At 40.5% G+C, this 124,792-nt stretch overlaps 1 protein-coding gene across 2 annotated transcripts; it reads left to right on the top strand.

Annotated features, from left to right (window-relative positions):
* The first annotated feature begins 39,521 nt into the window (after positions 1-39,521).
* Positions 39,522-119,131, top strand: KBTBD12 (kelch repeat and BTB domain containing 12). Of its 2 annotated transcripts, none has more exons than XM_036737560.1 (6): positions 39,522-39,622; positions 55,954-57,133; positions 60,753-61,023; positions 67,835-67,985; positions 102,498-102,695; positions 113,264-119,131. In XM_036737560.1, exons 2-6 carry the CDS (start codon positions 56,052-56,054, stop codon positions 113,437-113,439), a joined length of 1,878 nt encoding a protein of 625 aa, XP_036593455.1. In that variant the 5' UTR covers positions 39,522-39,622; positions 55,954-56,051; the 3' UTR covers positions 113,440-119,131. The 2 variants fall into 2 exon arrangements, with proteins under 2 accessions (XP_036593455.1, XP_036593454.1); XM_036737559.1 differs by lacking the exon at positions 39,522-39,622 and adding an exon at positions 41,306-41,366.
* Positions 119,132-124,792: the final 5,661 nt, after the last annotated feature.

The raw sequence follows: 124,792 nt of genomic DNA, 5'->3' as shown, positions 1-124,792 counted from the left end.
CACGTAGTTACACAGCAAACGTAGTCCAAAGTTAGCACCAGCACACTGATTGAGCACTGAGTGAGTTGAGGGAGTCAGGTGCATAGAGATGATAACAGCAATGGGTAGATTCTAAGTGTTGGTTTATCTATCAGCCATCAAGCGGATGAATGGATAGCTGCCATTTTGTTAGGTTCCATGGGTCATCTGACCCACCCTGCTCCATAGCACTTGGTGCCAAGCAAGGTGATGAATCACTCTCTCAGCTGCCAGGGTGGTCAAGGGCACAAGGAAAACAAGTATGCCAAGCCATAGTACATACCTGACAATCGTAGCCTAGAGGTACTGACAGTGAGCACAAGAAACAGAGTTGCATCAGGAGAATTAGAACCGATATAATGTCGTAGAAGCCAAGAGAGAAGAAAATTTCAACAAGGTGGTGGATGTCCCACAGTGTTAAGGGCTTACAAAGGTCATTTGCAGATCTTAGGAGAAACATAAGAGGAAGGCTACCTGAAGATCATCTTACCTAATTAGAGTTTTCAACTAATTCAGGGAGCCCCCATCCTCTCAACATGCTGGCTAACAAAGCTTTTGCTATGCCACAAAATGACAAGCACTGGGGAAAACAGAAATCAATTATTTACTAATTTAAATAATTAAAAGTGTCTGAGATACAGCTTAATATCCTGTCTACTTTAAGAAGATATCCTGCTTACACAGATAGTTTCTTAAGTTTCCTCAGTAGGAAAGTTGGCCAACCACTTAGGCTTTAAAATGAAGGGTCTGTGTTGGCAATTTAGTTTTCAAATGATCATTGGAACAAGTTAAAGTAAGATTGGTTTTTTTTTCCTCCAAGAAGTTAAAAAAAGACTTCCTGTTAATTAAGTTGGGCAATTCCATTGCCTTTCTGATCCCCCAACTTTCTAATGTCAGCAGACCTGTACTTGGAAATTTCTGCTTTGATGCTTTCCTTCCCCAGAGTCCTCCTCTCATATTTCTAATGGCCTTGTCTTCTCTGAAACAGTGGTTTCCCTTCCCCATTTGTGTCTTGCTGTGACAATTTGTAAAAAACAGATCATCCCAAAACAACTTCACCTTATGCCTCCATAGTACCTGCCACTGGACACTGCCCTAACACTACTGATAAGCTCATCCTCCAGGTCCCCACCATTCCTACTTCCTTCTCAAGATTACTGCCTAATTATATATGTATACACACACATGTATATATACATTAAATCTTGTATACACATAGTTTTTCCCCAACTAGAAGGAGAGTTCTTTGAAGGTAAAAAACTTGTTTTGGGGTTTTTTCTGACCCTTAGCACTTGGCAAAGTGCTTGACACATAGTAAGGATCCATTGACCTATCTCTGTAGCACTTAGCGAGAGCAGCAGTGACCAAGTTTTGTTTTTGATATCAGAGATGGGAAGTCAATCAGATATACCTACTAAAAACCCAACCTCCTAGAAAACCCATAGACTTTCATTGCCCTGGTGGGGAAGACGGAACCCAAGTATCCCCACCTTGAAACAGGAAGAGTGACAAAAATTTCAGAATCCCTGAGTGTTGGAGCTGTAAGGGATTGTAGAGATTACTTAGTCATCACTCCTCATTTTACTAAATAATCTTTTGCCCCCTTTTATAGGGACAGCTAGGTGGCTTAGTGGACAGAGTGCCAGGCCTGAAGTCATCTTCCTGATTTCAGATCTGGCCTCAGACACTTACTAGCTGTGTGACCCTGGGTAAGTCACGTCACCTTGTCTGCCTCAGTTTTCCCATCTGTAAAATGAGATAGAGAAGAAAATGGTGAACCGCTCCAGTATCTTTGCCAAGAAAACCCCAAATGGGGTCACAAAGGGTCAGACACAACTAAAAAGACTAAACAACAGGCTCATTTTACAGATGAGAAAAATGAAGCCCAGAAAGCAAAGGTTACAAAGCCATACCTCTCACAAGACTATCACTGGTCCCCCTTGTTCTGCTATGGCCTGAAGAATCCTTGGCAACTAAGACCCAACATAAGTATTTAGTAGCTGGGAGTTCTTCTCCTATAGGAAGGCCTGCATAATTCTCCAAGCTTTGACTAGGATGGTTGTTTCCTCTGCATGTGGACATTTCGGTTGCTGAAAGGAGTAGAAAAAAGAACATTTATATAAAGAAAACTGATTTTTAGAAACACAACCTCTAAGATAAAACATTAAGGAGAGACACAGGCTATTCTGAGGACCTAACAGAGAATCACCTCTCAGATAAATGTACTGAGAGGACCTGTTTATAGGCAGGGCAATGACAGGTGACAGTGTCTGAAGGATGTTGTGTTTGGCCCATCCCCTCATTTGCATGTGACTGTTGCCAGAGTTTTAAAGATTAAAACTGAGAAATTCTAGATCAAAGAACCATTTGGAGACTAGACTGAGTGGCTTCCCTTGTTTGAGCTAAAATGCACCAACAACAAAATCCTCCTGCTTTTAGCATGACTGGCTGATCTGCCTCTTTTGTGCAGTCCTCTAAGCCCCAAGGCAGCTGTAAGAGACTGGAGCATGCTGTCACGGGGAAGAGGGATTGCTCTTGCTTTGCTGAGCCCCAGAGAACTATGAGCAATGGGTGGAAGTCGGAGAAGCAAATTTAGACTTGATGTCAGGAAAAACTTCCTAGCAATTAGAGCTCTCCAAAAGTGCCTTGAGAAGAAGTGGGTTAGCAGGGCTTCCAAAGGAAGCTGTCTGTCCACTCATTAAGAATGTTGCAGAAGGGCTTCTTGGATGATACATTCTGGACTAAGTGATCCTGAAGTCTTTTCCAACCCTGGAATTCTATTAAAAAGTCTGTATGTATAAAAGCAGAGATGAGTGATCAGAGTAGGGGAGGGTTAATCAGAAAAGGCTCTGTTTTGAGGCAAAATTTCAAGCAGAGGAAATAGCTGGCTTGCCAGACTGGAAGAGTAGATTTTCACACTATTTTTAGGTTTAGATTAAATGGAATTTCACAGGCTCTCAGAGTTGGCACCCTGTGTTGGTGTAGGGAGAAGGCATTGCCCAATGGAGGAGGTAACCTGGGGGCTTAAGTATAGGCAATCACACACCCTTAATATCTCAGGAAAGTATCATTGACAAGACAAGTAAGCAGTGTTCATCCTTGCTGATTTGAAGCAAAGACCTAGACTAAGCATGAGAAGACCTGGGTGTTAGTCCTGGTGGCCCTGCTACTTACTGACTACATAACCTTAGGCAAATCATGAAACTTGTCTGGTCCTCGGTTTTCTCATCGGTAAAATGAGAGGCTATGCCTGAGCAATCTGTACTGTCCCTTGCAGCCCCAACACTGTGAATCTGAAGTATTCCTTCAAGGAAACAAAGGCCTCTTAATAGCATTTGCTGGAATTCCCAGGGAGGCTAGGTGGCATAGTGGATTGAATGCTAAGCCTGGAGTCAGAAAGACATGAATTCAAATCCAGACTCAGGCATTCATTAGCTGGGTAAGTACATTAATCTCTGATGGCTTCTGTTTCCTTGTCTGCTAAATGGAGATAATATAATAACTCCTACCTCCAGGATTGTTATGAGAATGAGTTATTATTCGCAAAGTACTTTGCAAACCACAGAGCATTATGTAAATATTACCTATTCTTCATTACTCTCTTCACCGGTCATAGCCCTTCATCTCATGAGCAGAGAAGGGACTAACCATGTTCTCAGCTGCTATGAGAATGTCAACTAGTACATTTTCTGATTTAAACTATTTCTCTAGGAAATATCCCTTAATAGATATCACAGAAGCAACCTTGTAAAGTTATACACTGCTGCAAGCTGTCTAGACTAGGCTCTTGCTCAGAGGAAGTGAGATAATGAAGACAGTGACCGATGAATATCCATGAACACAACCCTGTCTCCGTAGGAATTCTGTCTGCTTAGCCTAAGACTGGTGCTTTTGTAAAAGGCTCCAGCCTTTAAGAACCAGTCAACTCCCTGGACCAAGCTGGTTTCCTGGGATTCTGCTGCATAGATACATTTGTAACTTTACTTACCTCACTAGGCCAAAGCCTTTTTAATGAGTGTTACCAGGGGTTACATGCCACAATCCAATCCAAGCCTCATCATAGCTGATGGTGGCTCTACCCCTCTGTTGCTTGAATTCTCAGAACCTGTCTAGGTTAGATGTAAAGCAAGTTTCCAGCATGGAATGCTATTTTTCCCCAAATCGCATTGCAAAAGCAATGAGTTTTATAGGAACAACCCCTTTAATGTGACATCTCTCAAACTAATTTGCCCATGGCATTTGAAGGTTTGAAATATAGTGACAGGATCTGAATGTTCTGGCCCAAGGCAGTTCCAGGGATATGGATTCACCAAGAACTTAAGGGGTGAGGGATTTGAGGAAACTGAAGCAAAATAAGGAAACTGAGCCCTTTCTTAAGTAAATTTAAATGTACATAATTTCCTATTTTATATTTTAGAAGGGAAAATATCACTTAGAACAACATTTTCTCATAGAAGATTTTCTCATGAAGACATTACTGTTGCATGCGACACAAAAGTTCTGCCAAACACGATTCAGTTCGATTTAACAGATATTATATTCAAGACACTGGGGAGGTGCTCGGCAGAAAGTGATAAAAATGACCAAATCCTTGACCTCAAAGAGCTTAGAATAAAGATCCAAAGAGAGGACCGCAGGATGGATGCAGGAAAGTATTGCACAAGGCAAGGAGAAAGAGAAGTCAGGCAAAAGACTGGAAATATTTGAGGAGCTCAGGGACTCAAATTGAGCTAGGTAAAGCAGGAGAAAGAGTTCTGGACTTGGAGTCAGCAAGACCTGAGTTCAAATCCTGCCTTAGACACTCTTCTTATTAACTGCTTGGTCCTGGAAAAGCCATTTAACCCTTGTAAAATGGGAATGATAATTGCCTCTGCCTCCTAGGGTTGTCTTGAGGCTCAAATGAGATAATATATGTAAAAAGTACTGTACAAGTAGAAGCTGTTGTTATTGTTGGATGGAGGAAGTGAAAGTCCACTTGATTTCTGAAGAATAAGGGAGGAAAAAAAAGTAAGTTAGAAAAGAAGGAATGCATTCCAGGCATGGGGAAGGGGGCGTGAGCAAATTCATAGAGGTCATGCTTATGGAATTGTCAAGTTTGACTGCGTACTCTAGGACAGGAGCAGCATAGAAAAGAGTTAGAAAGTTAGGTTGGAATGATAATGGAGAGCTTTAAACGTCAGGAAAATTGAGTTTTTATTTCATCTTATGGGCAATTGGGAATCCCTGAAGAGGAGGATAAAACAATGTCAGAACTTTGAATTAGCAAAATTATTTTGTCATCAGTATGAAGAAAAGGAAGAGTGGACAGTCGGGGAAGCCAGTGAAGAGCTGAAGAGTAGCATGAAAATGCCTTTGAGGACAGTGACGACTGATTCATTTTTTTCTTTGTATACTTAATACCTAGCCCCATCCATCCCTGGCATATCATAGGGGCTTAATAAATGTTTATTGAATTGAATCAAAAGTTATTAGCAGTAATCTAAGCAAGAGGTAATGAGGGCCAGAACCAGAGTGGCAGCTGAGTGAGTGGAGATGCAGGAAGGGAGGCAAGAGATGCTTTGGAAATAAGATTTCTAGGACTTGGCAACTGATTCGATGTGGTGCCACTGAGGGAGAGGGAAAATCAAAGATGGCGCAACATTTTCTAATCAGAGTGACTGAGAGGGTGATGGAGCCATCAACATGAATGGAGAAGGCAGGAGGCAGGGGGACAGGTTTGGTAAGAGGGGTGGAGGGAGATGAGGAGCTTAGCTCCTTTTGACACAGGAGTTAATATGGAGTCCAGGGCTGGGAATTGCGAAACATCACTTTAACGGTTCACTTTGGGTAAGCTCCATCAAACTGTAGTTTTGTTGTTATTTTTTAAGCCTCTGAGGTATCATGTGGGAGCTTCAGTTGCTGCTTGAGCTGCTATTTTTAGTCAGCCCTGCATGGGACTGAGCTAGCCACCAGGTGCTGAAGCTAGCAGACCGGCTGCTGCTTCAGGGGACATTTTTAGCAAGGCCAGCCATGAAACACACACACACACACACACACACACACACACACACACATATGCTGGTGCAGTGAGAGTTTATGCAACATGTAATAAATTCTTTTCCTAACATTATACATTTTGTAGAAGAAAATTTCTCTACATGGGCAGTCCCCAGCTTATAGACAGGGTCACATTCCAAGCATTCATTTCTATGTCACTTGTTAGGAGCTCAGAATTTATTTTCTCATAGAAAACAATGCCAAATTATCGCAAAGTAGGCACATGCCTAGGGGCCTCCAGCACCTAGGGGGCCTCAAGGTTAGCGAAAGCATTTAACCTGTGTCCCTGCCCATCCTGGTGAAGAGCTTTGCCAAGATGAGAGTATGGGAACCACAGATTTATAGGCTGGGTTTTTTGTTTGTTTGTTTTTAGTAACTGGAAAGAACCATAGAGATCATCTAGGGATCATGTTCTCATTTTACAGAGAGGGAAACTGAAGCCCAAACAGCTTAAATGACTGATACAGTGTCATCTCCTTCTCTGGCAGCTTGTGCCCCACAGTGGCTAGAGTACTGGCCTTGGAACAGGAAGACTTGAGGTCAAATCCGACCTCAGACTCTAGCTGTGCAACATGTGGCAGGTTACTTAACCATTGTTTGCCTCAGTTTTCTCATCTGTAAAATGTGGTTAATAATAGAACCTACCTCCCACAGTTGTGGTAAGGATGGGTTGAGATACTATTTGTAAAAAGCATTTAATGAAGTACCTGCAAACAGTATGCACTATATAAATGCATATTCTTCTTGTTCACTCTTCCCCCCCACCAGCCAGGAACCCAGATGCACCTGTTTTGAGTACTAGGGAAAAGATTACTAACCAATGAGGAACCTGTGAAGCAGGGTTAGGTAGGAGATATGAACCTTTCCTAACATTCAAAAGGACCAGGTCTAGAAAGAAAAAAAAATGGCAGTGAAATGTCCCATTTTCTTGTTTCTGGTGAGACAGTTTGGGTAACTTTATGTGAACCAGAGAGGACTGGTCATCTCTAAGATCTTGGCAACTAGTTCAATCAAGGTAAAAGGGCTTTGGTTGATAGGGGCCCAAAGAGAGGTTAATCCTTCCTTGATGGACCTTCCTTGATGGACTCTTTAAATATAGTCCTGGGGTTTGGGGTTTGGGAGGCAAGGGGGGAGGGAAGCCCAGATTCACTGTCCACATAGACCCAAACTTCTGACCTCAAGAACTTCCCAGCAACCCCTTCACTCCCTCCAGAGCAGAGGAGCAGGTGATCAAGGCCTAGCACCCCACCAGACCCAGAGTTCTACTTCTTGCCTCTGTTCTCCAACATTGCCTGCCAAGTCAGGAGGAACAAAAGACCTCCCCACTCCAATTCATCCTCTACTCAGCTGCCAAAGTGATTTTCCTCCAGTCAAAGTCTGACCTCATCACTCCACAGCTCAATAAACTCCAGTGGCTCCCTATTCCCTCCAGGATCAAATATAAAATACATTTTGGCATCTAAAACTCTTCATAGTCTGGCCACTTTCTGCCATTCCATACTTCCTTACACGCACTCTACAATCCAGTTATGCTGGTTTACCTGCTCCTCCCCACACGGGACACTCTATCTGCCTTTGTACCAGCTGTCCCTCATGCCTGGAATTCTCTCCCTCCTCACCTCTGCACTTTCCCAATCCCCAGCTGCCAGTGCCTTTCCTGAGTTTATTTACCATGTACTTTGTACTTACCAATTATTTTCATACTTTCTCCCTCATTAGAATGTAAGCTCCTTGAGGGCCCAAGTACTTAGCATAGTATTTGGCCCACAGTGGGTGTGCTTAAGAAATACTTTCTGATTGATTGACTGAATGATTTAATAAGGTCTACTGCCTTTCAAAACTACCCACTAGAGACTGAGTAGATTCCAATTCATCCCTGGTTAGCAAACACCCACCCTCTGTTTATGAATAAAGCAAGAGGTTATGTCCTTAGCTGAGAAGGAGGGATTGGGGGGAGATGTAAAGTATTATTTAATCCCTGGCTACCTGGGAATAAACTACACCTAGACTCCCATTGCCTGTTCTCTTATCCCTATTCTCTTCGATTCTACCCTATCTATACCCCACTCACTGTGCCCTCTGGAATTCCTATTCCATCATGAACAAATCTTACTCGATTACTTACCAGGACCTGTGTCTCATAGTCCTTCCATTTACTTGTGCTCACTGAGATCTGGATTCACACAGATTATACCATATCTCAGGCAATCTTTTCTAGCACTGCCTGTCTCTTCTCACACTCCCCCAGACACACTGGTCCTGGACTGAGAGTTAGAATACTCCTGACTCCCTGCTGTCTCTTCTAAGCTCTCTTTTTGCCAGTATCATTCAGAAACCTCTTTTGAAGTTCATCCAAATGATATTTTTCAGATCATACTATCTGTTGTCTATCAGCATCCAGGTCATTCTTCCTCCTTTCTCAAGTAGTTAAGTGCTTGATCGACCATCTTCCTCAACTCTTATCCTTATACTAGTGGAATTTAACTAGTGGAGTTTAGTGGAATTCTCTCTCTCTCTCTCTCTCTCTCTCTCTCTCTCTCTCTCTCTCCCTCCCCCTCTATCTCTCTCCCTCTCTCTCTCTCTCCCAATAACCACTCATCCATTACTAAACCCCAAGCCTAGATCTGCTCCCACTATCTGCCTCTTCCACTGCCATTCAATTATTCAATGTTCAGTGGAGCAAGAAGAAGTTACACAACCATGCTGGCTGGGCGCGCTACAAATCTGGGTATCTAATCTCATGGGATGCAGCAGGATAATACTTTTATTCCTCCCTAATTGATTCCGTATCTCGCTATTCTGAACCTTTTCTTTTTCCTTTGTACTTCCCATGCCTCCCCACTTCCCCACCCTCTCAGCCAAGGACCCGACCTCTTATTTCACTCAAAAAAATAAAATCATTCTGTATAAGTGCTTCTTTCTCCCTCGATCGTCCCTCAATCATCCACCTTTCTACATGATGGTTACTCTCCTTCTGCCTAAAAACCTGCTAAAGTCATACCTATTCTTTAAAAAATTTTCACAGGGCTCTAGCACCTCCTCAAGACATCATCCTGTAGCTCTCCTCCCTTTCTCAAACTCCCACCAAAAACTGTTTGTACTTGTTGCCTCCATTGACTTTCTCCTCACTCATTCCTCAGACCTTAGCCACCCGGCATCTGACCTTATCACCCAACTGAAACCTCTCTCTAAAGTTACCAGCGATCTCTTAATTACCAGAGCTGTTGGGATTTTCACAATCTTCATCTTTCTTGACCTCTCTACTAAATTTGACAGAGCTGACTACTTCCTCCTGGATACTGTATCTTACCAAGGTTTTCATGATGTTACTTCTCTTGTCTTTCTGACTGCCCCCTTCTCAGTCTCTTTTGATGGCTCATCATCCATATCCTATCCCCCTACTTCCCCAAAGTTCTGTCCTAGTCTTCTCTCCCTCCCCCCCACCTCTCTCTGTCTCTGTCTGTCTGTCTTCTCTGTCTCTTTCACCCTCTCTCTCTCTCTCTCTCTCTCTCTCTCTCTCTCTCTCTCTCTCTCTCCCCTGTCTCTTTCTCCTCTTTGTCTCTCTGTCTTTCAATTCTCCTCCTCCTCCTCCTCTTCCTCCTCCTCCTCCTCCTCCTTCTCCTTCTCCTTCTCCTTCTTCTTCTTCTTCTCCTCCTCCTCCTTCTTCTCTCTCTCTCTCTCTCTCTCTCTCTCTCTCTCTCTCTCTCTCTCTCTCCCTCTGTGTCTGTCCATCTGTCTGTCTATCTATCTATCTTTCTTTCTATCTCTTCAATTTCTTGGTAACCATCAACTCCCATGAATTTAATTAGATGACTCCTAGATCAAGCCCCAGACCCTCTCCTTAGCTTCCACCCCACATCACCAACTGCTTGTTTGGACATTTCAAACTAGATACTGTGGAGACATCTTGAATTCCACTTGTCCAGAACAAAATTCATTAGCTTACATCACCCTACAAAGCTACCTCTCTTCCAGAGTTTCTTCTTTCTGTTGAAGACACACCTTTCTTCCAGTCTCCTAGGTTCATAATCTTTATTCTCCACTTCTCAGTCTCCCTTTCCCCATATATCTAATTATGTGCCAGATCTCACCACTTTCTGCCTTCACAACAGTTCTGATATCAACTCCATCTGACCTTTTCTGTCTCCTAACCTGGTCACAACCTTACTTCAGGCCTTCACCCAGATTAACGTAATGCCTGCCTAATTTGATCTTCCTGCCTCCAGCCTCTTCCCACTCCACTCTGTTCTCCACATAGCTGTCAAAGTGATTTTCCTTCAGTGAAGGTCTCACCACATCACTGTCCTACTCAATAAACTCTAACAGGCTCTCTGTCATCTCTAAGATGAAATAGAAAGTCTTTTTTTGACTGTTGAAACCTTTCACCCGACTACTTTTCCAGCCTCCTTCTATACTATTCTCTTCCTATCCTCTGCAGTCCAGCTAAACTGTCCTTCTCTCTGTTCCTCCCACACTATATCTCTGTTTTTACACTGGTTGACCCCAAATGCCTACAATGCCCTCTATCCTTACGTCCATCTCATAGAACTCCTCACTTTCTTCAAGAAGAACCTCAATCCCTACTTTCAGTACAAAGACTTTCCTGATCTCTCCAAACGCCAGTGCCCCTTTCCCCAATTACTCTCTATTTGGCCTATTATTTCATACTTCTATGGTCCCTGTTGTCTTGGCCAATAGGATCTAAGTTCCCTGAGACAGGTTTTTTCATTTTTATATTCAGAGCATAGTAGGTACCTAAAAAATACTTGTTAGTAGAGCACAGAAAACATCTCCTACCAATTCAGATCAAGAATTTGCAGTCTTAGAGAGTTATCTGGGGCACTAAGACTGACCCCAGAGTCACACAGCCTGTCTATGTCAGAATCAGGGCTCATGAGCCCAAGCCTTCCTGACCCTTGACTCTCAGACCAGCTCTCTACCCACCAAGCCACACCACCTCTCAGTCTTAATGGTACTATTGCAAAAATAGCACTGGATAATGGTGGGATTCTTAACATTATGGGTTCAATGGCCATTTGTGGACAAGCCTAAGTACCAGCCAAGTCTTGCTTCTATGGAAAAGTGTGACCTGAGGCACACTGCAAGAAGAGATCGAGAGAGCTCTCTGAACATCTCCCCTATTCTGTAAAAAGGGTACTTGACTTTAGATTAGGGGATTTGGGTTCAAATCCTGACTTTGATGCTACCCATGTGACCCTTTCACCTTCCTGGGCCTCATTTCCTCCTCTATAACATTAGGTCTAAATGGTCTCTAAGATCCTTTATAGCAGTCTATGAATGCATGAAACCAAGATACAGGCTAAGAAAAGAACATTATATGCATGTTGTCTCCCCCAGTAAATTGTGGGCTCCCTAAGAGCAGGGACCATTTTTTGCCTTTCTTTGCATCCTCAGCTCTTAGGACAGAGCCTGGCATCCAGTGAGTGCTTATTAAGTACTTGTTAACTTCTCATTAAGGATATACTTCTTCCTCTCTGCGCCTTCAGAAGGAGCTGACTCAGGCCAGACATTCATACAACCATAGATGTATCTTTGCCACTCAGAGAGTACTTATAAGAAATGGGTAACTGTACTGTAAGAAGGACATATTTGATATGCAAAAGTCAGTGAAAACGACCAAAACATTTTTCTGTAATCTAATCACTCAGACAGTGCCTCCCATATTTATTTTTCTTTCTTCCTTTTGTTTAATTAGCCTCTTCCTCTTGTCTAATTTCTTCACTGATATAATTCCTCGCTTCCTGTGTTCGCTATTTTAAATGTAACAATGAGGAATAGACTCCAAACCATAGAATCCACTTAAGTAAATAAGGCAGCAGTCTGAAAAAAGATTGGCTTGCAGATATCCTGATAATGAAAGCAATTGAGGAAATAATCCAGAACTCATTGGATTGTGAATTTAGAGCTGGATGGAATGTTAGAGGTCACTGAGTCTAACCCTTTCATTTTATAGATGAGGACAATGAGTCACAGAGAGATTAAGTGGTTTTTCTAGGATCACACAACTAGTAAATGTCTGAGGTAGGACTTGAATCCAGGTCTTCCCAACTCCATATGCAGTATCCTGCTGCATCTCATTACTAGGTATACTTTTGTTAAAAAACTGAAATTAATTACCTGGGCTATGCCCTATGGGCAATTCAAAGCACAGTAAGATATAGCCCTTTTCCTCAAGGAATTTACAGCCCAGGTGGAGAAATGAGATCATAGGATCATAGATGAAAGCTGAAAGGTAGCTTAGCACCATCTTATTTTTACAGATGAGGAAACTGAGACCCAAAGAGGTTAAGCTACTTGTCCAAGGTCACACAGATAGTAATTGGCAGAGTAAGGATTTGAACCCAGATCCTTTGACTTCAAATCCAGTACTCTTTCCACCTCAGCATACTGCCTCCAAAGGTATAAACATATTCAGAGTTAACCACAAAAAAATTTATTCATATCATAAGCAAGTGTGATAGTTTCTGAATTTTTAAATTCTGAGAGGAAGAAATCCAAAGCAAGTGAGAAGCTATTTTTGTGCTATCTTTTTAGTCCCGACATAGCACCTGAGTGACAATTTACCCTGAAGGCCCAGTTAATTTAAAACCTAAAAAAGTATATAGCTGAGCTGTAGCTCTAGCTGCAAGACAACTTTTCAACTAGCAAAATGTCCTCTATAATCAAAAGACTTGAGGATTTTTTCCCTCTGGACTGAGTAAATAACCACAATTTCTGTAATGTACAGTTATAATGCTGAATTCCTGGAAAATCATTTTTTTACTTTCATGTAATCTTCACCTTATAGGTCAAGGAACTGAGGCTCATAGGCAGAGCCATTGCTAACAATTCTAGTACCTGGAGCAAATACCATGAGAAATACCCTCAAACTGAAGTTTCAACAGAAGTTCATTTGAGAATTAACAAATATATTGAACCTCAAAACATGAGATCTCAAAGGTGGAATTCTCCCCAGGACACTGCCCCATAGTGGGAAGACAGAGACCCCATGGGGAGGAGGAAAAGGCCCCATGGTGGGGAGACAAAGACCCCATGGTAGGGAGACAAAGACCCCATGGCATAGGTTTCCATGAGGCAACAGTGAGGGGTTGTGGAGAAAAAGCAGGACCAGGATGATACCCATCCATGTGATATAATTTCCTCTTTTAACAAAATTTTTTTTCTAAACTTAGTTGTTTATATCCACGGAAGCAGCACAAATACTATCAGCAAACTCTATACTTTGGCTCCCTGTGGTAAAACCCGGGTCACAGTTCCTTAGTTACAGCTCTGCCTAGAAACTTGCCCAATGTCACACATTTTATTAGGGCTCTGGCTCCCAAAATGATAATCTTTCCATTATACTACCTCTCTCTCTCTCTCTCTCTCTCTCTCTCTCTCTCTCTCTCTCTCTCTCTCTTTCTTTCTCTGTCTGTCTTTCTCACACACACACACACACACACACACACACACACCCAGTGCTGGAGGTGGTTTTTGAAAAGAACTCATGATCTCATTGGTGCAGTGGCCCACACTTGTAGTGTGGAATGGTGAAGAAAATCCCTCTACCAAATGCAGATCAACAGCTGCTCCACAACTCACAGTCTGGGACATTGAGAGATTAAGTGCCTTATTCAAGGATGCACAGCTGGCATTTGTCAGGCCTGGGCTTGAACCCAGGGCTTCCTGACTCCAATCTGAGATGCTGCCTCTCCTAAGCTTAGAAGCCAATGATGTTGCTGACCTGATTTTCAATGATTCTTTCATTCCTTCATGCCTTCCAGCTCTGGGTCAAGCCCTGTGCTGAGGTACTGAATGGTAAGAAAGATGATGGCTGTTGCCTATGAATGAACATGTGAATACATGGACAGATCAATGTGTGACCAATAGTTCTTTCTATAAAAACAGTCCATGAATTAATTGAACCGTGAATATTCTTTATTGTTAATTAAATTTTGTTTTCAATTAATGAGAATCCTCCTTCTCTTCTTCCTACCTTCTACCTTTCTGAGAAAAAGCCAGGAAGGAAGGAAGGAAGGAAGGAAGGAAGGAAGGAAGGAAGAAAGAGAGAAAGAAAGAAGATATTGTGGCCCTATTCAGTACTTGTTGTTTTGGGAGGACTCTACCTCATAGGCCTAAAATCTGCTTAAAGTCCCAGCTCCAGAAGACCACATGCCCTGTTCTTGGCACCTAACATTGGATACTCAGATTAGGTCACTGATGTCCTTTATCATACACAGACATGAGCTGACATGACACGCATGGAGTCCAAGTGTGTTTTAACTGTGCCTGACTTTGCCTTTAATCCTTCATTCATTATTTCAAAAGCAAGTATTTTGAAACCTAGCTGCTGTACATCCAGTACTGTTCTGTGTTACTAGGAATTCAACAGCCATAATGACAGGACACCAGATTCCAGCTTGATTTCAGCTCAATACAAAGAAAAGCTTCCTAACAAAGAGCTCGGGTGCTTAAAAATGCAATAAGCTGCCTGATGACAACATCCAGCATGTCACCAAAGGTATCCAGAAACAGCGGATGGAAGCCAGTGAGAGGAAGGCTGACCTGGATTCAATCTCAAGAGAAATTCACTAACAGTTTGAGTGACTGTCCTTGAGAGTAATGGGCCACCTCAGGAGTATAGGTGAGCCACAAAGTCTGCTGGGTTTGGAGGCAGTTCCTGTGGCCATTGCTTTCTTACCCAGACAAGAATGGGAAAGCAGACGGTAAAACTGGACCATAGGATGTGCTGGCATACTTCATGTACCATCCTAAGCACCCCTGGGCTCATAAGGTAAAGAGTTCATCTTCACTGGAACTATTCAAGTCAAGACAAGTCGATAAGCATTTATTGAGCCCCCACAATGTGCCAGGCACTGGAGATACAGAGAGAGGCCAAAAAAAAAACCCAAACAAAAAAAAAAATCACTGCTCTCAAGGAACTCACCGTCTAATGTAGGAGACAACATGCAAACAACTATGTACAAACAAGATACGTACAAGATAATTAGAAGATAATTACAAAAAGAAGACACTGGCATTAAGAGGATTATAAAGGGCTTTACACAGAAGGTGAAATTCTAAACTGGAATGTGAAGGAAACCAGGAAGTTAGGATGAGGAGGGTGAGCATTCCAGGTGTGGCAGATAGCCAGGGGAAATGGTGCCAGCTAAGAGATCGACTTTGGTGAACACCAAAGAGGCCAGCGCCACTGGATCACAGAGCATTATTTGTTGGAGATCAAAGATCTAGCGCTGGAAGGCAAGTAGAGTCCATCTGACCCTACTTCCTCTCATCTTACATGAGGAAACTGAAGCTGGGGAAAATTAAGTGACTTGGTCAAGGTCACATAGGTAGCAATCAGATGCTGGTGAAGGAATTCTTGGTCAGGTACAGGTCGGGCTAAGTGCGCTCCCTTCCCATTGAGGTTATGCAAGGTTGTAACCATATGGAGCAGGTCCGCAGCATAGTGGAAAGAACACTGGATTTGAAACCAGAGGACCTGAGTTTAAATCCCAGGTCTGCTACCTGTGTGCCCTTGACCAAGTCATTTGCCTCTTGATGGGCTTCAGTTTTCTTAGCTGTAAAATAAGAGGATTGGAGTAGATTTTCCCTAGGGTCACTTTCAGTTCTGGTCCTCCATAATCTTACTGCCCCTGATGAATCCTTGAGACCCCTATGGTTGGGACCTTTAACATATGGAACTCAGGGTCAAAAAGACCTCAAATCATCTACAGCCTCAGTTTTACAAATATCCCTCCCTCTCCAGCTTCTTTAGTCTCTATATCTAAGGAATTCCTTCTCTTCCATTTCCAAATATATTTAAAAGTCTTTTGAAAAATCCTCCACTTGACACTGTTCTCTCTCCATCTTTTCACTGGATCTTTTTTTCCCCATCTCTTCCTTTAACCTTTTTCTCATCCTTTCAATTCATCAAATCTGTGGTCTCTCCTGAATGAGTCCATTGCCTATCCATCCATTCCCTTCTACAGTGTCTTGCAAATAGATAGTTAGGTCAGTAAGGATTGCCCCCAGCCCCCACCCACTGAATTAACCTGATACAATCTAGCTTCTGATCCTACCATGCTATGAAAAAAGCTCTCTTGCTAAAATTATGAGCAGTCCCTCTCTCTTGCAATATCCAACCATGCTCCTCAAAAATTTTCTCTTCATCTCTGGAGCACTGTGTTCAGATCTGAGTTCCATATTTTCAGAGATGTTGAAAAACAAGGATATAGTCAGTGATTAGAATAGCGGAGGGACTAAAAAATAAGCTACAGAAAAATTGGTTGAAGTTATGGGTTACTGTGTAGCCAAGAAAAGAGCCTCAGAAGGATAACATATTCTGCTTGATGACAGGGGAATTAGGATCAAAAGATGGAGGTTATAAGGAAATAGGTTTTCCCTCCTTCTGAGGCACTCCAGCATAATAATTATCATTATCCCAGAATGCTCTGGTCTGCCTAATAAGGTGGTAGGGTCCATCATTGGATGGGTTTACATAAAGGCCGGATGGTCACTTTTCCAGGATATTATGGAAGGGCTTTATCCATCCAGCAGGGGTTGGCCTAGATAACTCTACTATAATTTGATTTTAGGATTCTGTGGCATCTCTTCCTCTGAGCCTGAAGCAAGGGTAGAGGACAAGTAACAAAGTTATGCTGATGTAGCAAAGGGAAGCACATGGGGAAAACTCTTCCTAGTCACTGGCCTCAATCAAACATGATACTGAATCCTTTGCTGTAAATTCAGGGTTGGGGGGATGGGAAGGGAAAATACCAGTACAGAGAATACAAGAAAAAGAATGTTTGGGGAATGAGCCAAAGAGTCCATAAGGGATTAAAGATGAGATTTTTCTGCAACTAAAAGGCCAAATCAACATGTGAAAGCATAAGTGTATATTTCTTCAATAAACAAACCATCAGTTTGCAGATACAAGGTCAATGTAGCCAAAAGTTATGAATGTGCTACTTTTTAGGGGGCTTTTAGCTGGCTGCCACATCTTAAACTTAACAATGCATCTCTACATGGTATATGCATATGTATGTAGTCTGTATGCGTACATTTATGAATTGCTATTGTATCTGATCACAAGAAGCAAAAAAAAAAACCTGTGCTGTTAACTGCACTTTCACTACTTTGAGAGCAGCACTGGGCACAGAGAGTAGAAAGAATGTTGTTTCTGCGGCTGTTTTTCTGAATGTTCTAGAGATAAAAGAAAAAGTCCTCCTCCAGAAATTGTCAAACCTATCATAAGCCCTCCCCTAGACTTAAGTCAGTGACTGTTGCGAAAGCTTTCTGCTGCTTTCTCTGCCTCAGGTCTCTCCCCACTTCAATCGATCCTCCTCCACTCAGCCAAAGTGGTTTTCTTAACTCACAGATCTAACCATATAACCTCCCTATTCAATATTCCACTGGCTCCCTATTATCTACAAGATCAAATAGGAAATCCTCTGTTTGGATTTCAAAACCCTCCACAAACTGGTTCTACTTTTCCAGTTCGATACTTTATTCTCCTTCGTGCATTCTGGACTTTGTGCTATCCCTCACACATGATACTCCCATTTCCCAATTCCATGTCTTTTCCTGTCACCCATGTCCTCACCTCTGACTCCCAGCTTCCTTCAGCCCAGATCCCATTTTTTGTAGGAAGCTTTTCCCAGACTCCACCTTCCCACCCCTATAGTGCTTTTCTTCTTCTTTCTGCTTTCTTTCTTCTCATGACCTCCCTTCTATTCTATAGTTCTTTCATGGACATAGTTATTTACATTTTGTCTCCCCAACTAGCATGGAGCTTCTTGAGGCCAGGGACCATGCTTTTGTCTTTCTTTGTATCCCTAGAACTTTAGCACAGAGCCTTGAACATAGTAAATACTTAATGAACCTTGGTGAGTGATTCAAGTCTATGTGATCTCTGGAATCATACATTTCATATAATATCATTCCATATAATTTCATGATATATTAACACGCCTTATCTTCACAAAAGTGAAAAAGTATGTGTGAATTGATGGATAGACAACTAAAATTTCTGAGACAGTGAGTTTGAATCCCAATTTCAAACCCACTACTATATTTTCCATCAAAGGATCAAAGTCTGGCCTGAACTTCCAAAAGATATCTAATTAATTCTCATGCCTCAACTAAGTCCAGAGCATCAACTGGCATTTAACAGATACCTTCCTATCCTATTACAGAATTTTTTAGGAATGTCTGTGTGGTTTAAGGGGTAGCAAAGTGGAGGGAGGTCCCTTTGCTAACAATAATAAATGCCTGACCCTATGTTAAATATAGTAGGGAGATTAACCTTACTCTCCTACTTGATATACCTCTTTTCATAAGTATAATAATGGAGAGACAGCATGGCAAATTAAACGGAGGGCCCAGCTTTGGAGTCTGAAAAACCTGGGTCCAAGTCCTGCCTTTGAAACATACAGGCTATGTGATCTTGCTCGAGCAACTGTCTAAGGCAGGGGATCTCAGCACCACTTTGAGGATGGGGGTGGGGGAGGGCGTTTGGGAATTGGAGTTCAGTAACTTGCTCAGGGTCACACAGCTAATATCTTACTAAAAACTTAGCTACCCCTCTCAGGAACACTCTTAAAAACTGGGGACCCTGAATAGCTTTTATGTAGGTTGTATTTATTTATTAATACAACTTAAATACTTACTGTAACAGAAATTGGGGCATCTAAGTGGCACAGCCTGGAGTCAGAAAGACCTGAGTTCAAATCCAGTTTCAGGGATTTATTAGATGTATGACCCTGGACAAGTCACTTGTTTGCCTCAGTTTCCTTATCTGTAAAATGAGGTGGAGAAGGAAATGGCAAACCACTCCAGTATCTTTTCCAAGAAAATGCCAAATAGGGTCATGAAGAGTCAGAAGTGACTGAAACAACTAAGCAACAACATCAAATTAAAACAGAAATATTTTATAACATTGATTCATTCATTTAAAATAACAATTTAAGCCTATTGTATGTTGACTTAAATAACATAATTTTATGAAAAAAAGCTACTTTTCAAAACAAAAAAATAGTGAGAAGAGTGGTGTTGTTCTACGTATTTCTGCAAATCTCTTTAATGTCTGGCTTGTCAACCAGTAAGTTGGATTCAGGAAAACAGGCTTAATAGAAGACTGCTGAATTTTCAAGTCTGCTCTGGCATTGCAGTCTGTCAAGATGCTGTTTGAGTTGAAGTATAAGAAAAAAAATCTAGTCTCACATAGACAAATAGCTAGAAAAGAGAAGCATATTTTAATAAGCAAGAAATACCTCAGTATTATTATGAAAATAGTTCTAATCTCAAGGATTTCACGAATGGGTCTTAGGGACCCAAGGGTTTCACATTTTGAGAACTGCTGCTCTCAGCCTAGAATTTGAAGAGCAGGGGCAGATCTGCAGTTTCCTCCCTGAGAGTTCCTAGGCCAATGAAATCCCAGGTATGGTCCCAAAATAATAATAATAATAATAATAACCCTTCTTTGTTATAGTGTTTTATAGTTTTAAAAGGACTTTCACATCAACTATCCCATGGAATCCTTAGCTTCCTCCAAAACCTTTCAAGCATTACAAATATAAATAGAATGAACAAAATGATTGTGAGGTCCCTGCTGAGCATTTACCACGTACAGGATACTGTGATTCTAGCTTCCCTGCTCCTAACCAGGGTCCCCCTTTCACTACTAAAATTACATAAACCTATGGGCTCTCTATTTCATCGCTTATCCACCCAATGCTTTCTTAACCTCCTGCAATCTGCCTTATCCTCACATCATACTAGCCCAAAGAGATCAAAGAAGGAGGAAAGGAGTCCACATGAATCAGAGTATTTATAGCTGCTTTTTTGTGATGGCAGAGAACTGGAAACAAAAGGGGTGTTCATCAGCTGGGGAATAGCTCAACAATTTATGGTATATGAATATAATGGAATACTAATATGATGTAAGAAATGACAAAATAGATGATTCCAGAAATACCTAAGAAGATTTGTATAAACCGGTAGAGTGAAGTAGCAGAATTAGGACAACAATTTATACAATAAAGCATTCTTTTATGCTTTATTTTTTCCAATAGTATTTTATTTTTTTCCAATTACATGTAAAGACAATTTTTAACATTCATTCTAAAAATTGAGTTCCAAATTTTTCTACCTCTCCTTCCCACTCCCTAAAAGAGTAAGCAATTTGATATAGGTTATATATGTGTAATCATGTAAAATATATTGCCATATTAATCATGTTGTGAAAGAAGAAACAGACCAAAATAAAAAAATTAAGAAAGTGAAAATAATATTCTTAGATCTGCATTCAGATTCCACCAGTTCTTTATCTGGATGCGGCAGCATTTTCCATCATGAGTCTTTTAGACTCGTCTTGGGTCATTGTATTGCTGAGAAGAGCAAAGTCATTCATAGTAGACTACCCCACAATGGTTTCTGTTTCTGTGTACAATGTTCTCTTGGTTCTGCTCATTTCACTTTGTATCAGTTCATATAAAGGACAAAAACTATAAAAGACTAATAAACACAGTGACCAACCCCATTTCCAGAGAACTACTAGTGAAGCATATTTCCTACCTTCTGAAAAAAAAATAGGTGACAGCCTCAAGATGCAAAATGAGACATACATTTTGGACATGGCCAATGCAGGGAATTTGTTTTGCTTGACTATACATACTTATCATAAAGGTTTTCTTTTTTTCAATGGAGGAGAAAAATAATTTTATTAATTAAAAATAAAATTTAATGTAAAAATATCCACATCATGCTACTGAAGCTACTGTCACTCCATATAGCTATCAGTAACCTCTTGGCCAAATCCAACAGTCTTTTCTAATAAAACTCACAACTTGGATCTATCACAAGCTTGCCTCACTACTCCTTCATAGCAAAGTCTCTCAGGTTTTCTGGATGTATTATAATTGTGAAACTTGCCCATGCGCCAGAGCCACAAGCAAACCCACAGGGCACCTTCTCCCCCTCCCCCTCCCCCAACCAGAAGCAGCCTGGCAGTGGATGTCATAAAATGCTTCTTTGTCTTTCTGGGGTGTTACTTGAAGAGTCTTGTTTCAGAATTAGATAACACAAGTGAAATTGTATCAGATGAATTCTACTGAACAATCCTAACACTTCAGCGATCAGGGATCAGTGCCATCATTTCACTCTGCTGTAAAAATTTGACTCCTGGGTGGGACAAGCACACCAATTTTGTCCTTTGTGTTCCTGGGAGAATGTGGATCCCTGATGGGAGTCAGCTAGTTGGTATGTGCCTATGCTGGGTAGGACTAAAAAGGATCTAGGAGTGAGTTCGGTGCTAGTCAATATAAAAGGAGCTTCGGCCACTTGCAAAAACTCACCTCAGACTAATTGGATAGACTTGGTGCCTGAGAATGGTGTTCTGAGACTACGTTAGTATCTTGTAGTAGAGAAACCTCCCAGAGAAGAGACAGTAACATCACAGTCCTTTGAAAATATGAGTCATAAAGAAAAGGAAAATTTAAGATGAGACCTAGGAGAGCATTAAGATTAAAAAGAACAATGCATGTTAGAAGGCAGAAGGGAAAGATTCAACAGAATGGGAAGAATTAAAGATATGAGGGAAGGAGAGAGAGAGAGAGAAACAGACAGACAGACAGACACAGAGACAAAGAGACAGACAGAAAGACAGAGACAGAAACAGAAAGACAGAGACAGAGAGACAGAGAAAAAGACAGAGGGACAGAGAGATAAATAGGAGAACACAATTCCTCAGATAATGTAATAGAATCCAAAGTATAGGTGAAAGAGTTAGATTTACGGAGGAATGGGATATCTCTCCTTCAGCTATGAGGGGGGACAAGTATAGACACAGAGAAAAGGTTATATTAAGGTAACAAGGGAGAAAACTGGGGAAACTCACAATGAATAGTCTCAGTGCAGACATGCTGAGTTGGAAGGGATCCCAGATGTCATGCAGTCCAAACAAATGCCTAAGCAAGAATTCCCTAAATGGTTACCTGGCCTCTTCTTAAATACCTCCAGTGACAGGAAACTCACTCCCTTATGATACATTTCATTTTTGGACAGCTCTAATTAGAAAGTTCTGTCAAACTTTCACTTCTTAGTCCTAAATCTCTCCTTTAGAGCCACGCAGAAGCCTAATTCTTCTTCCATACAAATACTTGAAGACTTAAATAACAATATACCTCTTGAATTTTTTTTCTTTTCCAGACTAAACATTCCTAGTTCCCTCTACTAATCCTCATTCGAAATGTCTTCAAATTCCCTCACTTTTTTGATGAAATGTAGTTAAAAAACAAAAAAGATCCGTGGTGTGATTGAAGGCTTTAGGGTGGAGACAGAGGTCCTAGGAGCTTAAGGAAAAAGACGAATATTGAGAGTGAGCCACAAAGTCCAAAAGAGATGAATAGTAAAGCTGATTTACAGTATACAAGGCCAAACCATAGTCAGAGAACACAAAATTATATGTGTTCAATAAACAAACCATTCATTTTCCAAAAGCAAGGTTAATAGCAGTACAAGCTATGAATGTGCTACTCTGAAACGGAACATGAGCCGGCCACAGAATTTTAGCCATAACACATTTCTGTGTGACGTGCGGATGGGCTATGTGCATTAATTACTTGTTATTGTTCTGTGGAGTCAAAAGAAGCAGGAGTAAACATTCCTAAAGCTCATGGTCTTATCTGCCCCTACTTCATCCAGATCAGCCTTGGTGCATGGGGCAAAAGTCTGGGTCTGAGACCTTGGACTATGAGCCTCAGCTCTCTTCCCCGAAGCCACATGGGAAAAGTCTAATTCCTCTTCCATACCATGGCTTTTTAAAGGCATTGGAAGACAGGCTGGCCCTTCCGAAGCCACTCTTCTAAAAGTTCTAGAGAACATTTAGAAATTTGTCCTTCAAAAACTGTCAAATTCAGGACTTTTCATGAATCAAAAACTCAGTAGTAGGGTGCATGTGGCCTCTGGCATGATGATGATAATTATATAACACTGTAAGGTTTACCAATGAATATATATACTATATATAATATACATGCATGTCTATATGTCATATGTAATATTATGTATATGTATTTCATATCATATATATAACTCTCATTTGCTCCTACAAGATAGATACTATACGTATTATTAACCCATTTTACAGATGAGGAAACTGAGGATCAGAGAGGCAAAATTACTCATCCGCATGGTCACTAGTGTCAGAGATGGAACTAGACACCAGGGCTTTTCTGTCTCTAACACTGGCATACTCTCCATTATACCACCCTACCTCTCAGTGATACAGTTACAATTTAGATGAAAAATGACTCATTTCAGAGACAGTGAACTTTGATCCTGATTCCATCACCTGATCCCATCACGACATTTAATGTGGAAGTAAACTCCAAAAGGGATATAATGTATTCCTCTGCCCCAAGAGAATACAGGACACTAGCAGATGGCTTTCCGACTTATCCCAGAGATCAATGAGGATGGGCGTGTCCCTTCCTGATCCATTCAGCTGCCTGATAAATGCCTTTCTGCAGGCTTTTATATATGGTAGGAAGAATAAGGTTTTCCATAGGATACACTCCTGTTCATTAGTGCAATAGCAACAACAATAAAACGACCCTTTATCAGAACCATAGCCCAGAAAATCCAGTACTTGGGACAAATTCAGCCAAGCAGGGGGCAGAGTGCTAAGATATGACCATTCCTGTCTGTGGCTGAGAAAATCTGGAAACTGAGATCATGAAAGTTGAAGGGGCTGAGACACTCGGAAGCCATTCATTGAAGGGGACAGGAGGTGAGGTGGAAAAAAGACCAAACCAGATAATAAGCTTAGTGGAGAGGAGGTCGAGCAACCCGGCCATCCACCCCGACAGCATGCAGGATCTAGACAGACAGAAGAAAACTCTAAAGAAAGGGAGATGGCAGAGGGAAGGGCTGAAAGTGTCTGCTGACTCCTGGCCCTATGTGTCATCACAAGTGAGAGAAGGAGTAAGGAGTCAGCTTTGGCATCTTCAGGAGAAAGCTACATTTCAGAGAGCACTGGAAGACAAAAGGAATGTGTGAGAGAAAGAAATGTTCCTGGGTCTCAGTGGAAAGGAGGGGACAATGGAAGCATGCATTTATTAATCACTTACTATGTACAAAACACTGTGCTAAACCCTGAGCATACATAGTCCCTGACTTCAAAGAACACATTCTAGATGGAGAGTCAACTTGCAAATAATTATGTATTTGCAACCCAAGTTTTAAGCTTGTAGCATCTCACTAAGATTCTCCTTGTTGCTTAAGTGATAACTCAACACATGTCTGTGTAAGAAGTAGCGGGCAGCTAGGTGGCACCATAGTGCACAGGGAGGAGGGCAGGGAGTCAGGAAGAATCATCCTGAGTTCAAATCTGCCCTCAGACACTTACTAGCGGGGTGACCCTGGGCAAGTCACTTAACCCTGTTCGTCTCTGTTTCCTCATCTGTAAAATGAGCTGGAGAAGGAAATGGCAAACCACTCCAGTATCTCTGCCAAGAAAGCCCCTAATGCAGTCACGAACAGTCGGACATGACTGAAAAATGACTGAACAACTGTAGGAAATAGCATTGGCCTGAGGAGTTGAGAGAGAGAAAAAAAATCTCTTCAGGGAGGTATTCATGAAGAGAGAGAACAGATTTTGGAAGGCAGACACATAGGGGAGAGTCAGCCCCTCAATATGTCCCTGATTTTCAGCCTGCCTCCCTAGAGACTTCGGGGGATTTCCCCTTGGATGAGATCAAAGCCTATTTCTCTGATTAAGCTATCTCACTCACAATGGAAGAAATTATTTATTCTGTACATTTTAATATATATTCTAATCTGTATCTCTTCTGATTTTTGTTTGTTATCTACTTGGATAAATGTGTTTGTTCACTATTCATTATTTTAACATATTTTTGTATAACTAGCATTTAGTGAGGAGTCAAGCTTGAGTGCATAAGCTTGAGGTTCACCTTCCCTTTTAGAGCATAGCAAGGAAAATAACTTGAATCTAAGAAAAAAAAGAAAACCATTTCCTTCAATGAGCAATAATTAGTGGGGGAGACAGCTATAATTCTAGACCAGCATCCTTTCTCTCTCAGAGGAGGCCAGATTGGCAGCCTCATGGCCTCTTCCTCTGCTCTTGTTCAGTCAGGAAACAAGTTCCCCTACGAGAGGAGTGGGCAAGATTCCAGGGATTCACGCCTCCCTGAGAGCTGCATTTTGACAACCTTTGGAGACATACAAGGGCAATGCATACACCCTATGTGCGTATAAAACAAATACAGTGTAAATGGAGGAGAATCTCAGAAGGAAGACCTCAGCAGTTGTGGGGTGGAGACTAAGAAAAACCTCCTACAGAAGACTGGATTTGAATTAACCCTTGAAGGAATCCAGGAAAGCCAGAAACAGAGCTGAGGAAAAAGGGCATTTCAGGCGTGGAGGCAACCAGTGAAAAGACAGAGGAAGAAGATGGAAGAACAGTGCAGGCCAGTGTAACTGAATTATAGAGTATATGAAGGAGATGACTAGGAAGGTAGGAAGGGGCCAGGTTGTGAAGACCTTTAAATGTCAAACAGAATTCTATATTTGACCCTGGAGATAAGTAGAAATCCACTGAAGTTTATACTGAGTCGGGGGTGACATGGTCAGAACTGTGGTTTTGGAATAATTTCATTTTGGCAACTGCTAGGTGGGTGGATTGGAATGGGGAGAAACTTGGGTTAGGGAGATTAATCAGAAGGTAGAAATATCCAGGCATAAGGTGATGAGTGCCTATTCAAGGGTGGTGGCTGTGTGAATGAAGAGAAGGGGGTCATATATTAGAGGCTGTGGAGGTAGAAAAAACAAAATTTGAAAACAGAATGCATGGTATGGTATGGTATGGTTGTTGTCCTTTGTTCTCAAAGAGCACCAAAATGACATCACTATGCTAGAGTCAAGTTTCAATGTGTCCAACTGTAGCTGATCAGACCAATATGAGCTTGAAATGCTCCACCACAAGTCAGGCACAAATAGTCCATGTGAACATTTGGGGTAGATTCTCCAAACTAGCACATCCTGAGTTTCCTTTGAGCTGTTTCAATTCTGCATTGTTCATAGAGCACAGCACCTTCTCTGGTGTGGGAACACCATGCTGATCAGTCCTGTGCCAATATCTCCCATGTAACACAATCAATTCCAAAGTTCTTGAGAGTGTCCCTGTGTCGCTTCTTCTGACCACCACGTGAACACTTGGCCTGTGTGAGTTCTCCATGAAAGAGTCTTTTTGGCAAGCATACATTTTGTATCTGAGCAGCACAGCCAGCCCATCAGAGTTGCACTCTCTGAAGCAGAGTTTGAATGCTTGGCAGTTTAGTTCAAGTAAGGACATCAGTGTCCAGTGCCTTATCCTGCCAGGTTATCTTCAGAATCTTCCTAAGACAATTCAAATGGAAGTGATTCCGCTTCCTGGCATGGTGCTGGTAGACTCTCCAAGTTTCACAGGCATACAATAATGAGGTCAGCACCACAGCTCCATAGACCTTCAGTTTTGTAGTCAGTCTAATACCTCTTCTCTCCCGTACTTTCCTTTGGAGCCTCCCAAACACTGAACTAGCTCTGGCAATGCCTGTGTCAACCTCATTATCAATGTGTGTGTGCCAGGTGAATGTAAATGAGGAATCAAGGTAAAAAACTCAGGTTGAGAGTCTGGGTTACTAGAAAGATGGTAGTACCTTTGTAAGTAATAAGCTGGAAACCAGGTTGATGAGGGAAGATAATGAGTTCTGTTTTGGACAGGCTCAGTTTTGAGATACTTTTGGGACAGTCAATTTGAGAGAGATAGCACCAAGATTTCTATGGAGTGGGGTGAAAAGGGGAGGTGGCCAACCTATGCTACCTTCAGTATTAGTCCAACTGTTGATCCCAGGTATCCCCCCATAAGGGTCCCCAAGCCAGGTGGATTATCAGGGGCAGTCAACCCTAGTGAAAGCTGGCTCTGGGAAAGAGAAAACCACAAGACCCTGGAGGTTTTCAGTTTCAGTGCTTTAACAGGGAGGGGAAACTTTACCCTCAGGGATTGCCACCTGGGACAAAGCTCCCGTCACCGCATGCTACTCTGGCCCTGCCTTCTGTTGTATTTTATAATTTACCAAATCCTCATACAACCATTACCTCATTTGATCTTAACACAATAACTGTGAGGACAAGTATCATTATCTCCATTTTATAGATGAGGAAACTGAGACCCAGAGCAGTAATGTGCCTTACCCAAAATAACACAGTTATTAATAGAGCTGGAACCTAGGTCCTCAGACTCTAAATACAATACTTTTCTTACCTACACCAGGGCTTCCATGGCCAAAAACACTCTGCAGCTAACATAGTGATGGTTATGTCTCTCAGCACTTCCCTGAGCTTGGACAGAAGACAAACAGTTCATCACCATGTGAGAACTCAAAGCCTTTGTAGCTTGGTAGAACAGGTCAGAGCTTGTGTCCCACTGGCACAGCTTTCAGGAGCCATGGCACCATGATGAAATATAAATGGAAGTTTTTAATGCAGTTATTTCATAGGTGTCTTCAAAAGATCAACTAAATTCAAGATATAGTTTTTTATTTTATATCCCTTGCCCCCAACAGGAAGTGAGACATAGTAGATAGATCACTGGACTTGTCAGGAAGATCTAGATTTAAACATTCTTGCTAAAGTTTATTATCTCTATGACCATGGGCAAATTACTTAACTTCTCTGAACCTTGATCTATCTACTAAGTTACAGATAGGTGTTAATGTGTATTGGTGAAAGGCATTCCTTCATTGGTGAAATCACAGGACCTTGATACCTCCAGCACCTTTCACACTTAAGAGGTACTTAATAGGCAAATAATGTCTCAGTGAACATACGTAGCAATTGTTTCTGTTTTGACCAAAAACCCTGAAGGTCTTCCCCTACCAGATTGATTCTTTTTTTTTTTTTTTGACTAGGCAAAAGAGGCCATTCCTTGCCTCGTTTCTTATCTAGCCTTAAACACTGAATGGGTGTTGCCTCAGTCAAACTGAGACCTGGGAAAGACTGTAGCTTAAAAAAGCCAGGGTATCCCTGGATCCTCAGTCATCTCCAGTTGTTCTGATCTATATCTTGCCACTGGACCCAGATGGCTCTGGAGGTGAAAGTGAGGCTGGTGACTTTGCACAGTCCTCCCCCACTTAAATCCAATTTACTTGTAAGTTGTGGCATTACCTCCCTGATGTCATGGTCTTCTTAAAGAAAGGACAAACAACTTCACAGGCAGCTAGGTAGCTCCATAGTGCACAGAACACTGGACCTGGCACCAGGAAGATCTGAGCTCAAATCCAGCCTCAAACGCTTACTAGCTGTGTGACCTTGGGCAAGACACTTAACCTCTATCTGTCTCAATTTCCTCATTTAAAAAATAATAGCACCTAAACCCAGGAGAGTGAGGATCACAATTTGTGTTTTGTAAACCTGAAATACTAGCTATTAATAATATTATTGTCCCCATTCTACAGATGAGGAAACTGAGGCTCACAGAAGCTAAGTGACTTGCCAGGAGTTACATAGCTAGGAAGCATCTGAGATAGGATTTGAACCCAGGTCTTCATGATGCCAAGTGTAGCACTCCATCCACTACACCACCTAGCTGCCCATGGAATACCATGCTTTCTGAAGGATCAAAATTACAGGTGACCCAAAGAGCAATAGAGAGATTTCTGTTGGGCAAATTAGGTTGTAACATATTTCCAAGGATAATTCACACATAAGAAGTGACAATATCATCCAAGAGATATAGAACCAGTAAAGGAGGCAGGCTGGTCATTGAGTAAGAGCAAAGGAAAGCACGTGGACAGCCAGAGTGCTTTATCGGTACTTCATCATGTAAAAGACCCAGAGCAGTACCTCATATAGTGAATGGAGAACTTACGGTCATGATTCAGGCCAAAAGAGAAGCTGTGGCTAGATTCTGCTCTGCAGTGGAAGGAGCACCTCCGGTTATGATATCATCATCAAAGTACACGATGCCATGTGAGTGATTTGGACAAAAAGTGCTATAAGAATTTACCACATCTGCTCAATGTCATAGAAATGAGAGACAGAAGGGATCTTAGAGCTCTTCTAATCTACTTTCTCTTGCACAGGTGGAAAAACTAATCCCAGTGGGATGAAGTGACTTACCCAGGGTTCCATAGGTGGAAGAACCAGGACTTTAGGAAGCCTATGTCTTATGACTCCAGAACTGCGTTGTTTTCACTAAGAATGCAATGAAGAGCCTGCTAATCCCAACCTTCCCTAGCTCCTAGTCTCCCATAATGGTCCCTATACCATTCCTTCCTCAATTCAGTGTGGCAAGACCACCATGGGAGTGGAAGGTAACGTTGGAGCCCAGAGTTGGACAGAGAACAAAACTCCCCCCAGGGATAATTAGCAATTAGAGATTGGACAACCACAGGGAATGAAATGGAACTCAGGAATGGGGTCAGGGTTAGATCAGCCATGAGGGTAGACAGAAGGGGACCTTGAAGTAGTAAAGGAGGGGCAAGATTCATTTTGACATGGGTTTTGAGCAGATTATTTTACTGAAGGTGGGAAAGTAGGAGTGGAGGTAGGAAGCCAAGAGGCTTCAGGTGAAAGGAAAAGCTAGAGAGAATGAGGACTGATTAAAGGAATACTTAAAATTTCTTTCTGCCATTTGAGGCAGACTGAGGGCAATGAAGGATAGGCAGGGAGATAACATCAAAAGGCATTGATTAGCCATTCAATTGCATACAACTCTGTACTATACTCTGTATAAACAGAATTATCCAGGCCTACTTTAAACTCCAAAGGACCTCATAATCTAAGATAACTTAAGTCAGGGATGCTTAACTTTTTTTGTAAGAAGAGCAAACTTTGCATTTCCCTGAAGCTTTGAGATCACAGGAAAAGAGACCAGAATTGGAAAAAAGATGAAACAGTGACAGCCAAATCCCTAAATGGAATATAGGAAAGGTTACATTTGGTGTCTGCCATTCTTTCCCTGATGTGTGTCCTGGAGCATCTACAAGAGCCCCATGAGATGGAAAGGGGTGATTGACAATAGTACCTGGCTGGTACTGCCCGGCAGAGGTCCTGACCTGCAGAGATCCTGATCTAAAGGTTGGGGAAGGTACTTTCCAAACTACCTTCACTAAAATTCAGAGTATGATGGAGGTACATTAGGAAGGTTTATATAGTGGGTGGGCCTCAGTATTATCCTGGGTCCTCACTGGCACTTCTTTGTTCTGGCATTAGTGATGTCTCCTTAGCAAGGTGTGAAACTCCCCTGACAATGCTGAGTCTTTAAATTCTTTTTCTTGGCCAGGATACTGGTTGCCCTATTGACAGTATATTAATGATGACTGGTGGATGATTCACAGCCAGTTTGCATTTTTGAGCTATGCCCTGAGTTTGAAAAGGGATAGAGAACTGCTAGACATATACAACAACGAGACAAGAACATAAAGAAGTGTCCAGGTATAAATCAAAATATTCATAATCATACTTTTGTGGTAGCAAAATAGTAGAAACAAAACGGATACCTATCAAATGGAAAATGGCTAAACAAATTGTGGTATTAGTGTAATGGAATATTATTGTGCCATAGGAAGTGGTGACTTTCAGGAATTCAGAGAAACATGGAAGAAACACATTTGATCAAATGCAGAGTGAAATACATAAAACCAGGAAAATATTTATTACAACTTAAACAAAAAAATATAATCAGCTGAATAGTTATACAATTAAAATGACCAGTCTTAGTCACAGAGAAGTTAAACAGGGATGTCTTTGGAGAGGTGAGGGTTTATAAGTGTCAAATGTTGTGTCAAATTAAAAAATAAGTGTCAAGTGTTGCTTATGCCAATGTGTTGACTGCTTTTGTTGTTATAAGGTTCACAGGGGTAAGGGTGGGAAGAAAGGAAGGAAGAAAAGGTTATATGCAGAAATTATTCATATAAAAAACCTAAATTTAAAAAAAAAGACCAATAAAAATAATATTACAAGTGAAAAAAGAAAAAGAAAAGATAATGAAGAGAATTACGCACATATTGATGAGCAACATATACAAAGCATAGATTCAGTCCCCTGGAAGGAGTCTTGTACATTGGTGTGGCTTCTCCAGGGGATTAGGAGGAATTTCTTTTTTGTTATTATTAATTTATTTATTTATTTTTAGTTTTTAACATTCACTTCAATAAGATTTTGAGTTCTAAATTTTCTCCCTCTCCCTTCCTTCCTCCCTCCCCAAGGCTGTACATATACATTCATATTAAACATATTTTCACATTAGTCATATTGTAAAGAAGATTTAGAACCAATGAGAAAAACCATAAAAAAGAAGAAACAAAAAGAAAGAGACAAAGCAAATAATATGCTTTGATCTGCATTCAGACTCCATAGTTCTTTCTCTGGATGTAGATAGCACTCTCTCTCATGAGCCTTTTGGAGTTGTATTAGATCCTTGCATTGCTGAGAAGAGCTAAGTTCATCAAAGTTAGTCACCACACAATGTTTCTGTTACTGTATACAGTGTTCTGAACCAAGAGGAATTTCAATAGATGGAGGCAATGTCAGAGCACTGAATAAGGTCCTGGACCAAACCCCCTGGGTTCGGAAGAGGAACCACTGGAGCAAGAAGAACAGTCTAAGTACATTGACTTCCTGGACAAAGTGGGAATGTTCTTATACCATATAGGAGTCAGAAGTGAGGACCAACAAGGGGTAAATCCCAAATGTGGTTGCTTTTTACTGGTATTGTGAATTATAAGGACTATGAAGGTCCTGGTTCTCTAGTGACTTCTAAGTTCTTCAGTCTTGTGGGAGGCCCAATCCACAGTATAATACTCTAAGTCTAGGGGAGAGTTTAGAGGCTCCTTGGGGGAGAAGGGGATTACTAGAGAGAGAAAGAGAATAATTCAGACTGTATGTAAGCTTGGGTACAAGTCTTTTATGTCTTCTTGTCAGGTTAGATAAAACCTGTCCTATATCTGATGATCTGTTAGCCCTAGTGCTCATGTGGGAACCGCAGACCCTTTTCCTCTTGTGGAATTCTAGAAAACAAGTCAAATTCTGATAAATCCCAGGGAAACACTGGGTAGGGTCATGAACCAAAGGGGGAAGTTTTCAAGACCACACCCAATCCACGTCAGCCCAAACCTTTAGTTCAGGATATAGGTTATATTTGTAAAAGTACTAGAAAAAATGAACTTTTGAAAACTTTTTCTCCATCTTTATACAAAAAGTGAAGCAACAGAAATAAAATGAAGAACAAAGAGGAGGAAAGTAGAGAACAGCTTAAAATGCTTTAGTTTCTTTTTCTGTTATTTTCAACAGGAAATTCCTTTGGTGTAGGAAATGAGATGTTTGGGTTTTCTTTATATGTGCAAAACAAAGCACTTTGCACATGAAGAAACCCGATAAATGGTTTTCATACTTCTGGTATAACTCCAGCAGTACTAGACTCTGGAGAAAAGGGCTTTACGACCTATGTTAAAGGAAAAAAAATTAATACTAATACTGTACTTTGCAATTTAGGCTCAAGTCTGCCAGAAACAATTTTATTAATTTAACATCAATTTATATCCAAGCACTTTCTAGCTTGGAGAGAGAGCTATCTAAAATGGTATAGTCTTCCAGTGCCCTTTGACATGGCTCAATTGCCCCAAGACAACATTTAGAAGAATCGTGAACAAAAAAAGATCATAAAATGTGAAAATACAGTAACATTCCTAAATAGTCACCACTTAGTTTCTTCCTGGACTGCCTCCCTTAAGGAGTTCCTTCCTGTAATCAAAATCTTAACTTTGAATACAAAAGAAATTCTTGGCACCCCTTACTTCAGAGAGTAAAGTGGCCATGACTCTATCAAGACAAGAGTTAAGTTTGGTTACCACCCTTACACCATTTCTAAGGAAGGCCTTAGATTTTGTTCTTCCCACTTTCTGAAAAGGAAAGTCTGGAAAGGAGTTTAGACTGGAGAAATATTATTTCTTAATATTTCTAGAGGAACTAAAATGCAGGTTTTTAGTATGCCTCCACATCTAATAGAAAGAGCACTTGGGATGAGAATCAGGAAATCTGGCTTCTGTTACCAGGTCTGCTAATTTCCTGTGTTACCATGAATTATTTTGCCTCTCTTTACCTCAGTTTTCTCTTCTGTAAAATAGGGGTAGATATTACCTTTACAACATGTTGCACAAGGTTGTTGTAAGGATCAAATAAGATAATGTGTATAAATTTTTGTATAAACCTTAAAGCATGTAAGCTATGAGCAAAAAGGAAAATTATTTAACCTCTATTTGCCTCAGTTTCCTCATGTGTAAAACCAGAAAATGTCTTACCTACTATACTGAGTTGTTTTGAGACTTAAACAAGTTTCACCTGTGCTAAAGAGTGATGTACGCTTGGAAGCAGAAAGAGGAGGAAGAAGAAATCAGAGGGTCCAAACCACACTAACTTCCATATTCCTGACAGCCTCTGGTTGACCACCAGTGATGGGAAACCCACTGCCTCCTCCCTCTCTTAGAGGAGGCTCATTCCTCTTTGGGATGACTCTAATTACTAGGATATTATGTCTGATGGTGTTGCTGAGCAGAAAGTTGTATCTGTATTTTCTCCTAGTTCTGTGTTCAGAGGCCAGGCAAAGTAAGTCTAATCCTTCCTAAACATTATAGTCCTTCCTGTCCTTGAAGACAGCTATCACGCCTCCCCAGGTCTCCACCACCCTCAGTGCTCTCCAGTTCCTTCAGCTGATCGACATCATCTCCTGTCCCCTCAGCATCCTCTTCACCATTCTGTATATACACTACATTGTCTTCTCTAAAAGAAAAGCTTCAATGACAACCACAGTGAGAGAGGCCTACTTGGCTAAGCAGAGCTCAGAACTCTCTATCTCCCCACCTCCCAACCCAACTTTAACCAGGGAGAGGGATGATTTCAGCTGTCAGCTGCAAATAGGAATTTTGTAGAAGAGGAGCAATTGAAACAACACCGAGGGCAGTATAGCAAAAAGGAGGGAGAGGGGAAGGAAGGAAGGAAAGAAGAGAGGGAGGGAGAGAGGGAGGGAGAAAAGAACTATTGGTATTTATTGCCAATTTATATTCTATGTAAATCAGTTTGGGTTTTTGAGAGGGGAATAAAAGTATAAAAGAGAACTGTAGCAACAAAAGGCTTTGACCACCTGCCAGGTGCTTTTCATCTAGGGATAGAGGAGGATTTTAAGCAATATAGGGGCCAGACACATCATACCATATGGCTCAAAAAAAAAACAACTGAATGTAATGTGAAGTCAGAAACATGGTTTTAGACTGAGAATATTGTTGCAGACTGACACCATAATAGAGCTTTTGGTAAAAGAATGATGGGAAGCTAGCTCAATGGCAAGAAAGGACTCATTTATGGCAACTAGTAAATATTGTTGCCACACAGGAGAGTCAGGTACAGATGGGCCAGGTTTGAGAAAACGAAAGGGAAAATTAAACAATTGAGCTGATGACCTTTACCCAAAAGATTACAGGGAACCTATTATGGGTGGTAACAGATGGGGACAGAAGTAAAGGGGATATTTGAAGAGAGAACCTAAAAAAGATGGATTACAAGAGGTGCTAAATAATATAGTGTCTATCTGAAACAGACTACAGATGAACAATGAGTTGAGCCCAGAATCGAATGTGAGGAGAGCAGGCTGGATTGCTTTCAGGAAATTTCACAGCTCTTTGACTGACCTCAAATTCCCCATGAAAATAAGGGCTCATCTTTTCAATATTAACATTTCACTGATGTTGCTGTATGACAGTGAGACATGAAATACCACTGCCTGAGAAAAATTCAGGTGTGTATCAGAGAAGACAATGGAGAGGCAGATGATGGGTGTGAGCAGGCATAAACATATATTATATATATGTATATAAGTGTGTGTGTATATATGTGTGCACATATATACATACACATACACATATATGTATGTGTTTATGTATATGTATGTATGTATATGTATCTGCATATATCCAATAAGGAGCTCTGAAGAACAGGAAGCTAGAACATCATTAAAGAATTTTATGATAGGAAGAAAAGATGAACCAGTAATGTGACAAGACCAAGGAATGACAGATGGACAGCCCCAAGGCTCCATTGGTAAGCTCACAATGTCAGGAGAAACCATGCATGTTGGGTGGACCCTCCACCTCCCGTGGAAAACTCTGGGGAGGGAATGGATGAGTGTCGCACAGGATAGATGAGCATGGATAGAGTTGGGATTTGCATTGTTGGAAGAAACTGCCAAATCAATGAGATCACACATCTATTTGAGATTGGTAAAATAGCAAAGGAAAATGGAAAATTAGCTAAAATAGCAAAAAGACAGAAAGAAGAATCAGAGAATGTTACATCTGGAAGAGATTTCAAAGATCATTTGTCCAGCCATTTCATTTTATAGATGAATACATAGAGGCCAGAAGAGGTTGACTTGTCCAAGTTCTGACAGAAAATGGAAGAATTGGGCTTAGCACCTATGTCTCTGTCTCTCATTTCAGGATTCTTTCTATCCCACGGTTCTTGCCAAGCATAATGGGAGACCAGCCAATGAGAGACCCATCTAGTCCTCCATCACAAATCTATGATCTTGCAGCAAGATCACACTGCTGAGGGCATCACTCTCAGTCACCCAGGCTCGCCCATCTACTAAAAAAATTATATGAATGCCAGTGAAGGATTCAGACTATCCATCTGTTATCCCTCACTCTATGAGACAGACACATCTTTTTAAATCATATACCCTGAAATAAGTTATGGTATAGGAATGAGATGGAATACCATTATGCTGTAAGAAATGAGGAAATAAATTATCTCAAAGACACAGACATGTGAACTGATTCAGAGTGAAATAAGCAGAATTAGGAGAACAATTTACACTATAATATTAGTATTATAAAAACGAACAATTTCAGAGACTTTTATAAACTGAAGAATGAAAAGAGCAGAACCCGGAGAACAATTTAGATAACACCAACACTTAAAAGGCAAATAACTTTGAAAGCTGTGAGAACTATGATCAAGACAATGACCATCCATGATTTCAGAGGATCAATGATGATCTACTAACCACCTCTTGATAGAGGTGCAGAACATACATACACACACACACACACACACACACACGCACACACAAAACCATCTCCTCAAAGAGAGGCTTATAGATGTTTTATTCTGCACCCTAAATCTATCATTATGTCTCTCTACATAATCTATAATTATATATCTATATGTTTCATTCTGTACTCTAATATATAATCTCATTCTATACTATCTATATATATTCTGTACCATATATATATACATATATGTATACATGTTTGTATATAGCCAAAGAAGGAATTTGTTTTTCTTGACTATGTATATTTGTAACAAGGAATTGGGTCTTTCTTTTCTCTTTTGTCCAATGGGTTGGTAGATGGTAGGGAGGAAAAATAGATATTTCTCAATTAAGAAAACAATTTAAAAAAATAAGAGGGGTGCTATAGGTATGGAACATTGCATGTGCTTTCAAATAAATTCACTATATTGTTAGTTTTTACTGAATTATTTTGCTTTGTTAGAAGAGGGGGTAATCTGTAAACATTTGTAACGTAAAAACAAAACATCAATAAAATGTTTTTAAAGAATACTGGCCGGATATCTTTTTTGCTACTTCTTGTATATATCATCGTTAGTAATATATTGTAGCTCACTTATGCCAACCATATATATCTCCATTGTCATTTGGGTTTCCCACAATCTTTATTCTTTGGAGATTGTGAAGTTCCATAATTCTCAACTCTATAACATCACAAGAAGAATACAGTTTTTTTTTAATTAAAAAAAGATTATCTTTTATTTCAGGAATAACCGAAACAGCTGAGCGATTTCCTAAACACAGTCCTGGCTAGAACAGAGTAGGAAGTGGAGAACTGAATGATGGGTATAAATAGGCAGTAGCATATTACCAGCAATGATGCACTCAGATCCCAACTCATTGTCTATGATGTGTGTCCATGGTAGTAATAACCTAACTCTGTAGGAACACCATAACAGTAATAGTACCAGATGTGCAGTTTATTGAATTCTGAGGAAAAGGGAGGTGATGAAAAAGAAGGGAAGAGAAAACAAGGGAATGAAGATCTGAGTGCTGGACTCAGAATCAGAATCAGAAGACATGCGATTGACTCCGACCCCTACTTTGGCTACTTATTAACTATGTAACCTTGGGAAAGTCACTTTACCTTTCTGGGACTCAGTTTCCTTTTCTCTGAAAGGGTTAAGCTAAATGATCTCTGGGATCTACTTCAGCCTGGACATTCCATGTTTATGGGGACTGGGTATATAACTGAATATGTAGGGAATGGGAGAAATTGTTAGAGTTGGAAAAAAGTTGTAAATAAAAAGGTAATATATATGTGTATACATATATATATATATATCATTGTAAAAAACGTTAAAAATGAATAGATGAAAGCTCATTTTTGAAGTTAAAAAAGCACTTTACCAATGTAAGATTTGCAGAGTTTTTTTGTTTTTGATAACACATAGGAGAATATTGTGCAAACAATTGGCATTTCATATGACTCAATGAGGACCTTTTATACAGAGACTCTCTATAAGCTGAAGGGAGGGTCTACAGTTGGCAAAAGAAACCCTTCTGTTCCCCATTCTCTAGCCATTCCAAAATTTGAGGTCATTCTAACCTGCCCTTCCTGTTCTCTCAGCTGTACAATGCAAGGTTCAGCATTTTTAATGAACACCAATTTAATCTAGCACTCAGCAATATTTTTTACACTTTTAAGAGAAGCATGGCGGCAGCTAGGTGGCACAGAGGTTATAGCAGGGGCCTTGGAGTCAAGAGGACCTGCTGTTCAAATCCAGCCTCAGACACCTACTAAATGTCTGACCCTGGGCAAGTCACTTAACCCCGATTTTCAGAGAGAGAGAGAGAGAGAGAGAGAGAGGAGGGGGTGAGGGGGTGGCATGGAGATTCCCTACTGGGGGCTGTCCCCATCCAGGACTCTCTACTTAAATGGATCCTGAAGAGAACCAAATACCAGAGCTCGGGGAAGCAAAACTAGAAGAGTCACCTTTGAGCAGTGAGGAGATCGGGCTGTTTGAATCAGTCCCTTAACAAGGAGAGGAAACATTTGTCATGGAATTCGAAGACAAAAAAGATCTGTGTCTCTGGGTTTGAATTTTTACATAGCAATGTAATTAAAATGTGAGAAACCTTTAAATATTGACAGCTTCTTCAAGAGAGATTAAATAAGGACATGATAACTAGATTTTCCCTCTCCGGTTTTTTCTTTTTATTCCTTCCTTTTTTTTTTCTTTTCGTTAGAGACTTAGAATTTCACACGTGCGCGGATAACTTTCCCTAGGGAAATTCCCTCCATCGATGCACACTGGCAGCTCTCCTATAACTTAGTCTTAGAGAGAAGACTCAAGAGGGAATCAGTTACAGTTGTAATATGGTTAGAGATAGGCAATCTAGTGTTAGGTAGAATGTTAATCAACCATTACATGGATGGATAAAATTGATGAAATAAAGGTAATCCCACTGTTAAAACAACTTATTTTTTCCTATGTCTGAAAAATAAAGAAAAATGCCTTCTATAGGATCTGTACCTCCGCACCTGTTGGCCCCACCCTCCGGGACTTTCTGGCCCTTTCAGGGCAGGGGCTATTTCATGAAGATGGGATAAATCTATGACACATGTTGCTTCTTCCTGGATGGAGCTCGAACTTTTTGAGGGCAAAGGCTATTTCGTGAATTTAACATGTAGGCTGTGTATGTTTGTACCTACTGTTTTCCCTCCAGGTCCCCCTCCCCAATATTTAGGGAAGGGTCTGTGTCCCCTCACCCCTAGGTACTTAAGTCCATGAATGAGGTGAAATTGTATCCTCAGTCCTACCCAGTGCTTAATAAATGGATGAAAGAGAAGAAACTGCATCTCTAGGCCTACTAGGTGCTTAAAAAAATACATGAATGAGGAGCGACTATTCCCAGTCCTACTAAGTGTTTAATAAATAGGTAAATAAAAAGAACCTGCACCCTCAGCCCTACCAAGTGCTTAACAGACGCGAGGGAGGCGCGGAAACATACTTGCCCTTGGTCACACACAACCAGGATGTAGCGGAGGGAGGATTTGAACCCGGGGCTTGACAGCTTTTGAGGCCGATGCCTTCCTCTCAAGCCAAGCAGCCTCTCCCGCAGTCTGTCACTCAGCACCCAACCCTTCCACGAGCCACAGCCCCGGGCGCCGCTGCTGCCACCACCTCCTCTTCCTCCGCTCCCCTCCCCCTCTGCGGCCTCCCCCTCCTCCTCACCAGCCCCCCACCCCCTCCACCAGCCAGCTCCTCATTCCCTCCCCGCCCACCTTTCTATTTATATTGCTGGCCGCCGCGGGGAGGCCCATATTGGGCAGTGTGACTGTCTGGGGATGAGTGTGTCAGGCGGGGCTCCTGCAGCTGCCCCTGAGCCCCCTGCCCGGCGAGCGCCCACCCCGGGCCGCGCCCTGCTCCCCGGAAGGTAGAGATCTGAGGGAAGGAGGGAGGGAGAAAGGAAGGGAGGGGGAGGAGCAAGGTCCTGGAGTGAGGGGGGAGGGGAGTGGGGTGCATCGGGGAAGGGTAGGGACTCGGGGCCTTACCCAACATCTGGTCCAACCTGCTCACTTTGCCCTGAAGCAGCTTGAGACCCAGAGAGGGGAAGGGGCTGGCCCAGTGTTATACAGCCAAGTCCATGGCTGATGGGGGACTCGAACCTACTTCTAGCTCCAGAGCCCTTTTCTTTTGCCTCACTAAGTTGCCAACAATTTGTTAGGCACCAGTGACTGAAATAAGTCAGTTCTTCGTTCAGGAAAGGTATTTAGTCATGTCTTGGCATTATATTAATAATAATAATAATAATGACAACTCACATTTATATGGGACCCTGGGTTTGCAAAGCCTTCCAGCGAATGAAAATGCATTTATTATCCACTTACAATGTGCTAAGGAGCTCGCACTCTAATTGGGAGAAGTGTCCCTAACGTTTTAGTGCCAGTGTAGTTTGAAGAGCTTAAAATTGCCTGATAAGATGCTTGGAAGACATTGGAATATTAAAGAAAACTTGGTGGTAAGCAAATGGAAGGCCCTGGAAATCCTGAGGGGGCAGGTAGGGGCTGGTAGATGACAATACTAGGATGTGCTTAAAATACAGGATGTGTGTGTGTGTGTGTGTGTGTGTGTGTGTGTGTGTGTGTGTGGTGTTTTCCCAGGGGTAACGGTGAGAAGGAAAAACACTTTAGGTATGATGGGTGGTGGTTCCTGTGCAAAGGCAGGAAATGGATGTCTGGCATTGGAAATAACCAGGCTAGTTTGTCTGGAGTACATAACCTATGAGTGAATAATATGTAATCACAATGAAAAGAGAAGCCAGACCAAGATTGGGAAGACTACAAACTGCCAAACCAAGGAATTTCATTTTATCCTAAAGGCATCAGAAAAAAATCCCTGAAGCTTCTTCAGCAGGGAGAGAACACAGTCAGACTTGTGCTTAAAGAACATCAGTTTGGCACTGTTGGGTCAATGTATTGAAGAGGAAATTAACTGGATTCAGGGAGGTCAGCTAAGAGGATATTGCAACAGCCCAAGGAAGAGGTGCTGAGGATGGAACTAGGCTGTTTATGTTGTGACTAGACACGGTGGGACAAAGGCAGGAAGGGGTAGAATCTACTAGAGTTGGTCATCAAAGTTGGAGAATGAGTGAGAGGGCAACTCCAGGGTCTTGAACATGAGAGACTGGAGATGAGTATTACCCTCAGCAGAATTAGGGAAGGAGGAGTTTGAGAGGAAAGATAATTAGCTGCTGAGTTTGAGATGCTTGTGGAACAGCTAGGTAGAGATGTCTAGCAGGCGGTCTGAGATTCTATGTTACCACTTAGGAGAAAGATGAGGATTGTATATGTAGATTTGTGTCATCTGCCCAGAGATGATCATTAAACCCACAGGAGCTGAGGACATCACCAAGAAAGAGGGTGCAGAGAGAGAAAAGAAGATGGCCCAGGACAGAACCTGGAGAGATACCCACACATAGGAGACTGGACATGTATAATAATCCTCCATAAGACACTAAGAAACATCAGTCCAAAAGGGAGGAAAAGAACCTTGACAGAAGAATGTCCTAAACACCTTAGGAGGAGAGATTATTTAGAAAGAAGACAGGATCAACAGTGTCACATCCTGTAGAGATGTCCTGAAAGATAAGGACTGAGAAAAAGTTACTGGACTTCCTGGTAAGTTGAACTTTGGTGACCTCAGAAAGCAGTTTCTGTGGCATGGTGGTGACAAACTGGATTGTAAGAGATGTCAGAGGTGGGAAAGTGAAGGCCAGGAATGTTGACAGCTTCTTCTAGGAGCCTGACTGAAAGAGAAGAACTACTGAGCTCTGGTCCCAAGTCCCTAGACACCTATTAGATATTTCAAACTGGATGTCCCATAGCCATTTCAAACCCAGCAAGTCCAAATCAAAGCTCACTATCTTTCCCCTCAAACTCACTCTTCTTCTGGACTACCCTTAAGTGGGAGGAGCACATGTTGCAGCCACCCAGGTTTGAAAACTTGGTGTCATTTCCAACTTCTCATTCCTACTCAACCTATCATGGTACCACTTCCCTGATGTCATGGTCCTCTTTGAGAACAAAGGACAAACAACAACAACTCAACCTGCATATTCAATCAGATGCCAATACTTGTCATTTCTATCTCCACAACATCTCTCAAATATATCACTTTCTGTTTATTCCTACAGATACCACCTAATTTCAGGACCTAATCACCCCTTGTTTGGACTCTTGCAATTGGCCCTAGTTCATCCCCTTGCACTCATCCCCATCCTTCACCTAGCCACTAAAATGACTTTTCTAAAGCATAGGATTTACTGTGTCTTCCTCTCTTCCAGTTAATAAACTCTTGTGGTTTCCCATCACCTCTGAGATCAAATCTAAACTCCCCCGGTTGGAAAAATAATATATAAATGAACTCCTCCGATTGGCATTTACAACATGACTCCATCCTCCCTTTGTAGCCTTCTCACATATTCCCATCTCCTCTGCCCACTGTACAGTCCAGCTGTACTGGACACTTGCTCACCCATAACACTCCACCTCTCACCTCCATGCCTTTTCTTAGTCCATCCCCAATGCCTGGAATTTTCTTCCTCATGAACTTCACCTAATGGGGCTAGGAATCCCTGGCCTTCATGCAAACCCTACTTTTCCAGACTTAGTACACATTACTCCTCTTCACAAAGTCTCTTATATGTGTTTCATAGGTGTTTGTATGTATAAACATCTCTGCCTTAGAATGTGAGTTCCTTGAGGACAGCAATTGGTTTACTGAAAGAGAGATGGGTTTGGGGGAAAAGATAAAGTATTCTGTTTTGGACAAGGTAACTTTGGGGGCAGTGGAGGTATTAGGAGCTAGGAGAACCAGGAAGGGCTTCATGCAGAAGGTAGCACTGGAGCAAAATTGTGAAGGAGACTAGGAAGGGACCCTGATGTTGGGCAAGATTGAAGGCTGGAGGAAAAGGGGACAGCAGAAGCTGAGATGGCTAGATAGTGTCGTGGAAACAGTGAACATGAGCCTGATTAGACTTTGGGAGATAGTGGGGGATAAAAAGGCCTGAAGTGCTATGGTCCGTGGAGTCATGAAGAGTCAAACATGAATGACTGAACAACAACAAGCACGAAGAAACCAAGAGGAAGAAATGAGGAGAAAATTAAAGAGATGAGATACATGTTAAATATAGAGACAGAAAATGAGTTATCCTGTGAGAGTTTCAAGTGAGTAGGCCAATTTGGTTGGATCATATAGAGTGTGAACAGGAGTAATATGTAACACATATGGAAAGGGAGGGATTACAAGGAGACTAAAGTTTGCAGGAGGTAGAGATGAAGAGGAAGAGCATTCTAGGAAGGATGGTCAATGAAAAGGCAGGGAGCCAGAAAATAGAGCACAATGTGTGAGGAATAACAGTTGACTGTTAGGGCTGGACCATAGAGTACATGAAGAGGACTAAGGCATAAGAAGACCAAAAGGATGAATAGACTCATGTTGTAAAGAACTTTAAATGCCCACTAGAAGGATGTGTGATCCTAGAGATAGTAGGGAGCCATTAGAGTTTGTTGAATAAGGGAGGGACACAGTCAGATTTGTCCTTAGGAAAATCACTTTGGCAGCTATAGGGAAGATAAATTGGAGTGGGGAAAGACTTGGGATGAGAAGATAAATAGGAGGTGATTGCAAAAGCCCAGGTGAGAGATGACGGAAAGCCTCAAGTAGGATGGTGGCTGTGTAACGTGAGAGAAGGAAATAAATGTGAGAAATGTTGTGTAGGTAGAGATGACAAGATCTGGCGACTGATTGGATACATGGGGTGAGGAAAAATAAGGAACTAGGGATGATGCTAAACCTGGGTGACTAGAAGGAGGGTAGTGTCCTTGTTGTTAATAGGACAGTGTGAGGGTGTAGATGATGGACTTGTTGCATTTGATGTGACTATGGGATATCTAACTGGAGGGGAATAGCAGAGAGTTGGAGACTCGGGGACTGGAGCTCAGAATTAAAATGCAGGCTGGGGTCATCTGGTAGAGATGTTAACAAAGCTATGGAAATTGAGGAAATTGCCAAGAGAATGGATATAAGGAGAGAAGAGAAGAAGGCCCAGTACAGAACTTTGGGTACATTCATGAGGGGTCTGAATTAGTGAATAGAAAATCTATATATGGAGTTTCCCACGCTGATGAAATCACAAAGTTGTTCCTCTCCCCCTCTAAAAACATGTACTAGGCATGGTGGTAGGTAGCAGGGGATACCAAAGGAAAACAGGTTCTACTTTCCAGGAGATTACAGTCTAAAGAGGGAAAAGACAAATAACTGAGATATAAAAGGGAGTGAGAGAAGTACAAGGCAGGAGTGGTCTGGGAGTCAGGTCCCCTGAGTTCTAGATTGGGCACTGCCACTGAGTAAGCATACTCTCCTTGTCTAGTTTCATCATGTATAAGGCAAGGATGATAATATCAATGCACAACAGGTTGCTGTAAGGATCAGATGAGATACGATACACCGGAAAGTACTTGGAAAAACACCATAAAATGCAAACCAATGTGGTGACAATATTATTTGTGTTAAGGTAGTTAATTGGGCTTGGGGTATGAAGGGTCATAAAGTCACTTAGGGCTAGGAGATTTTGTTATTTGCCACGATAAGAGAAGAGCAAGATGGCAGCTACAAGACAATGTTCAGCATATCGGTCCTCGATGGAGAACAAGGGCAAAATGTGTAGCTTTATAATTGACATTTATACGGCACTTTTCAAGTTTGCCAAGCACCTTATCTCATTTAAGCTTCACAACAGCCCTGAGAGATGGGTTAATAGAAGTGTCATCATCTCCATTTTGCCAATGAGGAAATAGACTCTGAGGAATTAAGTTAAGGGATGACCTACTGTTACCAAACTATAAGTATCAGGAAAAATTCAAACTCAGGCCTTCCTGACTCTGAGTCTAGCATTATGCCTGACAGATCAGAGACTTAGTTTATGGTGGAGGCAGAATCTGAAGGGGGATGAGAATGAATTTGGGGAGTCCATATGAACTCTAAGGTTAGGGTTCTGGTGAGCCTTTCTTTCTAGGTGTATTATATGGTATTCCCCTCACATACACCACAGTGCTGCTCACCTGCCCTTCCCATGTGATATTCTATCACCTGTTTCCATACATTTGGACATTCTGTACTGTGCTCTCCTTCCTTCTACAGCCGAACTCCTTGAGAAGGCCTTCTCACTTGGTACCTCCAATTCCTCTTCTAGCATAGTGGATAGAGCACCAGGGCTAGAGTCAAGAAGAGCCAAGTTCAAATCCAGCCTCCGACACTGACTAGCTATATGATCTTAACCTCTGCTTGCCTCAGTTTTCTTATCTGTAAAATCAGGGATAATAAGAGTGTCTACCTCCCAGGGTGTTGTGAGAATCATATGAGGTAAGCACTATATAAATATTAGCTTTTATTATTATTAAACCCTCTATAGTCTGGTTTCTAACCACACCTTTTAATTGTGAGGGTGTTGTTAGAATCATATGAGGTAAGTATAGTGCCTGGCACATAATAAGCACTGTATAAATATTAGCTTTTATTATTATTAAACCCTCTGTAGTCTGGTTTCTAACCACACCATTTAATTGTGAGGGTGTTGTTAGAATCATATGAGGTAAGTATAGTGCCTGGCACATAATAAGCACTGTATAAATATTAGCTTTTATTATTATTAAACCCTCTGTAGTCTGGTTTCTAACCACACCATTCAATTGAAACTTCCATCTCCAGTTGCCAATGATTTCTTAGTTTACTAAATCTAATGTCCTTTCCTCACACCTCATCCTTCATCTCTTTGCAACATTCAACACTTATGATAACCTCCACCGAAGATTCTCCTCTCTGAGACTTCAGGACAGTGCACTCAGTTCTCTTTCCCATCTATCTGCTTCTTCTCAGATGCCTTTGCTCTTCATGAGGATCACATCTACTAACTATGGTTGTCCCCCAAGACTCTGTCCTAGGCCCTCCTCTCTTTTCACTCTGTTCTCTCACTTGTCAATCGAATTCGCTCCCGTGGACTCAATTATTATCTATATGCAGATTCTCAGATCTTTATATTGAGTCCTGGTTTCTCTTCTGAGCTCATTTTTAAGACCACTACTTAGATGTCTTGAACTAGATGTCCCATAATCATCTCAAACTCATCATCTTTTCCCCAAACCTTACCCTCTTCCCAACTTTGCTTTTTTTGTTTGAGGACACCATCATCCTCCCTGTCACCCAGGCCCCACCACTTTGGGGCCATTCTCAGTTCTTCCTATTGGTTCCCTCAGCTTCCTTCAAGATTCAGCTCATATCCCACCTTCTGCCAGAGACCTTTTCCTGCCCCCCTCCTCGTCCCCTCCCAGCTACCAGTGCTCTCTCCTGTCAATCTCCTGCCCATCCTGTATAATTCTTGTATCTACTAAGTTATTTCCTCCATTAGAATGTATACTCATCTGCAAGGACTGTTTTTGCCTTACTTTATATCTCTAGTGCTCAGCACAGAGCCTGACACATAGGAAGCATTTAATAAATGTCCGTTGACCAACTGCCACCCACACCTGTAAGTCATTTCCTGCTCATCTTCTTCCCTCTTGGGATCTTTGGCTTCCTTTGAAGCTCAGTTTAATCACTGACCGCTACAAGGGGTCTTTCCTAATCCCCATAGCAGCTAGAAAGGGCAGTTAGGTGGTGCCATAGCACACAAAGTGCCAGGCCTGAAGTCAGGAAAACTCATCTTCCTGAGTTCTGATGCAGCTTCAGACACTTACTAGCTGTGTGACCCTGGGCAAGTCATTTACCCCTGTTTGCCTCAGTTTCCTCATCTGTAAAATGAGCTGGAGAAGGAAATGGCAAACCATTCCAGTATCTCTGCCAAGAAAACCCCAAATGGGGTCACAAAGAGTCAGACATAACTGAACAACAACAGGTAGATCCTCCCCTGCCTCCCACAAATTGCCTTTTATTATTTTCCTTGTATATACAAGGTGTTCCCAAAGTCTTAGTGGAGTTTTCAGCTTTAATAGCTTAAAACTGGGGCTTAGGACATCCTGTATTAATGCATCCACTTATGTCTGTACATGTTGTCTTCCCCATATAAGATCCTCGAGGACAGAGACTGAATCATTTTTATCTTTGTAACCTCAATGTCAACAGAAGAAAGTGTCAACACAGACTATGAACATAATAGGGGGGAGGGAAAGGGAAGGGAACAAGTATTTATTAAGCGCTTATTATCTTCTAGGCGCTATGCTAATCACTTTACAAATATCTCATTTTGAGAATCACAACAACCCTAGGAGATATACTTATCCCCAATTTACAGATGAGGAAACTGAGGCCAGCAGAGGTTAAATGACCTGCCCAGGGTAACACAGCTATTTAAGTGTCTGAGGATGGATCTGAACTCAGGCCTTCCTAACTCCAGGTCCGATGCTCTGTACACTGCACCACCTGTAGTACTGAGACAGGAAGGCAGCCACCTGAAGCACTGACCGTGACTTCCATATATGGTAAAGATCACCAGTGACAGAGATCTAATCCTACATAATGCAGACCTAAAAAAGTAAACAAATGGTTGTCCTGTGCCATTGTATTTGAGGAGGCAATAGGATGGTAACATTGATTAAAAAGAAATAACAAGGCTGTTGAAAACTTTGAATTCCCAGGTAAAGTCAACACGAATGCACTGTGTTCTAAACCATTCCAGTTGTTTGACTAGGGCCACCTTGTCCCATAGGACCCATGCTGTAAGCAGTGGTTATGCACTATAAACCCTGCTCTAGCCAATGATGCTCTAACTTCCTCCCACTCAAATACGCAGTTACTCTGACTCCTCCGAGGCTGTGCCAGTGGAATGCAAGCTTGGTAGGGCCTACCCGTTGGCCACAAGCCCAGTGATGACTTTTAGTCTGTTTTCAGCCAATCCAGTGCAATCTGAAGATGTTCACCACCACTGGCTTCAGGGTAATTAATGTTTCAGCCTCATCTACCCTCAAGACCATCTACCATCAAAGAGGGGTCATGGTCCTACATCAGTGAAGGGAATGGCTGCGCCAATGACATTTCATGCTAATATCATGCCAATGTCATGCCCATGACATTTCAAAGTATTGAAGTAATCGAACTATGATATGACTAAATGGAGCCTAATGGTGACTTTCAAAGGAAAAATTAAAATCACTGTCAATGGAAAAAATAGATCTGCTTTCTGGAAAATCAGCAAATGGAGGCCCTGGTTGAGGGCTGAGGCAGAGCTGGAGTTAATTGGAGCAAGGTAAAGCTAGAGGGCAGTTTCCCCACCCCCCACCTTGACCTCTTCTTCTCTCCCCATTAATGAGATGTACTGGCATTTTTTATACAGCTAAATCCAGATGAGTGGGAATAATGAATCCCCTGAAGTGGTCAATTGTATTTGAATTCACACTATTTTAAGTTATAATTATGTAAAATATGGTAATTAGTTCCAGCCCAATGAATATGCAGTGCAAATTCAAATAACTTCAGGGGAGCCTAGTTACAGTCAGTCAACTAGCACTTATGAAAAGTACCTACTATGTGCAAGGCACTGGAGGGACAAAAAAGGCAAAAAAAAATAACCCTCCAAAACAAAAGGCCCTGCTTTCTAAGAGTTCACAGTCTGATAGGGAAAACAATATGTATAAACAACATATAGAGGACAAATTGGGGAAGGGGGATAATTCAGAGGGGAGGAAGATTGGAAAAGACTCCTTGCAGAAAGTAGGACTTTAGCTGAGACCTAGAGGAAGCCTGGGGAAACTAGGAGACAGAGATGGCAAGGGAAAGTTCCGGACATGGAGGAGCAGCCACTGAAAAGGCTTAAGAGTCAGGAGGTCAGTGTCACTGGATCAAAGAGAATGTATTGGGGAAAAAGGTATAAGAAGACTGGGAATATAGGAAGGGGCCAGGTCATGGAGGGCATTGAAAACCAGAGGGTTTTACATTTGATCTTGGACGTAATAGGGAGGTTCTGAACTTTATTGAATAAATAATTAAATAAATGGGGTGATATAGACAAAACTTTAGGAAGATCTATTTAACAGGTGAGTGGAGGGTGGGTTAAAGTGGAGAGACACATAGGGCAAGGAGAACAACCAGGCTATGGCAGTGGTTCAGACATGCAGTGATAAGGGCCTGCACCAGGATGGCAGCAATGTCAGAGAAGAAATGTGGAGGGTAGAAATGAGAGCATCTGCCGACTGATTGGATATATATTTGTCAGGTGGGACAGAGTAAGGAGCTGAGAATGATGCCTCCATTTGGAGCCCAAGTGACTGGGAGGATGGTTGTACACTGGCTAGTAACAGGGAAATTAGGAAGGAGGAGGGCTTGGGAGGAAAGTCTTGCTTTGGGTTTTTGACAGGAGTCTAAGATTCCTCTGGGACATACAGTTTGATGGAGTTGCAGATAGAGTTGGCTGTTAGATAGGATAGACAGGAGATGAGATAGGAGATTGTTGTTGTGTTTGTCCTTCATTCTCGAAGGGAAATGATGACATGACTTGCATTTGACTTTGATTTGAGTGAGGGAGGGCTGAGGAGATAGAGTTCAGAAGAGAGGGGAGGGCTGAACACGTAGATCTGAGAGTCATCTACAGAAAGGGGATATTTGACAATTTTGTTATGGAGAGTGCCTGGCCATCGTCTAACAATCTGGAAGATGTGGCTCCAGACCAAGCTCCTCATTTTACAGATGAGAAAAGTGAGGCCTCTAGGGATGGAATGACTTGTACAAAGTCATGTAATTAAAGCAGAATCAGGACTAGAACCCATGTCTCCTAATCACTAGATAAATTATTCATAAATTGGAGACCTACTTGTGCATTAAGGTTGAAAATTCCTTTTTTTAAAATGTATAGTATAATATGGAAATATGTTTTACATGATTGCATACCTAGCCAGGCTTTGAAGCCGCAGGTTCCCCAACCCTGGTATAACCTGTATCAGATTGCTTACTGTCTCACGGAGGGAGGAGGGGAAGGAAGGAGGGAGAAAATTTGAACTCAAAATTTGAAAAAAAAGATAAAAATTTTTTTATATGTAATTTTATATGTATATAATTTATACGTAATCCAAATTGTTTTATATGTAATATTATTTTTAAACATATAGTACATAAGTCAGACATGAAAGGCAGCATACCATTGTGGGTAGGGCGATAGAGTGAGAGTTAAGAAAACCTGAGATGGAGTTCTGCCTTTGACATACACTGGCCACACGACACCAGAAAGGTCACTTAAACCTCAGTGAGCCAGGTAACTCAGGGACCCAAAGTTATAAAAGAGTTGCTGATTTCATTGATTAAGGGAGTTCCTTCAACAGAAAGTCCCTATACCAATGAACACACAGGTCCACAGCAAAAAAATAATAAAATGCAAAAAAGAGTTCCCAAAGCTTTAAATTCTAATTCTAGTATTATTCTGACTTTTAATTAGGAAGGGTAGGTATGTTATACATGCAGCCATTATTATGTGGAAGGCTTTGTACCATTAAAAAATTGTTTAGAGATTGAGAATTATAAAAATAAACTATTTGAAAAGCAAAACATCAGCACTGGAAATAAATCAACAATTTTGCTCCAATTTGAAGTACTATTCATTGGAAATTTGTAATTGAATCCATTTATCAAAACTAAAAATGAAAATAGCGAACGTAGCTATAACAACATTTTGGATTTCTGGTGACACTGCAGGCAATTAGATTTCATTCTTTTGATTTATGTTTAACTTTGCAATTTACATTTTTACTTATTTTCTGTTATTAACTGTATTGTTAATATGAATGCCCAAGTTTAGTACTCTATAAATTGAAGCAGAAAATGACTGTCATTGAAGGTAGTTATCTAGCTATATATTGCTGCTGAAAGGAGTAATTCCCTTACTGTCCTCATCAAAAGAAAAATTCTCTAGCTATCATTCTCCTGTGCTTTGTCTATACTTTAAAATAGTGTGTAAATATGTGCATTTTCTAGACTATGCAGGTATACACTGAGTATAGTCAGGAATACCGAGAGGGTACCTGTGGACTAGTATGTATACCCAGGGACTTATACAGCTATCCTTAGTTATCACCTAGGCCTGTGTGACCTGACCCAGGCTATATTTTTGACCAGTTAAATATCTAAGTTCTCTGTAGAGAAGCACTGGGCAGCCCTTCAGAGTCCAGGGACTAAGAATCTGAGAGGAGGAAGAAGCTGAAGGAGAGAGATGCTGGGATAAGCCAGTTTTTAAAGTTTACAGATTTAAGAAGTAAGGACTTTTTAACAGTATAAAATTTGTAATGAGTCAAGATTTACTGTGGAGCAATGCCCAGCCATCGGCTCATAGATGGAAAACTCGACTCTAGATCCAGCTCCCCATCTTACAGATGAGAAAAATGAAGTTTCCAGGAATGGAGTGACATATACAAAGTCACATGGCCGGTGGAAGAGCCAGGCCTAGAAGCTGAGACCCGATCACTAGTCCAGTATGCTTCCACTATGCCTTGATTGCCTCTCAGCTTTTACTAGTCAAACATTTTAAATTCTCTGATTCAACAGTATTTATTCAGTGCCTGCTATGAGCAAGGCACTGCCAGGTACATTTTAAAACCTGTGGGTGTCTTGACTACAGACTTAGTTGATAAGAGCTTCCAGCAGTAAAGCACTGTGATCCATAAATTCTCAGTAAAATGGGAAAGCTTTGAGGAATGGAAGCCTTTGGGAATATGTATACAAATGTTCGACCATTAAAAAAATGCAACCACAAACATTTCTACACAGTGGGGGAAGCAATTATTTCTGTTTTGAAAGTTAGTTCTATTGGAACAAATGTTTTGGCTTTTGGGGTACGTCCAAGTACACAATTTACTTTAAGATGTTTTATATAGAACATATTTGCCAAAGACAAGTATTGTGTGCGTATGTGTTTATATACATTACATACACACACACACACACACACACATATATATATGTGAGTAAGTGAGTGAGTGAGTCAATGAGCAAGTGAGTAGATTGGATCCAATTTCCTCATCTGTCTAGGGATCTGGAAGAGTCACAGATCAATCTCAGAATGAACCAGGCTCCCTCTCATCTAGATCCTGTACCCTAAAGGGAATTGCTTCTGGATCTCAGTACACCAATGGAAACACATTCCAGGCCATGACGTGTTTCATATGTGTATTAAAAAATAAGGTGTATGTATACATACGTGTATGTGTACACGTATGTATATATGTGTGCATGCACTTGTGCATGCATATACTATATGTGGGGCAACTAGGTGACAAAGTGGATAGAGCGCTGGGCCTGGAGTCAGGAAGACTCATTTTCCTGAGTTCAAATCCAGCCTCAGACACTTACTAGCTGTGTGACCCTGGGCAAGTCTCTTAACTTTATGTGCTTCAGTTTCCTCATCTGTAAGATGGGCTGGAGAAGGAAATGGCAAAAACACTCCAATACCTTTGCCAAAAAAAACCCAAATGAGGTCACAAAGAGTTGGACACAGCTGAAACAACTCATTGTTCAGTAATTTCAGTCCTGTCTGACTGTGTGTGTGCATGTATACACACACATATACATATACATGTACACGTGTATGTACAAATGTGTTATATGTATGTATGTGTGCATGCATATATATGATGCAAGGCACTGCTAGGTTCGGGGGATGCAAACCAAACTGACCACATCCTGCCTTCAGGAACTTACATAGGGTATGGGGGCAATCGCATTTCAGCTATGAGGGGACCACCTATGGAAAGAGATGATGGTGGAAGATGGTGCTGAATTCAGGAAACAGAAAAAGGCCAGTTTGTCCCGAATGTTGAGCATGTGAATGGGAACAGTGTGGACCATTTGGAAGGGCAGCAGCATAGGGTCCTGTATGCAGAGCTGAAATGAAGCTCAGAACCCATCCAGCCCAACCCTGTTTTAGAGGAGATAGAGCTCTCAGGAAGTTAAGTGGTTTGCCTACAGTCACACATGTGATAAGCATCAGAGGAAGGGATCTGAACTTGAGTCAGTGACCCTTTCAGCATGCCAAGCTGGAAGCTGATGCCAGAGCACAAAGGGCTTTTTCAGTGTCAAATGGAAGAGGTTCAAAGGTAATGGGGAGCCCCTGAATAATTATGAGCTAAGGGAATGACACTGTGAAAGGGTATTTTGGCATTTGTATGGAAGATGAGTTGGAGTTGGAAGAAACAGAATGTGCGGCGAGGCTGCTGCCTCCCTGTACAGGTGAGAGGGGATGGGTAGAATGAAGGGGTTGGATTCGAGAGGTATTGTCGTGGTAGAACTCACAAGACACGGCAAGTTTGGGAAAATATGACAGGGAGAGAGGGCAAAATGAAAAGCTGAGGATGACTCTGCAAGAATGGACAGAAACATGAAATATGAAAGACTGGAAAAGTGTGATACCCTCAACAGAAATAGGAATGTAAGGAAGAAGGGTGTGTTTAGGGGAAACAACAGTGAGCTCTGGTTTTTGGACACAAAGAGGTTGAGATGCCTGCAGTGACACGGACTCCAAGATGTCTGGTAGAACTGTCGATAATTCTCCTGGTCTTAGGGGAGGAGAGGGCTGGATATAAAGATCCGGGAGTCATCTGCGTAAAGATAATAACTGAATCCATAGGCACGGATGAAATCACAAAAAGAGAGAAGGGAGAAAAGAGAAGAGGCTCTGGAGAGATCAGGCAAGAATCCCCTACAGTGAGAAGGCAGGCTGTGGATAATGACCCAGCACAAGATTAGCCAGATGGGTCAGACAAAAAGAGATAGACAGATAGAGTTAGAGACAGAAAGAAAGAAAAACAGAAGAGAGAGGGGGGGAGGAGAGGGAAAAGAGACAAAGAGGCAGAGAGAATGAGATGGGGAGAGGGGAGAGAAAAGGGGGGATGGTGGCGGGGAGAGAGAGACAGAGAGACAGAGAGAGAGAGAGACAGAGAGAGAGAGAGAGACAGAGAGACAGAGAGAGAGAGAGAGAGAGAGAGAGAGAGAGAGAGAGAGTGCAGTGTCATGAAAACCCAAGGAAGAGGGAGTATTCTGGAGGAGGAGTTTTGATCAAGAATGCCAAATGCTACCAAGAGGTTAAGGAGGATGACCACTGAGAACAGAACTTTAGGTTTAGCCATTGGAACACTGGCAGCCTTGGAAAGAGCAGTTTCAGTTGAGTGGTTATAGTGGGACACACTGCAAGGAGTCGAGAAGGGATTCACAATGAGTAATGACAGACAGCATTTATAAAGCACTCAGGTTTACAAAGCATTTTAAAATGTTTTCATTTTATCTTCAAAGCAACCTTGAAAGATAGGGTGTAATCATTATCTTCCCCTTTTACAGATGAGCAAAGTGAGACTTGAGAGAGGTTAAAGGGTTTGCCTAGGGTCATCCAGCTAGTAAGTGTCTGTGGCAAGATCTGCACTCAAGTCTTCCCAACCTGCAAGTCCAGTGCTCTATCCACTAGGCTTCCTGAATGACGAGTTGAGTTGAGTAAGAAGAAATGAAATGTAATTAACTAGGGGAGATGGTATTTTAGAAGAGTAACTAGTAGAGGATATAGATAGATGGATAGATAGACAGACAGACAGATTAAATAGACAGGCAGACAGGCAGGCAGACAGACAGACAGATAGATAGAGATAGAGATACATAGATTTATGCCTGCCTCACATTTGAAATGCAATAGTCCAGCCCAATTCAAGGCCTGAATTATTTTCTCTGTGGTGCATTAGTCTAAGATCAGAAGCAATACTCATGATCCACATTTCTGAGCTACCTAAGTTTCTAATACTGTACCTGCTTCTCTTCCTCTCCCTTAGTTCAGATCTGGAAACACAAGGTTGCCTTGGCTGCCTTTTCTAGGTTTCAGGAATATGGATTTCAAGAAAAGTACCACTTTATATGGGGCAGCATAGTGGATAGAGTTGGAATTAGGAAGACTCATCTTCATGAGTTCAAATCTGGCCTCAGATACCTACTAGCTGTGTGACGCTGAGACAAGTCACTTCACCCTGTTTGCCTCAGTTTCCTCATCTATAAAATGAGACGGGGAAGAAAATGGCAAACCACTCCATTATCTCCGCCAAGAAAACCCCAAATGGGGTCATGAAGAGTCAGACATGACTGAAATGATACAACATCATACATAAGAAATGGTGATTTTTTTTAGTCAGGGCAGGACTATGCAAATGGAGTAATATTTATGTTAGCCAAGTCTATGATGGTTTAAGTATTATGTTATCACTTCATCATAATTCCCGTTGTAAACATTTGCAAACTGTAAATATTCATTTTGAGATCTAGCGGAAAGCATGTATAAATATCATCCAAGTTCTCTAAAGCCGATATGGAATTGTGTGCAAAATATGATCGTGGCCTAAGAGAGTTTATCTAAACAAATTATCTAAGCATCTGCCCAACAGAATTGTTTGATGAAAAGGGGACGTTCAGAATGTGTGCAGATATGAGGGCCAGGAACTGCATCTCTGAGGACTAGGGAGTACAGCGGGTCTCAGAGGAATAGAGTAATTATTTCTTTTCATCAGGGAGAAAAGATGAGATTTAGAAGATACATGTATTTCACATCCTAGTTTAAGAGCTAGAGTGAAAAAAGGATAGGGTGATGGAAAGTGCGTGACTGCAAATCAGGAGACCGAAGTTCGAATTCTTACGTTGCCATTCAGGGCCACAAGTGTTTGTTGCTGATGTCTACTTGTTTCAGTCGTGTCTGACTCTTTGTGACCCCATTGGGGGTTTTCTTGGCAAAGAGACTGGAATGGTTTGCCATATCCTTCTCCAGCTCATTTTACAGATGAGGAAACTGAGGCAAACAGGGTGAAGTGACTTACCCAGGGTCACACAGCTAGGAAATATCTGAGGCCACATTTGAACTCAGGTCTTCCTGACCCCAGGTTGGGTGGTTTATCTACTGCACCACCTAGGTCCCATAGATCTGTAGTAGGTCTCTAAAGTCTCTAAAGACTCTGGCATTCTGTGAGTCTGTATCAAACAAATAGAAAATTAGAATTAATTTGCTTGAGCATCAGAACCCAGAATGAAACAAAACATGACAAACCAAATCAGTTCAATTAAGAATAAAACTATTCCTCATAGGTCAGAACAAATAGCCCTTATGTGCAGCCTGCCCTTGGAATCCTTTACGATAACTAGATTTGGCATTAACATTCAATTATAGAAGATGTTTTTTTCTCATAAGAAAATTGTGCTTTTTCCTATCCCCAGGAACGCTTTGTGGCATCTCTGCTGCCTTGTGAGCAATTAAACATGCAAATAGCCCCTCGGAAATCAAACTAAATTCAAAGAAGACTCTCTTTAGAAGTATGGCATGTATCATGGAGAGCAAGATTGTGGGAAAAGAAAAACAGCAACATAGCTTGACGTTACTAAGCAAAATTAAGAACATGAAAGAATTAGCAGAAATGATAGATGTGGTGCTCATAGCAGAAGGGGAGAAATTTCCCTGCCACCGGCTAATTCTGGCCGCCTTTAGCCCTTATTTCAAAGCCATGTTCACCTGCGGTTTGCTCGAATGTGCTCAGAGGGAAGTCATACTCTATGATATCACAGCAGAGAGTGTATCTATCATCTTAAACTATATGTACAATGTGGATTTGGACATCAATAATTCTAATGTACAGACTGTAGCTGTCGCTGCCTACTTTATGCAAATGGATGAAGTCTTCACCATGTGCCAAAAATATATGATGGACCACATGGATGCCTCCAATTGCGTAGGAATTTATTATTTTGCCAAACATATTGGGGCAGAAGATCTGTCTGATCAAGCCAAGAAATATTTATATCAGCACTTTGCTGAGGCAAGCTTACATGAAGAAATTCTAGAAATCAATGTGGACCAACTGATGGGGCTTATTAAATCAGATGATCTTAATATTTCCCGAGAGGAGAGTATTCTGGACTTGGTTTTGAGATGGGTAAACCATAACCGAGAATCGCGCCTGGAGTCCCTTGTTGAACTTTTGAAACAAGTGAGACTGGGACTTGTGAATCCTTCTTTTTTAAGAGAAGCATTGAAAAGGAACACAGTGCTTCTATGTAACTCAGATTGCATCGATCTCATCCAGGGTGCTTTAGATGCCATCAAGAAATCCAAACAGCATTCTCTAAATCTCCGTTATGGAATGGAGACCACTAGTCTTCTACTGTGTATTGGCAACAATTCCACAGGGATCAGATCGAGGCACGGCAGCTATGGAGATGCTAGCTTTTGCTATGCTCCCACAACACGGAAGACTTACTTCCTCTCTTCTCCGAAGTATGGAGAAGGCTTAGGAACTGTGTGTACCGGGGTCGTTATGGAAAACAATGACATCATTGTGGCAGGGGAAGCCAGTGCCTCGAAATTATCTAGGCAAAAGAACAAGAATGTAGAGATCTATCGGTGCGTACCTGATGGTGAAAGCATTACAATTTGCAAATTTGTTTAAATCGTCGTTTCTTGGAATAGATAACATGGGGCATACCCAAAATATGGTTTATACATTCCTTAGGCTTCCAGTCATGTGCTTAGATCATAGCATTAGTTTTTTTATGAATTTGATTTTCTTTTTTAACTAAAACTGATTGTTTCTAAGGGCGGCTAGGTGGCACAGTGGATAGAGCACTGGGCTTGGAGTCAGAAAGACCCGAGTCCAAATCCAGCCTCAGATGGTTCTTAGCTGTGAGACCCTGAACAAGTTGCTTAGTATCTGTATGCCTCAGTTCCCTCATCTATAAAATGGAGATAACAGCCCTCACCTCCCAGAGTTGTTTATGGATCAAAGGAAGTAATAATTGTAAAGTGCTTAGAAGAATGCCAGCACTAGATAAATGTTGGCTATTATTATTATTATATAGTAAGTGCTATTTAAATATGTGGTATATACATACATGTATGTAGTGAGTGCTATATAAATGTTAAATAGCTATTATTATTATTAATATTTAGTATAGGACAAAGGGGGAGAGAAACAGGAGGAAGAGGGGAGGGGAGACAGAGACAGAGACACATAGGGAGACTGAATGAGAGAGAGACAGAGAAAGAGAGAGAGAATGAGAGAGAGAAAGTGAAAGGGGGGAGGGAGGGAGAGAGAAACAGAGAGAGACAGAGAGACAGACAGAGATACAGAGGGAGAGACAGAGACACACAGAGAGAAAGAGAAAGAATAAGAAACAGTGAAAAGGAAGACACAGACAGACAGACAGACAGAGACAGAGACAAAGAGACACAGAGACACAGACAGAGAGAGAGAGAGAGAGAAACAGAGACACAAAGGGAGAATGAGAGAAACAGTGAAAGGGGGGATTCTATACTAATGAAAAGAAAAACTACTTCCAGCAAGGCAGAGAGCAATTCTTCCATGTCTGTTGCCGGTTTCAGAAGCAGCTGACTAATGTCATCAATGCACGGGAATGATCCTCTCTGAACTCAGCTACACTGGCCTTCAGCTCACAGTTCATCCACACAGTGGTCACTGGAGCCTTTTCAGAACCTTCCAGATTTTATCCTGTGACTCTGGCGTAGGGTTTGAGAACCTAGAGTTCCCTCCATACCACAAGCAATCATTGGTGTAGTTCAGAGGTGGGGAGCCTGTGGCCTCAAAGCCACATGGTCCCTGAACTGAGTCCAAGTTTTACTCTGTGAAGTTTGGATTCAGTCAAAGGGCCACACTTGAGGATCTAGAGGAGCACAGGGAGATTTGTGGAAATACCAGTATGGTTCACTTTAAACTTCATTGGCCAGAAAACACTGTTTCTTTTTTATCCTACCTTATCATTTTAGCCAATTTTCATTCTGCATTTTTGGTTGGCAGATCTTTGTTTCTCTGATATTATTTTTTTTACTTAATCTTAAAAGAGTAGCAAGACCAGAATAAAGTTTTCCAGGCAAGAGGTTGACCCATCAGTCAGAGGAGGAATGGCATACATTACATGTGCATTCATTATTCAGCAAATATTTACTGATATCTGCCTGGCACAGAACTTAAAATCATTTAGGGTAATAAGATGCAAATACTAAACAGGTTATTTACAATCCTGGCATAATAAAGGTTTCCCATGAATTAGAAAATGACCAAGTTTCTCTCTCTCTCTCTCTCTCTCTCTCTCTCTCTCTCTCTCTCTCTCTCTCTCTCTCTCTCCCTCTCTCTCTCTCTCTCTCTCTCCCCCCCCCTCTCCCTCACCCTCTCCATCCCCCCTTTCACTGTTTTTCTCATTCTCTCTTTGTGTCTCTATTTCTCTCTGTCTCTCTGTGTCTCTTTGTCTGTCTCTGTCTCTCTCTGTCTGTCTGTGTCTTCCTTTTCGCTGTTTCTTATTCTTTCTCTTTCTCTCTGTGTGTCTCTGTCTCTCCCTCTGTATGTCTATCTGTCTCTCTCTCTCTGTTTCTCTCTCCCTCCCTCCCCCCTTTCACTTTCTCTCTCTCATTCTCTCTCTCTTTCTCTGTCTCTCTCTCATTCAGTCTCCCTATGTGTCTCTGTCTCTGTCTCCCCTCTCCTCCTCCTCCTGTTTCTCTCCCCCTTTGTCCTGCCCTTCAGTGATACGGTATCCTCCTAGTGCAGCCAAGCCCAGCCTCCTGTGTTCCACCTTTCAATACTACTCACAAAGGTCCTCAGCTGGATGTTTACAAGTATTCCTTATAGAGCTTTAAAGCTTTCACAAGCATTACCTCATTTGATTGATCCCTGTGAGGTAGGCAGGGCAGATATTATAATTGCTACTTCACATATAAAGAAACAACATGCAAAGAAGCCAACATAATAATGATGATGATGACGATTATAATAATAGCATTTATACAGGCTTTAGGATTTGCAAAGTGTTTTACCTACATTAGCTCATTTGGGCCTCACAATGTCTTTTTGAGGTGCTACAGATATTATTACCCCCATTTTACAGATGTGGAAGCTGAGGCTCAGAGAGGTTAACTGATTTGCCCATGGTCACACAGCCAGTGAGTGACCCAGATTGGATGTGAAACCAGCTCTGCCTGTAAATCCATCACTCTACCCAGTGTTATTACTTAATCAATCAGACACACTTTTTTGCTGATTAAAACACTGGTTGACGCTAAGACACAAAGTATTTAACTTTTTTCCTAAGGGTAAAATAATAAAATCAGTATTTATTTGTCTTGTAGCCAAGCATCACTCACCCTCACCTTTGCAAAATCACCCTCCTAGTGGACATGGCATTCATGGAAACTCCTCCATGGCACCTCCAAGACTGGTATCCCTTTAGGCATGGGATAGCCATAAATGTCCAACCATCCATTTTGGACAGTCTCCATATTCTTCGCTTCATTCTTGCAATTTCCACTCCAGATCATAAAAAAATGAGTGCCCAAAAAGTGAAAGTTAGAGGTGGGGAGGTGGGTTTATAGAAAAGCACTATTTCCTTTGTCTTCTTTAAGAAAGTTCTGAATTATGGGTCTTTTATGCAGATAACAGCTTGGAAATGGTGCTTATTCTCTCACTAACTCTCTGCCCTTTTTGATAGGCTTTGATTTTAGGAAACAGACTAAAGTTATCTGATGTTTTGTTTACCCCAGAGTGTCTTCTGTTAAGTTTTTCAGATGAATTATTGAGGTCTCCGCCCATTTTCTAACTTTGATAGGGTTTCTTGTCCTTGTTTTCTCCTAGAATTGGGAAATCAAGGCTGGTCTTTAATAATTGATAATTCCCATGTTTCTGCTTTTCCGTCTCAGCTTTTCTTCTCTTATCAGTTTTACAGGTGTTTATTAATCACTTATTATGCCCTTTGCACAGTTACGTTACTTTTATTTTAGAATTGTTCAGATAGAAGTTGTGACACTTTCTATGTACATTCCATTCTCTGCATCAGTCTTTTCCAAAAACAATTTGGCAGTCTTGAAAAAAAAATTCTTTTTTTCTTCAGTGTGAAGAGCCATATCCCATTATTTATGATTTGGAAAGAGATTCAAGTAGTTTTCCAGGGCAAGATGTTTTGGCCTCTAGAAAGCAAAGTCATCTCTAATCTGGAACTTTCTATCCATTCACTTACAGGTACCACAACCGGGGAAACAAATTTTGGGAAAAGTTATGCGCCACTGAGTTTCGGGAGCTCTATGCCCTAGGCAGTGTCTATAGTGACCTTTACGTTATAGGAGGACAAATGAAATTGAAAAACCAGTATCTTGTTACAAACTGTGTCGACAAGTATTCAGTGGAGCATGACAATTGGAAAAGGGTGGCCCCTCTTCCATTACAACTGGCATGTCATGCTGTGGTAACAGTGAATAATAAACTTTATGTGATTGGAGGATGGACCCCACAGGTTAAGAAATTTCCTATCTACCTAACCCAGCATGTTTGCATGCAAGCTGGCTTCTCGGTTTAGAATGCTGACTTATTCATTGAAAACTAAAACATTGTGTCTTCACTAGGTTAAAAAAAACCATAAAAACAAAAACTTTCCCTTTTTTAGAATGTTAAATGTAAAGCTTACATAGAAATATAGAGGACTAATTAAATTTTAAGTGAATTCAACATATACATAAATTCACTTAACATATAAGCATTTTTTTTTCCAGAGTGGCTTTCCTAGTTTTGCTCCTTTCAAAGATATTAGGACCAGCTCTGATACAAATTGTATCACCATGGACAAATCATTGAACCTTTCAAGGTCAATGTCCTTATATTTAAAAACAAGGGGAGATAGATTAGATAACAACAACTCCTAAGCTTTATAGTTATAGTGTACTTCTACATACATTATCTCACTTGACCCTCGCGATAATCCTATTAGTTGGCTAGAGAAGGTACTCTTATCCTATTTTACAGGTGAGGTAACAATATTAGAGATGTTAAGTGAGGCCACATGATTAGGTATCAGAGGGAAGATTTGGATCCAGGTCTTTCCAACATTCTGGACTATCTGAGGATCTCCTTTGAGGAGAAATCACTCTCTCCCAAGAGAATCCATTTTACTTTGTGAACAGCTCTAATCAATACAAAATTTCACCTAGTCTAAATATGCCTCTTTGCCTCAATATACACCTTACTTATAGTTTTGCCATTTTGGGTTCAGATCAGAACAAATCTAATCCCTTTTTTTTGTGAAAACCTTTTAAATATTTCAGCAGGCATCACATCTCCTTTAAGTCTTCTCTTCTCCAAGATAAACATCACCATATAAACATCATCATTTCTTCAACTGATGTTCATTTAGCAGGATTTCAAGGCCCTTTACAATTCCAGTTACCTCCCAGCTTACTGATATCACTCCTAAAAGACATTCCCCAAACTGCACACAGTAATCTAAATATGATCCAATCAGACCAGAGCATGGAAGCACTAGCACCTCCCCAGTCCTGGACATTGGGACTTTCTTACTACAAAAATCACGTTGGATTTTTTGGGGAGGGGAAGGTGCTTTTATATCACCCTATTGATTTATATTGGGCTTGAAGTCTACTAAAACGCCTAAATCTTTTTCACAAGAAATTTTATCTTGACACTCCTCCCCCAACGTGTGCTTGTGGTATTTATTTTTCAAACTCAGGTGTAAGATTTTACGTTTAATTTTACCTGGTTATAGTCCACTCAAAACTCCGGCTTGTCAAGATCTTTTGGAATCCTAACTCTATTAACAGTTGATAAGCACATTACACTTTTATCTGAGTCATTGTTTAAAATATCAAATACCACAAAACCAAGTGCCACTCCCTGGAGAACTCCAATAGAGACTTTCTTAAAAGTTTCTAAAAAACTCTTAATGACATCCAAGTTGATATCAAATTATTAAACCTAATTAGGGGCTGGCTGGTCAATGAGTTCTGAATGCACCATGCGAGTGTCCAGCCCTCATTTCCCCATCTTTTCCACAAGAATAATTTGAGCAACATTGTTAAATGCTTTTCTAAAATCTAATTACACTGTGTCTACTGCATTCCCCTCATTTTATAATCTAATCTAGAGACTCATCTTCCTGAGTTCAAATCTGTCCTCAGACACTTCGTAGCTGTGTGACTGTGGACAAGGAAGCAGAAACGATAGAGTGCTTGGCCTGGAGTCATTGGAGACTCTTTTTCCAGAGTTCAAATACAGCCTCAGGCACTTATTAGCAATGTGACCCTAAGCAAGTCACTTAATCCTGTTTTCCTCAGTTACCTCATCTGTAAAATGATTTGGAGAAGAAAACCCCAAATGGGGTCATGGAGAGTCGGACATGATTGAAATGACTAAACAACAAAATCTTGTTGAAAAAAAGTATATGAGTTTAGTCTGTCATAACCTGTTCTTGATGAAACTGTTCTGGTTCATTGGGTTCACTACTTCCTTATCTAGTTATCTCTTTAATGATCTGTTGTAGCATTTTCCCAGGAAACAAAGTCAAACTAATTCCATTCTACACCCCAGCCTTTAATTCATCAAGACATCTTGTCTTTCTCCAGTCCTCCAGTACCTCTCTTATTCATCATGATCTTTCAAAGATTGCTGACACTGTCTCAGCAATCACATCTGCCAGTTCTTTCCATAATGTAGGATACTTCTGATTCTAGTAACTTGTACTTATCAAAGACAACTAGATCCTCTTATTTTCTGCATACTTACCTTGGGTAACAACTCCCTATCGACCGTTTTTGTTCTGTTTCCAATCCAAACATAATTTTCCTAGGCAAAGAAAATAAAAATAGAACTTAAGCATCTTTGGGTTTTTTTGTAATCTGTTATCATCATCCCATCCACCCAGAGTGGTGGTCCTATCATTCTTTGATTTCCAATATAGCTAAAAATAAATTGTTTTTTATCATGGTAAGCTTTCCTAACCAGCCTTAGCTCATTCTAAACTTTAATACTCTTGGTATTTCTTATAAAACTAATCAGGACCATGCTGTACTTTCTCATTCATCTTTTGTTACTTCCCCTTGCTGCCTGCCATCACAGATAGATAGATAGAAAAAGAGAGAGAGAGAGAGAGAGAGAGAGAGAGAGAGAGAAGATAAAGATGAGAGACATATATGTGTGTATATGTATCCTCTATTTTTTAATCTAAATCAAGGAGTTCTCTATGCATCCACATCAAATCTCTTTAGACCAATCTATCTCTTCTTCCCCACTGAAATTGTTTTCTCCTTTTTGTCTTTAGAATTTCATTCTTGAGAGCTTTCCATCCCACCTTAACTAACTTCTGTAGAAATTTTGTTCATGGCACTCTACTTGTTATTTTTCCAAATGTTTTGAAACCTGCTCTCCCAAAATCTTGGGTGAATGTCAGATTATATCCAGCTCTTCTCTCATTCTCTATGAAAAATTCAAAGATGGAGTAATCATTTCTCCCCACTCTTCCCAACACTTCCACCCCCGCAGCCAATTTTTTTCTTTTTTGAGGATACTCAGATCCAGAATAGGCCTTGCCCCTTATTGGTTCCTATCCCTTTTGAAGGAAGAAATCATCACTGAGGAAAGTCAGGAAATTATGAGTTGGTCTGCTTCTGACAGAAAGAGAACTCCCACAGATTCCAGATCTACTATTATATTACACCTCTGTGCCAGACTTATGATCTCCCAAACTCTTCTTTGATTTCTTCATTCTATTCTGGTGGTCTATAGCGTATGACGATGATAATATAACTTATGTTTCTGCCTCCATTGATCTTCATCCAATGGTCTCTACCACCCCGAGTTTCTTCACAAGACTATATCTTCTTAATATAACCTATTCCATCTCTCCCCCTAATCATTTACCTGTCCCTTTTGAAAAAGATATACTAGGTAAAATGATTTACCTACAGTCAGACCACTGGCTTCAGAGGCGAGTTGGGACCAGAACTCCCAATTCTGTGCTTTTTTCACCCTCCCATGCTGCCTCTCCCCTTGGCTAGCCCAATACTCAAGGGTTTCTTCTGTGGGCAATGTCATATACTTCATGCCTTTCCTTTCCCCCTTTCCCACTGGAAGACTAGTGGGAAAGAGGACTACTGACCCAGCCTTCCCTAGGTAATATGGTTGTGTATCAGCAAGGGCTTAATGGTAAGCATGCCTAACCTCAAAGATAAGGTCTGTTAAAAGTCAGATTTTCTTTTTTTCTTTTTTTTGATATATATTGTTTATTTTATTTTTAGTTTACAACATTCAGTTCCACAAGTTTTTGAGTTCCAAATTTTCTCCCTCCCTCCTCTTCTGCGCTCCCCCCCTCCAAGATGGCATGTGATCTGATATAGGTTCTACATATACCATCGCATTAAACTTATTTTCCCAATAATCAGGTTGTTAAGAAGAATTATAACTAATGAAATGCATCATGAGAAAGATAAAACAAAACCAAAAATAAAATAAAAAAGAGGGAGCAAATAGTATGCTTCAATCTGCGTTCGGACTTTGTAATTCTTTCTCTGGATGTGGATAGTCTTTTCCATCATGAGTCTTTTGGAGCTGTCTTAGTACCTTGCATTGTTGAGAAGAGCCAAGTCTATCAAAGTCAGTCATCACAGAAGCAATGTGTCTGTGCTTGTGTACAATGTTCTCCTGGTTCTGCTCCCTTCACTCATCATCAGATCATATAAGTTTCTCCAGATTCTTATGAAGTCCATGTGTTCCTCATTTCTCATAGCACAATAGTATTCCATTACATTCATATACCACAATTTGTTCAGCCATTCCCCAATTGATGGACATCCCCTTGATTTCCAATTCTTTGCCACCACAAAAAGAGCTGCTATAAATATTCTTATACATACAGCCCTAGAAGTGGCATTGCTGGGTCAAAGGATAAAAGCCAGATTTTCTAACCTGCTGGCCCAGATTTAATGGAGACATGTATGACAAGCAATAAAGAAAATTTCTTTCTGTCTTAATATTTTGTTCCCTAATTGACTTGAACAAACTTTTATATTGACTTACTCAAAAAAGATTCAATTTGACTACTTAACAGAGAATAACTACTATGAATGACAAAATCTTAATGTTACAACATTTTAAAATTATGCTCTGAATTGAAAAGTGTTGTAGTCTTCATAGGGCAGCTAGGTGGTGCAGTGGATAGAGCGCTGGACCTGGAGTCAGGAAAACTCATCTTCTTGAGTTCAAATCTGGCCTCAGATACTTATTAACTGTGTGACCCTGGGCAAGTCACTTAACCCTGTTTGCCCCAGTTTCCTCATCTGCAAAATGGATGGAAAAGGAGATGGCAAACCACTCCAATATCTTTGCCAAGAAAATCCCAAATGGGGTCACGTTACTGAAAATAACTGAACAACAATATAGTCTCCATAATAGCTCATTGCCAAGGTTTCTCAAGTTGATTATAACTAAAATTATGAACTAATCATAGACCTAAAACAGCATTTACATAACAAGATTTCCATGACAAAGCCTCAGAAAAACAATTCAGGAGCTATTCTTTTGCTAAAATAGAGATCAAATGCTTAAATAAAGAAGGGAATTTAGAATAAGAATAAATTTAACATATTGGTTTACTTAGAATCTTTGGCTTTAAAAAGCAGAAATGTAGAGCTTTATTATGCAACAGTCTGCTATTAAATTAGGCACCTACTTCTTATTCCCCTCCCCCTCCAAGTTCCATAGCGCTTCAAAAGAGATTATAAATATCTTTTACTTTAAGCAAATCCACTGGTTTCTCAAAATCCAGATTTACAAAAATTAGGAGGTGATTATTCGCATCACAGAAAGACACCTTATCAATGGATTCACCACAATGTTATTTTATGTAACAATCTCCATTTAGTGTATTTTAGATATTTATTCAATTTACAAAAATTAAATTTGCAGGCAGCTTTCCTAGATCACATCCATTGTCCATAAACAAGAAAAAAAAATTCAGTTGAGAAACCCTTAGAATAAATGCCCTGCCAAGTCTGTGAACTATAATGGAGGCTTAATGTTGCCCCTGTAGAAATAGCTATGCAGCTAGCTTGGTAGCTAGTGTGTCCTTGATAAAAGTATGTGTGCATGAATAATTATAAATTATTTAGACATGTAATCCATTTATCCCTGAATGTTGATTCATGGGTGAGAATTTGTAATTCAAAATGGTAATAGATAAAGATAATAGATAAAATAGATAAATAGATAAAGATAGAGACTCTACTCTTTCTAGTAAAATCTATAAAAATTTCTATAATGAGCTAGACATAAAGGAAACAGTTTCTGCCATTGCTCGACATTCATTCAACAAGTACTTATTCTTCCCATGTATTCTCTTGTTCACTTCTATGATGAATGACTAAGATGCTTGTTACTAAATATGAGTATTCGTTAGTCCATATAATATTGAATGACAGATTGTAGTCTCTTTCTCCTATGCATTCGTGGTCTTTATATGTGATCATTATCTTACACTAGGGCCTGACAACTTCACTAAACCTCCCTTTGCCCTCTAAATTTCAAATGTGATTCTAGGATTGACAAGTCTAGATGGCCAAAGTCACTAAAAAAAAAGCGCTTAGTTGCATAGTAATTCCTTAATAAGGCCCCATGTCAAAAAAAAAAATCTCAACTCCCTCCTTATTCAGTGGCTACAATTTCTTTCCTTGAGGAATGTACAAACCAAGAGAGCCAAGGTACAAGAAGCACTATAAAGCCCTTCTCTTTAACAAATTCCAGTTGTGAGAAATTATAGTCTGAAAATGTTTAGCAAATTATTAAAACAACTTGCAACTCCATCAGTTTTGCCTAAACAGATTCTCTCTATAAAGAAGAAATGTTTCATAAAATGGAAGTTTAGCCTTTCAGACCCCTTCTTCAAGGATACTACTGTGTAGCTTAACAAAATAGAAATGTTAAAAAAAAAATTGGCTAAAGTAGTTTGGCTTCATTTTTAAGACTCAATTGCTGCTTCATAGTAAAAATTTTTTTTTCTAAAGCTATGTTGTGACCCTGTATAATCACAGCTTGTTTGTTTTAACCCAGCACCTCGGCCCCACTGGGCTAAGATATAAATTCATCTGATCTTGACAGTGCACTTATAACCACAAGTCATGGACAGTTGGTGAATTTTAGTGAGTCTGAGTCACTTCAGTTGATGCTATTTATCTACTTGGCTGTCCAGTTTGATTAATTGCATTCGTGTACTCGCATCCATCTCTAAATGGTACGTTGTTATATAGCTGTCATATTTCATACAGATGGATCTCCCTGATGACGAACCTGATCGATTAAGCAACCGACTGTTGCAGTATGACCCTGGCCAAGATCAATGGCGGGAGCGGGCACCGATGAAGTACTCTAAATACCGATTCAGTACTGCTGTAGTCAACAGTGAGATTTATGTGCTGGGTAAGGAGAAAAAGATTTTTTAACCGATAATATAACCACTTTTTCTTTTCTCTAGCCTTTTGCCTCAGTAAAATGAAAAACTCCCCTTTCCTTTTGTATCATAAGCAAGGACAAGTGGAATTTGTTGTGGTGGTTATTCTGTTGCTTTCTAGAACCTAGGAAGGTGAAGTTGAATTACTCATATTTATATAGTATGTGGTGCCTTAAGGTTTTACAAAGTCCTTTACTGTGTTTTCTTATTTGATAAAAGTCCATGGTCTTAATAAAGGTGATTTTTTTTTGTTAATGGTGCTTTTAAATGCCCTAGAAAAAAATAGAGGTAGATGAGGGAGAGAGATAGACCAGACAGAGATCTATGATTTGCAATACTAAACTAGGAATGTCTTTGTCTAGATGTCTTGTCAGTGAAGAGTGACCACATAAGTCCTTTCATAATTATCTATGCTAATAAGGGAGATCAATACCATAAATAACTGAACCCAGGAACATAGAATGTCAAAGTTGGAAGGGATAGATTTTTTAGAGTTTTAGAGTTTGTTGGGAACTGAGCAGCTATCTACCAGGGATAGGGAAACTGTGGCCCTCTAGGTCCTCAAGTGCAGCCCTTTCACTGAATCCAAACTCCATAAAACCAATCTTCTTAATAAAAGGATTTGTTCTGTAAAACTTGTACTCAATCAAAAGGCCACACCCAAGGACCTAGAAGGCCACATGTGGCCTCGAGGTCATAGGTTCCCCACCCTTCATCTTAGACCAAAAGTTCTTAACCAGGGGTCACCAAGAACCTCAGGTTCCATGGATGGATTTCAGGATATCCATGAACTTGAATGGGAAGGAAATTACATTTTTATTTTCCCTGCCATTTAATTGAATATTAGCATTTCCTTCAACTAGTTAAAAAAACATTCTGAGAAAATGTTCATAGGTTTTGCCAGACTCTGAAGGGGTCCATGGCACAAAGAGGACAAAGAAGGTTAAGAACTCTGATCTCGACCAAGTCCATACCTGAAAGGAATTCCCATTATGACATACCCAACCTGTGATCATCCAACCTCTGCTTCAAGATCTCTAAGTATAGGGACCCCAGTACCTCCTATGGCAGCCCATTCCACATCTAGGCAACTCTAATTGCTAGAAAGTCTTTGCAGACATCAAGCTTAAATTTGTCTTTTCGTGACTTCCACTCATTGCTTTTTGTTGGTCCAAACATAACAAAGCTAATCCACTTCCACATGATAGTGTTTCAGATTACTTGTTGACGACTCTCATGTCCCTCTTGAGTCTTCCCTTCTCCAGATTTAACATCCCATTTCCTTCAGCTGATCCCCAAGTCATGTAGATGGATTGTCTTTAATTATCCCTGGTTGTCCTCCTCAAGGCACTCCACAGATCATCAATGTATTTCCAAAGCTACAGCCCACCAAAACCCTAGAATTTTTCCAAACTACCATCTAACCATACTTCCCTGGTCTTGTACTTTGGAATTCAAGTTTTTAAACCCAAGTGTAAGACTTTACATTTATCCCTACCAAGTTTTATTTTATCAGATTTAGCCTAATGTTCTAGCCTTTCAAGATTTCTTAGGATCCTGACTCTGACAGTGTGTTAGCTATCCCTCCAAGCTTTGAGTCACTTACAAATTTAATCAGCACACTACCTATACCATTATCTGAGTCACCGATAAAAATGTCAAAGGCCAAGCACAGCATCTTTGGGGCACTCCACTAGACACTGTCCTCCAAACTCTTTGGATCTGTCAGTTCAGCCAGTTCTAAATGCACTGTATTATTGTTTGACCCCAATCTTTTCCTCAAGAGTAGCTTGAAAAACATTGTCAAAAGCTTTGCTAAAATCTAGGTAAACTACATCTGCAGCATTCCACTGATCTAACAGCCTAGTAATCTTGGGGTTTTTTTTAATGAAATTAGTCTGGCATGTCCTGCTCTTGATGAAACTGTGCTGGCTCATTATGATCACTACTTCCTCTTTTTAAATTAAATTTTATTTTATTTTCATGAAGATATGCCTTCTCTCTTTCCCACCTCTCCCTCCCCACATCAATAAAGCAAAAACAAAATCCCTATTAAAAACAAGTATAGTCAAGCAAAACAAAGTCCTGCATTAACTATATCCAAATACACATGCACATTTGTGTTAGTATTGTTTTATAAATATATATATATATACACATATATATACACACATACACACACATATATATATACATATACACCTGTATATATAAAATATGTTTTGTATATGCATGTGTGTATATATAATATATATGTATATGTGTGTATATACATATGTGTGTGTTAGGGTTGTGTTAGTATGTGTCTGAGATTTGAACTCAAGCCTTTCTGACTGCAAACCCAGTGCTCTATCCACTGTATTACCTAGCTCCCTCCCATTAGGCATTTTTGTTCTTTTATGTCTGGTGTAAATGTCTTTCTCCTTAGCAGAAATACCAAGAACTAAAGAAGAATTTCTGCTTCTCTTTCTTGTCAGTTTTCATTGTCCCATCTACCCCAAGCAGTGGTCTTACTGAATCTTCTTTACTCCTCCTCTTTCCCCTAGTATTTCTTAAAATAAATCCTTTTGGTGTACTTTGCTTTTCTCAGCTGCGATGACTCCAAATACTATTTTTCCAGACATATATACCATGATTTTCTATTCATCTTCCATTTCCTGACCTTGCTTCAACCTCTGTACATATATTTAAAACCTGAATTGGTTGACAACTTTCCCATGTGCCTATATTGATCTTTTCAGACAACTCCTGTTTTTCCTCTTCCTCAAAATTGTCTTTAAAATGTTATTCTTAAAAGTTTTCCATCTCTCTTGGACTGCCTGCTTCCATAGAGTTTTCATCCATGGGATCCTACTTATATTTCCTCTGAACACTTTGAAGTCTGCTTTCCCAAAATCTTGGGTGCGTATCAGACTATGCCCAGCTTTCCACTCTTCTATCACAAACTCTAGGAAGGGAATGTTCACTTTTTCCCAAGGTTCCCATTGTTTTCATCCCAGCAACCAATTCTTCCTTCATGAGGATCGGTTCCAATATAGCTTCCCTTGGTTTCTCCAACTTGTGGACCTTAGAGATCATTGGGCCCAATCCACACATCCCCCCAAAAAGTAACCACACTGAAATATACCGAACATTCAGGCATCCAGCCTTAGACACTGTCATCCTCTGAAGCAATCCACTCATTCTTGGATGACTTTTATCAACAGGAAAGTTTTCCTGACATTAAACCTATATTTGCGACTTTGCACCATCTACTTATTGCTACTAGTTCTATTCTCAAAGTGCCAGGCAGAACAAGTCTTATGCTCTTTCTACATAAGAGCCCTTTAAATACTTGAAGAGAGCTGGCTATCACATCATCCATGGTTTTGTATTATCTGGGGGGGTTCAACTGTGATGTTGAGCCTCCATTAAGTGAAGAAGAGCTTTCAGGAATAAGAATATGGTCTCATTATACTCTACCCTGGTCATATCACCTATGGAGTGATGTGTTCAGTTTTGGGCATCACAGTTTAGGAAGGGCATTGATAAGTTGGAGAGTGTCTAGGGGAGGACAGTCAGTATGGTGCAGACCTTGACTCTCTACCCTTTGAGAGTCAGTGAGAAGAACTGGGGATGTTTAATCTGGAGAAGAGGAATGAACTTTTTCTGGTCCCTTTTCCTTTTTTCCTTTCCTTTTTACTATCATTGACAGTTTTCAGCTTAGAATGAAGAGACAGATGCACTTAAATATTAAAAGATATTTTATGATTTTTGAAAGCAGAGTACAAATATGTTCCTGCATAACTCATGACTACTTCTGTCAGCAATCTTGCTTTTAATTTAAAAATTAAAATTATTCATATGATCAATACTTTTTACTTCTGATGATGCAGCAACAGAAATTAAGTGAATGAAGACTGATTTCTCAAAGAAGACTGACCCAATGAACCTTATTAAGGATTGGGGGAGTCATAGAGATAAAAGGGGGATAAATTATTATATAATGACAGAATGCGAACTCCCCAAAGATCCCATTCAACCTTAATGGAAAAAGATAGATAAAACAAATAATTCTGTGGGTAAGGAAATGTTTTTAATGCCCCTTTCAGTGCCTTAATTTCTATAACATTATAATACATCTCTCAAATTTGATTTACATAAATGATAAATCTATATGTTATTATCTGTGTCTGCCAATGGTCCAAGTCATGTCTTTAACTGGTTCATTATATTAAGTTTTTGAGGAGCTATGTACCCAAGACTGTGCTAAGTGCAGTGGGATGATAAAAACCCTTCCTCTCAAAATGTTTAAAATACTACTGGAGAGACTAGACTTCCATACTTGAAGGAGAACAAAATGAGATGATATATAATAAAGTAAAAACTTGAATATAGTCAATTGCCAAAATACATTGTACAGCCAGATAATAAGGGCTCTAAAAGGTTATCAGAAAAAAGAAGATATTGATAATGACTAGTCATTAGGTAAGATGTCATAAAGGGAATAAGACCTGAGGTGACCTTTAAGAATTGATAGACTTTGGAAAGGTAGGGCCAGGGAATAGCTTGAGCAAAGTTGTAGTGGCAGGAGTAAGTATGGTATGTGGAGGAAACTGTGAGAAAACTAACTTGACTGCAGTGGCCAGCTCACCCAACATGGTAGAGTGACATATAAGACCCAGCAATAAACAACCAGTCTGACAACACATTCATTAATAAAAGAGTCAAATGCTAGATGGCTTAGAAATGAACTTGAGATCAATTATTTAATTATCTGAGTGTTTGCTTTTTTAACATTAGATCATTTTTAGGAGGCAGTGCAATGCAATGGGAAGCTGGCTAGATTTGAAGTTAGAAAAGCCAACTCTTGTTTGACAAGGCTGACCAAAACCTTGTTGCTCTCTCTTCTTTGTGATATTGCTCTCTCTAGGTTGTCCTTCTGCGACCCTGACTACCCCTTCTAAGTCTTCTTTGCCAGTTCATCAATGAATACTGCCCTGGCGATATACCACATCATGTCCACTAACTGTGGGTGTTTCCAAGGCTCTGTCCCTCTTCTAGTCTCTCACTCCTGGTGACTTCATCAACTCCTTTGGGATTAGTTATCATTTCTATGTATCTGATTCCTAAATCTAGATGTCCAGTCCTAGTCACTTACCTCTAGTTGCCTAGATAATTCAAACTGGATATCCAGTAGGCATTTCAAACTCCACATGTCCAAAACTAAACTCATTATTTTTCCTCACCAAACTCACACCTCTATGGAACTACCCTATTTCTTTCAATCATCAATCACCATGTTTCCAATAATTCTGATTCGCAAATCTTCACATTCCCTCACCTGACATATCCAGTCAGTTGACAAATTGTGTTATGTTTCATTTCCACACCATCTCTTGCATTCCTCCCTTCTGTTCACACACACTGGCACTACCCTAGTTGAGGTCCTCATCACCTTTCCCTTAGACAATTACCTCCTAATTGGTCTCTCCCCTCTGCAATCCATCTCATGGCTAACCAAGTGATTTTCCTAAAAAGGAGGTCTAATTGTTTGACTTCCCTAGTCAATAAACTCCAATGCTCCCTATTAACTCTAGAACTAAATATATAAGCTCTTTTGTTTGGCTTTTAAAGGCTTTCACAAGCCTGGTGCCAAGCTATTTTTTCAATGTATTATATAGGACTCCCCTTCCTATACTCTAAAGTCCAGCCAAATCAGCCTTCCCCACAGCAATCCACCTCCCCTCCCTGTGTCTTTACACTGGCTGTTCTCCATCCCTAGAATGGACTCCCTCCTCACGTCCACCTCGCTGGATTCTTTCAAAACTCTGCTCAAGTACCACTTTCCACATAAAGCCTATCCTCTGTCCCCTACCCCTGTGGCTTTTATTGTTCAGTTGCGTCCAACTCTTTGTGGCCTTGTGGACCATAGCACCCTCATTCTGTCCATGAGGTTTTCTACACAAAGATACTTGAGTGGTTTGCCATTTCCTTCTCCACTGGATTTAGGCAAACAGAAGTTAAGTGATTTGCCCAGGGTCCCACAACTAGTAAGTATCTGAGGCTGAGGTCTTCCTGACTCCAGGCCCAGTGCTCTATCCACTGAGCCACCTAGCTGCCTCCTGCTATCCTCCGTTGCTATTCCACCCCCCTTTAAAATTATCTTAAATATATGACTATATTTTGTATATATTTTAAATTTATTTATTTAAATGTAGTTTTATATTTTTTCTCCCCTGAACAGATGTAACTTCTTTGAGAGGAGGAGCTGTTTCATTATTATATTGCTATCCCCAGCATCTATAGTAGACCAAAGCCTGGAATATGTTTAATTGATGCTTCTTAATTGACCTAGGTGTGAATCCCACTTACTACCTATGTGACTTTGGTCAAATCACTTCCCTTTCTGGGCATCAGTTACTCATGTATAAAATGTGAGAGTTGGATGAGAAGGCCTTTAAGGTTCCTTCTATGATGCAGTGAAATTAGGAATTAACAGTGTAGAAACAACTAAGAGACAAAGGAGGCTCTCGCAACTATTAAACAAAATAGAAATTTTCATAAAGTTTGAGTTGATACAACATCTGGACATGGGACGTCCTGAAGGGAGGGACAGAGCAGAGCTGGACCAAATGCTTGGCTTCTGCAAGGTGGAAAGATTATTCATCCCAGAGAGAGCTGTTGTTGCTGTTTGTCCTTCATTCTCGAAAAGGACCATGACAACAGGGAGGTGATACCATGACTCACAAGTGAATTGGATTTAAGTGAGGGAGGGCTGTGCAAAGTCACCAGCCCCACTTTCTCCTCCAGAGCCATCTGGGTCCAGCGGCCAGATATAGATCAGGATGATTAGAGATGGCCCTCTCCTACAGAAAGGAGACCAGAATGGAATCTGCCACTACTTTACACCACTACTTTTTTGCCCTCATGGGCACTGTCCTGGCCCTGTCTAGAGGGCAAGAATACAGCCAGGGTCCATTATAACCACTCTGAAGTGGCAGGAATCCCTGTTCCAGCTCCACACATCTTAAGAAGCCTAGAGCCACTGAAGACTCCTATTTCATTTGGGGATTTCAGTTACTATTCTGAGATCCCTTCTTCACCAGTGCCCCTTTAAATGAGTTCTGTGACTACAAAGGATTATACATAGATTTAGAGCCAGAAGGGACCTTGGAGGACATCTGGTGCCACCCCATCATTTTATAGAGAGGAAACTGAGGCCCGGGTACTAAGTGACACAGCCAGATTCCAAACTGCCTCCTCTGATTACAAGCAAGTACTCCTTCCAATATGCTGTGCTCCTCATGTCCCTGGCAAGAACTCTGTCACTTGTTTACTAGCAATAAGCCAAACGTATAAGTCTTGTGGTTTCTGGTCATGTAATCCTAGGGGAGGGACAGAGGACTTCATGGTTAAGGTCCAAGCCGTGTCTTTAATCAATTCTTGGAATTTAGGGATTGATTACCCAATTTGTAGATTCAAGCTCCTTTGCTTTCCTCCCCTGCTTATTTGTCATTTCATTTAAGAACAAGGGAAACTAAAGAATCTAAAATTCAGATTATCCAAGGTCTTTTTGTTTGTTTTTTTTTTCAATAGATCTGGTAGAAGTGTTGGTTGGAGAAGGGCATTAGACTATTAGTAAAATGAGGATGTGGATAAGGTATTAAGTTCTGGTATCTCTCTTTTGTTCCCTTTTCCCTGATTAGCCTGAGAAATGAAAAGCTGATTTTATAGTTCTAGCTATTTTGTTAGAACAAGGGTGTGAGAGACTGTGATATTGTGGCCAGGAGTTAGCCACAGAGCCAGGAAGACCTGGGTTGGTAGAAGCCCTACTTCTGGCATATACTATCTGCATGACCGTGGGCAGGTCATTTACCTCTCTGTGTCCCAGTTTAAGATTATGTGGTACAAAGAAGATGTCCACCTGCATTTGTAGAAGAAATCTCTTCTGGGAATTCCCCATACTAATGAAATCCCAGGTCTATTTCCCTATCCCCCACGTGTTGCCACATTAATTTTTAATTTTTTGGATTTCCTCATTGCTCATATGATGATAATATAGTAATATGAAAATCATGAATAGCTACAATCCATATTTTAAAAATTAGAGTTACAAAACATGTCATTGGAACAGAAGGACAGAGATGTTCTCTATGCTGTGAGGGCTTAATTGGGAGGGGAAAAAAAAAACACAACTGACTGGAAGAAAACAGTATTAAAATTCAAAATTAGTCCTGCGTAGGAAGTGGGAAAAAGAAGGCAGCAAGAGCCTAGAAAGCTTGAGGAGAAGATGCATCAGGAGATGTGTGAATGAAAGTAGTCCTCAGTGAAATGGAAGAGCAAGAAGGAGCAGTGGTTACTTTCTGAAAAATGAGAAGAAAGGATACCTGACTGTTTGTGCTTGCATGCACATGTAATGTCAAATGATTAATTCAGTGGAAAAAAACCAAATGTTAGTATCCGGGCCACAATTCAAGTGGAAGATTCTAGTGTATAGATGTGATGAGAAGATATTGGCTTAAGTTATAAGAGGGAAGTGGAAATGGGGTATAGAAGAAGCTTGATGGCTTAGTGAATAGAGTGCTGGACTTAGTGCTAGGAAAACCTGAGTGAAAATACTGCCTCAAACACTTACTAGCTTTGGCACCCTTGGTAGACAAGACACAACCACTCTTAGTCACTATTTTCTCATCTTTAAAATGAGGGTCATGCTAGCGACTGCCTTATAGAGCTATTGTAAAGGATCAAATGAGACAACACGCAAAGTTCTTTGTTAACCTTAAAGTGCTATATGTTGTTGTTAAGTCATTTTTCAGTCATGTCTGACCCTTCATGACCCCATTTGAGGTTTTCTTGGCAAAGATATTAGGGTGTTTTGCCATTTTCTTTTCTAACTCATTGTACAGATGAAGAAACTGAGGCAAACAAGGTTAAGTGACTTGCCCAAGGTCACATGGTTAGTAAGGGTCAGAGGCTAAATTTGAACTCAGGAAGATGAGTCTCCCTAATTCCCAGCACTCTATCCATTGCACCATTTAGCTACCCAAAGTGCTATATAAATTTTAGCTATTATGATACACAAATTCTCAGACAGCTCTACATTCAAATTGCTTATTATGTAGTCTGTACTTCATTCAAGACTTCTTTAATTTTTAATTTTCATTTTGTTTTTACTTCACTTTTATTTCCAAAGACATCCCTTTCCCTTCTCCAACCCAGAGAGCCATCTTTTGTCACAAAGAATTTTTAAACAGAGGAAAAAAGCAGTTCAGTAAAACTAACCAACATAGCCAGTAAGCAAGCCTAACTTGGAATATACCACATAAACATAAATAAATAAATAAATAAATTGAAATTTAGAGTTTATATTTTTTATTACAAGCATAGAGAGTCAAATGGTAAGGTATGCACTTAAGGGAAATTGCTTTGGAAGCTGTATGTGATATGGCCTGGAATACAGAGAATATGAAGTCAGGGAGATTAATAGGAGGCTATTGTAATAATCCAGGTGAGAAATGATGAGGACCTGAACTAAGATGGTAGCTGTTTGAATGGAGAGAAAGGGCTGGATGCAAGAGATGTTGTGGAAATAGAAAGAACAAGATTTGGCAACTCACTGGATATGTGGGGAGGAGACTGGAAAGTCTAGGAGGGTGCCAAGATTATGAATCTGTGACATTGGGAGAATGATGGTACCTTCAGGAGAAATGGGGAAGTTTGAAAAGAGAGGAGGATTTAAGAAAAAAGACAATAAATTCAATTTTAAACATATTAAATTCAAGATATCTTTGGACATCCAGTTTGAAATGTCCAATTGTCAATAGTCCAATAGTCAGGACTTAAGCTCAAGGAAGATACTGAATAGATATAGTATAGATATAGATAAAGAAATTCAGAGACATATATACATATATTTATAAAATCTGTGAGTCATCTGCGTAAATATGATCATTAAATCCATGAGAGTTCATGAGTTTATCAAGAGAATACATAGAGGTAGAAGAGATAAAGGCCTAGGACAGAACCTTGGAGATCATTCACAGTTAGGGGGCATAACGTGGATGATGAACCAGCAAAGGAAATTTAGAAGGAAGAGTAGGAGAGAGTAATATCACAACCACCCAGGGGAGGAAAAAGTATCTAGAAGAGGGTAGTCAGTGGTATCAAATACAGCAGATAGGTCAAGAAAAGTTGAGACTGAGAAAATACTGTCAGATTTGGAGGTTAAGAGACCACTAGTAACTTTGGAGAGCACATTTTCAGTTGAGTGAAGACATTAGAAGCCAGACGTGAGAGGAAGGAAAGTAGCGGCAACAATTGTAGACAGAATTTCCAAAGGATTGGACCAAGAAGGGTTGGAGAGATATGAGGCAATAATGTGGGAATGGCAAAGCCTAGAGATGGTTTTTAAGGATGTAGGAGGCTTGGGCATGTTTGAACGCAGTAGAGAAGGAGCCAGTTGATAGGGAGTTGGAGATAGTTAAGGATGCAATCTTACAGACTGGAGGGGAAAGGATTAGGTGCACCTGTAGAGGGGTGGGTCTTGAGGAAGGAAAGGGCCACCTCTTTGTTAGAGATTGGGGGGATGGAAGGATAAAGTGGGAGAAGATGGCAAGAGATTTTGAGATGAAGAGAATGGGGAAGAGGGAGCTCATTTTGAACATCCTCAATTTTTTCAGGAAAGAAAGAGACAAGGTTCTCAGTTAAGGGAGTGGAGGGAGAAGGGAAGAGAAGTTTTGGAATGGCTTCTTAGAGGAGTGAGATAGGAAGTAAGTTGAGAGGGAATAAAAAAATTACCTTGCTGCCAAGAGGATCCCCTTGAGGTTGGATAACATGAATTCATAATGTGCTCAGTCAGCAAATTATAAGACTTCCTCTAACTTCATTCAGCAAATAATGAATTAGAGCAAAGAAGAGACAGATGGTGGAAGTAAATAAGGCATAAGGTTTGGTAAGGAGAGTAACGGAGCACTGGCCCTGGAGTCAGGAGGATTTGAGTTCAAATCCAGCCTCAGATACTTGACATACTTACTAGCTGTGTGACCTTGGGTGAGTCACTTAACCCCAATTGCCCTGCCTTCCCCCCTCCAAAAAAAAAAAAGAGTAATGGTAAGGCAAGGATTAAAAAACAGAAATGGTGTCGCGTGGAAGCAGCATTTGGGGGAGAAGAAAATGAAGCTGGGGCTAACGACCTGAGAACGTACTTGAGGGGTGAAGGGAATGGAGGGCTTGATGAGAATGAAAAACAGCCGTAGGAAAGGTGAAGCCTAGGGAGGGATGGAATGACAGGAGATTATAATCAAATAGGAGAATGTCATTGGAAAAGGGGAAAGCTTGTGAGTACTAGCAAGCTCTGGTGTGTGACTAGCTGGGGTGAAATGAAGAAAAGGGTCGTGGGAGGGTGGGAAGTTCGATATTAAGATAATAAGGTCCCTTTAGTATAAGAGCAGGAGTAGGGGAAGAAGGTGGCAAGCCGGTGTTGAACTTCTTGAGAAAGGAGGCAGAATGCCCTTGGGATCAGTACGCTGTAGCTACCATAATTTTGAACAAGCGGAAAATTTTAATAGAGTGGGCTTCAAAAAATGAAAGAATATTAAGTGAAGGAGGTAAAGGGAGAGTCTGGAAGTGACACCTCCAGAACCAGCGTGGGAGCTGAGAGGATCAGGTAGTGCTAAAAAGGAGCCCATGATGGACAGTTCTCAAAGAGGAATTGGGTCTGAGTGAGGGCTAATAGATAGAAAGAGGTCTAGGATGAAGGTGAGATTGTTGTCACGGAACAGGAACTGCAGAGGGCACAGTGGAAGGAATGGGCAGGTTTGGATTGGAACTTGGGTGGGGTCATTTTGGGAGGGGGCAGTAGGGATGAATGAACCTATGGAGGAGGCGGGGAACAGTTTTCTCCAAAATGACCAGTGGGTCATTAATTACATGGTTAGGGAGAGAAACAGGAGAAGCCAGAGGGGTATTATCTGTTGATAGGGAGAAAAGTTCATAGTCTCCAAAGAGTGTTGCAGAGAAAACTGGCATGGGTCTTTTCTTTCACCTGATTTTACACATTGGTGATAGAGAAGAAAGGAGCTGGTTCCCTACCAGAGGGTGCTGGTCATGGGCCAGCCTTGGGTCAGGGTTCTGTTTAGAGCAGTGCAGATGTCCCAGATCTCCTCCTCCAAGGTGCCAAGCAGAGGGGAGAGGAAACTTGGCATTGGGAGGTGGACATCGATGCCCCACTGCAGAGGGAGCTGGTTGGCTTCCTGGACCAGGTCTGATCAACTTTCTGCTAAATATAGCCTTAGAGGACTGTCTGAGGCTCTGAGAGGTGGCATGACTTGCCCAGGGTCACACAGCCAGTATCTATCTGAGGCAGTTTTTTAATCCAGATATTCCTGACTCCAAGGCCAGCTTTCTAGTCACTATGAGACACTGCCTGCTTATAAGGAAACATAAATTATTGTAACATTAAAATACTTACTAAGAACTGACCACTATTAAAATTAGTCCCCGATCAAACGTCTTCCTCACTGAACACTAGCTTCTCAGTCACCAAATGATTATCAATTCACTGCAAAAAGAATGATTTGCATATCCAAGAATTAAGAAAGGCCCTTGAGAAAATTGATGAAGCTTTCTGATACATGCATATATACATGTGAGCATATATACATATACACACACATATATACATATATACGTAAACAATGACCCTCTTTATGACTAAGCTGGGAAAATCAAGCATAAAATTAAAAATGTATCAGGTTACCATGAAATCTTATTGGAAACATTATGCCAAAATGATCAACAACTTGGTTTGGTTTTTGCTCACTCTAAGAATTAGCACATGGTTGGGATTTTAACCTATGTTTTGTTAAATATAAGTGTAAGGGTGGAGTTGATTGAGCAAATTAATCATCTCACTCCACTTAAAGTGATAAAGTCTCAATCAACCAATCAAATGGTTCAGTTAAGTGCAAAGGTTCTTGGATGACTGGGAGTGATCTTTGAGTAGAGGAATGTTAGGATTGGTGGAGAAAACTTATAAAATTGAAGACCAATTCAGAACCTAAATTATTTGAGCTGCAGATTTGGATTCCACTGAGCAGGGAATAAAAATATTCCAGCTAAACCCCCCTGAGGAGTCCCTTGGAGGAGAGGGAAGCACTTCAGGCGGGCCTGGATATCCCCATCCTTCTGCAACGTTGGCCAGAGGACCCCACAATGTAACATATGCTCTGAAGCAACTATCCCAATTCCCACTTTACACTGAGAAGCCTCCAGAGGATGGTTATTATATCCCACAGAGCTCTAGAAGAAGACCTAAGGGGTTGGGAATTATCTTTCTAGTACTGTCCACTCAAGCCCCCATTTTGTTATGTTTCCCATCATGATTGTCAGCTGAGTCAGTCAGTCTTAAGCAGCTATTAGAAAGGAGTTTTTTACTAAGATGGGACAATTAGAAAAGTTGGTACCTCAAAGTTTGCAAGATCCTGTAGCCATGGTTGGGGGAAGGACCAAGTACTCCCCTTTTCTGCAAGAGATTTCTTCTCGGGGGCTTGGCCAAAATGCTCTCTCCTCATTTCCCTGATCACTGGAATGCGGATCTCTTCAAGATACTCAAATAACTTGGGTTTTGAACTGTTCTGTTTTATAGATGACTCATGGAGCATGACTCTATCTCCTTAGCCAATTTGAACATTCTTCTTAACAGTGGTCATTGCAGGATTATTTTTCCTTTCACCTAAATTGTTTGATTGATTGAGATTAGTTCTCATCTGGTTAAGATATAAGGATATCTTATCCCTTACTTTAAGTGAGAAGACTAAATTTATTTATTCAATTAGCTGCACCTGAACATAAGATAAAACAAACTTTCCAGATTTTTTATTTCATTTTTCCAAGATAAAAAATCTCAAATTTTTTTTTTCCTTTTACTATGAAATGTTGGTTTCCATTTTAGGTGGATTCATTTTGTGACTTTTTCTTGTGCCATAAAGTGATCCTTGGCACAAGAAATATCCTCTATTATAATTATATGCCCACGTCTTATTAAAGAGTACCCTGAACAGAATTTAACTTTTTCTTGATGATTCAGGTTTATTCTTATGAGTATCAGTTATTGTGCTGGGCTGAAATACAACAGTCCTGTAAGCTATTGAAACTTGTATAAGGTTATTCATTCAGATTCATCTAAATGGCCCCAAACTTCCAGGCATTAATAATCTTCCCTTTTTTCCCTTTATGATCAGCTATTGCTTTTTCACTTCTCTCCACAGTCAGTGTGGCCTTTGTACAGAATTCTCACTCAGTAGACTCTGGTTGAGGGCCTGAAGGTGGCAATAGCTTTCCTTCCTGAGTAAGTGGGCTTTGTGACAGCTATGTTGTTCGGGGACCTTTTTTTCCATTTATTCTGGGATTTAGGGCAGCGTTCTAGATGGAGGAGATTGCTGGAAGCCTGGCCTCCACGTCCTGAAACGCAGTTGTTACTGTGAACTTTATTGGTACCATAGGTACCCAAGAGCATCCAGGAAGTGATTTAGGCACCAGAGAGAATCTATATCATTTAATTAACGTCAGTTGTTCAGTCTACATGGTTATAATGCTCCTTTCAACAGTGTGGAGTGCAGCCTGAAGAACCTTTGATATATCTAGGAGAATCACAAAAGGAAAGGGCCTCATTCTGCAGGAAAACATGTTTGTTTTGTAACTAACAAAGGATTCTTTTCTGAAAGGTTTTTTTTGAGCACTCAGAATTTGAACTTGTACCAAGTATTCAGGCCAACTTGGCACTCCGAAAAATTATGGTTGTCCTGCTGCCCAAGGCTCCTGATACGTAACATCCAGGAACTGTCTTGATGTATCCAATTAGCTTATGTTTATTTGTAGGGTTCGAGAAGAACTTATCTAACATAGTAAGCACTCGTTTGATCACTCAATTAGTCAACAAATGTTCATTGAGGATCCATGGTGAGTTAATGTGCACTCACTGTGCCAACATATAGTTACACAGGTGTGACTTCCCTGCTGGAATGAGATGTCCAGTACCACTAGAAGCATTTTTTTAAAGTTGTACACAAGAGAGTTCCATAAATTGTGGGCACCTCGCAGTTTCATCCTGGTGCCTCGTATGTCTCCTAAAATCTTGAACTGACAACTAGAGAAGTGAGTTTTGCTACTTCACTCTTCTTCCTGATTAAGTGCATTTCCATTTTACAGTAACAATAATGGGGCTAGAAGACAGCACCATTTCACGTGGACATGGGCAGTGACCTGGAAGCTCCTTGGCTTTTTCAGGCACACCCGTTCTGACTTGAGAGAGGAAGGGAAAGGCATGGACCTTATAGGTGCCACTGGTGACTAGGCCTTACTCAGGGATGCTTAACTCTGTCCTGGAGCACTGGCAAAAGAACCTTTGATACCCTTTTGCAGATTCTGGTGACCCTCATTTGGATCTCAACTTGAGCTGGGTTCCACTCTACTGTAACATCATATTGCCTATTTCTTTTATTTTTCCTTCCTTAGAGAGGACATTTACTCCACCTCCTCACAGCCTAAAAATTAATTTATAGCATTGAAGAAAATGCTAAAAAAAAAGATGTTTAACATTGACCTTAAATTTTTTTAACTTGTACATATTCTTTAAAAAGTAAAATTTCCATTTGAACCTGACTTCCACAATTAGCCAAAGATATTGGCCTTGAACAAAATTCTGAGCTATGTTTTCAGTTGTGGAAAGTTGGTTTCTGAGAATGTGTTGGCAAAGATACTTCCTATGAAGAATTTGAATTTAGGTGAAAACAGCTTCTGGAATCATGGCAAGCTAGCTGAGGGCATATCTTTATTGGGCAGATGTTGAATAATCTAGCCTGAAAATCTTAAATAAAAATAAGATTAAGATGGGGCTAGAAATGGGGAACCTGTGGCCTCAGGGCCACATATGGCCTTCTCAGTTCTTGGGTTCAGCCTTTTGACTGAGTCCAAGTTTTACAGAGCAGATCCTTTTATTAAGGGGATTTGTTTTGTGAAATTTGGATTCAATCAAAGGGCTCCACTTGAGGACCTAAAGGCCACATGTGGCCTCCAGGCCACAGGTTCCCCACCCCTGGGCTAGATTGTGTAGTTAAGCAATTCCATTGTTCATATAACTGGTTACACATCTCTTTCATTAGCTTTATTTAGCACATGGGAAGCAACTGTCCTGATAGTTAATTTCCTGGAGACTTTAAGAATACTTAAATATAGCATATGTAGTCCTTCTAGGTAAACAGACACTCAAATACCCTTACCTAAGGCTCACATCACTTTCCTCTATTTACAGTTGACTGATCTTAGCTCTTTTTCAGAATATTTTCCCAGGAACATAACTATATTTGTTAAGAAGTGCAAGAAAGAGTGGTATTGTGTCCTTAATGACAGAACCAATTGAGATACTTTTGGAAAGGAACCAGATGGAAGGGTTTCGTTTAAGGTCATGCATTTTAATATGTTTAAAAAAGAAGTCCTTTTCATTGAAGACTGTGAAAACTCATTATAAGTAATAGTTAAACTACCATAAGAAAAAAAATAACACCATTCCTTCTAATCTTCTAAAGCATTTTGAAAAGAACTACAGCCTACAAAACAAAATGTAGGTCAAACATATGAGGTATTATATCACTGTGAAAATATTAACTGTGTTTTTGTAAATAAAGCATAAGAATAAATCCAATGGGAAAATCTATTAATAAAGCAATGTAAATTGCTTTGCTAATGATAGAATCTCCATTTGTGCTTCTTGCTGTCCTATCCCAACTCATTAAAACTTAGTTTTCCCCTGAGGTCTTATTGGGAGCTTCTTAAGTTTTAAGTAGTAAAATGAAATTCAGTTAAATTCTGAACGTCTGTATAAAATACTGATTTGAATATGGTACTCGGGGGTCTTGGGATGGGACATTTGTATAAGAGAAATCTTAGTTTTCAGGCTCTGCATTTGAATAAAAGAACTGGAGAAGGAAATGGCAAACCACTCCAGTATCTTGCCATAAGTTAGAATAAATTGTTTGCTTTTGAAGTGAGTGCTTAGGTTCAAAGTTTTTTAAGTATTTCCCAAGTGTTTACTCTACGCAAAAAAAAAAAAAAAAAAACTGTTAGGCATTAAAGATGCAAAGGCCAAAGGAAAACCTTCTCTATTGTCAAGGAGCGCTGGAGTAGACCAACAAACTGAGGTAATTGGTTGAGGTAGAGAATACTAGTTACTGAAAGGTGAGGCTATAAAGAGGAGTTGGCATTGCAGCAGATCCTTTGAGAAAGATAAGGATTACTCTGACAATTAGAGTTGTGGGTGTGCACGTTCTATCGCTTACAAATGTACAGAGGCAAGGGACAGACTGTCAAGTTCAGGAAACAGCTAATGGGATTGGAGATTTTTATCAGGTAATTAAATTTATCAAATTCTGTGCAGAAATCGCTTCAGTTAGCATGATTTAGTGGATAGAGCACCCACCTAAGTCTCAGACCCTGTGTTTTACTCTCCAGACTCTGCCCCATGCCTCAGCTGCCTTCTTTCTCCTTCCGTGAAGGCCCCTTCTCCCATTGGTGAGTTCCCACCACCTCTATTTAAAGGAAGGGCCCAAATCAGGCAAGTTTCATTCTCCTGACTTGACCACTATGCCTCCTGTGGGTACCTCCCCTTTCCCCTAGTTTTTCACATCTCTTTTCACATCCCCTTTCCCCCATTAGAACTTAAGTTTCTTGGGGTCAAGGACTGTCTTTTTTTTTTTTGTTTCGTTTTGTTAATACTTGTATTCCCGGAGCTTAGCACAGTGCCTTGGCACCGAATAAGCACTTAGTTGTTGCAACCTAGGTGAAGTGACTTCTCTTCCTTGGGCTTCACTAGTTTCCTCACTAGTAAAGCAGAGAACCTTGGACAAGAATCATTAGTTGATTCAAGACACATTTTATTAAATGAGTCACTGGGCTAGGCACTAAAATACATAGCTCTTGTCCTTAAGGAAATTACATTCTAGTTGGGGGAGAGGGGGAAGAGGGGAAGAGAGAAAACATAAGTGCAAGTAAGTATGTGCAAAATGTATTTATCAAGTAATTTCAAAGAGAAGAGGATGCTGATTAAAAAAAAAAAGCCAGGGGCAGGACCAGGAATCAGGAAGTTACGTGACCTGTGTTTTGAAGGATGCTAGGGATGCTACAAGGCAAAAGTAAAGAGGAAGTACATTCGGGTAATGGAAACCACTTAGACAAAAGAGGTCCAGGGAATAGCTAGCAAGCCAATTTGAAGCAAGACATGTCTGAAGGCAACTTAAAATATCACGTGATTGAAAAGGTAGGTTTGTTGTTGTTGTTCAGTCATGTCTGACTCTTTGTGACCCCATTTGGGGATTTCTTGGCAAAGATACTGGAGCGGTTTGCAGTTTCTTTCTCCAGCTCATTTTACAGATGAAGAAACTGAAGCAAGCAGGGTTAAGTGACTTTCCTAGGGTCATGCAGCTAGTAAGTATCTGAGGCCATATGAACTCCACTCTTCCTTACTCCGGGACTGAACTTTATCCACTGGCCACCTACCTGTCCATTTCAAACTTTGCCTAACAGCTGTGATTGGTTGAACTGACCTCATTCCCACTTAGTTCACACATCTGATTGACTGAGGTCTCACTTGACAAAGGTATCAACATACAGCATCTAGTTACTGTAAGTGGGTTGGCCATATCCCAATAATATATGTCTCATTCTGTACCCTAAGTGCATCTGGAGGTGATTAGCATGCTTCAACATCTGTCCTCTGGAAACATGGCTGGCCATCATAGTGCTCAGAACATTCAAATTTTTTACAATCCCATTACAATATTAATGCTATCATATACATTGTTCATCTGATGCTGTTCCAAGTGTGTCTTCTTAGGGATGGGAGAGATTTGGACATATTTGTAGGAGGTGAGAAAGTACCTAAATCATAAGGAGAAATTTAAGATGGGAGAAAGGGGAGGAATAATAGAAGAGGAAAGGGCTTGAAAGAAACAAGGAGTCATCAAGAGCTCTTTGTGGTTTTTGGGGGACTTGACCTTGGCAAGGAGAAAGCATTCCTCATCAGAGATAGCAGAGAAGATAGTGAAGGATGATGGACAGGGCTTTAAAGGTATGGATTCTAAGTGATCAATTCTATGACAGCTATAGAGTATTTGAGAGAGAGAGAGAGGGTAGCATTTTAAGGTTCACAAAGCATCTTACTTAGGTTAATTCATCTGATGCTTACAACAACCCTGTGGTGTTCTATGACTCAGTATAACAGTTCACATCAGAAAGGTAAACTAGAAAACCCAAATTCTTGGAGATCTGGTCCAGAGCTGAAGGCCCAGACCTGTTCAAAGGAGACCCTTTGGAAGGCAACTTTTCGCATTATGTCAAAAGGGGTAGTATAATAAAAGCTACATTTCTGTTTAGTAATTTGCCAAGACAAACAACAACAAAAAGGTGGAGCCTTTTCATTTCCCCTAAACTACAAAGATTGCTGACATTCAGCCTTACCATTTGTTTTCTCCAGGAATTCATTTTGCCGCACTAGTTTACTGAAAGAGTATCAGCCTTATAAATGGTCTGACTCTCAGCTGGAATGCTATTAAAGAGCACTGAAGGGAAAAGTTACAGAAAAAATTGGAGTGATTATGGCTATTATGCATTTCAAAGATCACTTAAATGGTGAATTATTTTATAAGAAAAGAAAGCTTAGATTTCAGTTTCCTTCTGATAAATCTTTTTTTTTCCTTTCTTACAAGTAAACACATTTTCAAAATAAGAATTCAAGCAACTTCGGGTCTTTATAGTCATTGTGGGATGAGTTATATAATGGAATTTCCTCCAAATTGATAATATCCTTTTCCCCTGAAATATTCAGTTCTACTGTATGTTGCCTGCCTACTAGGTACTCCATTGTTCTTAGTTGGAGATGCACGTTTTGTCAAAGCAATTCTCATTTTAACCTGGTATCCACAATTAACTAGAACATATTGTCAATAAAGACCCTCGTCTTGATTAATGAAAGCCAGTTCTGTGGACATTTTGAGCTTGGGTGAAATATCTTTTGAGCTCAAAGTTCAGCAGAAAGAAATCCAGCTTTGTGGGGGATGATAGAATATCCAGGCCTTTTGGTCAAGCCTAGCTATAAGAGATTGGCTATTTGAGATAACTTTGAGCATAGTTTTAACATGGTTCACCATGTTTTACTAAAGACTCCCATGAACCAGCTTTTCAGTTATGTATATAGTTTATTTTTTAACTTTGATTATTTTAAACCTTAAATATGCCAAGTATATTTTGTTGTTGTTTGGTTGTTCAATTGTGTCTGACTCTTCATGACCTCATTTGGGGTTTTCTTAGCAGAGATACTGGAGTGATTTGCCATTTCCTTCTCCAGCTCATTTTACAGTTGAGGAAACTGAGGCAAACAAGGTTAAGTGATTTGCCCAGGGTCAGTCGGAATTTGAACTCTGTTCTTCCAGTACCAGTGCTCTATGCACTACAGCGTCACCTAGCTGTCTCTGCAACACAATTTTTGGGTACAATACAGATTATTCAGTAGTTTATGTAGGTGTTTTATCTCATCGACTAGATCCAAGTTCTATATGACTGGAGAGGAGGTAACACCTCCTACTGAACATAAGACCAGGAGATGATGCTCAAAAAACAACTTAGTGATGGGCTGTAGCTGACTAAGAGAGTAAAGTCATGATAACCAATGTTGAAATAAATGATTGTTTGGAAGACTGGTCAAAAGTCAAAGAACACTGATGGAGAGTGATGATATTATTGAGAGCTGGAAAACAACTTGGAAGATGTCTTCAGGCATTGATTTGCTAATAAATTTGGCGACAAAGCCATCTAAGAGGTCATGTTCTACCTCCCGTTGAAGTGAAAAAGGCACAAGCAATGAAACTGTTATCCAGAAAGGAGGTTCCACAGTACATCCTAGCATCAAAAATTTAGAGCTGGAAGGAATCTTAGAGACCAACTAATTCAGATAAAGAGACTGAGTCTGAGAGGGATTAAGTGGTTTGCCTAGGATCTCACAGCTAGTATCTGAAGCATGTCTACCTCACTCCTAGCCTAGCATTCACCTGATTTGATGAAACATCCCAATGATAAAAAAAAAAGATATGGCTGAAAGCTAGCCATAGCCCACCCTGATCAGAAAACTAAGAAGAACCGGGAAATAAACTTCTGTCTGGCTTTTTGACACTTACTGAAATTCCTCCAAAGGGAAATTTCTTTCTATTACAAATTGATCATAATGATGACCTTGCTGTCTAAATTAATTGATTATTGATGTTTGGTATACTCTGATAAAGAGGGGAAACTCCCATATTTTGAAAAACTTTAGATTAAAAAAAGAGTTTAAAAAGGTTTTAGTTCTTAAAGAACTAGTCCATGTTTAAGGTATAATCATCCTTATTTCCTCATTGGTACACTAATTCAGGCTTGTGCTCATTTCTTTTTTGGTCTGATTTCTCTTCTAGTAGTTCTTAGTTGGATAAATATGTAAATGAACATAAACTATCAAACTCTGAAAAAAAAACTTCACATAATTTAGACACAAAATGTATTGTTGAACACCTGTCATCATCTTTGTTCTCTTAAGTTCATTTCCTATTATTCTTAATGTTTTTTTCTTCTTATTCATTACTAAATATCCCTTTGAAGATTTGCTCTTAGTAGTTTCCTCCATATTGAAATTATGGAATAAAGTTGATTAAAATTTATTTGGTAAGAACTAAACCATAGTGATACCTTCAAGACAAATGCTACACACTTGGCCAAGCTAGTGATTCCTGAAATGATCAAAAATAAGAAAAAATGTGAATTTAATAGATTCTCACCTGTGAACTCTTCCACACAAAGACCATAGTGGGGGAAGAAAAAAAATATATGTCTATACATAAATCTATATATGTATATACATACATATATACAGATGACATGCATCTATATAAATAGATAAATGTGTGTATGCACATATATACACACACGTAGTTGTAGTATATATATAGTTATATATGTAGTTGTATATATAGTTATATAAATATATATAGGCCTATGCATAAATAAATATAGAGTTACAGATAATGATCTTTTCAGCATGATTCTCCAGTTCCAAAGGACTTAAGGAGAGAATGAATCTTTCATGGAAAACAAGAGAGGTGCTAGAGGACTAAATAAAGGCAAATGGTATCCTGATTTTTCAAAAAAGGGGAAGAGAATAATTTGCATGCCCTAAATCAGTGAGCTTTTCTTTAATCTTTAACAAAATTTTAAAAGTTATCACTGTTGTTCTGTCATTTTTCAGTCATGTCTGACTCTTCTTGACCCCATTTGGGGTTTTCTTGGCAAAGATACTGGAGTGGTTTGCTATTTCCTTCTCCAGTTCATTTTACAGATGGGGAAACTGAGGCAAACAGGGTCAAGTGCCTTGCTCAAGGCCACATAGCTAGTAAGTGTCCGAGACTGGATTTGAACTCATGAAAATGAGTCTTCCTGACTCCAATTAAAGGGATTATTAATGAACTTTTTGAAAAAGGAAGCAGTGATCATGAAGAGCCAGCATGGCTTCATTAAGAATAGTTTGTGCCAAACTAACCCTATTTCCTTCTTTGACAGGGTTACTAGTGGACGGCTGCCTTAAAGCCTTGGAGGTTTGTCCACAGTAACTATATGAAAGGCAGGAATTTAGAAAGGTTTTGAGTGAAGCTCCAGGCTATAGCCTCACACCCACCTACCCCTTTGTTCTTGCCTTCCCACATATATTCATTTGCGTGGCCAGACCCAAAGGATTATCTTTTAAACTCTCAGTGACCCAAGTAACCCTTCCTCTATAAACATATGTCTGTACCTTTTCTAAGATTGAAAATTTCAAATTTTAGAGAAAGTTCCCATCTTCACTGATATGCTGAGACAAGAATGAATGAATGAGCAAATGAATGAATGAATGAATGGAGAGTTATTAAGTGCTTACTATGTGCCAGATCCTCTGTTAAGTGCTGAGGACATAAATACAAATGTGAGATAATCCCATACTCTGGCATCTTATACTCTAATGGAGTTAGAGTGGTAGCCAGGCATGAGTATTTGGAATGCCAAGTCACAAGGACAGTGAGCGGAACTCTAGGACTTCTGATTGACATGGCCTTTCCAGAAGAAACAGTAGTATTGATGTGATCACTTTTCTGTAAGTAAGACGTGGGAATTGGTGAGGAAGATGAGAGAGGGAGGGAAAAGGAGCAGGATGGAACACAAGAGAATGTCCAGGGTGGAGAACTGGGAGGGAATACGAATAATCATTATTATTATTTTTATTACATTTATAATTATTGTTATAATTTCTAACATTTATATTGCATCCACTGTGTGCCAGGCACTGTGCTAGATGTTTTAAAAATGTTACTGCATTTGAAGTATGATCTTATCTGATGCCAGCTAGATATAGTGGATTATATAAGTTTGTATTCACTCACCAATTCAGGGAGCACTTGTTCTCATATTGCTCAGATAGATGGCTAAGTGGTTAGAGCACTGGGCCTGGAGTCAGGAAAACCTGAATTCAAATCCCACCTCAGACACTTACTAGCTGTGCGACCCTGGGTATGTCATTTAACCTCTCTCTTCTTCAATTTCTTCATCTGTAAAATGAGGATAGTTATAGCAAACTCCTCCCCCCACCCCAGGATTGTCATGAAGCTAAATAGGACAATATTTATAAAGCACTTAGTGTGGTACCTAGCACATAGTAGGCACTTAAAAACACTTGTTCTCTTCCTTTTATGAAGATAATTACAGATTATGCACAAACATCTGTAAAGAAATTCTACAAAGAACTCAGTAAGCCTTTCTGAAGTAAATCAACATATACTTTCCTACTGGAGAGGCCATGTGGTGCCATGGTTAAAGAGGTAATCCCAATTAGAAAAATGATGTTCAAGACCTTGCTTTGACAGGGTTATGTGACCCTGGACAAAAGACTTTAACCCGTCAGTGCCACTGGCTGTGAACTTCCTAAACCTCATCTCTTGCTCTGCAGATATAGACCTGTAAGTAGGTCTGTCTGTAAGACTACAGGTTTCATGTTTCAGAGGTGGTGCTGGTCAGCATTTAGGGAAAAAACTCCCCAGGAGCTCACAGGTCCAATCAAACAAGCAAATGAACAAACAAAAAATACGAGACAAATGTGGGTATAAACAAGGACGACAATAACAAAAAGTCAGGAGTGAGAAATGAGAGAGGCTTCTGGATTATATGGAAATTTCATGCCTGTGTACCAGGGATATTTTCCTCAAGGAGAGAGTGGGGAAACACATAACATGAGAAATAGCAAATAATATCACCAAGAGCAAAAAACATACAGGAAATGACTGGTTAATGATGTGGGAGTCATTCCCTAATGAGCTATCTGTGCTCAGTTGGCCCATCGACTTCTTAGAGTAGAGATTAAACTCAATGCCAAAAGAAAGAAATAAAATTAGGAGCCATGGTACATAACTGAGGCAATTGTATCCTGACTTAATTAAGTTGTTGATGGGGGGAAAAAAGTAAATTAGTAAAAGGACAGGAACTGACATGGATGATTACCATTTCCCAAGGAAGTTTGACTAATATAAATCAGTTACCGAAAGGAAGAGATCAGAAGAATGTAGGAACGGCCTCAGCCAGGGAGGACTTACCTCTTTGCCAAGCAAAGAGTTATAGCACTCAAGGACACTGGTTTAGAATATAAATTTGTTTGTAAAATCTAATGGAAGAGGATGAAGAAAGATGATGGTTTAATGGGCAATGGTGCCTCATAAAATGGTGAAAAATGGTCAGGGACTAACAAGTTTTCAGAGAAGTTGGCAAGAGTTTCTGGCATCTAATCAAAAGGGCACTTTAAGACAAAATGGAAGGGAGGACCACGGATGAAAAATGGAAAAGTATAAAATTATAAATTCTCTTCACCATCAATAACCATGGAGTCATTCCTTCTGGCCTCTAACATCACAGTCCTAGATGTACTGAATAAGGAAGAAGAAATCTCTGAAGAAGACCAAAGAGAGAAAGAATGCTAGACCAAGTCCACATGAAGGTCTGTGCAGCAGGCAACAGTTTGAGGGTACCAAGGGATGAATTCTCAAGAAGAGCAAACAAAAGGCTTGAAAAAAATGTTTTAGACATTATTACCTCTACAACAAAGGGGAAACCAGAAAGCTATGGATCGCTATTGATCTTTCTGCCTACTTTCCTGTCCCTACTGTGTCTTTGTGAAAATGTCTGCGCAAGAATTAAGAGTATCCTTGATGAAGACATGCTAAAAGAATAACTAGGCTTCACAAATGACATTTTACAGTAGACCACATTTTTATAATAGCACAGTTGACTGAAAGGAATAGAGAAAACAAGACTCCACTATGCTTATTGTTTGATGACTACAGAATAACATTTGATTCAATAAAGCCTTAAAAGCTCCCCTCCAACAAGGCATTTCCCATGCATATATCAGAGAAGGGTCTGAAAGATATAACAGAGATAATATTGTTTGATGGTCCTCTGATTACTAATATCAAGTGAGACACAAAAGAGGGATACATAAGGGTTTGCCAGCGATAGCAGAGGGCTTTGAGAATGGGCAGGAATCGAGAGGAGAAATGTAAGCTGGATTACCTTTGGGAAATTGCCCCATACTTTTAATGATATTAAAGCATCTCCCTAAAACAAGGGCCCAGATTTTTAATATCAGTATTCTTCTGGTAATTCTATATGATGATGAGTAATGGAATATTATAGTTACTGAAGAATTAAGGTTGAAGGCAATACCAAAGACAGTGAAGGATCTCTCTATTGGTGGGCATAAGTATTATTAATATATTGTCAATATTATTATCACCAAGTTACATACTATCAATAAATAGTTGCCCAGGAACAGTGGTATAAAATGACATCATCAGAGATATATATGACCAGAAAAAAGTGGGCCTTTCTTGTTGAGAGACAGTGACACACATGTTCCATTGGTATCCATGTGATGATGAAAAAGATACCACCATATTGGGTAAAATTCCTGTAGGGTTTCTGCCTTGTGGCAGAATATAAATAAAACTTAGAATGAAAAGATTTTGATGGATTTCCATCTTCATTCACCATTGGAGGGAGTGCATGCTGAACTGAGGTCACTGATACGTTAATATAGGCTGGTAGATTAATGTAGGCTAGGTGGTGTAGTGGATAGAGCACTGAGCTTAGAATCAGGAAGACTTAGATCCATGAGTTCCAATATGGCTTTGGACACTAGCCATGTAACTCTGGGCAAGTGACTTAACCTTGTTCGCCTCAATTTCTTCATCTGTAAAATGAGCTAGAGAAGGAAATAGCAAACCACCTCTGTATTTTTGCCAAGAAAACCCCAAATGGGGTTACAAAGAGTAGGACATGAATGAATGCTGTAGTTCTAGCTTATCTAGATTTTAGAAAAGTATTTGACTATAGCTCTCATAACATTCCTGTAGAAAATATGAAGAACAACAGGTGAGGCAATAGTACATTTAGGTGGATTCTGAGCTGATTGACTGTCCCAACCCAAAAAATAATTAATGGACCAAGATCAACTTGAGAGGAGGTCTTCAGTAGAGCGCCCCAGAGATTTGTGCTTGGCCTAGTGTTCTTTGTCATTTTTATCCATGGCCTGGAAGGCATACTTATCCAATTTATATATGACACAGAGTAGAAGGGATAGATAACACAGATCACAGTCTCAGAAAAGATTGTGGCAGGCTAGAATGTTGGGTCAAATATAATAAAAAGAAATTCAATAGGATTAACATAATAAAGTCTTAGGTTCTAAAAACCCACTTTACAGTTACAAGATATTAGAGACAGGGCTAGACAGTAGTTTATTTTAAAAAGAAAAGGCAGAGTAATACAGTGGAAAGGCTGTGGCAAGCTGCTTAACACCTCCCTCCTTATCTATAAGATGGTGGTATTGGACTAAATTACCTCTAAATATATGATCTGGGGGACAGCGTGTTTGTGGGCAACAAATTCAATGGGAGTCTTCATCATGCTGTAGGAATAGAAAAGGTTAATCCGACGTTAGCCAGCATAGAGAGGTGTTAGCCTCACTGTACCGCAGTCAGTATTGTGTTAGGTTGTAGGTGTCATATTTTAGGAAGAACCATTGATAAAGTGGAGAACATCCAGAAGAAGGCAACCAGGATCATGAAGGGCCTTTTTATCATGCCATGTGAGGACAGGTTGAAGGAACTAGCAGAGAAGGCTTAGGAAGGACATGATGGCTGTTTTCAAGTATTTGAAGGCCTGAAGAAGGTTTTGGGCTCAGCAAGCATAAATAATAAGCAACAGAAATAAGTTGCAAGGAAGTAGATTTCAGCTTGATATGAGGAAAATATTCATAGAAATTAACAGTATCCCAGGGCTGCCTTGGGAGGCAGTATGCTCCCCCTCACTGAAGGTCTTCAAGAAAAAGCTAGACAGCTGACATATAGGTTGGAAAGGCCATTCTTGATTATATTGGGTTTGGACTAAATGGCCTCTGAGGTGACTTCCAGTTATGGAATTCTAGGATCAACTTCCTCTGCACCAAGCCATCTATACCTCTTGGCTATTGTCAGAAGGTCACATCCTGTGTGTCCAAGAATACATGGGTAGAAAGCAGTGGGAAATGTCCTTGGAAAACATTAGAAATGTATGTTTTCCCCCTCTCTTTGATGTGGTTTTAGGGGTGTAGGGACCCCAAAAAATCAAGGTACAGGGTGGAGTCATCTGGAATGAATTCATGAACTCAAGTCAAGTGGCAAAAGTTTATTGTAACGTTATAGGAGAGGGCAAAGCTCTTAGGGAACCTGCAGTCTAACAGGGATGCTGCTAAAGTTTGTATAGCAAAAAAGTACAGTGAACTGTGTGCCATTAGGTAGTCGGGGCAGAGATTAGGCAGTACTTAGGGAATGGTCAATTCTTAAAAGAACATGCACATTTTGTACCTGCTGTGCAGGTAGGGAGGGGAATACTGAGGGGTTTAGTTTTTAGACCTGCAACTACGGTCAGGATAGGTCTGTCTGTTACCAGTCAATGTCCTGTTTGACAAGATAGATTTAGGGAATGGACATATACCTTGACATGTGGAATGGAAGGAGGCGATAGTCTAGTCCAAATATCTTAGGACAAGATAATCCTGTTTATACCAAGTAAATTCTTACAGGATCAGCTTGTCACTGTATCAGAGAGGGAGAGAGAGCATGCTTCACTGGAGCCCACTCATGAGTAATTGCCAGAGATATGGTCTTTGGACTGGGGTGAGATAGGGTCTTAGGGCTAGGGTCTGAGCACAAGTACCCCATCATCTCTACCCTCAGCCATATCCCATATGAGCTAGAAATTTTTCCTAACAGTTTTACCATTCATAAAGGTATCACCATAGTATATGAGAAATGGAAGCATTCTCTCCAACACCCTGCTGCACACTGTAACGCTCCCTTAAATATAGAACAATGGTCACAGCTTGCCATAAAGTAAAGAGGGAGAGCAAGAAGGGGTGGTTCACCTTCACCTTCATGGACATTTTTTAAGAGTAGCCCTTCAAGATACACTTGGGACAATAAATTTTGGGCTAAGCAAGACTCAAAAAAATAATTCCATTCATTCTATTTTTTAACTGAGTCTTGCTAAAAGCAAATAAGGCCTTAATATAATTGAGTACACAAAGAAGAGGGGATGTTGTCAAGGTTACTATCAAGGGAACATTAGCAGTCATTTTTCAGTCATGTCCAACTCTTCATGACCCCATTTGGGGTTGTCTTGGCAAAGTGGTTTGCCATTTCCTTCTCCAGCTCATTTTACAGATGAGAAACTGAGGCAAACAGGGTGGAGTGATTTGCCCAGGGTCGCATGGCTAGTAAGTGTCTAAAGCCAGATTTGAATTCATGAATGAGTCTTCCTGATTTCTAATATATCTATCCACTGCACCATGTAGCGCCCACAGCAAGTATTACATTAAAATTCCAATTACGAGCTGATCAGAGGCTGGGATTTCTCTCATCCAAAGATGTGTCTTGTGAACATAGCTTATTAATAAAGATTTTTTTTTAATTTAGCTGCCTACCTGATAGGAATACATGTTAAATTTGCATTCATCAGACCAGCTGCTATCATAAAGTGCACTTGCAGGCTAACCTGCTCAAGTAGGATAATGTTCTTCATTATTAATGTGTTTAGAGTCCAGGACAGAAGTGACCAACTGGCCTATTTTCCTCCTGGAGTAGCTCCTCCAAAGTGCCTGCCAACTAAGGAGAAAGGGCATACACTTAAAAGGTTAGAATTGTAACGCCAAGGACCGTACACAGTAATTAAATCCACCTTCACAACAGAACAATGAAGATGACAAGCACATTATTATTCTGAATAGCAAAAGAATAATACCTATTCTTTGATTGTATTGTATTGGGGGAAGTTTCTCTAATGGATTTTTAAAGGAGATATTCTGAGTCAGAATTCAGGATTTCAGTGCCTTACTCTGCCTCTGCCTGATTCACAAAGGTGACCCTTACTTCACCTCTGTTTGCTTCAGGTGTCTTGGTTTTTAAAATGGTTCAAATAACATTTACCCACAGTTGAAAGACTCATAGGTTTAGAGAATGAAGGGTCATCACATCTAACCCTCTCATTTCATAGATGAGAACACCAAGGTCCAGAAAGGACACTAAATTGTAAAGCTGGCATTTGAACCTAGGTTCTCTGACTCTGGAGTCTATTTTATCACTCTAAAAGATTGCTCAAAATCAATAATAATAATCAATAAACACTTATTAAGTGCCTACTATGTGCCAGCCACTATGCTAAAAGGCAGTTAGTCATTTCTGTACTTCCTTGCTGGAGAATTGCTGGCTTTAATTACTAGAAATAAATTGTCTTCCTTAGAGCCTTATAAGCTGTTGTGAAAGTTTACTTACTCAATGGCTAAGAATTCACCTCTTTGCTATCAGAGAACCCATGTCTTATCAAAGGTAAATAAATTGCCAAACAGCTATATGGCTACAAGAAGGGAACCCATAGTGAAGGCTCAGTTGCCTGCTCTAAGTAAGAGTGGGAAGATATTTGAGAGCTTGAAGGAGGAAAATTTTGAAATTTTCCCCATTAGGGAATGAGATAGGATGTCAATGAGACTCAAAAAGAAATTAAATCCCTTACTTTCATTATCATACTCTTTCCAACAAACCACATTGCCTCTCGGTAAATAAATGAAACATGAGTTGGCTAGTAATTCAATTTTTAAAACACAGTGATGTCATCTGTGAACTCGTATTTCAAGCAGGCATGTACAAAAGAAAAGTGAGGGTAAGTGAAGATATATGTGACATTTATTTAAGGATCCCAAAGTACTTTATGTACTTCATCTTTATGTACATTTGAGCCTCACAATAACCTTGTGAGGTAAGTGCTATTTTTATCCTGATTTTACAAATGAGGAAACTGAGGCTGAGAAAGGTATATTATATATATACATACACACATATATGTGTGTATACATGCACACATACATATATTATGTGTACATACATACATACATACATATATACATACATTAAAATAATTATAAAGCAAAGAAGAGGTCCTATGAGAACAGTGTTGGGAAATGTAGAGTCCCATAGATATTAAAGATAATGAAAATGGCTTGTTGAGCTACATTGGAGATAAAGGTCCACTCTGTATTGACCCTAAATTCTTTCTCCACCTGGGAAGAAAGAATCAAGGAGAGTGCTCAACCCTGGAATTAAGTCTGGAGAAACTATATATCTAGGTACCTTAGGAAGGTGATGCTCACTAGGGGATGGTTGCTTGACTCCTTAATAACCATGATCTCTTTCCCTGCTGTGGGGTGCTTTAACTCCAGGGTTGCCAGAGTTAGAGACTATATAGCTGCCAGGAGAAGGCAGAACCTGTAAGGGAGTAAAATTTCCTTAGGGGCTTAAGTGGGGATTCTTTGTATATTGTGTTCTCTGTGTAATACATTTATTCTATATTCCTTGCCTTAGTAGTTTGGTACTTACAAGGGAAGTGAGGACATCTAGAGGAGAACTAGAAACAAACTCAGTTCAGGTGATACCGGGAAATACTCCATGTTGGAGCACAAACAGTGACGATTTTATTCAAAATCTCCCAAAACTGAATTCCATACAAGTAAACCCAGAGCTTCAATGTGGGCTATGGGTAACATATGAGATATGGTTGTTAGTCTTTAGAGGTTTTAGACATAAATACATGAAAAGTTAAACAATACAAAAGATGCTATGAGACGAGATCTGGATAATTGTCAAATGAGTGTTAGAGACCAGTACTTTCTCTGGTTTTAATCTTGATTGTTTTGAATATAGCAGACTAGGAGTGAAAATAAGAATTTGTAGCATGAAACTGAGGCAACTCCAGTCCCTCCTAATTTAAGCAAGCTGTTGATGCCAAAACATGGGAAGTAGATAAAAGAACAGACAGTAACACAGATTATCATCATTTTTCTACAGAAGTCTAACTGATATAAATTATCCACTAGAAGAGGGAGACTAAACGGCCTTGAAGAAGTTGCCATAGCCAGTAGAGGAACATGGCAGCTGTGGGTAAAACCAGTTAAGCATATAAACCCATTTGTAAAATCTTGTAGAGGATGATAGTGAAAGATTATGGACAATAGCACTACACAAAACATGAAGAAGCAACAGAAAGAAAAATTAAATTCATGTGAGAAAACTTGCTAAAAGACTCAACTAACCAAAGTCACTTTAAACAAAAGCATGGAAGAAATAAACTGGAAGTAAGACAACAACCAGATGAAAATATAAAAAATGGAGCTACCAACTGTGGATTCTAACACCACACTGCTCAATAAGAAAGTCAGAATGGTGGTAAAGAAAACAAAAATGGAAACAGCAAATAGATTAAATCAAGCCTACACAAAGGAGGTCTGTGCTACAGGTGATTAGTGTTGAGGTTATTGAGTGACTGATTGTCAAGGTATATAAGGAAGGAAAGCATACCAAAGGCTTAGGGGCAAAAAAAAAAAAATCTTGGGGGATTTTCCGCGTAGTTGAGTCACCTCTGCCACATTGGGCTTAGTCACCATGACGAGATGAAACAAGGGTGGAGGGCCTCTGGCTAGCTTCTTATGATTATGCAAGTGATCTTACTATCTACAGCTCACAGCTCTGGGGCAAAATATACAGAACTTTCATATAGATATAGATATATACACACATATATACATATATACATACATATATGTATATATATACACATATATGTGTGTATATATGTATATGTATATATGTATATATATACACACACACATATATATTTATATATCTATATATCTACATCTATATATAGATATAGATATAGATACATATCACTACCCCTACCACATCAAACTGATTAATACTAATTAGAGTTTGAGCTGGGGTCCTGAAGGAATTCACTTTTTCACATTCTAATAAGGGAAGAATACACACGGTGGCCAGGCCGTTTTGGTCAGGGAAGTCACAGCCTTTTCTTAAAGTAACAGTCATTGTTGTTTGTCCTTCATTTTCAAAGAGGACATCATGGGTGTTGCTTTGGCTTGTGCACGAATTGGATTTCAGTGAAGCAAGGTTGCACAAAGGCATCAGCCTCGTTCTCTCTTCCTGAGTCTTCCAAGTCCAGTGGCAAGACAAAAGTCAAGATGACTGGCCAGGGCCTGGGATGCAGTGGATGACCTTGGTGTCTTTGATGTCTGAAGAAACTTTAAGTGCTCCATTCGGGGACATCTCTGTTCATCCTGATTTATATCTTGCCATTGGATCCAGATGGCTCCAGAGGAGAAAGTGAAGCTGGCAACTGCACAACACTCCCTCACTTAAATCCAATTGACTTGCAAGTCATGACATCACCTTCCTGATGCGATAGTCCTCTTTGAGAACGAAGGACAAACAATAAGTGCTCCGTAGCACCTACTTCAGCCACCTTCATGACTGTTAGAACAAATTGTTTTCATCTTCCCATTCTGCAGGGAAAGTCTTCACATGCTTGGGACGGACATCCCCCTAACTCGCCAACAGGTTTGAGGCCTGACGGTTACCCTCAATCTGGTTTACCAGGGTGTGGCTGCTGTACAAGCTACAGCTTCTTGGAGCCACAGGTGACAGTTGAGTCAATTAGGCAGACACTGAAGGTGAATGAGCAGCCCTGAAAAAGGCTCAACCTCACACCAGAGGCGCTGGTCCTCCTGAAGACCCCATACACTTAAAGTAACAGTAGTATTGTTGCACCCAAGCAAGAGATGAGGCCAGGAAGAAAGTGAGGACAGTAAGAACGGGGGAAGTACATGGTAGAAAGGTAGAAGGCAAGATGGCCAGAGTGTAGAACATGGCCAGGGGCAGAACATGGAATAACTCCAAGCTTCTCTCAGAATCAGAGGTGCATCTTTTTAACTATAATAATCTGGGGATACTGTGTGGCTTCAAGTCACAGAATGCTATAATCTCTGAAAAATTCTAGAATTTAAGAGCATCTAAAAAGTAATGGAGAGGTCAACCATATAAGAGATGTGAGCAGGCCGTAATACATTATTTATCAATGAAGCAGAGGAAGCTTCATAAAAGATATCATCAGAGAAATGTATATCTAGAAAAGATGGTGAGGTTTTTGTTTGTTTGTTTAGATTAATAACATCTTTATTTTTGAAAAATCAAAACCATGTTCACATAAACACTGATATCAAAAAGTATGGGGAAGAAAGGGAACCAGAAACCTTACTGTGGCACCAAACAAGACCAGGATCTTCTCTGTCCTTTGTACAACCACTTAGGATAAACCACAAATAAAACTTCCTTATGGTTGAGATACATTGCTCCCTTCTGAAAGGACAAGTAAAAGGGAGGGGAAATGGGTTCATATGACAGCTAGTATTTTTGGCAAGTCTCCTCAGTCACTACAGATATTGCTGTACTGTCAATAAAAATGTATATGCTTCTCTTTAAAGCATAAAAAATTTCCATAGGTGATACTGTGGAGGCCTCTCCGATGTCTCCAGTTGCAGTACTATCTTCTCCCTGCCCCTCCCATGTGTTACTTGGTTGTTTTGAAGAGTCACATAATGAAAGCAAAGGGTAACCACCAGACAGAACCCAAATAATATCAAGGTATCAATAGGAAGGCCCCTGGATCAACTAAGAAGAATTTACGAAAGGATATGACCAAAGTCACCCAGTATAGCCAAGCTATCTCTTCTTTAGCCACCTCTATTTAGATCTGGCCAGGAATTACTACATAAGCTAGACAAGTAGGTATAATTTTTCCCTAGAAATCATCTTGCCAGTAAGCACTTGGCAGGAAAGGAAAAAAACAAACAAACCAGGAATCACTTAAGAGTGTGATACAAATCTCCCTGAGAGTGTTCTGCCTAATGTGAGGTTTCTGCCTTTGGTCCTTGGCCATTTCACTGATCAATATATCATCTTCTGTAGGTGGAATCGGTTGCCTGGGTCGAGACAAAGGCCAAGTTCGTAAATGCCTTGATGCTGTGGAGATCTACAACCCAGATGGGGATTTTTGGAGGGAGGGGCCCACAATGCCAACTCCTCTCCTCTCCCTTCGAACCAATTCTACCAATGCAGGAACGGTGGATGGAAAGCTGTATGTCTGCGGGGGTTTTCACGGAGCAGGTATTGATTAAAATGGAAAATGTTTCATGCTTTAATGATCTGGCTTTTGCATTCCAAATTCACACGCAGTGGTGGTTTAAGTATCTTTCTGGTATTTACGTCTGGCCAAAATCTAGGTGGTACAAATGTTCTCACAGAGCTACAACAGCCCAACCTTCAGAGTTGGCCAGTCATAGGAGCAGAATCCCAATGAAATCAGTGACTGCAAGGCTGCTGCACAAGGAATAGCTGCTTGCTTGTCTTCTGGGTTGTCTTCTTTCACGTTAAAACCCCTGGAGACTTTGGGCAGCCCTCAAGAGCCCTGTTGAATCTTCCAGCCCAGGAAAACAAGGCTGGCTCCATGACCTAATTTATCAGAAAGAAAGGAAGCAAATTAAAAAGCATCATGGAGGCCAGACACTGGTAATATGGATTAAAGAGGAGCTGGAGACCACATTCTTTCTGACCTTTATCCTGACTTGGGCTGAGTTTCAGAACTCTAGGGTAAAAAGGGAAATTGAGTCAGTCAGTCACTCAACAGGCCTTTGTTAAGCGCTTGTTATGTGTGAAGCACCATGCTAAGGAGGAAATAAAGAAAGGCAAAAAACAGTCCTGCCCTCAAGAGGCTCACGTTCTAATGGGGAAGACAATATGTAAACGATAATGCACATACAAGGTATGGTATATAAATGGAAGGTACTTTCATTGAAGGGACTGGGAAAGGCTTCTTGCAGAAAGATTTAAGCTGAGTCTTGAAGGAAGTTAGGGAAGCCGGGAGGTGAAGCTGAAGGAGAGTGTTCCAGGCAATACTCCAAGGGAGTGTTGATTTCAAGGAACAGCAATGGGGGCCATTATTACTGGATCATAGAGTGAGCGTGGAAGGAAGTAGGATGCAAGAGCCTGGAAAGGAGGCCCTCTTTAACTCAGATGTCAGGAAATCTGAATACTCCGATGGATTCCTTACAGCACTGTTGTCCTACCAAAATGGAGCCTTCGTTCTCCCAAGTTGTAATATAGAAATAGAATTCAGAGGAGCAGGCTTGTTTTTATCTCAATTCTCCTAATGCAAGTAGAATCATCCCTTTAGAATTATTATTTTAATCCTCATTCTCCCCCACCACTTACAGAAAATTACTTAAAATTCCTTCTTAGATGCTGTCTAATGCATTTATATATTCGTTAATCTAATTTCTTTAATGCCTCATTTTTTGCATTGCTGTGTGTGATGCAAAAGCACAAATTTAGATGAACCATCACTGTATTTGCAGGATGGGTCCAGTTTCTCAATATAACAGTCAGATTTTAAAATGGGCATAAATCTAGTAAGCAAAAAGCTCCAAAGATTGATTGGTTGCATCAGTAAATGAGGTCGCTATATTCAGGATGACTAACTGTTTAATTCTAACCTCACTAAGAGGAGCACTATGCTAACATATCTATGAAAAACATGCCTCAGGAACACTTATGTTCTGGCAGAGAGCCAGATAGAGATCACTGTAACTAGGGGGCAAAGCAGAGTCTTTTTGTATGCTCATGTTCATGTTAATGAATTCGTAACCAAATATTAATTGTAAGTGGAAAGTTTTCTACTTGTTCTTTTGAGAACTTTCTTAAGAGATGAACAACTTTCTTACAAGGCCTGATAAAAACATCATATGACAAATATATATATTGGTAATCGGTCTGTCCAAGTAGGGAAAAGCAAGGTTCCTAGGCCCATGGCAGAGCAGCATAAACAGGTCCTGAAGGTCCAATGGGAAGAAAAAAGGAAAGAAAGAAAGAAAGAAAGAAAGAAAGAAAGAAAGAAAGAAAGAAAGAAAGAAAGAAAGAAAGAAAGAAAGAAAGAAAGAAAGAAAGAAAGAAAGAAAGAGAAAGAGAAAGAAAGAAAGAGAGGGAGGGACGAAGGGAGGGAGGGAAAGGAAGGAAAGAAGAGAAAAAAGAATGAGAGAGGGCAGGAGAGAGAGTGAGAGAGAAAGAAAGGAAGAAGAAAGAAAGAAGGATGAAGGAAAAAAGGAAGGAAGCAAACAAGCAAGGTGGGCTTTACATCAGTAACTGAGAGTGTGGCTTTTACCCTGAGGATATTAACAGATTTTTTCCTCTTTCTGCTGCATAGAAGTTGTCTCTCTAAAGTCTCTAAATATGAGTTAAAAATCAGGGACACATAGAGGAGCCTACATGTCTGTAGCTTCTAAAGTCTTTTCTTCTCTGCCCCCTGGAGTGTCCTCTGTCCATGTACCCCTCCCCTAAAAACTCTCTGGAACTGCACATATCTCTCTTCCAAGAAGCTCTGCAACCAATCACATCCCTTACAAAGATATGCAGCATCCTACTCAGCTTTTTCTCCATCAGTGTGGAGTCCATCTCCTTCTAAAGGCTGTTTGAATACAAAATGCTCCAGGCTTGTTTGAAAGACTGGTTACATATAAAATAATAAACACAAAGAAATGAGGGGATCAGGAAAGGCCTAGTGTAAAAACTGGTACTTGGGCTAAGCTTTGAGGAGAGAGAAATCAAGCATGGGGAATGAATTGTAAAAGAGGTAGATATGAGCTGTCATGAATGGAGAATAGGAGTTAGGACAGTTTGTATGAAATGTATCATGGATAAGGAGAACTCATGTAAAATAAGTCTGGGAAAATAATCTGGAGCGCAATTTTGAAGGTATTTAAATACTGATAAAGGAGTTTCTATTTTATAGAGAGCCATTAAAGCTATCTGGGCAAGGGAATGATAAGGTTACACCTATCCTTTAGAAATATCAATTTCACAGTTATGTGGAGGCCTTTCCTCTGTTAATTATTTGTTATTTATCCTATATATGGCTTACTTTGCATATATTTGTTTGCATGTTGTTTCCCCCATTAGACTGTAAGGTCCTTGAAGGCAAGGACTGTCTTTTGCTTTTTTTTATATCCCCAGTGCTTAGAATAGTTTCTGGCACACAGTAGGTGCTTAATAAATGTTTTTGATTGATTGACTGGATGATGTATTGAAAAAGGAAGAGATGGGAGGCAAGGAGGCTGATTAATAGATTATTGTAGTCATCCAGGTGAACAGTGTTAAGAGTATAAACTTGGAAGTGGATGGGCTCAAGAGATGTTGTGGAGATGGGATCATTGACTTCATCCTAATCTATCACCTTGGTGATATATCATAGTTTTGTCTCTATACAGGTAGGTCAATTCCTTCATGATTCTTCAGTAACTCTTGGCTAATATTGTGATGTTTTAAAAGGTTAGAGAGACATAGTTTCTGGGTAATTGTAGTAGCAATTAGATTTGGAGATCTTTCCCACCCGTTAATAGGCCATGTGACCTGCTTACATCACAGGAAGCCTAAGACATATGTGGTGGGAGGAGCTTCCTGACAGGAAATGTCACAGGAAATGTTGAGAGAGAGAGAGAGAGAGACAGAGAGAGACACAGAGAGAGAGAGAGAGAGAGAGAGAGAGAGGTCATGGTTGCTAATGGCTGCTAATGGCCGCCCTTGTGATTATTAGAACTGAACAGGCTGACTTAGCTGTACTGTGAGTTTGTTTTGGGGAAACCCCAGCAGGGGGTCAGAGAGTCTTCGGATGGCTGTGATATGGTGTTTTAAGTTCCTTGCTGTTATGATAAAGTGGGCTGACTGGCTGTGGGAGCTGAACATTTGGTTATGGGATATGATTTTCCGGTGTCTGAATAAATGTTATACTTCTTTTACCTTCTTTATGGAGAGTCTCTCATATTATGCAATACAGAACTACATAGGCATATTCATGATTATCATTGATGTTGTGTTTATTGCCTTACTGTTTCAGTAATTTAATCATTTTATTAATTAGGCCAGCAAGTTATTAATAAAAGGATGGTCATTTGGTCTCTCTTAGACCAAAAACAATCATGGGGGGCAGGCTCACATTTTATATACCTTTAGGTGTTCACCTAAGAGTGACATCAAGTTGTTGTTGTGTTTGTCCTTCATTCGTGAAGACGATCATGACATCAGGGACATGATGACATGATTTGCAGTTGATTTGATTTGAGTGAGCGAGAGCTGTGCAAGGTCACTAGCCTCACTTTCTCCTCCAGAGCCATCTGGGTTCAGTGGCCAGATATTTATCAGGACGACTGGAGATGGCCCTGGCCCTTTTAGCTAAGGTCTTTTCAGGTTCTCACTTTGAGTGAGGTAATGTCCATTTGGTGAATAGGCCTCTTTAAGAAATGAGTCAAGGGATGGCTCTTTAATTAAAAAAAAAAATCAGACTGGGAGGGGAAAACTTCCAGGGTTGCTGGCCAAAAGAGAAACACTTACTATTTACATTCACAGCCAGGAGGGTCCAAAAAATAGCCATTAAGTGGTGTTTGGGCACCTATTGTTGTCCAATCTATGAGCTCCAGAGTGAAATGGGTTTAAGGTTTCAGCTTTTAATTGGTTTCAGCCCTCTCTCTCCCAGATCAAAGTGAACTGCAAGTCATGTCATCATCAACCTGATGTCATGATCCTCTTTGAGAACAAAGGACAAACACAACCTGTGAATAGTCTGAGCTGCCTGAATGGGGACCCAGCCAGTTGGGTAACTCATCTCTCCCTCTCCTCATCTCCCTCTCCATCTCCCCCTTGGTCTCCCTCTCCCTCTCCTCTCCAAAGGAAGGTAAATTTTGATGGCCAGAAGCTGCTTAGTTAACTTGAGGTTTACTGGCTTAAACAATTACTGGCTAGATTTATTCAGCAAATACTAGGCACGTATCTACTCTATGCATCACCCTATGGTTTTATTTTTTAAAATATATCTTTATGCTTAATGCCTCATAAAATGATAGAACTGAAGCTGAAAGGGGGCCTTAAACATTCATCTAGCCTGTCCGTTTTACTTTGGGAAACTGAGCTTGAGTGACTTGCCCAAGATGAGAAAGGTAGTAGTTTGCAGAACTGCTTTCAAACTCAGGTCCTCTATTCTTAAGTCTACCATGCTTTCCACCATGTTACACTGTCCGTACTTGAATATGTTGATGAATTGACTGAGTGCTCTAGAGGTTCCAGGTATTCCTTTATTTTGCACGGTTTCAAGGAAAGGACCTGACTAGACACAGGTGCCATAGCCAAGCTCTCCATTCAGCTAACCAAAGTGGATCTATTTAAAATAGTGAGACAAACAGATAGATGAGGTAATACCTAGTTGGAAGAAAAATGAAGGGATTTCAAAGTTGAGTTATTGGGGCAGTGACAGAGTTGTGACTAGAACATTCTGAAAATACATAACTATAATAGGATTTGTTTGCTGTAAGTTGAGAAGGGGCTTTCTGTTCTGCCTCAAGGTAGCAAAGTTTTCCATGGTCCTTTAGGAGAGTCAATGTCTAGCTCATCCATTGCCCTTTGCAGTAAAGTCAAACTCTCCAGAGGCATAATAAGACAGACCTAGATTCCTGATTCCACAAATACTCAGTTGATATAAGCCTGACTGATTAGTAAAGCAAACATGACAAGAATTTGCAATTGATAACATGAAATAACGTATCTCCTTCTAAAAATGTTTTTACACATTAGCAGTTGACTTCTGGTGGAAGTATAAGAGCCTTGATTTGCTAATTGAGTTTACAGTTGGGTAAGTACAGAGATTATGTGACTCAGTGGATAGAATGCTGGGCATGGAATCAAGAAGACCCATCTTCTGAGTTCAAAAATCTGGCCTCAGACACTTACTAGCTGTGTGACCCTGGGCAAGTAACTTAACCCTGTTTGCCTCAGTTCCTCATCTATAAAATGATCTGGGGAAGGAAATGGCAAACCACTCCAGTATCTCTGCCAAGAAAACCCCAAATGGGGTCACAAAGAGTTGGACACAACTGAAACAATTGGACAAAAGCACAGAGACATTCACCTTGTGAATGCTTCTAACTTTACTGGCCAGACAATGGAGAATAAAGGGGCAGACAGAAATAAACATTTATTAAGCACCTGTTATATGCCAGGCACTATGGTAAACACTTCACAAATATTATCCCATTTGATCAGTGCAGACAATACTATCATTTTCAGTTAAGAGTTTAATTCAGTTCAATTCAACATATACTTATTAAATGCCTACCATGTACAAGACACTAGGGATAAAAAGACAAGAAAATGAAACCAAGCTCTCTGTTTGGAGGACTAGTAATATTATATTCCCATTCTTTATTTGCCATTTTTATTTATCATCTTATTATAAAAATGTCAATTACGCTGTTTATTACATTAGCAGTCAAAGTATCCGTGTTCTGCTCAGTAGTTATGGAATACCATGTTGTGTATCATCATCAACTGATAATTGGTCATCTCCCCGGGGGAATGTTGTTAGGATTCCTCAATTTTTCCCCATGGCACAGAGAGTAGAGACGTGGTAGAGACCTCCACTTACTCCTTGTAGCATCTTATTAGTTATAAATTGTTTTCAGCCTACACTGAGGACCACTGGGAATTTAGGGGATCCTAGAAAGCCAAGCCAGGAAGGTTTAGGTGGCAAATCCTCAGAATTGGTATACTTAGAGTCTCCAAAGACCCGAGACCATCCAGAAACTGCTTCCAGAAGGTCCAGACTGTTCTAGTAAGGGAATCATTGGTAACTTCATTTGAGCTAGATCCTGAACGGAATCCATCAACCACTCTTATGTGGTACTGGTTAGTAGAAGATCCACTCATGGTGACATACAAACTGCCATATCTCTGGATCTAAATCTATATGCAAGGAAGTCCAAGGGACCCCCAGAGCCCTCCAGAATTGGGCTGAAGTCAGGTTGTGCAGCTAGACCCATGACCCTTTTTACCAGAGGCATCCCACCAAGAGTCAGGCCTAGAGACAGGCAAGGAAGAGACCTGCCTAGTTCACACCAGATAAGGGAATGAAACATAGGGTATTTCTTAATATTTCTTTTTATCAATGCACATTCTTAGTGCCAGAAAATATCATTCTTCATGGCAAATATGTATTTTGTGATAAGTTACGGGCGGGCCAGTGAAAGCCCAAACCACTGCCCCAAAGTAGGGCATGTGTTAATTACTGTCTATCAGATAGTTGGTAATAAACTTTGTCTAAGATACACAAAAGCCTTTTTTGAGGCCCCACCCACCAAATGTGGCAAATCCCAAAATACAGAAGTGTTGGGCTCCATTTGGATATTTGAATTGTAAAATGCTAATGCTTTAAGGGATCTTAGAGATTATTCAATGGTTTTATTTAACTATTTAAAAGAGATCTGAGGATATATGCCTCCCCTAGGTTGAAAATATGGATCCTTATGCACAAGTGAATATGTGAATGTGCATATACAGGTATGTCTGCAAACAGCTAAGAGGACATGTATATATCTTCCGCCATCATCTATATAAACTGTCCCGTCAAAAGCAAATAAAAAAATTGGGACATCTCTTGGCTTGCAAATGTATAAGCCAGTGCTGTTACTGCCGTTTTCCTGCTGGCCTAATAAGTTTGCCATTCAGAAGCATCCTTTTCTGATACCGGCAGAGTTAGGAGTTATTTATTTTGACTAATCTCCCATAAAAGTTTGCTCTCCTCCAGTCTCATCCATTATGTGATTTAGATACGAAAGTATATAGATTAGAGTAGTTATTGTACATTACTGAAAACAAATGAAATTTAGATATGCCATATAATGGAGCTTGGCCCAGAGAATGCTACAGTTGAAACACTGGAGGATATAGAATGAGAAGATAAATCATTTCTCTGGTATCCAAGCACCATGTTTTGTGACACCCACTAGAATTGATCTACCTAATTTGGGTCAAAAGCAATGAGTGTCCAAAGTTCTCCCAACATCTAGGCACTATTCTTTGACTAAGCCATCCATTGATAAATCTGAGAAAGGATCCATGGGTTTGAGGACTGGACCCTGCCCTTGTACATGGCCATGTGAGAGACACCGATTCACAAATCAAAGCCATGCTCTCTGCGTGGAAATGATACTGAATGAGGATCATTCATCTTATTTTTTTGTTACCCACAAAAAGTAAAAGTTGAAGTTCTGAAAGATGAGGATAAGAACTTCCCAGGACAGGATAAGGAGGGAAAGTAGGGGGAGGTATACATGGTAGAGGTTTCATCACCTGGTAATGATCAGTAGCTGATGACAAAATGTTGTCTTAGTTAATAAACACACTAACATGCTCATCGGCATCTGGTATCAACCCCTAAGATTAAAGTTTTAATAAATTACCAGAAGTAAATGATAGGCGTCTGAGTAAGTCAATAGATATTTAAGGGACAAGGGAGTAGGAACAATATTATGCTGGAGACATATTTTATGCATTTCAAAGGAGGGGAGGGAGGGTACCAGGTGTGTATCAACCCAGATTAGCTAATAACAGGTAGCATTTACATAACTCTCTAAAGTTTGGAAAGTGCTTTATGAATGTGATACCAATTTAATCCTCCCAACAACTCTGAAAGGCAGATGCTATTTTTAACCCCATTTTACAGATGAGGAAATAGAGGCAGACAAGTTAAGTGACTTGCCCAGAGTCACACAGCTAGTAAGTTTTGGAGGCCAGATTGGAACTCAGGTCTTCCTGACTCCAGGCCCAGTGCTCTACCCACTACACCACCTAGCTGCTTCTGGTTAGCTAGGCAGACAAGACACCACATCTCCCAGCTCCTGGACTTCTCACTGGCTGCATCTTATGCATGGAATGTTCTCTTTCCTCATCTCCACCTCCAGGCTTCCCTGGCTACCATCAAGTCCCAGATAAAATTTGACCTTCTACAGGTGGTCTTTTCCAATCCCTCATAATTCTACTGTCTTCCCAGTGTTGATTATCTTCTATTTATCCTGTCTATGGAGTCATTTGCGTGTTGTCTCCCCATAATCTGTGAGCTCCTTGAGGGCAAGGACTGTCTTTTACCTTTTCTTGTATACCCAGTGCTTAGCACATAGTAGGTGCTTAATAAATGTGGACTGACTGACTGAATTTGTCCTTTTGGATATGGAAGGTAGGAGAGGGATGCCAGACTAGAAGGGCCCAGGCTCAGTGCAGCCAGGGAACAGAATAAAGAGACTGCCTCAGAACTGTCTCAGCTGGGGTTGAGCTCTGGCTTAGAGCCAAGTACATAAGGGAGTCATTTGCCTTCATTACAGAAAGCCAGAGAGAGAGAGAGAGAGACAGAGACAGAGACAGAGAATAAGAGACAGAGAGAGAGGAGAGAGAGAGAGGGAGAAAGAGGGAGAGAGAGAGAGAAAGCCCACTCTCCATGTCCTCTTCCCTGGGCTCAGGGAAAAAGCTGGGTGGGCTGCAGGAAAGCCATTCCTGACTTTATGTGGGTGGGCTTCTTGGCTTTGTGGTAGGCAGGGCATGTAACCCTGTGCCAGCACAAGCAATCTCTGGTGCGCCCACCACCTGGCCCTACCCGGGCTGCTTCCAAAGCACAATGACACTCCTCAGTGGGTTCACACACAGGCTGGTGGCAGCAGAGGAGGCTGGACAAAGGAGAAAACGGGACAGAACCTAGATTGCTTCTACTTCCCTGGAATGACTGAAAGAACGGAATCTAGCAACATGAAGGGTGTAAGAAAACATTACCCGGTAGATAAAATGAATTTTATAGATAAAAGGGTTTATCTAGAATTTTCCTTGGAAGAAAAATGCCAGTGGCTTTCATTTCAAAAACAAAGCAAAACAGCCACTTGACAAAAAAAAAGGTCAGTTGCAGCAATAAATAGAAACTAAGGTAAAAAGGGGAGAAAGGGGGAAGTGGTGAAAAATGACTAAAGTGAATCCATTCCAGTCCATAGACTCAAACCTCGCCTCCTGCTTCTATCTCACACACTTCCCCCTCACATATTCTAAATTCCAGCCGCACTGACTTTCCTATTTGTCTCCCAAAGAGATCACATACTTCCCTCATTTTGTGCCATTGGGATACCAATTCCCAACACATAAAATTCTTGAATTCTCTTCACAGTACATAAAAACCAGCGCATCACACAAACTCTCCATTGGTTATTCCTTGCTCTTATTATATAACTCATCCATTGTTTTTTCTAGTTATATGTTTTTCAGATTCCATCCTTTACCCGCTCCTCTGGAATAAGACTTTATTTGTCATGTGTCGTAGCCTGCCTGTCCCCACCATATGCTCATCATTATCCTTTGGGTTATCTTCAACTATATTTCCTTGGAAACTGTCAGATTCCATGACTAGAAGCCATATAACATTTCAGGAATCCATTGACCAATTAACCAACCAGCACTTTTTAAATTGCTTGAAACCCACTAAGTGGGCCAAACTCAGTGGCCAATTATCTTTGATATAACCTCTGTTTGGGGGATAGAGAGGGGTGGGATCTTCCCATGGGGACCTATGTGCAATAGCCTCTAATTATACATGTCTTTTAGCAGGCGGCCCACCAGAAGAGGCCAGATTTCATGCTCGGTTCTCAGGAAGGGGCCCAGGCCTACTAACAGACCAAGAGGAATTCCCATTGTCACCATAAATTTTAAAATATGGACTCCCACTAGACTTTAATCTTCATGAGGAGGATGACATTTGTTCTAAAATTTGATCTAATGAATTTGGCTAAAACCAGTAACACTTTATCAAACCTTTTGCTATTTTTCAGATCGGCATGAGATTATCTCCAAGGAAATCTTGGAGCTGAACCCATGGGAAAATCAGTGGAATGTCGTAGCCATCGATGTCCTTATGCATGACAGCTATGATGTCTGCCTTGTGGCCAAGATGAATCCCAGGGATCTCATTCCCCCACCTTCAGATTTAGTGGAAGAAAGAAGTTAAAGTTGAAATACCATTACCGTAGGGACGCCAGATTGAACTGCAAATGAAGGGTTTAGAACAGAGAAAGCCACACGAGTTCACCTTTGCTCATTCAGTAGGTATCAAGCACCTACTGTGTGTAAGGCACTGTGCTAGTATAGTACTGTGCATGGTTCAAGGATTTGCCAGACACTAACCTTGCCCTCGCTGTGTTTATAATCTAGTAGGGGAGCTAAGACATGTACACAAATGAACAACTGCAATGCAAGGTAGAATATGATAAGTACCCCCCTTGAGAGGAACAAACTGAATGTTTTGGCATTCATATGGATGGGGAGAGCCATTATAAATGGATTGGTCAGGAAAAGACAAAATGGAGGCAGTATCAGAACTTGAAAAAGGTGGTCATCACATCCCTGAACTAGAACATTCAAACTGAACCTCGAAGAGTGAGTAAGACTCTGATATATGGAAATGGGTTAGAATGGCATTCCAGATAGAGGAAATGGCATGAAGACAACTATCAAAGGCCGAAAAGCCCAGTGTGTGTTTAGGAAATACTGAATAGGCCAAATTGACTACAGCCCAGGGGATTAGTTGTATATAAGACTGGAAATATAGATTGGAGCTTGGTTATAAAGGGTCGTAAATGTGATACTAAGTTTTTTGTAGATGGTGAAAAGCCAATGAGGGTGGGAACACTACCACAGGACATTTTAGGAAGATTCTGTTGTTTCCTTCCGTGTTTTCAGTGATGATCTTTTTTATTGGTCTTTATTGTGCATATACTATCTGCATCCTATTTAGACTATGTCTTCCTCTTGGCAACACTGACAAACAGCATAGAGAATACTGAAATGGGGAGTCACAATGTCTTAGAGCTAAAGAGCCCTCCAACCCTCCCCTGAGAGCTATATCAGGATCATGGGATGAGGGCAAGGAGGTCTGGAACCCCTGATCCAGTCCAGGGCACCCCTACTCTAGGTTAAATTGGTACATCCCAGAGACACCTCAAAATGAACATTTCCATTTGTCCCCTTCCCCCCTAAATCCTTCCCTCTTTCAATCTTTCCCATTTCTGTTACCTCCATTCTCCTAGGTTCCCAACCTTGGTATCATTCTTGACTCTTCACTCTCCTTCACTCCGCATATCCAATCAGTTGCCAACACTTGCCATTTATATCTCTACAACGTCTCTCCAATCCAATCTCTTTTCTCTACTCACATAGCCCTCATCACCTCTCATCTAGATTGTCAAAATGGCCTCCTAACAGGCCTCCACGAGTCTCTCCTCACTCCAGACCACCCCACACTTTGCTGCAAAAGGGATTTTCCTTAAGCACACATCTGATTACATGATCCCCCTGCTCAGTACACTTCAGTGGTTCCCTGTTGTCTCTAGGATAAAATATGAATTCCTCTATTTAGCTTTTAAAGTCCTTCATAATCTTGCCCCAACTTATCTTTCTAAAGCTTCATTATGTATTACTCCCTCTCCCAGGCTCTTTGATCCAGCCAAGTCGGCCTTCTCTCTGTTCCTCACACATGACACTCCCTGTCCTCGACTATCCCCATGCTTTTGCTCTGACCATCCTCAGTGGCTGGCTTCTGTGTCTCTTAAAGGAAGTTGCCAGGGTTTGGATATGGATCTGCTTGAAGAAAAGAGAATCAGTGAATTTAGGCAGCCCTTCTGCAGTGAAAATATATGTGGCTGCAGCAGTTTTCTTGCTCAGATATTATAGCACTGAGTCTCCACCCACTATGGGCCCAACGGGTATGTTCCAATGGGATTATATCTCCTGGGGTCGACTGCAGATGCTGTTTTGAGATTTGTGCTGACCCAGTCTGCAGAGGCTAAGTCAACAGGGACCTAGACCAGTTGAAAATATGTTCAGGAGAATCTGCTTATGGCAACACTGATGGAGATGAGGAGAACAGATGGTAGGGCTGGTGACAAGGAATTTTGTTCTCCATAATGCTGAGCGGTTTGAGTTCCCAGACATGTCCTGCTGTGGCATTTCCCAGGTATGCCCTGATGCTGTGCTTCTGAATGAAGAGGTCATGCCTCCTGGGAAATGGCTCGCATGCCTAGATGATCTGAAGAAATTTCTCACCATGGCACTTTGAGATGGGTGTCAATTTTCCCTTGTGACATAAATGGGCCAGTGCCTGGGTTGTGGGGTGGGCTATCTGTGGAAATCAGAGAAATGAGGTCGCCTTTATTCTCTTCTCTTCCTTTTGTACCTATGGAAGAAATCACTGTCCCCACCTAAAATATCCATAAATCCACCTAAAATACCCAAAGCATACCAAGGGCTGTTATCACATCTCCCTTAGATGGAAAAGGCTTTGTTTTTCTAATTGCTCTCTATAGTCATTTGGTGTTCAGATAATTTCCTCTACACTCCATCCAGGACACCCATGTTCTTTCCAAAGCAGGCACTTTATGTAATATCACCAATTATATACAACTTCAGATGTTATCAGTCAGTCAACAAGTATTTATTAAGCACTGCTGTGTACCAGAAGCTGTACTTGGTGCTGGAGGTGCAAAGACAAAAGAGAAACAGTCCTTGCCCTCAAGGGGTTTACATTCAATCTGGGAAGACAACAGTTACATATATAGGTATGTACAAAATAGATACAAGGGAATGGGAGGGGTCATTAGCAGCTAGGGGGCACTAGCCCAGCATGTAAATAACAAGGTATATGCAGCATATACGCGGACTAGATCAGAGAAAGTCTTCTTGCACAAGGTGGGATGTGAGCCGAGTCTGAAGGAAGCCAGAGAAACTAAGAGAGAGACTTAAGGAAAAAGAATATTTCAGGCATGGGGGATTTCCAGCACAAAGGCAGAGAGAAGGTTGACGAGGATGTTAACCAGTATAGCTGTATCAAAATTTGTGAAAGGGAGAGGGTGAAGGGGAGTCAAGTTTAAGATGACTAGAGAGATAAAAAGAGGCCAGATGGTCCAGAGCTTTCAGTGCCAAACAGAACATTTCATATTCTATCCTAGAGATAATAGGGAGCCACTGGAACTTATTGGGGGAGCAGGGATGACATAATCAGACCTGCTTTAAGGAAAATCAATTGGGCAGGTCAGATTGATGTGGGGAGAGAATTGAGTCAGCAAGACCCAATTAAAAAGCTATTTCAGGAGTCCCAAGGTTATGAAAGCCTGCACAAGAGACTCTAAGAAGTACATGAAAGATGTTGTGAAGTTGGAAATGATAAGCTATGACAACAGATTTAAGATAACTGGCTGAGGAGGGAGAAGAAGGGATTTTTGTCCCCGTTTCTTACATGATACACTCAAGTGCCCATCCCCTGGGATTTCAGGGGACATTTGTTCTCATTACAATAGGAGCAATGGGAAGGAGTGGGTTTAGGGTGCCATGTAAGTGCTGATTGCATGCAATCTTTTATCACCTATAAATGCATAGAAGAATTATATAATAGCAGCTTTGAAAGGAATTCTGAAAGCTTTTTAAAAAAAGCTTTTAAAGTTTAAAACTGCACTGAGACTTCTGGGACAGCTTATATAATAAGAATTATTTAGATTTCTCTAGCCCTTTATAAAATATCACAAAACAGCCCTGTGAAGGATTGGTTAGTTAAGTATTACTGTCCTCATTTTACAAATATAAAAATGGAGCCTTTTCAAAATGACTTCATATGGCTAATTAGAGATAATGCCAGGACTGGAACCCAGGTCTTTTACCCACCCATCCATTTAGTGCTCTTCCCATGACACTGCATTGCCTTTCACTCTTTTATCCAGTGCTGTACAGCATCCCTGACTCTTGGTCCTTCTGGGTTTCGCTATCTTCCTCTTTGACTGTAGAAGATAATTGTTCTTGTTAATCAACCATTGTGTTCAATAGTTATCACGTAGAGAAAGAATGCTTTTTTTAGCATGGTAAGGCAGCAAGACCTCCTTTCTTGCTGTAATGCACACAGTAATACTTATTGGGTTGGTTGAAATTAATTCATTCAACAAGTGTTTATTTCTTGAAGGCCTACTGAGGGCAAATCATTGTAAAAAAATCTCGAAGCAAATGTTCAGTTACCAAACAGAGAAGGTGTCCTGCCAAGTACTCCCAGAAACCTGGAGACTTGAAACCTAACAGGCTGATATTTCATTAAAATAATTGGTTGCCTGCCCTATCATTTTTATTCTATTAGGTCTAGAGTAGGAGCTCCTAAGCTTTCTTGTGTCATGGACCCCTTTGGCAGTCTGGTGAAGCAAATAGATCCCCTTCTCACGAAAATATTTTTAAATGCATAAAAATGTTAAATGCATAAAATATTTTTAAATGTCTAAAATATATGGGATTACCAAGGAAACTAATTGAAATTAATTGAAATTGAAACTAATTACAAAGGAAAGTAACTGAAATCAAATTATCAAAATATTTTTTTAAAATATGTTTACAAGCCTGAGGTTAAGGACCTCTGATGTAGAGACAATGTGATACAATAGCCAGAGAATTGGCCTTGAAGCTAGGAGGATATGGATTCAAGTCCCATCTTTAAGCCATACTGGCTGTGTGGCCCTAGGGAAATCACTTAACCTCTCAGTTGCTGTAGACTCAGAGAAGTTAGTAGAGGAAGTTCCTCTTCTTATACCAGAGAAATCTCGAGTCTAGTCTTTATCCCAGTCTAGGGCTAGGAACAGTAAATATGATCTGAGCCACCAACGAGGAATTTTTTTTTAATTGGAAAGATGCCCCAAATCAATGATAGTTTGACAAATGTCACATGTTAAGAATATTTGTTACTTCATAAATATTCCCAAATATTGTCCCAAAGGATGTCTTCATTAAAGGTCAGACTGACCACCTAATAGACTAGAGTCTTTATTTCATTCACTGCTTTCTCCTGTCTCCCCTTTTCTTTTCCCTGTGCATCTTGATAGCCAATTTAGGACCATTCAGGCTACTTACATGTTGTCTGTGGTTTCCTTGGGTCCTCAATTTAGCTTATAATTTCTTATAACTGCTAGCACAGTGCCTTACATGTAACAGGCATTTAACAAACACATATTGGATTGAGTTGAATTATGAAGAATCGGAGGCACTTCTGTCCATGCTGGACAGAGCTTGGGTTGTAAGCGTGGGCAGTTAAATCCTGGCATTCAGTGTAAGGACAAAAAAAATGAAATTTGGTCATATTGCCCTTCAGGGAAATGTCTAAGTTAGAAAATGTTTTTGTACAAAGGCATGTTCAGACTTCCTGGCTAGATAACCAACAGGAACCAGTGGGCAGGAGGCCACTGATCTAAAGACCCAGCAAGGTGGGTGTGACCGTAGAGCTCAGTGGGAAACCACTTATAGTTTTCTATTCCTATACATTTGTTTAGTACCATTTAGTGCACTCAGAATCACTAAGTAGTTGGTGATGTTTTAAAAAAAAAAAAAGGAAAGAAAACACCTTGAAAGAGCTTAGAGGAATGAAAGGATACTTGCCCTCTGGGATCTTGGGAGGGTATACATATGGGTCAGAAATAGCAGCCAGGACTTGAAGTTCAGTGTTAGATATGAAGCTATTTTTACTTTTTTTCAGGTAACCATTTTTCTCTAGAGGGAAAATTAAGGGTTCTGCTAAATACTTGCTTGTTCCACCTTCTGGAAAAGTTTGCTTTTGGTCTAGGAGGGAGAGAGAGAAAGACAGAGAGACAGAGACAGAGAGAAGGAAGGAAGGAAGGAAGACAGAGAGAAAGAAAGAAAGAGAAAGAAAGAAAGAAAGAAAGAAAGATAGAAAGAAAAAGGAAGTAAGGAAGTAAGAAAGAAAGAAAGAAAGAAAGATAGATAGAAAGAAAGATAGAAAGAAAGAAAGACAGAAAGAAAGAAAGAAACAGAAAAGAAGGAAGGAAGAAAGAGAAAGGGAGGAAGGAAGGGAGAGAGTAAGAGAGGGAGAGAGGGAGAAAGAAAATGGGAGGTGGGAGGGACAAATAGAAAGAAGGAAGTCTCTAAAATCTGGAAGAAGATGGAAATTATCTACATTAAGAAGGTATAACATTTAGGGAGAGAAAGCACTAACACAAAGGCCAGAGAAAAGTGAGAGTAAGGCATTGGGGTGGGCCAGGGTTAGGGGGAGGGGCATTCTTACAGAAATATGACATCCTTTTTGAAGGAAACAATTGGTCCAACAGAAAACAACCCTACAATGAAGAAACCCATTCCCTTTCTTTTACTCCTTCCATATCATATTACCAGATTTAGAGCTGGAAGAGACCTCATAGACTGTCTTGTCTGACCCCTTCATTTTATAGACAAAGAAACTGAGAATTAGAAACTTGCTAATGTTTGCACAGGTAGTAAGTGTCAGGGCTGGGTTTTGAACCCAGACTTTCTAATTTCAAATTCACTGTTCCCTCCACTTCCCTTGAACTAGGTGTTCTACACTAAAGTGGGGGTGTGGGGGAAGGATACAAAAGAAGAATAAAACACGCAGAAAATAATTACAGAGAAGTTACTAATAGATGACCAAATTATGTAGTATAGAGCATTCCTTTCCCCTTTCTATTTTGTGGGCGACTGCCTAAGACCATAGAAGTAACGATGGAGAGATAAGAAATATGCTCATAATTTCTAAGCACTTTCTTCCTAATCCTTCCAGACATTTTCCAGGATGCTGGGAATTTCAGTACAAGAGACGTTGTCTATATAGAGTGGTATTTTTCAAGTACTTGGTACTTGGAAAAACTCATGATTTTACCAGAGTGGGTACCCCCTCCATTGACATGTAACAGCCCATGCATGTTTCATGATGTGATTTAGCCAAAAAATCCATCCCCTAACAGCCAGCCTTTTACCAGTAACCTTCTTTGAAATGAGATGAGTTGTTCTTCAGACAATATGTGAATATTCTGTTCACCCACGTTATACTGGAAGCTTTTCAATCTTGGCAAATCAAAACTTACTAGACCTCGTGCTCCATTGATGTAGCCTTTGAGAGCTCATGGTCACTGCCATACCACAATGGGACTTTAATATATGGGAATTTCAAGTACCAGATGGAGTTTCAGAGAGAAATAGATGTGTCAAATACAGCATATAGAGCTTGATCCCAGATACTCAGCAGAGTATGTACCAGTTACAAGATGATGTATCCCATATCCCATATTCCAACTAGAGACACAGTTTAAATGATCCCCAATTTCAAACAATTTGAGGTTTTCATTCTAGTAACAGACTAGAATCAAAGTCAGGTTGTAGTTCTTGTCATTGAGGCACATTTCCTATATTCCTCTGTGTCCTAAATTTTTCCCTTACTCAAGAGGACCATACCATAGCTCCTGTATCCCTTTGGCAAGGTCATGTTTTAATTAAAGGATTTGCTCTAACAAAGGTGTCACCAGGAAAGTAGAGGAATAGCTAACAATGGATGAGGTCACCCATTAGCCAGACTCTCTTGTGAACCAGTCCAGTTTCCCTATTTTATATGGGTACAGCTTGGGTTCAAACCCAATCATGAAGGTGATGGAGTCATTTTGTCTCATTTCTCTATCACCCTAGAAATAAGCTCCTTATTTGGCAAGGCCTTGCCCATCAAAGCCAAAGTTTGACATGGACTCATTAATCTATAGAATTCTGAGCTAAGAGAAGTGTCCCTCTTGGCCTATATAACCAAGATCTTAGGCCAGAGTCATCTAGATGTGCGTGGCCCATGTGATGCTAAGCTTTCTAAACCCAGCTAAAGCCTTGGGTACCTAAATCAAAAGCAGTGATAGTTAATTTCCTTAGACTTCCCCTGCTTAGAGAGCTTCATTTCTATCTAGAAACATATCATATCTATGAGTATGTGATCAAATCAACCTATGCAAAAAAAAAAATCAGGTCATTTTGATTTTCTGTGGCTCATTAAGGTAGCCCTCAAGAGGCAGGATCAATATTTCCAAAGAGATGGAGCTGAAAATGCAGGGAAGCCAGTGAGGATTGGAGGGAGGGGAAGGGAAGAGAACCTAATGGGGAGGCTACTGTTCAGATCATTCCACCTTTCCTGGTGAAAACAAGGTCTGAATTGAACGATTATTTTTGCCATAATAGTTTGAGTCTGGATTCTTAAGACAAACGATTTCATTGGTTTTTCTCCCACCCCTCACTCTCAGGCCTAATGACTATATGATCTAGCCCTAGCTGAAGGAGGGGCAGTCTGCAGCTAAATGTTCTTTTGAAAGTCAATCTTTATTCTGCAGCTGCGAAAATGGCTTTTCCCATGAAAAAGTTTGTTTTTGAATCAACTCTGAAACACTTATCTGCTCTTCTGTTTGTTGATCTTTTTAAGCTGTTGGGAAAAGTAGCCTTGAGGGCCCAGAGCTGACTTGACCCCACTTTTATGTCAACGGCAAAATAGGGTGATAAGTCACTCCAGACTTCACTCTCCAATGTGTCTCTCCAGATGTTGCTTTCCAAGAACAAAGCATTCTTCCCAGAAGTTTGGCTTTTGGTGGGAATGGATAAAAAGCGAGTGAAGACAGGTTTCACCAGGAAGGGAGTGTTTAGGACTTTAATCCTAGAGTTATGACATCCATGCTATAGCCCAAAGGAACAATATGCGTAATTCCTCAAGGAGCTGGTCCACTGCTCTGAGCATGAATGGAGGGCCACAGAGTCATTCACTTATTTGGGGCAATTTCTGAATAAATGGATGAATGGATGCTTGCAAGCATTCATTAAAAAATGAATGAATGAATGAAAACATTTATGTAAGGGCTTACTGTATGCCAGACAATGCTAAACTGGGGATAGAAATTCAAAAGCAGGACAGTACCTCCCCTCAAGAAGCTTGCATTCTAAATCAAAGGAGAAGACGACACATAGAAAGGAGTGGTGGCCAGAGAAAGGTGTTTTGGTCTGGGAAGTCACAAGAATGGTGAATGGAGTAATAGAGGAGTCAATTTGCACACTCTTTTCTACATGTGAAGTCAGAAGAAACCAAAACAGAATCCCTTTAAGATTATGTTGTGTAAACACAACTCATTTCATGTGACTGCTCCTTCATGACTGAGTGGGTGAAAGAATTCATCAACCCCTCAAAAGCATTATAAATTTAGGTAATATACTCCTACCCAAATGATCTGAAGGTGTTGGTGTTAAAATGCGAATTGGGAATCTTAATTATTTTAGTAGAAGCCTCGGGCCGGTAGTTGCCAGTGAATAGAGCAGTACATGAAGTCAGGACAGTCCTGAGTTCAAATGCAACCTTAGACACTTCCTAGTTTTGTGACCCTGGGCAATTCACTTAACCTCTGTCTGCTTCAAGTTCCTCATATATAAAATGAGGATAAGAATAATGCCTACCTACCAGGATTGTTGTAAGGCTCAAATGAGATAATATTTGTGAGGTACTTTGCATCTTGGGAACTGAGCTAAGCTAGTCTTCAGATAATAGGCATAGCCTATCACCTGGCTGCTACTCACGGTCCTTCTAGCTTAGAAAGTCCCGACAAGAGCTTGCATGATCCGAGAATTGCCTTCCATTAATCTGGGCTCATCTCTGGCCCCTGGTGAGACATCAAAGGGGAATTGGAGTTGTGATATTTGGGATATTATAGGGAAAATATCAGGGTCTGATTTCCCAGGCCAGAAAGACAATGCTCAGGTGTGGAGTAAGGAAGAGAGAATTATTTGAGAATGCTTAGGGCAAATATGGAAGGAGGGAAGAGGGGTGTGAATGAATGATGTGAATTCGGGGACTATGGCTACAAGCCATGAATAAAGAGAGAATGATAAGAGAGTATGAAGAAGAGACTATTGGGATGCTTTATTCCAAAGACAAGGGAAGAGAGAGCCTCTAGAGGGTCCTATATCCCAGTACAGAAGGAAAGAACAGAGGAAAAACAATACTCAGTCTCCTCTAGAGAACAGAAGTAGGAGGCAGGTGGATAGTGAAGGGTAGAAGCTGGGGAAACCAGGCAAAAATAAAATCATATCCTCAAGACTCAGAGCCTAAAGGAGGGCCAGTAGACCAGAAGGAACGTGAGGGTGGGTTTCCCCTAGAAAGGAGTGCATGGACTTTAGTCCAGTGGTAGAATCCAATGCTTTAAACATATTCAGAGCTAATGGGAACTCTATGAGATTCCTCAGAGATAAACAGTCCAGTCCATATTCCTTCATGCTGGTGGACACTGAAGCTTAGTTGTAGACCTAAACTCTGTGTGGACTAGATGGCATTGATCAGGCTGGGGAGGGTGCCGTGAGGGAAGCCAGAAAGAATAAAAAATGGGAGAAAAGGTCCAGACCCCAACCCTTCAGGTATAGATTGGAGAAATTCCTTCCCCACCTTTTGGCCCCAGGTATTAGAAGTGAAGAGACAATATTAATGAATCCAATGGCCTAGACCTGTTACTCTGCCTCATTTCCTCTCAGCAGACCATCCTGATAATTTTCAGTGTCCCCAAGATATTGAAACAGCTTCTCAGATCTCCAGCCCTTGATGAGACTTGGCTAGGTACAGTGGGAAGAACTAGATTTGGAGTTGAAATTCCAGCTCTGCAAGTCACTAAATAATAGTTTATATTTATATGGAGCAGCTAAGTGGTACAGTGGATAAAGTAATGGTTCTGGAGTCAGGAAGATTCATCTTCCTAAGTTCAAAACTAGCCTCAGACACTTACTAGCTGTTTGAACCTAGGCAAGTCACTTAACCCTGTTTGCCTCAGTTTCCTTTTATGTAAAATGAGTTGGAGAAGGAAATAGCAAACCACTCCAGTATCTCTGACAAGAAAACCCTGAATGGGGTCATGAAGAGTTGGGCATGACTGAATAACAATATTTATAGAGCTTAAAGTTTACAAAGTGCTTTACTTATGTAAGAGGGGGTGTCCCATACCCCTCAACCCAAGTTAATGTAACAAACAAGATGCTCTATGATCTGATGCTATTCTCAGCATTCTTTGATTGAGGTAGAGAGTCAATCAGCCAATCAAAGTTACAAACTAGGTTTGAATACAATCTATAATCAATGTCTCTACTTCCTTTTCCTCTTACTCTCTTCTTAACACACAGCAGTCTGCCTTCAGACCTTATCATTTAACTGAAACTACTCTCTCCAAAATTACTAATGATCTCCTAAATTGACAAATTTAATGGCCTTTTTCTCAATCCCTTTATTTCTTGGCCTCTTTGCAGCATTTGACGCTGTCAAGGTCAGCCTCTTCTTGATACTCTCTTCTCTCTCTGCTTTTGGGACGCTGCCCTGACCTGATGTCCTCCTCCCTACCTGACTGCTCCTTCTCGGTCTCCTTTGCTGGATCTTCCTCCAGGTTACATCTGATCTATATTGCTCCCATTAATAGTGAGGCAGCTCTCACCAAGACTATGCCCCATAGCTATGGGTGCCCCTTGGGCTCCATCCTGGGCCCCCTTCT

Source organism: Trichosurus vulpecula, chromosome 9 (genome assembly GCF_011100635.1).
Source record: "Trichosurus vulpecula isolate mTriVul1 chromosome 9, mTriVul1.pri, whole genome shotgun sequence".
In the NCBI taxonomy this organism is placed as follows: Eukaryota; Metazoa; Chordata; class Mammalia; order Diprotodontia; family Phalangeridae; genus Trichosurus; species Trichosurus vulpecula.
Note: the sequence above shows the minus strand (reverse complement) of the source record. Positions and strands in the feature narration are given on the sequence as shown.

Coding starts and splice junctions, on each gene's coding strand:
- KBTBD12 (XM_036737560.1), top strand. CDS start 56,052: ATGGCATGTATCATGGAGAGCAAGATTGTGGGAAAAGAAAAACAGCAA. Junction 57,134..60,752: donor AAGAATGTAGAGATCTATCG/GTGCGTACCTGA, acceptor ATTCACTTACAG/GTACCACAACCGGGGAAACA. Junction 102,696..113,263: donor CGGGGGTTTTCACGGAGCAG/GTATTGATTAAA, acceptor GCTATTTTTCAG/ATCGGCATGAGATTATCTCC.